Source organism: Panulirus ornatus, chromosome 27 (assembly GCF_036320965.1).
Source record: "Panulirus ornatus isolate Po-2019 chromosome 27, ASM3632096v1, whole genome shotgun sequence".
NCBI classification, from domain to species: Eukaryota; Metazoa; Arthropoda; class Malacostraca; order Decapoda; family Palinuridae; genus Panulirus; species Panulirus ornatus.
In genome coordinates this window covers 4,836,209-4,980,387 of record NC_092250.1, presented here as the reverse complement: position 1 = coordinate 4,980,387, position 144,179 = coordinate 4,836,209, and the positions used below count along the sequence as shown (strand labels likewise).

Sequence of the window (144,179 nt, the reverse complement as noted above, 5' to 3'; positions counted from 1 at the left end):
ATAACTGGTCGAGCTGTGAGATTGGATAAGCACTTTTTGTCTCTGTTACTGAGGGTAGTGTCAGTTATCTTTTGTGTGAGGATGTATCAAAGAACAGTGTCAAATGTTTATTTGATATCTACTACCATTAGTGCTGCTCAAGTGGGGATGGGTAGGGATTAAGATTGACAAGCAATCCAGGAATTGTTGTGTGAGGTTCATGTGCAGTGTAGTAGTGGGGAGCTTGAGTCTAATGCTGTTCTGTTTGAGTGATGCACATTGTGCTTGAATCTGTTATGGATCATATTTTCCATGTACAGTATCTCCCACATATTGTGGAAGGTGACAAAGAGGAGCAGGAGTGAGGAACTGGAAATAGTCACCTTTTTGCATCATTACTTTCCCAATGAAGGGACAGAGGAAGGAGTTAAGCAAGGATTTTCCTCAAAGGCTCAGTCTTTTGTTCCTGTTGTTACTGTGCTAACATAGGAAACAGCATATAGGCATGAGAGAACAAAAGATTATATAGAAAAATGATTAGTGCAACAACGTTAAATGCAGGAAAGGACATACAGGACAAATGGAATGAATGCAGAGCAGTATTTTTGTTTTCTTCTTAAATTGTTTTGAAGATTGAATTGAGGATTTATGCAGAAACTCAGCTTGTAACTTGTGCAGTTTTATCACTCTGTAAACTGTCTTGATACATGAGATTGAACTCTTCTAAATCTATGGAACTTATTGAATGTTGCAGAAGCTAAGTTTTTATTCATCAAACAGATCACTGTTGTCACAAGTACCTGATGAATATCTTCGAAATTTAGTTGAAGAGGTGCGTAGCAACACCAGCATCAGTTATACAACCAGTCACCAGGTATGTGAATATTGTACGTTAAGCATACTGAGATGTAGAGTGTAATAGGTTTGCCATAGGCATTGAAAGTGTTCAGAATGTTTTGGATCATAGGTATTACATATAAAGTCTTTGGAAGTTTTTAAGGAAAAAATTGCTGAAATACCTTATGTAAGTAGGAGAGATGGCCAGAGAGCGTTATTGGATTACGTGTTAATTGACAGGCGTGCGAAAGAGAGACTTTTGGATGTTAATGTGCTGAGAGGTGCAACTGGAGGGATGTCTGATCATTATCTTGTGGAGGCTAAGGTGAAGATTAGTATGGGTTTTCAGAAAAGAGGAGTGAATGTTGGGGTGAAGAAGGTGGTGAGAGTAAGTGAGCTTGGGAAGGAGACCTGTGTGGGGAAGTACCAGGAGAGACTGTGTACAGAATGGAAAAAGGTGAGAACAATGGAAGTAAGGGGAGTGGGGGAGGAATGGGATGTATTTAGGGAATCAGTGATGGATTGCGCAAAAGATGCTTGTGGCATGAGAAGAGTGGGAGGTGGGCTGTTTAGAAAGGGTAGTGAGTGGTGGGATGAAGAAGTAAGAGTATTAGTGAAAGAGAAGAGAGAGGCATTTGGACGATTTTTGCAGGGAAAAAATGCAATTGAGTGGGAGAAGTATAAAAGAAAGAGACAGGAGGTCAAGAGAAAGGTGCAAGAGGTGAAAAAAAGGGCAAATGAGAGTTGGGGTGAGAGACTATCAGTAAATTTTAGGGAGAATAAAAAGATGTTCTGGAAGGAGGTAAATAGGGTGCGTAAGACAAGGGAGCAAATGGGAACTTCAGTGAAGGGCGTAAATGGGGAGGTGATAACAAGTAGTGGTGATGTGAGAAGGAGATGGAATGAGTATTTTGAAGGTTTGTTGAATGTGTCTGATGACAGAGTGGCAGATATAGGGTGTTTTGGTCGAGGTGGTGTGCAAAGTGAGAGGGTTGGGGAAAATGATTTGGTAAACAGAGAAGAGGTAGTAAAAGCTTTGCGGAAGATGAAAGCCGGCAAGGCAGCAGGTTTGGATGGTATTGCAGTGGAATTTATTAAAAAAGGGGGTGACTGTATTGTTGACTGGTTGGTAAGGTTATTTAATGTATGTATGACTCATGGTGAGGTGCCTGAGGATTGGCGGAATGCGTGCATAGTGCCATTGTACAAAGGCAAAGGGGATAAGAGTGAGTGCTCAAATTACAGAGGTATAAGTTTGTTGAGTATTCCTGGTAAATTATATGGGAGGGTATTGATTGAGAGGGTGAAGGCATGTACAGAGCATCAGATTGGGGAAGAGCAGTGCGGTTTCAGAAGTGGTAGAGGATGTGTGGATCAGGTGTTTGCTTTGAAGAATGTATGTGAGAAATACTTAGAAAAGCAAATGGATTTGTATGTAGCATTTATGGATCTGGAGAAGGCATATGATAGAGTTGATAGAGATGCTCTGTGGAAGGTATTAAGAATATATGGTGTGGGAGGCAAGTTGTTAGAAGCAGTGAAAAGTTTTTATCGAGGATGTAAGGCATGTGTACGTGTAGGAAGAGAGGAAAGTGATTGGTTCTCAGTGAATGTAGGTTTGCGGCAGGGTTGTGTGATGTCTCCATGGTTGTTTAATTTGTTTATGGATGGGGTTGTTAGGGAGGTAAATGCAAGAGTCCTGGAAAGAGGGGCAAGTATGAAGTCTGTTGGGGATGAGAGAGCTTGGGAAGTGAGTCAGTTGTTGTTCGCTGATGATACAGCGCTGGTGGCTGATTCATGTGAGAAACTGCAGAAGCTGGTGACTGAGTTTGGTAAAGTGTGTGGAAGAAGAAAGTTAAGAGTAAATGTGAATAAGAGCAAGGTTATTAGGTACAGTAGGGTTGAGGGTCAAGTCAATTGGGAGGTGAGTTTGAATGGAGAAAAACTGGAGGAAGTGAAGTGTTTTAGATATCTGGGAGTGGATCTGTCAGCGGATGGAACCATGGAAGCGGAAGTGGATCATAGGGTGGGGGAGGGGGCGAAAATTTTGGGAGCCTTGAAAAATGTGTGGAAGTCGAGAACATTATCTCGGAAAGCAAAAATGGGTATGTTTGAAGGAATAGTGGTTCCAACAATGTTGTATGGTTGCGAGGCGTGGGCTATGGATAGAGTTGTGCGCAGGAGGATGGATGTGCTGGAAATGAGATGTTTGAGGACAATGTGTGGTGTGAGGTGGTTTGATCGAGTAAGTAACGTAAGGGTAAGAGAGATGTGTGGAAATAAAAAGAGCGTGGTTGAGAGAGCAGAAGAGGGTGTTTTGAAATGGTTTGGGCACATGGAGAGAATGAGTGAGGAAAGATTGACCAAGAGGATATATGTGTCGGAGGTGGAGGGAACGAGGAGAAGAGGGAGGCCAAATTGGAGGTGGAAAGATGGAGTGAAAAAGATTTTGTGTGATCGGGGCCTGAACATGCAGGAGGGTGAAAGGAGGGCAAGAAATAGAGTGAACTGGAGCGATGTGGTATACAGGGGTTGACGTGCTGTCAGTGGATTGAATCAAGGCATGTGAAGCGTCTGGGGTAAACCATGGAAAGCTGTGTAGGTATGTATATTTGCATGTGTGGACGTGTGTATGTACGTGTGTATGGGGGTTGGGCCATTTCTTTCGTCTGTTTCCTTGCGCTACCTCGCAAACGCGGGAGACAGCGACAAAGTATAAAAAAAAAAAAAAAAAAAAAAAAAAAAAACTTTTTATTACAGTTTTTGATGTGTTGAATGATTTACAAGATTTTCATTTGTCAGCTTAGTCCCAATAGTGAATAGTATGTGAATATTTCATTCAAATTATAGTGAGCTGTAGAGTGTAGCAGGTTCTGCACAAGCATTGAAAGTATACAGTGTTTTCAGTCATAGATATTACATCTAAAGTCTTTGGATATTTTTAAGGAAAAAATTGCTGAAATACTTTCTTAGCAGTTTATGGCGTGTTGAACAATTTACACGATTTTTATTTGTTCAGCTAAGTACCTATAATGGCAATCTGCACATGCCCAGATCTGTACCATTTGGGGCCATGAAGTCATATTGTATCTGTAACTTTGATTCATAAGTTGTGATATTTTTGTGCATATATATATATCTGTTTGCTTTTTCCCATCATGGCCAGATAACATCAGGAACAGACAACATAACCTATGAGGAAAAAAGAATCTTCTCGTGGCTTTTTCTTCTGTTTCGCCTCTTGGAAAGTAATAGTATAGGAGGGGAAGATATCCATCCTACTCTTCTGCCACCCTTTTTATTTGTCCAAAGTCATATATGAGATGCATACAAACTGGTAGTATTCTTTCTTCCCAGTCCCCAGGGACACCTTAGAGAATATTGTTTTTATACACTTTGGTAGGTAGATATCAAAAATGTATTTTGTCTTCTAGTCCAGTAAAACTTTGTTAACTCGGGAATATGGTGAACAATTGTGTTGTCCATGGTTGTGTTGGTATAAAACAGGATGAAAATACATGCATACATACATACTGAACATTGACTGTACTTGCAAAAGCCACATCATGCACCATATTTGAAAATACATTGTTGTTTATTGCGTACTGTTTTATTTGAAGAAAATGTATTTGTATTATTCTCATTTCTAGTCGTTTATATAAGGTATTTAAACACTCACATTTGGATATGGTGTCAGTCTGACATTTTATTACTGTTTATGTGAAATTCTTTTACATGTGCTCTACTAGATATACCTTTTGGAAGTGAGACAGATGAGATTGTACTGCGAGCATTAGAAAATGTCGTTACTAGTCAGCTGTTGCCAATACTATGGTGGTATTAGGTAAAAGCATTTGAGAAAATATTCAGGTTGAAATTTGAAATAGTTTGACAAATGGACAGTATGGTATTGAACCTTGGAAGCTGTGTTCAACTCTTTAAAGAATTTTACGACCAAGTTTGGTAAATCTATTATTTGGGCCTATTTAAGTCATTTAACTATCTATTCTATCCATATCTCTGATGCTTGTTCCTTTCGGGAAGTCCCATCAATGGGGGGCCACAGCAAAAGAGTTTTCACTTATCCCTGTGCTTACAGGCCTACCTTGCATTCACCATTCTATGTATTCTTCGACTTTCTCTCTTTCCAGTATTCCTCCACCCTGTATGCCCATGTCATTGGTGGTCTTCCATTTACACCAACCCCCTTTTACTTTGACATGTTGGGGATCAGCCCCAGTTGGTAACAGCTTTGCATGGGCGAGAACAATAACACCTATAAAGCTGGTATGTACAACTCAGGTTTTCACAAAACCAGCAGTGTAAATGATATTTTGTTATTTTGCAGAGTGAAATACATCATTCTCTCCAACAACTTTCCATCCAAATGCTCTTCATAATGGCGTGTCTGAAATGTTCATTGGCTACAGAGCGGGTTTTTGAGCTTACAGTCTGTATGCTGTAGTTAGCTAGAGAATATCAGTATTCCTTTGTTGTACACACTACATACTAAAGTCCAATATGTAAGGTTAAAGGGTTAAGTATGTGTGACATTCACTAACTCTATAGCCATAACCTATCAGTCTTGCAGTTTCTAGGTTTTAACAGCCAGCAACTTACAGGCAAGGTCATTAGGCCTGGGCGATGTGAATATGAGGGCACAGAGAAGTTTGCTTTCTTCAGTAATTAAGATTTGTGTTTTTTGTTGAAATATGTTCTCAGGACATTTTCTCTAACAAGTGTTTTGTAATTTATTTGTAATATTTTCTTGTAGGTTGTAGAAGTCATCCTCAACTCTCTTGCAACAGTTCTGCCAGCCCTCCAACCCCTCTGCTCTCACATTCTATCCAGTAAAGAAGGTAGGCAAATAATGTACTCAGAACAAAATGTTTCTACGCATGTGAATACTTCCCATCTTTACTGCCCAAGCAATTCCTTCTTTGGAGGTTCCACAGCACACAGGAAGCTAGCCACATCCACTAGGTAGGACCACAGGTCAAGAAGTGAGGTAAAGTAGTGTGTATGAGTAAAGTAGTGTGTATGTGAGATGATTGTAGGAAAGCTATGGAGCAAGTGTTCAGTTCTATCCAAGTGGAAGTTAGATCTTTTACATGATCTGTTCTGTGATGTTTTGGACTTGCGTTTTAAGTGTTATAGAGACGTCCAGAATACAGACTAAAAATTTTTGTATTACACATGCTTAGGAAGTATAGTTTGAGATGGATGTATGTTTGATTGGTTAGAAATTAAGATAGGGATGAGACGGTGGTTGTTTAGTGCATCTCAAGTAATTAATGTGTATATGTATTTTGTTAAGTGTCATGTTTGCAAAGTGAGAGGTATCTGTCGGTACAGATGGATAAAGTATGAAGTAATATTTTTGCTTCATCATGGGAATTGATGATTGTTTATGGTATTGTTTGGGTGGGAAGAGTCTAAGGATGTTGCAGATAATTGGGTGCTTAGTAATATGAAGTGAGACTGTATTGGAAGCATTTCTGTTTCATTATGCAGGTGATGAGTATCCAACTCCTGCCTTAGGAATCCCTTCTGTCTTTATGAGGCAACTGAAGCAATCAGGAAGCTGGCCACATCCACCACTTGGGGTCATAGGTCATAAAGTTTAGATTTGTTGTGTGTATACCTTTTTCCTACGAATGCAGGGCAGTTAAGCAGTAAGTCCTAGGTGTCTTTTCTGTGGTAGTTGCATTATGAGAATCAGTAATCTTGAGATATGTTGAAGCAGTGTTTATACTTTTGTTAGAATGGTGATGACCTGAGTGTAAATGGGAAAATATGACTCATGTATGTCAGAGGAGTGTAGTTTCTGATTGGTTGTACATATGGTGGAGTGGTTTGGATGGGAGGAGTCTAATGTTGTTGCATGTTTAGGTGGGATTATACTGGCAGGATCTTTGTTATGTTGTGTAGGTACTGAGTGTTTGTGGTTGCCAGGGAGCAAGTGATTATTCTGCATGCACCATTTTTTTGTGGTTTGCAGCTTTGTTATAGTTGTTTTGAGAAGATGGGAGTCAAGGCAGATGTGACGTAGTTTAAAAATGGACTGTATGAGTTGTTTTGTAGGGGATGCTAAGAGATCAATTTTCTTGTCCAAACCTGGTGCCAGTTAGCAAGATGAAGGCATTTTGTTTGTGTGTTGCTTTTGTTTTGATGTGACTTATGTGGGAAGTGAATGTCATGTGTAATTCATACGTGATGCCTGAAATGGATGATGTTCTGTTCACTGGGAGTAATTGTCCATTCAAGGTGACTAGAGGGTGTGAGTTTGACTCATGTCTGTTAAGGCTAAAAGAGTGATTGAAGACTTCTGTGGAGATGCAGTCATTTTGTTCTGAATGAACCATTATTTCAGTTATGTAATGTAGTGCTGCATGTTTGTTGTTGCTGTTGTGGTGTCATGGTGTTGCAATGTGATTGGGAGGTCATCTGCTTGAGAAAGAACCTTTGTGCCGTGATTTGCAAGAGCTAATGTGAGATTGCGTTTGAAGAGATTGAAGAGGGTTAGAGAAATGACTGTTCTTAGGGAACTCCTTGGTAAAATATATGTTTCAAAGGTGAAACCATTGTGAGTGACTCTAGCATGATGACTGGTCATGAGATAGGCTAGCCACTTTTTGTTATTTTTGTGAAGGGTGACGTCAAGTACTTTTGTGTGAGGATGTGTCTAGTGACAATGTCAGATGCTTTGTCTGTGTTTGTTGCCACTAGTACTTGCAGGATGGGAGTTGTGGTTTGTTGAGGCAATCTAGGATACGTTTTGTGAGGTCATTGTGAGTGGTTGGGTCTAAAGTTATGTAGTGTGTGTGAGAGTGGGATATTTTACACGATTCTGTTGTGAATCATTTTTTCATAGAGCCTTGTGTTAAGCTTTGATATGTTGTCAAGGCCTGTTGTAGGACAGTTCTTTGTTTTAATTGTATTGCTTGTATCAGTGGGAGTGAAGGGTAGATGGGCAGGTATTTTCTAGATTTTCTGTAAGTCTTTCTTGACTTTCCTTTTAGAGGATGCATTTGGTTTGTGGCTGATTTTGCTTCATGTCAACTGAGTATGTTTGTGTATTCTTTAGGAGATGCAGTGTCATTGGAATTGGTCAGATGTGCTTGATGAGTGGGGATGGATTGCTGCATTAAAAGTCACCTCTGGGAAGTTTTTATCATTGCAAGTGCAGTCTCATCAAAGAACTTCTAACTCCAGAGGAGTCCATTTTCCTGCTATTGGAAATAGTGCAGCTTTCATGCTGTAGGAGAGAGAGAGAGGTCCTGGGTAACTCGAGGCCCAGCTGCCCAGGGTGGCACTACCATCCTGACTAAGGAGCATTAAAGTGTCAGGATTGCTGGTCTTACTTTCTGTTTCATGAAAATGGGACTACCAGGCTAGTCCTACTATCTTCTTCTTACAGTCACCATGCCCGTACTCAAACCTTGCTTATTATTATTACTTTTTTCACATAAGTACTTTTGCCAATTCCTGTCTACTCAAACATTTATAATTATCATCATGATGGAGTCCGTCAAATCTATGGCCCCACGTCCCAGGCTTTGAGGGGTGCTAAGAATCTTCGGGTTTCTGCCTGACTCTACTTCCAGTGAGAGGGAGGGCTCTGGCAGTAGTAGTGCCTGCCCCTCCCATGACCTTTCCCTCTCAGTTAGACCTTCCTTTTTTTCTGTTCACTATACCAATATTTGTGGTCTCTCTAGTAACCTCTCCTCAGTTGAACACCATCTGTCTATTACCTCTCCGAATATCTTACTTCCCTCTGAGACACATTGCTGAAGACTATGGCATAAAGAAAGAACCATTTCTGGTTGGACCAAGAAGTTGGTGCATTTGTCTTCTCACCACCAGGGCTGTCTGGTATAGTTGATGGTGTAAGGAAAGTTGTTTCAACCTTGTCCTTCTGAAGCATTTTCTCAGTGAATGAAATGAATAAGAGGATCATTGTGATTCAACAAGCACCTTTGTTCAGCAATATCTCTTTTGATCTGGTTGACCTTCTGGCTCTTGGTATAATTTCCCCCCCCTCCCTTCCTTCACTGCTCATATGTAGAGTTTTATCTATAAGTGGGAAAAGCTTTTTTTTTTAAGATGTAAAACCATCTCTACTCAAAGCAGAGGCCTGTGAGCTTCAGTTTATTTTTCATCCATTCCTTTGTTTCTTTTGTTCTCAGAAATTCATCTCGTGATCACTGACTTAGAGGCCAGTGGCACAGATGCTAGTGGTCAGTTAGAGGCCAGTGGCACAGATGCTAGTGGTCAGTTAAAGATGAGGGTCCATTTACTTGACAGTGATTTGCTGTTGCACCATAACATCATAGGTTGGTGCGTTGGTGTGTGATCGTTAAGACCCTGTGGCATATCCTAGCCCCACATGGCTTATAATGGTCAAAGGGGTCGCATGCTTGTGGATGCTCCTTTTTTAGGGGTAAATGTTTGATCTCCCACAAAGCAAATGCTCATTCAGATACTACTAGGGTTATGCATGCAGTAGAGAAATTGTTTTTTACCCCTCACAACTTACATTTTTTATAATGTCAACATCATTTCTTTCAGCGTTTAGTGTATTATTTTGATGAGATTTTCATTTCTAACTCAAAATAATTTCCAGAAGTGTTTTGTTGATGTGATAAACCTGAATATAACATTTTCATTGCATTCTTAACTATAATGGGAACTTATGTACGGTGTTTCTTTATTAAAAGTATCTTTGTTCTTGATACCATAAAAGCATTTCATTGTTATTGCTAAGTTGATGAAATATCAGGTTCAGAAATTCCTTCCATTTTTTCATTCAAGGGTTTACTGTGTGAGATCAGTCAAGTTTGATTACTGTAGTAAAATTATGGGCAGGTAATGTAATCATAACAGTTTCAATTTGCCATCTAGAGGAGGTGATTGATACAACATATGAACTTATCTTATTCATAAATGTACTGTATTCAGTATCTCTAAGACCTATTAAGCTGCACAGGTTTTTGAAGTGTGCAGTGGGATGTTTTAGTGTGGAAATCACTTTAATATTATGAGTTACATGATCTGTTTGTATTGTTGAGTCCTAAATTTACATTCAATATATTTTCTTGCATGCTAGATGTAAAGGACGGAGGTGCTAATAAATGGCAGCAAAGCTCTGATGGGCGTCACCTGGTAGAACTTCTAGAAAAACTACGAGAGTGTAAAGATGATGAACAGCAGCGTTCTTGGGCTTTGCACGAGGATGAGCACACTATCTCCACTCACCTCACTGATCTCCTAGACTTGCTAGTAAGATGTGTTTATGATCCATGTGGTTTACTGTTTTCTCACCAAAGGTGAAGATGAAATTTTAAGACACCTTTCCTGTGTCTTTTTTTTTTTTTTTTTTTTGCCTCTATCATCTTCCCTCTTCTGCCACTCTCCCACTTCCTGTTATTGTTGTTCCTTTCCATTTTTTCTTACTTTTCATCCTCATGTGCTTCAGACCACCTGTATACAGTCCATTGTACTCTTGTACCTTTGACTTTTTATTCCATGAAGTCTTGTGTATGTTACCTCATTTGAGCTATTATTACTAGAACCCCAATCAGTTTGACCTCTTTTCACATGTTATTCTATTTTCTTTCTTTTCTTCAACCCCTTTTTTGTACTGATCCTTCCCCGTTGATAAATGTTTTCCCCTGGCTTATCATCCTTTTGGTCTCTTTTGTCTTGACTTCTATTCCCTTCGCCTTTATTCTTGTGACTTCTATCCCCAGTCATACCCTTTATCTTGGCTTCATGTTTGCTTGGCCATTTGTAGCTAAAGCCTCCCATCCCCTGTGCTTCTTCATTCTTGGATTTCTTCTGTTGCTAGAATTGTGCAAGTTCTGTGTGAAACAAATATCTCCAAAATCTCTGTCTGAGATGATGGAAAGGAAAGTGATGAGTCAGATTTGCATTTACATTCATTTCATTGGTGCTTCTCATGTGCTTAGGAATACTTACAATATTCTCATTGAAATAGATTTAGATTCTACAAATTAATGATCCAGCAGATTTCAGTAAAAGTTTGTGTAAGCTTGAAAGCATACATCCCAATCTTTCCCTTTAAGCCCTAGTTGGATGCAGAACTGATCAGAAGCCCAAAATTTTGTCTGAGATATTTATAAGTAGCTGTGAAATATATCTTGGAGCTCTGTCTACAAACTCTAAACATTCACTGTACCCCCTCCCCAGCCCAATCCTTACTTAACACACCCTTCCCAAAATAAACCCTTCCAAATCTACATTACCCAGAGAAAAATGTCATTCTGTCTTGCCTCACATTAGGCCAAAATACATCTCTCTGCAAGCATACAAACACAGAATGTCCTTTCATCATCCCACTTAAGACACAAAATATTTAATCCTCAACTTCCCTTCATATGCCCAACACAGACAGAACTTCATTGTTTCTTCTCTGAGATAATTAGGACTGTATGGGGAAAGTAACTAAACATAGTGAGAATATTAAAGATTATGAAATTATTCCCCATGCTTTTAATTGTCAGAAACACTAGGAGTTATGCATTAGGAAACATTAAATGTTACACTAAGTTAACTGTTTCAGAACAATGGAGATTTGGCAGTATGCCGAAGCGTGCTGTCTTTGGATGATTTTCGTCCCCTGTTGACATTAGTCCAGTACTACCAGATGGAAACCCGTTGGCCACTTCGGAAACTTCTACTGAAGGTGACATACTTCCATTGAAATTATAGAATAGATAACAGTGTCTGCTAGTAAGCTGCTTCATTCTTTGTATTGTAATAGAAGTCAACCTAGTGAGCTGGGTTTTACTTTGTCTTCCCTGCTGTTTGTTCTATGAGTATGAGATTCTTTAGGGTATTTTACAATAAATTTGGGTATGACTCGTTAACCCTCTGCCTTTCTAATGGGAAAACACTAGGTATCTCCCACCCTTCACACTATCCCCCCAAGTACTGTAAGTAGTGGCAGCTCACTTGTTTTGGGTCTGCCTTCAGCTAGTCAGATACAGTCACAGATATGATATCTTTGACCTGTTCACTCTTGGCTGCACCACTCAGCAGCTCAAAATTCTCTTAGACTGTGTATTGACCAGATGTCTACCAGACTGGTTTTTTTTTCCATCTCATAGATTTGTATCCTCTTTTCTTTCTATTTTTATGTAATTGATCACTGTTTTTTAGCGAGGTAGCACCAGCAACAGATGAAAAAGGCCACATCCACTATTATCCTTTCCCTAGCTGTCTTGTGTAATACATATTAATTCATTAAGGATGGTGTGTTCTAAGTGTTCTTTGGTCTTTGTTTTAGGATACATTTATACATTTATATTTGAGGTGCTTTATGTGGCAAGGGTAAGCCTGTCTTGATCCCAAATTTCTTGTTCTGTGGTATTTGAAAGGCCTATCCATTTTCTGTTACATTACATTGTCCTAATCATGGTTGACTCACTCTTACCACCCAGAAATTTTCCATGTTTTAGTGGAGTGGCAGACCACTTGTGCAGTCTTGAAACTGTAGCATTCTCTGTGCTACTAAGGTGAACCTATTTCAACCTATTTCAATCAGCAGTCAGACAACATCTTGCTTGCAGCAAGTCATGCAGTTCCATCACCTAATGATCATCAAGTTTGCTATCAAAGTCCCTTTTCATTTTTAGACATACAGTATTGTGGTTTTTCTACTCTTTTTTTTTATCATAACTTTAGGGTTATAGTCATCAGTTTGAGTTATTCTTATGATGTGCAGCTGAGTTAGTGAGGTGACTTTCAGAAGTATCATAGCAGAAAAAAAGTGGAAATGGAACCTTTGGTCACATGGTTTTTCATCTCCCTGAATAACCTGAATCTAGGGTACGGAATTTTATATCTGAATGGAATACCATGGTTGTCCACTAGATGATGAACAAAACTCCTGCAGATTCCAGCTCCTTACATATTGGGAAAATTAACCTTGGTATTGTGCACAAATCTTCCTCTTCAAGCCTCTTATGTCTGAGGCTTATGCATTTTGTAAACAGATGCCCTATCAAGATCTGATACGTTAACAAAAATGGCTTTAGGGAAAGATGCTTTCAGTTGGATTCTTTCTCCAATGGTGGCATCCCAAGTGCATCTATTTGCTGCTAGAGCCATTATCTTTTTACTGATGTACATTTCTGTAGTTCAGGGACACTTGCAGCAGATGCTCTTTCCTTGGATTGGAAATTACTAGAGCCAGATGTGCCTTTATTCCTGCTATAGATCTGGTAAAAGTTCCTATCAAACTAGATGGATTTTGGAGGCTTACTTCTGATGCAGGTAGACCCAAAGTTGAAGAGACAACATCGGTGACTGTGGCTCCATTACTATACTCTGTGGTTGTTTCTTCAGGTTTAGACTGCCTCAACATTTTTTAATGTGGACTTTAACCTCAAAGGTTCAGGATCTAGATTCTTATGTGTGGATTCTCTCAGCAGAGGTCTGGAGAATGCCAAACAGATGATCTTTCATAATGTTCATTGTGCTCAAGATAGAACCAGTTGTTTCTGGAAATCATTTCAGTCCTTCTGACTTCTCAGCTGCCACAGAAGCTGTATGTATAGAGTTCTAAAGCTTTTGTGAACAGAGTTGTTGCTTCCTATAAGAGTGCCCTTCAGGAACCCATCATCATCATCCTAATCCTCAAAATCCCATCTACTGATACTGCAGATTAGCAGGGATACTTATCATTTTGAGAGGTAAAACAATGTTTCAAATCCCTAAGCAAGTTTTCTCAAATGCTCATAGGTCTCTGCCTATGGTATGTATTTTTTTGTCCTTCAGAACATTCAGTTTTACTATGCATCTCATGAAATTTTCTGGTAATGATAAGAAAATGCAAACATTTGAGATATATCTTTCTTTCAGGTGTTTGGGGCCGTTTGCCAGATGTCAGCAGCAAATATATCATACCTGTCTGCCTCAGTATTTCCAGTTGAACTTGCAAGGTTAGAATTTTACTGCTAAAGATTTCGTGATGCAGAATCAAGTTGTAAGTTAGTTGTTTAAGAGAGGAAATGCAGGTAGAAAACTCAGAATAAATGGATATATTGACGTTAGAATGTGGAGTATTTCAAGCATTATTATATCCATGTGTGAATGCTTGAAAAGTCTTAGGTACGGGTTTCATGGACAAATAGACAGCGAAATGTCATTAAGTATAAGTGACCAGCAGCCAAACTAGCAGTAGGCCACAAGCTTCTAGCCAATCAAAAGATGCCACTTCATACTACTATACCAATCCTCCTATCCCAGGTACTACTTTGATAACTTCATATGTTTCAAGAGATTTCTGTCTTTACGAAACTTCTCTACTCTGTTATTCTTATATTCTGAAATATATAGCTTTACTTTGTGCCTTGCTACAATCTCTGTCTCTAAGCAACACCATCATTACATTAATTACCAAGAGATGAAGTGAAAATTAGCACTTTTCACATGATGAATCATAAGACCCACATCAGCCATCTCTGGTGCACATTGAAGAAAGTTTGTTCATATTGTCCTCTTTCATGAAGCACCCATGATCCATTCCAATGAGATCCCTTTTCCCAAAGAACACACAAACACACTTATAAGCACTACTAAAAACCTTCCTAAAAAAAATCAGCCCTAAACCAAGCTCACCTATAAGCAGGAAAGTCGTGAAAAACGTACACAGAATCAACTGAGAAACAACTCTCCAATGACCTTTTGCTCCAATTGATATAAGCATTGCAATGAAAATCTTTAAGACCTGTCCTCCTATAGGCCCCTGGCAACATATTAGACATACAAGAGTGTGGCTAATTTGCAGTCCAAGCACTTGCAGATATCTTCAACTACTTGCTACACAGCAAAATCCCTGACATCAAGAAACTTGCCAGAATTATATCATTCTAGAAACTCTCCAAACCACCCAACTTCCCCTTCTATTACCCTCTATCTCTTCTATCTTCAGCATCCAGACTGTGAAAAACTGATCCTCAACAGAATCAAACAGAACCCCCACTCTCTCCCAAACAGCTTGGCTTAATCCAGACACTCTACCATCACACCACACACCGACCTCACACAACATATCATAGATGGATTCAACAGACTACATCCCCTTTCCTACACAATACAAGTAACAGTAAACACCATCAAATCATTTAGCACTGTTCCTAGACACATCCTCACACAAAAGACACTTGACACTGCCTTACACATCAGTGACAAAAAGTGGTTGGCCAAATTCCTGGCCTTACCTCTAAAAGACTTAAACTCTACAGTGGAGTTCCTGAAGGAGGAGTTCTGTCTCTAGTTCTCTTCCGTTTACTCCTACAAGACCTCCCATTACCTCAGGCAACCTCATCATAAAGATCCTTTCAAATGCTGGACTATCTCACAATCACATCCCAACTCCCTAACCCCACTGTATCAACATCAGATATGCAGGACTGTGTTACACAACTGGAACACTGGCTCACCAAGAGTAGACTGTCTGCACCTCCACAGAAGTCTTCAATCACTCTAGGCAGACAAAAATCCTGTTAATGCTCTCCAGTTACTGTGAATGGAGTGTCACTCCCACTGAACAAAACACCATTCTAGACCTCGCATACGACACATGGCATTCACTAACTACATCAGTAACAGCACAAAAGCCACACACAAAATAAATGCCCTCAGAACACTAACTAGCACCAGCTTTGGACAAGAAAAAGAATCCCACAACATCCTCTGCAAACAGTTCATCCCCTTCATTTTTCATTATGCCTCACCTGCTTCGTCTTTAACCACTCAGAAGCAAATGTAACAAAGCTGCTAACTGCATGAAATAGTGCACTCAGAACAGTCACTGCCTGCCTGGCAACTACAAATACACAACACCCTCACAATGAAACAAAAATCCTCCCAATAAAGTCCTACCCATAACATGTTCGGCACTCAGTTTTATGCAACAGCACTAGACTCCTCCCACCCAAACTATTCTGTGACAAAGCACCAACACCCAAGTGGAAATAAAAGACTTACCCCTAACTCATGCTTCAATGGCCTCTCCTCACAGATTCCCTCTCCTCCAACAAATGTAAACACACACACACACACACACACACACACATCGAACTAACCTGACTAGCAGTAAACAGCCAACTTTCCAACTAATTCTTAAATTCTAACTCATCAGACATGCACCCATTAAAATCACACTTCCCATACTTACATGAATCATACTACCCTGTCTGTACCCTGGACATCACTTACTGCTGCCAGGTACGTACTTGAATGTCTTTGCGAATTCAGAGCAAAATAGATTGGAGCATCAGTCCAATTGTTTCAAAAGTTCATTGATTATGGGTTTTAGGAACTCAGAAATACTGGATCTTTTCTCATATCCTCAATTGAAGTAGATTATTTTTTATATGATGATAAAAACGTTCTTGTTCAGAGTTTTTGTCTTAATGGTAAATGTTTTGAAAGAACCCATTTCATATTGTACATCACTGATGGACTTGGAAATCTTATAGTTATTTAATACCTAGATGTGATATGGCAAAGGGAAAGCTTTTGTTTGTTTCTGCATATATACAGCTGATCTTCCATGTAAGTGAACATATATTTAAGCCTCTTTCAATATACAGTGTAGGTTCTGTTAAGATACTTTACCATGTTCTTTACCTAGAGATGCATAAATGATATGCACACGTGTTACTCCCCTCCTCACTGCATGTCATGTGTGGTATTGGTTGTTGTGTTCAGAATGCAGATGTTGGACAGGTTATGTGCAGATTGAAAGTTCGCATGACCATCACTCAGGAGGGTCTAAAATATTGTGTGTCTCAACTTATTTATATGACTTCATGACCTATGGAAAGCTGTTCTGATTATGGTAGATTTTTTTTTTTTTAAACTGTTCACCATTTTCTGCATTAGCGAGGTAGCATTAAGAACAGAAGACTGAGCCTTTGAGGGAATATCCTCACTTGGTCCCCTTCTCTGTTCCTTCTTTTGGAAAATAAAAAATGAGAGGGGAGGATTTCCAGCCCTCCGCTCCCTTCCCATTTAGTCGCCTTCTGCGACACGCAGGGAATACGTAGGAAGTATTCTTTCTCCCCTATCCCCTATTATGGTAGATACTTTGATGAATTAATTTGTCTGCATATTTTAGTGTTCATTTACCACTTAGGTCAGCCAACGAAAAAAATTCTCAACATAATTCTGATAACGTTATCTGATATTGTAATTATGTAACAATTTGTTTCTGGTACTTCACAGAGAAATGCTTGACAGTACGTGCAGTGAGGTGCGTTTACAGTACACTTCTCTAGTGCTGGGAATGGTCCTTTGTATGGGTGACACGCTACCATATACACATTTTAGTAAGTTCAGGTTGAAATCTTTTATTGTGATCATATTATTTTTGTTTCTTGAAACTTACAGCATTCTTAGCATGGTATTTTGAATCATGTTATAATGTTACTTTCACAGTAGTGTTTTTTCTAGACTTCTTCAGCTGTGTATTTTCTGCATAATAGCTGAAAATGGCTGTTACATTTCTATATTCTAGAACTTTGCTTCCTTTTAGAATGAACATTTTTTTCAATCTGACTCATCCTTGGCAAACCAGGGTGCTAAGGCTCATATTGCCTTTATGGATGTCATATAATTGCAAATTATGTGGTCAGCCCAAAATCAGTTGTATTGTGGCCCCCATTACAAACTACAGACTGAAAATGCCCTGAAATGGTTTGAAAAAAATTTCACTCTCTGAATCCCACCTCTTGATGATAACACCAGAACTTCAGTTATTTTACCTATCAGGAATCAAAATCTTATGCCTGCCATTATGCTCACATTATACAATAATGCTAACTTACTAAATTTTTTCACTCTTCCTGTTGGATTACTTGGAAGTATTTAAGTATAGAGCTGGCTGGTCTGCTGCCTGCAACAAAAATCGATTTTATTTAAGAAGTTATTTATGACTATTTACAAATTAGAGGACTTGATTCAGCCTGTGATTTCAGGTTAACTTTTGATGGATGACCAGGCATTATTGAGAAGGTAGCCATTCTGTCTGGTTAGTTCAGACTTGTTTTCAGTATTTGTTCTTGCTACCATTTTGAACATGCTTGTGAGAGCATATGTCTGTAGTTTATTCTGTGTTCTCGAGAGGTGTACATGCTTCAAATCTCATTTTTTTCTTTTTTTTTACAAAGGTGTAATGAACGAGTCATTCATGTGTATGCTACTGGATGGAATAGAGAAGTACCATGAAGATTCAGAGACAGAGCAGCTGGCTGAGCTTTATCTGACTTTGGTCCTAGCTTTCAACTTACAGTACACTACCATGCCACCATCTGCTTGCTCTTTACCAGAAGCTGCTAATGCTGAGGATGCTGTGCAAGAGGGTGAAGTTAATTGTGATAATATGACAGATAGCACCATTCAGAATACGATTAAAAATGGTCATAGCATGGGAGCAGATATGGAAAATATGGTCATTAAATTACTGTCACAGAGAGAAAATACAAAATACTTCACAGAAAAGCTTTTACTTTTGTTCAACCGAGAAGGTAAGTTAAAATTCAGTTTTCATGGAGGTAGGTATGCTAGCTTTGAGTACTGTTAGAGTATCTTTGGGAATTAGCACAGGATAATCACAGGGAAAATGTATTCTATTTCCCTTGAATGGTTACTTAGTTTACCACATTTACAATCTTATCCGATGTAATGGCTCCAAACACTGATCTGACAGTCTTATGGTTGTTATAGTATTTTTCTTATTTTTTACTTGTCTACTTTTCATGCTTATACATCTTAAGATCTACTACCTCCACCCATGGAAGGTGTAATTTTGATCTCATTGTTTTATGTCTTGGGCAGATAGTTGCTGTTACACACCTGTTTTAACCAGACCACGTTTGAATTCTTATGATATGAACAGAAAGCATCGGTTCCCTTCATATTATACCCAAGCCACCAAAGGATGTTTTTTGTCTTATTGTGTAAGCAGAGGGTGACTGCTGCAATCTTATTATAATTGAATCAGAAAGTTGTTAATGTTTCTCATTATAATCTTAGAGCAATGGCTTCATTCTTCTTTCTCCCATACTATCATAGAATGTTTCATGTCATTCTTTGTGAGGAGGAGCATCACTTTCACTCAGATCATCTATGTTTCAAGATTTACATTTCAAGCTTTGTTCCTATGAGTCCACTAGGAAAATGAAACACTTATCGTGTTTCATTTTCCTAGTGGACTCAGGAATATCTTGATCACGTGCAAAATTGTGATCCCTTCCTTCAAGCTTCATATATTAGGAAGAGGGCAAATGCTTTACAGATGCTGTAACAAAGCTATTGCAGAATGTCGTATCTTGTGGTGTGAGCTTTACACAGTTGCTTAATCCTTTTTTAGTTAGACTAATGTCCAGTATTCCAAGTTCTGTAGTTTAAGCCATATCAGGGGAAAAGCTTCATATACTGCAGCATGAGCAAAGGGTAGCCGTTTCAGGCATTTTAGTTAGACTAAAGTAGCATTTCTATTTCATTTTCTGTTATGTCTTAATACCAAAGTAGTGTAGTTATTCAGAAAATATTTTGAGTTCTGGTCTTTTAGTAGATTGTTTGGAAATGGACACTGGCCCAGGTATACCTAAAAATTTTCATGCACCATCTCAGTTTAAAAATTGTGCATGAGCTTTGAATAGATGGGTCACCAGTTAATATACAAGGATTACTGAGGTCTTTCCACTTCACATTGAGGTACAATATCTTTAACATGCTACAGACTTATAAGGCATTTACATGGTACAGGCTTTAAGTGGAAATATAAAGTCTGTAAGTGAAAATGTAAAGGATAGTAAGTTTTGAACACAAATTTTTTTGTAATCACATGAAATGTAAGACAGACTTTTCATCTCCTTCATTGTGAAGTAGCATTATTTGATTTTTTTAAGTAATTTTGTGGCAATGGATAATATTTTCTAGGTAAACAGTCTTTCTGTGAGGGGACAGCACAAAACAGATTTAGCACTGTGACTTCCCAGGTTCATTTCAGTGCTGGATATGTAGTATAAGTGATATGTTTCTATGGAGGTTTTAGCCCCACTTATTGGTAAACATAATGATAGATTTTATCTTTAGTTTTTTCTCACCAACTGACAGTCAGAACCCTTTGTAGCATCTAAGAGAGCACATCCTCTGGGGAGATTAATACACTATTTTACTCTGCAAAATGAGGAGTGGATTATCCATGAGGATTACTTTTTTCAGCTATCTTGAAACATTTTAGGTGAGCAGATGCTCACTAACAGGAATGTAAAAGTCATATCATATGTTAATCTGCCAAGGCCTGTGACAGCATGGCATGGAGGTGAAGCGGATAGGTGTAGTCAGCCATCGCCATCCTTTTGCTTGTTCTGGCTTTGTGTGCTGTAGTTGTCGATAACTTGACATAGCTATGTGGTATCTTTACTTTTATTTCTAGCCTTCACACTACAGAAATGATTGAATTCTTTGATTAGTGTACATACCATGTCATGAAGTGTAAGTGCTTTGTTGTTTTTTAAGCAACATAGGATCTGTCACCAGAATCAGCTGCCAAAATATGGTGATCATCTAGGTTATGTTATCATGTTCATCCTTTTGATATATACTATAGTGACTTTCTATCTGTCTGTCTTTATCTCTGATGCCCATATCCTCTGGGAACTCGCATCAAGAGTGTGGTCACAACAAAAGAGTCTCCACTTATCCCTGTCCTTTCATGTCTTCCTCGTATACACCATTCCATACATTCCTTTCTTTCCGTCCAGTGCTCTTTCACATTATTTCCCCATTTCACATATGGTCTCTCTCTCACACCATCCCCTTCAATCGTACTATCATACACTCTTCATGTAAACTTCCTGCCTTGCTTAATTTCTGCATGCCCAACCCATATATACATTTTTAACATCAGGACCTTATAAGAAAAGAGTTCTGGGATGATTATTTATCCGTATTATTCATATTATTTCCTGTGTGGCGGGGTGGTGACAGGAATGGATTAAGGCAGCAAGTATGAATATGTACATGTGTATATATGTATATGTCTGTGTATGTATATGTATGTATATGTTGAAATGTATATGTATGTATATGTGCATGTTTGGGCATTTATGTGTATATATGTGTATATGAATGGTTGGGCCATTCTTCGTCTGTTTCCCTGTGCTACCTCACTGATGCAGGAAACGGTGATTAAGTATAATATAATTTATATTTTTTTATTTATTCAGTATACCTAATCGCTGTTTTCCGTGTCAACGAGGTATCACCAGGAAACAGACGAAGAATGGCCCATCCTCTCATATACACTTATATATGCATAAATGCCCATATACGCACATATACATACATATGCGTTATCAACATATACATACATATACACAGACATATACACATATACACATGTACATATTCATACTTGCTTGCCTTCATCTATTCATGTGCAAGAGAAGTGTGTGACATGCAGAAGGTGGAAGGTGAGCATATTAGAAATGATAGTGAGGGGTTGGAATTGAAGTTGCTAAATGAAAGAGAAACAACAGGTTTCCTTTATTTTTGTTTCTTAAATTTTTCCTTTTATCTCTCCCTTCATATAGATTTGCTCCTAAATACTCAAAGGGCTTCTTCTTTAGATGACAAATGCAAGTTTTGAGAGATAGAAAATTATTTCTTTTGCCACCTTTTGCCACCCAGACATCACAGACTAAGTGGGTTTCTGTATGAGTGTCAAGTCTGTCAGTGAGCATCTGGTGATCACATGTATTTTATGATATTCAGAAGAGTTGCATGCTCATGGATGCACCTCCATTCAGAGTGTAAGTGATGTTTTAAACCCTCATAAAGCAAAGCTCTCTTGGCCATTCATATGAAGGACTCTGTTTACATAAGCAAAATGGTTCTTCATCCTTCAGAACATCCTTTTTATCAGTTTTGGCCTGATAGTGAGGTATCAGTTTGTTAAGGGTGGTGATTATGAGTAGTGATACTGTATGCTGATCCAGACAAAGTGGGGTTGTAACTCCCTAGAATGAGTAGTAGGTGGCTGGTTCAGAATTTGGGTGATGATATAACCTTCTAAGTTATATCATGAAACCCATACTCCTTGAGTTGTGATTTGGAACACATAATCCTTATCAATTTTCCTATACAATACTGGTAATGAAGAAACACTATTTTACTTTCCAAAGAGGACCCGCTGGCTATGTTTGATCATGAGCCACGGCCCCCACACTCTGTACTTAAGATGATGCGAGACATGTACTCCACCCAAGCCACAGCAGCTATCTTCTACACCAATGATGAAAGGGTGGTGTGTGATATAATTATTCGTCAACTATCAGATCTTCCAGCAGATGATAAGGTGAGATACTGTATGTAGCTGATGTTTCCCGAAACATTTATGTTTGCACTTAGAAAATTATTTTGATTACCATGTTATTTTGGGAGACTGTCAGGAAAAATAGTTTTGTGGTCAGCAACTCTGGGCTTGCATTCATATTTGCATGAGCACCAGTCTTTTAATAGTTTTCTCTCTCCCTTTCTGTTTAGGAAACTGCTTTCTGAGTTCTGATTTTTTGTTCCAAATGTTACAAATTCATCCACTTGTACAGCTGTCAACAAAATATGTTTCTGTATTTGATCTGTTTTTACACCCCATAGACTACAGGAGAATATCTAGTATTTCTCATTTGCATTCTTTCTCGATGCATCTTTGTTACTTTATAATTCATGTCTTTAAATTTAGTTTCCCTTGTACTTCTAATTTCTTCCCTCCATATTTCATTATTTTTTTTTTTTTTTTTTTTTTTTTGCCGCTGTCTCCCGCGTTTGCGAGGTAGCGCAAGGAAACAGACGAAAGAAATGGCCCAACCCACCCCCATACACATGTATATACATACGTCCACACACGCAAATATACATACCTACACAGCTTTCCATGGTTTACCCCAGACGCTTCACATGCCTTGATTCAATCCACTGACAGCACGTCAACCCCGGTATACCACATCGCTCCAATTCACTCTATTCCTTGCCCTCCTTTCACCCTCCTGCATGTTCAGGCCCCGATCACACAAAATCTTTTTCACTCCATCTTTCCACCTCCAATTTGGTCTCCCTCTTCTCCTCGTTCCCTCCACCTCCGACACATATATCCTCTTGGTCAATCTTTCCTCACTCATTCTCTCCATGTGACCAAACCATTTCAAAACACCCTCTTCTGCTCTCTCAACCACGCTCTTTTTATTTCCACACATCTCTCTTACCCTTACGTTACTTACTCGATCAAACCACCTCACACCACACATTGTCCTCAAACATCTCATTTCCAGCACATCCATCCTCCTGCGCACAACTCTATCCATAGTCCACGCCTCGCAACCATACAACATTGTTGGAACCACTATTCCTTCAAACATACCCATTTTTGCTTTCCGAGATAATGTTCTCGACTTCCACACATTCTTCAAGGCTCCCAGAATTTTAGCCCCCTCCCCCACCCTATGATCCACTTCCGCTTCCATGTTTCCATCCGCTGCCAGATCCACTCCCAGATATCTAAAACACTTCACTTCCTCCAGTTTTTCTCCATTCAAACTCACCTCCCAATTGACTTGACCCTCAACCCTACTGTACCTAATAACCTTGCTCTTATTCACATTTACTCCTAACTTTCTTCTTTCACACACTTTACCAAACTCAGTCACCAGCTTCTGCAGTTTCTCACATGAATATATATATATATATATATATATATATATATATATATATATATATATATATATATATATATATATATATATTTTTTTTTTTATACTTTGTCGCTGTCTCCCGCGTTTGCGAGGTAGCGCAAGGAAACAGACGAAAGAAATGGCCCAACCCCCCCCCCCCATACACATGTACATACACACGTCCACACACGCAAATATACATACCTACACAGCTTTCCATGGTTTACCCCAGACGCTTCACATGCCTTGATTCACTCCACTGACAGCACGTCAACCCCTGTATACCACATCGCTCCAATTCACTCTATTCCTTGCCCTCCTTACACCCTCCTGCATGTTCAGGCCCCGATCACACAAAATCTTTTTCACTCCATCTTTCCACCTCCAATTTGGTCTCCCTCTTCTCCTCGTTCCCTCCACCTCCGACACATATATCCTCTTGGTCAATCTTTCCTCACTCATTCTCTCCATGTGCCCAAACCATTTCAAAACACCCTCTTCTGCTCTCTCAACCACGCTCTTTTTATTTCCACACATCTCTCTTACCCTTACGTTACTTACTCGATCAAACCACCTCACACCACACATTGTCCTCAAACATCTCATTTCCAGCACATCCATCCTCCTGCGCACAACTCTATCCATAGCCCACGCCTCGCAACCATACAACATTGTTGGAACCACTATATATATATATATATATATATATATATATATATATATATATATATATATATATATATATATATTATACATATTATACATATTATACATTTTTTTTTTTTTTCTTTTTTTCAAACTATTCGCCATTTCCCGCATTAGCGAGGTAGCGTTAAGAACAGAGGACTGGGCCTTTTTCGGAATATCCTCACCTGGCCCCCTCTGTTCCTTCTTTTGGAAAATTAAAAAAAAACGAGAGGGGAGGATTTCCAGCCCCCCGCTCCCTCCCCTTTTAGTCGCCTTCTACGACACGCAGGGAATACGTGGGAAGTATATATATATATATCCCTGGGGATAGGGGAGAAAGAATACTTCCCACGTATTCCCTGCGTGTCGTAGAAGGCGACTAAAAGGGAAGGGAGCGGGTGGCTGGAAATCCTCCCCTCTCGTTTTTCTTTTTTTTTTTTTTCCAAAAGAAGGAAGAGAGAAGGGGGTCAGGTGAGGATATTCCCTCAAAGGCCCAGTCCTCTGTTCTTAACGCTACCTCGCTATCGCGGGAAATGGCGAATAGTATGAAAAAAAAAAAAAATATATATATATATTATACATATCCTTTATGTTTTCATCATTTATTTCCTACGCATTGTGCAAAATTTTCTTCTTTCCAAACACAGCATTTCTTCAAAAAGGGGAAGGGACAGAGTAGCAGTGTTCAGATGTATCACAGAAAATAACCAGTTTTCGATTGTGCTGTATATGCCTCAAGATGGAGTACTTTCCCTCACCTCTCTTATCACCAGAGTGGAATTAATTCTCCAAACGTCACCTTTTTTCAGCTGTCTTTTCTGTCTGCTGCGATGCTACTGCCCTCTCACTGTTTTGCAGTTATTTTTTTTCACAACAGCTTTCATGAGTTGTCCGCATATATTCCTGTCACTAAGGCTTGGACCCAGGGCATGCACCTGGTAGCTGCTTCCCATATATCGTGTGCAGAGACAGTCACACAAGTATTGATTGTTGTGGTATGTCCCTCCTTCTTCAAGTATGAAGCTGTGGTATTCCCTTCCTTCTTTCACCATTCTTTCTTTAGACAACCTTTCTCACCTTAAGAGGCAGGTCTTCAAACACTCAAGGAGCTATAATCGTTTTGATTCTTCTTCCTATAAACTATTTTTCTTTCATTTAAGATGGCCTTGATTAGGGCCTGTGTTATGTTACTTTCTGTTTAGAGATAATGAAATAGGTAATTTTACTTCTTTTTTTTAATATAATCTAACAAAATATGAAATGTCATTTCAGTTTGCAGACTTATTTTACAGAAAAGATTTAAAGACCAAATGAGGATCTTTCTAATGAAGACAACACCTGAAAAAGGTCTGCTGAAGCCTCTGAAATGTTGAGGTAATGATGACACATTGCTTGTATAGGACAGCTGGGATTTATGGATGGTAGAAGTAAATCATAAAGCTGGTTAGGGACTGCATGGGCCTGTGGATAATGGAGGCGATGACACAGTTAGTGATGAACTGCCCTGGTCTGTGGATGGTGGAGGTAATTGCATAGCTAGAAAGTGACTGCTTGGGTCTCTAAGATGGTAGAGGTAGCAACACAGCTTATAAGGGACAAGTTGGGCCTGGGGTTGGTGGAGGTACTAGTAATGACACAGCTAGTGAGAGTTGCTGAGGTCTGTGGATAGTCGAGTTAATGATACAAAGTTGAAGATGTTGGACCTTCTGTGATGAAGGTATTAGAAATATGTAGAGCTATTGAAGTACCTATGTAGGCCTCAAGATGGGATGATAATATTAGAATACAACTAAAAAGGGCCTGTCTTCGTAATGGAAGTCAGATAGTGAGTGAGTAAGGGAAATGAGAGGCCCTGCTGTCTATGGTTATAATAGGCAAAATCCCAGTCATAACCTTTGTATAATTCTGTTATATGTACCTAAGAACAGAATGTCCTTGCATGAACGTTTACTTGCCACATCTTAGTAGAGAACAAGTTTCATGTCATAAGTTCCTGGATGTTACAAACAAACTTGGTCCAATCATTCCCTGTTCTATGTTCACTTGAGCAAGACATCCAGGCTTGTGTCTTCATTCCATGTCTTATTTTCTCCCTGTGCAACTTTCATTGCACTTCTCTTCAACAAACTATCGCTTTCCAGTACTTCTTTTTATTGAGGAGAACATTAGCTGGATTGTTTTCTCCAGTTATCATTATTATTATTATTATTATTATTATTATTATTATTATTATTATTATTATTATTATTATTTATTTATTTGCTTTGTCGCTGTCTCCCGCGTTTGCGAGGTAGCGCATATTATTATTTTTTATTTATTATTTATTTTGCTTTGTCGCTGTCTCCCACGTTTGCGAGGTAGCGCAAGAAAACAGACGAAAGAAATCGCACAACCCACCCCCATACACAGTGTACACACACACACGCCCACACCCGCAAATATACATACCTATACATCTCAATGTACACATATATATACACACACAGACACATACATATATACCCATGCACACATTTCACACTGTCTGCCCCTATTCATTCCCATCGCCACCTCGCCACACATGGAATACCATCCCCCTCCCCCCTCATGTGTGCGAGGTAGCGCTAGGAAAAGACAACAAAGGCCCATTCGTTTACACTCAGTCTCCAGCTGTCACGCAGTAATGCCCGAAACCACAGCTCCCTTTCCACATCCAGGCTCCACACAACTTTCCATGGTTTACCCCAGACGCTTCACATGCCCTGATTCAATCCACTGACAGCACGTCAACCCCGGTATACCACATCGATCCAATTCACTCTATTCCTTGCCCGGCTTTCACCCTCCTGCATGTTCAGGCCCCGATCACACAAAATCTTTTTCACTCCATCTTTCCACCTCCAATTTGGTCTCCCACTTCTCCTCGTTCCCTCCACCTCCGACACATATATCCTCTTGGTCAATCTTTCCTCACTCATTCTCTCCATGTGCCCAAACCATTTCAAAACACCCTCTTCTGCTCTCTCAACCACGCTCTTTTTATTTCCACACACCTCTCTTACCCTTACATTACTTACTCGATCAAACCACCTCACACCACACATTGTCCTCAAACATCTCATTTCCAGCACATCCACCCTCCTGCGCACAATTCTATCCATAGCCCACGCCTCGCAACCATACAACATTGTTGGAACCACTATTCCTTCAAACATACCCATATTATCATTATTATTATTATTATTATTATTATTATTATTATTATTATTATTATTATTATTATTTATCCCTAGGGATAGGGGATTAAGAATACATCCCACGTATTCCCTGCGTGTCGTAGAAGGCGACTAAAAGGGGAGGGAGCGGGGGGCTGGAAATCCTCCCCTCTCTCTCTTTTTTTTTTTTTAATTTTCCAAAAGAAGGAACAGAGGGGGCCAGGTGAGGATATTCCAAAAAAGGCCCACTCCTCTGTTCTTAACGCTACCTCGCTATCGCGGGAAATGGCGAATAGTATGAAAAAAAAAAAAAATTATTATTATTATTATTATTATTTTTAAGTTCTTTTTTCTTTTAAACAGACAAAGCACCAAGTAGTATTACCTGTGAATGTCCTGAAAGGTATATCTGATCATTTCTTGTTGGAAGTAAGTGTGAAAGTTTGTAGTGGGTTTAGGTAAAGAGGAAATTATATGGATGAGAAGACAGTGTGAAATTCTTGTGAATGAGCTGAGAAAAAGGCTTCTGTACATAGATACTAACAAAGATTGGGTGATAAATAGCCTAAAGTGAAAGCAAACCAAACCGGGAAAGAAGGCACAAAACCAGGAAAGATGGCAAGGGTGTGGCACACAGAAGTTGGGATCTGGATTTTTAAGAAAGGGTATTGAGTGGTTCACATAAGTTCATCCTACCCTTAGGGACAGATGGCGTGATTACTCATATGTTGTTACTGAGATTTGCCCGTTCCAGTATTCCTAAAAAAGAAAGAGGGGCTTTCATTTCCTTTACTTACAGGCTCTCCCTATAGAAAGAAATAGTTTTTCTCAAGTTCAAAGCTGTGTTTGGGTTTGCTTATGATGTAGGTATAGGCACATTGCTTATGATCTACCAAAACTCCTAGATGAAGAGAATGGTCACAGCTATTGAAGGAGCCCTCCAGTCTCTGAATGATCACAGCAGTGTGTTGGCAACTTTCAAAGCGGCAAAATGAAAATTAGATTTACACCCATCCCTTGCTTTATGTGGTATCACTATAAGCAAATTCACTATTATGTGAGGAGCGTACTTCTACCTGTCCCTCATTTTATTTGATCAAAGTTCACTATTGTGCAGGTGTGGGCTGTATAAAGTGTACCAAAACTTAAGTGATAGTTGGCCAGTGGAGTAAGCATGGGTCTTAGGTGTAGCGTGTAAAGTTACCACCTTTTTGTGCAGATCTGTGCTTCTTGTGTTATTTGCATATACCTGCTATTATGATCTTCCTGCAGCCCCGTGTTTATGTCTATTAGTATTGCATTCAAATATCTTGCTCCATCTACCCCAGAACCAGCAGTTAAACAGAAGAGAACCTCTCTGATGTTAGAAACTAAGCTAGAAACCATACAATGTGCTCATGCTGATATCTCACACCGTTTCACACGTCCCATTTCTCTATGTGTGTTTATTGGTCTGCTGTATGTAATTTCACTTTGTGCAAGGTTTATGTAGAATATAACCCCCACATAAAGTAAGAGATGAAAGTTAACAAAAATAAAGTGATCTGTTTCAGACTTTGACACTGAACTGCGAAATTTATTTTAATGGACAAAAAGATAAATGGAGAAGAATCAGGATCTTAAAGACTTCAAGCAGAACGTTTTGTATGAATAGCAGAATAGATGAAAAGAGCACTGAAGGAGTGGGCCCTTGGCTAGAGCATTGATAAAAATAATGAATAGAAAATTTTTAGATTTATGTTTACATTTATATGGAGTGGTTAAATTTTATACTTATGTGTCCTGGCTGATTTTGAATATATGATTACATGAAACTGCATAATGTATATGATAGAAAAAAAAAAGATTGTTTTTGAAAGAAGTTATGAGATCAGTACTGTATATGATAGAGAAAAAAAGATTGTTTTTGAAAGAAGTTATGAGATCAGTATGTTTAGTTGGTATGGTCAAGGGACTGACAAAAACAAGTGTATGTAAGTGAATCTAATGATATTGAGTGTAATGGATACACTGAGGGAATACACATGAACATGAAATGCTTTCACTGTAGTGTCTGAGGCAGATTCTGTTTAAGCCTCTTTGTTATGAGTATCAGAGGAAGTCGAATAAAATTTTGAAGAAAGATCAAAACTTGACATTTATCTTTCTAGCGTCGCAATGAATACCTTCATCTTTTGGAGGGTGTGATTGTGACAGGACGATGGACAGATCATCTGCACCGTTGTGAAGAGGTTAGCTTGTGTTGTACCAATATTCTTGCTGAAGAAGAGCCAGCAGCATTAGAAGATCAAAATTTAGTAAGATGTCTCGTTGATAAACACTCAAAGTATTTTAATCTTTAGGTAAGCTTATTCTTTATAATTCATTGTAGTTTTTGGTCTGTTTATTTGATGTACTTATTTATTCATATATTTATATTTTTTGGAACATGGTAAAAATTGTAAAAGTGATAAAGGAAGTTTTAGAGAAATGAATTTTTTACCTTACCTGTTTTCTTTTTCAGAAATATCGTCTGCACTTGTATGTCTTAAGAAAAGTGTTTAATGGTGAAGAGATCATCATGATAGTGTTTCCAGATGTAAGTATGTGGTGCTATTCATATTGTAAGAAAAAACTTAATAATTTTTTTGAACTCTGGCAGAACATGAATTCTTTTATCACATTTTTTAACTGTTGTCTGTGGTCATATGTATGTAACTGAAGTCACAGTGTTGAGTACTTGCGAAGCAGAATGGGACAGAAATCAGGTGATTTGATCTTCCTGATAACTGCATTTACTCTTATTAATCATGTATTGACAGAAATACAAAAAGTGTATCTATCACACTGGTATTGTACTGTGTCATGTTTCACTTATTAGGTTATACAGTCACTACAGCAATGAAATAGAGTCTCATCTTGAATCTTCATACGTATATTGTTACTTTGTGCCAACTGTATAGTAAAATAATGACTTAGGCTAATTGGGAAGAAAAGGCTACCATGCATGCATATGCAATATATTTAGATTTTTTGAACTGTATATGTTACAACAACAGGAATGTTACACACCTCAAAGGTAGTATCTGACATATATACCCATTAGTCAGATTATAACTGAATCATTGCTACAGATTTCAAGCTGATATGCACCTCCTATATGTATGATAGTCGAGACTTTATATGAAGTCGGGCAAACGTGTTGTGCAGCTATCAGGCCATTATTTATATTCGTTATCATTTTATAAATCACCTGCAGTATTACAGTACAGAGGAATTTATATATGACCTTAGGAATTGTATGTTTCATCATCATAATTTTGCATCACTGAATAGAAATATGCCGTAAAAGAAGTAATGATTATCAGGAAAAAGGTATATACTTATGATCAGAAATTAATTAGCACAAATAAATGTCATTTGCCTTTTTTGATAGCCTTGGTAAACTTTTAAGAATCCTGTAGGGGTTCAGTTCCCTCCAGTTCTCCATCAAGGATGAACTTCCTCATGACTTTCATAACAATTTAAACATCAGCTTGAGATTTGTAATTACCTTATCTTTGCTTCTGCTCCTGTACCTGTTCCAAGCTGTCATGCTGTATTACCTCTATGCACAGCCAGGAAAAGTCTTGTGAAATGAGTTTTAAACTCATAGAATGCTATTTCTTGCTATAAGGGAAACTAATGAGCAAAGGAAATGAGGGATCCCCACTCCTTTTAGGTTGATGATTGGACAGTATCCCAATAACTATTGAATGCTACACCCCTAATCATCCAGCACAAACCAATGATTGGCACTGTCTCTTAATTATGATGTGGCCTTGTCTTGAACGTAAAGCCGTAATTTATCTGTATAAATCTGTAAAACTCATTCTTGCGTAATTTTAAGCTACATCTAGGAATTAAGTGGGAGTAAAGAGGAAAGGAGGGATGAGAGAAAAAAGGACACCTGTTCACTGGACACATCTGCAGGAAGACGAGGCTTTTCACAAGCTCAAAACGTATCCTCCTCTTAACAGGATTTTGCCAGTGAGCAAAGGAAATGGGTGCATACCCAAATGGAGGATAATGTGAAACTTGTAGTTTTCTGCTGAAAAGTAGTGAACATTTTTTTTCTTTTCCTATAGTACTTAATTCAATGTAGGCAAAAGTTGAAGAAATGCTTGTCAAGCTTCCCAAAACTCCCTGCAAACAAAGTGTGTAACAGGGTTATGACATGATTGTACTCAAATCATTTTAGATTAAGTGCCTTTACTATAGACTTTATAGTCTGACTTGCTTCCTATCAAAGGGTTCGATAGTGTCTCACTGCATTTGGGGTTTTATCAAAAATGAAAGTGATATGTTTCCAAGTAAGTGGACTAAGTTGATCTTCTTCCTCTGAGCACTGGAATCAAACCCCCCTCTAAAAGAAAAGAGCAAAATTACCTTTGTCAACATGAATTAGAGCAGTGATCTCTTTAAAAAGAAATAATTGCCCTTCTTTTAAGTTTACTGCAGAAAGAGGAGACACCATTTACCATTCACAGACTATTACTGTGGCAAGGTTAAAAAAAGAATATGGTCTAAGGTGAAGGTCCCAATTCCTAAGCTAGACAAGGCTAAGCTAGAAATAGACAGATAAGAAAGATTGAAAGGAAAGATATGCTTCAGTTGGGTGGAAGTCCAGTCATGCATCTTGAGGAAGGACACTTCCTAAATAAAATGAACAAAACTACAACCAATCTGTTGTTAGGTCATGATTATATACTTTTGTTTTCATACATGCCATTTCCTACGTTAGGTAGCATCAAGAACAGAGGATTGAGCATTAGATAGAGTCCTCACTGGGCCCCTTCTCAGTTCCTTCTTTTGGATAAGTAAAAACTGAAGGGAGGATTTATATATCATAAAACCGTCAACATGCTGTCAATGGATTGAACCAGGGCATGTGAAGTGTCTGGGGTAAACCATGGAAAGTTTTGTGGGGCCTGGATGTGGAAAGGGGAGCTGTGGTTTTGGTGCATTACACATGACAGCTAGAGACTGAGTGTGAATGAATGCGGCCTTTGTTGTCTTTTCCTAGTGCTACCTCGCGCTCGCATTGGGGAAGGGGGGTGCCATTTCATGTGTGGCGGGGTGGTGATGGGAATGGATGAAGGCAGCAAGTATGAATATGCACTTGTGTATATATGTATATGTCTGTGTATTTATATGTATGTATGCGTTAAAATGTATAGGTATGTATAAGTGCGTGTGTGGGCGTTTATGTATATACATGTGTATGTGGGAAGGTTGGGCCATTCTTTCGTCTGTTTCCTTGCGCTACCTCGCAAATGTGGGAGACAGTGACAAAGTATAATAAATATGAATATATAGATAAAAGTTTGAATTATTTTTTGTATTTGTTCGTTATTTCCCAGTTCAGTGAGGCAGCACCAGAAACAGACAAAGACAGACCTTTTTCTCTCACATCGATTCTCTAGTTGTTATGTGTAATGCATCAAAACCATAGCCTCCTATCCACTGTATGAATGCTATTGTTACTAGAATCCACTGGCTGGAGGTTATACTGCAAATGAAAAGTAACCTTCAGCAAGGCTGTATCATTGGGAGTACAGTTTCGTCAGAACTTTTCACTCCAAAATAGCCTAGATTTCCCTGCTACTGGGCTGCAGGAGCTTTACAAAGGTCCTGGATAACACCAGGACTGTTTCATAGAAATTGGTCCTGGTATAAGTGAAATAAATATATGTACCAGAATTAACTGGATCCATTTAATATATCAGGGATGATGTGCCATGATAGGATAGAATAACTCAAGGTAAACCATGAAATAATCTCTGGTGCTTGGCTTTGGACATTAGGTTCTTCTCTCAGTATATGACACACTTGTCCCTACTCTGTATGGGCTCAGTATGCATGGTTTTACTCTTGCTGACTTTGTCCTTTTAGGCTATGACTACATCCCAGAAGAGACATCTCATATCTGAGTGCTACTTTTGATTCTGGGTCCTTTGAGTACCCTCTCCCTTTAACTTTTACCTTCCTTCCTCATACCCATTATTATTTTTGTATTTTGGAAATATTCAGTTCAGTTGTACTTGAGAAAATGACAAGCATTAAAGATCGTCCGAGTAAACTTGGATGATGTATGCTCTTCATATAAAATGTTCTTATTGAGGAACAGACGTATTTATTGTTCATCCTTCATTACTAATATAAGTACTGATAAATGGGTATTACTTGTTGACAAGGTGGCTTGATGAAAATTGCTCAAAACATACATAAGCACCTGCCAGATTCTTGTTTTTTGGCGTAGCAAAGTAGCAGGGAGTTGAACATTGGGTGTTCACATGGATATATATTACTGACATATAAACATTGTGTGCAGGATAGAGTGAATTGGAATGTTGTGATATACTGAGGTCGACATGCTGTCAGGGTACGTGAAATGTCTGGTGTAAACCTTGGAAATGTCTGTGGGGCCTGGTTGTGGAAAGGGATCTGTGGTTTTGATGCATTACACATGACAGTTTAAGAATGGACGAGAGTGGATGTGACCTTTCTTCATTTCTTCCTGGCACTACCTAACTAAAGAAGGAAACAGTGATCAAGTATGGACAAAAAACGTATTACATCATGGCCATTCAGCAACAAGACAGTGGCATTCAGTGGTTTGTAGATGGTGATCATGCCTTTAGGAGCAGATTCGGGTAAAACACAGGATATTATCGAGACATTGTCTTATTATCATCCCAAATAAAGTGGGTCCATCTAATATCCCATGCTCATTTATAAAATTTTGTTAGGAAGAAATGGCTGTTATCTTGCATTTACTTGAAAGCATTTGTGATGAGGGATTAGAAGTGTCCTTGATCAATCCATTTCAGATAGTATCATCAAGCTTTAGTGGATATATTCAAATCCTTTAGACTCGGCTTCAGAGTTGAAATATTTGCAGTACTCTTGTGCTCTGCATGTTCGAGATTTCTTGTTAAACATTTATAATCATGTAGTTACTCAAGAGATAAGTGAACAGTCACTGGCCTGAGACTTAAAGCCAAAATGCAGCATATATTTTGTGGTAAGTTATGTTAGTTAAGCCTGAGGACAGTCTGACGAAGCTGGCACAGGTGAAACAAAAATGTGTGTGGTGTAGTACCTGAGTTGAAAGTCAAAATGTTTACTTGTGACTATTGCTACTAAGTGTGAAGTCACAGACAGTGAGCTACTACAATGAGAACCAGAATATGCAAGAAATGATGGCCTAACCTGTTAGCCACAATGCAGCGTTATTCAGTAGTGGTGGTTTATTTCTTCCCACCATATTATTACAACTGTTTAATGAATAGATAGTATTGGGCTTGGATACTTTCAGCAGCTAATCAGGATGTAGATCTATTTCTGTTTCATTTATTGGATTTTTATAGTATGCGTAAAATGTTAGCATAGCCAGATTTGATTTAATCTTCTAACTTCACATTCAACCCTTAAATATATATTCTCCAGGCATAAAAATATGTTTGCTTGGGCACATCTCCAGGTATTTATGCACATATTTAGCTTTTCCACCTCACATTCAAGGCTAAGCTCTGGATACAGGAATATGGGGATGTATGCCTTCGGAATTCAGCTATGCTCAGTTACCCTTGCCATTTGAGAGAGGGAGGTATCATGCACCTAGTGCAGACGTTATCACCATAGCCGCAAAGATATCTCTACCAGATGATATATGTACAATATCTATATAATTATTAATGATGAATCATATTCAAAATTTTGTTGATTATAAATGATTAAAAACAAAATAGTAATCATTCTGTCACTGTATAAAAGAAAAATATGCGTTGAAGCATGCATGATGGCAATACTTCCAGTTATATGTAATACTGGTGGTGCAGAAGCTTGTCTCTAGATATCTCTTCACTAAATTTGGTTTAACCTTCTTTACTCTCAGTCTGTGATGGTAACATCACTGTGTAAAAATGGCTGAGAAAAATTGCATTGTACACAAGTTAAAAAACATCTAATGGTTTTTTCACCGATTTTATTAAATGCCCTTTTTTTCTTGTATGAAGAATTATCTTAACCACTCTGAATGCAAAAACTTTTTCATACAAGAATGAGAAAAAAATCCTATGGGCTAAGTTTTCACTCCTTGTTTATTAATGCCTTTTTTTCTTTCCAATATTATGAAAAAAATTGTCCTTACTAGATGAAACTTTTCATACTGTAATGAAAAACAATATAAAAGTAAATTCAGTCTTGTAAAATTTATGCATAAGCTGCTGTTCCAGCAGTATCAGAGATAAGAAAGGATGAACGAATTATGACGACTTGAGGATTTGGTTACTGGAGATAGCATACACATAAATTTAAGGAGTTGTTTGATAGAGAATGTTCAAGTGTTCGGGCACCACAAGTGTAAAACTCCCTCCCCGTACAGTACAAATAGGTAATTACAGTGTTGCTACCATGGAAGTCTTATAATTCGTTTTTGCTCTGCATTTGAATTGATGTGGTGATTATTGTTCTGCTCTTACTCTGTTATAATCAGTAAATAATTTACACATACTTTATCGGTAACAAAATACTGTATACTGATATTTAATGTATATATCAGTAGTATTTAGTAGGTAGCCACTGACCAGGGAGATATATTACTGGTACTACCCACGTGGGTATTGGAAGGGTTGGGTGACAGCTGCAAGTGACCCAATACTTCAGTGGTTGTCAAGTTACACTCCTCTGATCCAGGTAGCTGTCTTTTCTCTCTGCCTCACCCTCACATAGACTGCTAGCATTATGTCCATAAACATACAATCTCTCCTTGACCGACATAACACAAGACTCACATATCCCATTTTTTGTAACTAGATCTTTCTGCGGTGAGCCCCGTCTTTTGAAAAATGGTAGGAGCAATAGATAGTAGCAGTAGGCAGGAGCATTTAGGTAGAAGTAGTAGGTAGAGGTAGTCAGTAGGAATGTTAGTTAGGAGCCTCTGGAAACATTGCACTAGAGTTGCCCGTCAAAGGCAAGGCTCTAAAGGGTAAGAAGTGGCGCTGGAGACTCTTTTGCCATGGTCACCCATTTATGGAAGTTCCCAGAGGGAACGGGCATCAGATATATACATAGGTAGAAGGATAGATCAGCAAAAATTTTGAAATTCGTGGCAGTTCAGCAACATTTACTGCATATTACTGTACATCCCTTTCTTTTGTCTGGTGGGCGACTTGGTAGATATGTTCTGCAAAGGCATTCGGCCTTAATACGTTCCCATACTACTACCCAGAATTGAGCCTTGAAGCCGTGGTGGAAAATCTAGATTCATAGATCTCAAGATGGAGAGGTTGTCTAAACGCACATAGATCTACAGATATTCAACTACCTATATAGAGCGATTACAGGGTTTAAAGAACTTTATAATGGTAAATTTGTAGTAGGACTCAGAAACTAAATTCATGTCCTTGTAGTTCAGAATTTATTTTACAGATCTTTGTTGTTGTTGTTGATAAGGATATCGATACTACCAAAGGTGAACATCCTGTTTTTCTCTGCATTTTACAATGCCATGTCAGTGATGAATTGGGTGTCTTATTAAAGGTAATTATGTAAGTTAAAAGAATAAAGCAGCATTCATATTGCCTTCATATGAACATTGGACTGTTTCACTAGAAGTAAAATTTAGCCAAACTAATTTTTAAAGACGGAAACAAATTAATTAGAAAATAAATCTTTGAAGAGAAAGACAACCAAGCTGTTTTACTATGTATATTGAGGATAATAAATTGATCATATATAGAAGTTGTTGACATTTGTGGCATAGAACTTTATGTTTTTGTAGAACGAATATAAATATTTTGATTATAAACCAATGAAAAATCTGAAAATTGTAAAATAAAGATTGGTAAATCAGAAATAGAAGTTTTGTGCTCATAATCCTTGTGATGTAATTTTGGTGATGGAGAAATGGCATGTCTTACACAGGTGACCTCATCTTTCCATTTACTGTGCAGGAAACAGAACAAAGGGGTGCAACTGTTCAAGAAGAGGTTGTCGCATTTCTACTGCAAGCATACTGTTTTTGTGTTTATAGGGATTCAATACAAATGAAACATTGATTCTGATTCCTACTAGATCTGTGTTACTTTTGCTCCACTGATGGGTCAAAAGCATCCTTCCTTTCTCCCTAGCCTTCCTTTGGAACCTCCTGCTTCACATTATTTTTTTAATGAAGCTTTCATGAATAATCCCTAAGTAGCTTTTACAGTTAACTAAATGTACTTTTTATATTTCTTTTTGTGATGAACAGTAGTTTCACTTTTCTAGTAACCAACATAATGCAAGCAGAACATGCCCCATTCATGTCTATCTTGATTGAAAGAAAAAGATTATTGAAGGCGAAAAAAGATTATTGAAGGCGAAAATGAATGTAGAAATGAATCGGGTCACTGTGAGTATTTGTAGACCTGACTTTTAAAGGTAGAATGGTTCTAGGGAAAGTTAAAGACAAAAGAAGGCAGAGCATTCCACAGCTTAGCTGTTCAGTGCAATAAAGGGGAATTATATCAACAGTGATTTCTCAAGCAACCGGCTTCCGCACAGAATATGAAGGACGCAACAGCCACACTTGTGTCTCGTATCTAAGACTTAAGGTCAAGGATACATGATAACTGCACACAAAAGCAGTGGCTAAAATGACTCCTGTAAATGGGAGAAGACAGCAGTATTGTGGTGTAGAATGACGAGTGGTCAGAGAGAGGTCGTGATGTCTGGAAGATTATCAAGACAGAAGGCTTAAGATTCCACTTCTGCTAATGGAGAGTTAGACAAAGAATTAAACCAGAAGGAACAGAGAATGGGGCCAGGTGAGGATATTCCCTCAAAGGCCTGGTTCTCTGTTCTTAACGCTACCTCGCTAACGTGGGAAATGGCGAATGGTATGGTATGAATGAACAGCAGTGCTCCCTACTAAAAACCTTTGCATATAGGAAATAAGTGCTAAAAAAAAAAAAGTGGTGGGGGGCAGGAAAGAAGCAGACTTTTGTATGTTTGATTATGTGGAATCATCTGGTCAGAGTGGTGGATATGGTTGACTTGTGGATTTCAAAATCTGACCGAGGGAAACTTCAAAAGACACGTAGAGAAATTACAGTTTTAGTACTATCAAATTTAACTAAGTTTCTGCTTTTACATTCTGAGATGTTACACAGGTTCATGACGAGAGGGGAAACATGTTAAGTACACGAAAAAAGAATGAATTATTGGAAGTGGAGGGGTGGGCAAGTTTTACCGGATGGAATTACATAAGGTAGAAGCAGTTAACAGGAACACTGCACAAGAGTAACCCTCTACCAGTGGCCGGTAAAAGGGAAGACACTAAAGGGTAAGAATCGGCAATGAAGTTTGCTAATTATGGAGAATCTTTTGCCATGGCCACCTCCCTGAGGGACTTCCAGGAGGAAACAGGCATCAGAGATACAGACACAGCTAAACAGAATTACCCAAAAGAAAAGGATTCCTCGGTAGGTAACTATAACCTAATGTGATCCTGGAAAATGCCAAAACTGGTCTCAACAGGGATCTGCCTTGCCAAGCTGACTCCTACAGGATGCTATGGAAAACAAAAACTGTTCTTTCGTGGTTGTTAAAAAAGATCTCAACTGGATAAAAACAAAAAGGAAATGTTTGAACCATGGTTCAAAAACAAGTGCATCGGTGTGGTGCTAACAAAAAATCCAGTTTTCTCCTCCAATTGCAAAACTTAGCATGGCTTCCTACACGTTTCCCTATAGTGGTTGCTTTTCTAACTGGAAGGAAATCATTGTCATAGATGTCATCCATTTCCTAAAAGATATTAACAAACAAGGACTTTTCCCTGCAGACTTTCAAATTGCACTTGAAATGGTACTTTTTAGGTTGCAATGACATAGTGCTTCCGACACATTCCTGACTTACGTCCACTTCTCTATGTTACATCAGACAACCAGAGTGTAGTGTAAGGTTTGTGGTATTGGTAAAAGCACAGACTAGGAACCTCTAGGCTCAGTCTACAGTTCCCCTCGTATCAAAAAAAGGCTAACTCCTTGCTCCTCTCTTTTAAAGATATGAGAAACTTTAATCAGTAACCCTTAACTTTTCCCTTCAATTTAAGATGATCCTTATAGCTTTGCTCCCATGGATATATGATAATGAAAGCTTCCTACCTCTGTTTAAAATCTCAGCTAAAGTTTGCTTCCACCAACTGTCCATAGATATCACTAGCCGCACTGTCTTCACAAACAGAAAAAATATCATATATTTCAGTCACCAAAAAAAAAGAGAGTAATTAGGTGTTAGAACTCACTGTTGCAGTTACATCTAGAGGAAAAAAATTTTCTGGGGTATAAGTATTCATATTTAAGATGTAATTAATATCACTAATTCATAAATTCATGACATTAAATTTCTGTCTTTTTAAATACTTTATAGGTTCTGTTCTAAAGCCTATGCTTCTCATCCTTTATATTAATATCCTTTCCTCAACAAATAACCATAGCATTCATGCACTTATGATTTTGCACTACGTTCCTCAACTTCTTTCAATTTCACTCTACCTTCTCTTGCTCGATCTACATCTTGTTTGAACACAACTGCCCCTATAAACACAGATAGGATTTTCCCTGGGGCTGTTGCAACTGAAGTTTAATGCCTCTAAAATACAACTTGTATTTCCATCTTTAAAATCCCATATAATTTTCCAACTTCCTTTCATGGCTCTGTAATTCCATCACTTAACAAAATCAACTCACTTGGTATCACCGTAACATCTAATCTACTTAAGGAACCCCACCCTAAACAAATAGCTAAGCCAACCTTTACGAAACTGGAAGCCTTCTCCAGATGCCAAAAACTCTTCATTTTTGAACAGTTGCTTTGATTGCACAGAGAACCACAGCTTCCTTGTATGATGTATTGCTCTCAAATCTAGAGATTTTCACTCTTGAAGACGTACCTGATAGACGAGAATCTAAAACTTAACTCTTACAATCTGACCTCAACCACTGCATTACTTGATTATTGTGTTTCCTAACAGTTTCAACCTGCTCAGTTTTATATGGCTTTTTCACCTCCCAACACATTTGGAATATTTTCTCCTTTCACTCATAACTTTTTAGCTTTTTATACTTCATTTAAAGCCTGAACCTGGAGGCCTTTTGTCTATAAAGAGCCTACAGCACAAAAACATTGCAGACTTTGTCTTAACTGTGCAGAGTATAAACAATTCACACCAATAATACAAATTCTATTTTTGTCTCAAAATATAAAACTGTGTTTCAAGCTGTTCTGATCATCCTTCCTATTGGCCTAAATCGTTAGCAGTTGAATAATACTTTACGTGACTTATTTCATATTCTCAAATTCTACACGCCGAAAATGCTTTTATGAATAAAGCAAAATGCTTCAGCCTCTGGAAGGGGACTCAGTACGACCCCTCTACCAAGTGTTATGTTCTAAATTTCTGAGAAGAACCCTTGAACATTTTTGTCAATGGTGTATGCAGAAGCATGTGTTAATGTGGGCTTAATGCTAAATGCTTCCTCATAAATGAGTTAACTAAGGGATGAAGAATTCAAGGTGCTTTTATGAAGTAAATATATTCCAAAGTCTAGTGCCATTTTCCCTGGATAAATAAAGTGGTAAAACTTTTGAAATGTAATCAAAGAATTAACATCCATCACAGGTACAATGACGTATTTCTACACTGTATATTATAATTTTTGGAATTCAAGACATCTTCACTTGTCTACAAAATCTAGCTCCACATCTAGCAAAAGTAGTTCCTGATGTAATACAGCTTAGGCTACACTTAATATAAAATACGATATAAGGTCTTGTAACAAATGTAGAAGTGTGTATACTCTGTTAAATATCGACCAACCAGCAAGTTTACAAGTGATGTGAAAAAAGTATTTGTAACATCGGAGTACAAGATTTAATATCAATATAAAACATGCAATCCTTGTCCTGCTTAGAAGACTACAAAAGTTTTTTCACTGATTCAAACCAGCAAAAAAATCATTACATCTCTTCCAATAAAAATGAGAGTAAAATTAAAGCTATCTTTAACAAACATGACTTTAAAATGCACTTTACCTTAACGGACTCTGACAGGGAAATTTGTCTCACAATGACGTGGATCACCAATTCTAATAATATATAAGGTATGTATCTGCACAGTTTTAGGAATTAATCGATTTCTGGTGTTCTGGCCTATATTAGTTATAAGAATGCTTCTAAGCTAAATCTGTAGACTAGGTTTTTACAAAAGGAACAAGTTTTCGTAGTAACCCCTTGCACAGTTATTACTAACTTTAAACTCATTACTGCCATGCATCTGGGAAATTATCATATTTCCACAAAATACATTCAAGCGGTCAACAGAAAATATATTTCTTTTATTTTGATAACAAAATAGTTACCTATGGCCTATAGTGTGCATTCAGTTAACGAGTACTACCATCATTAAAGAAAGACCTGTAGCTGCATACAGTACTGCAAGAGTAGTTTGACAGAAGGCATAAAAGATGAAAGCTCAGAGAAGCTTCCTTTCCCTATTGTCTCAGCATGGATGCTCAGGGCACCACGGTAATCGCCACTCTGCACTGCACTTACGATTCGATGAACACCAGAAACTGCAATAGGACCCAGCTGAAATGAAAGAATATTGCAAAAACTTAAGATATGTAATCTATTTCACACTTATGAAAGCAAAAATAGTAAACTAGTGAAACGTCAAGATAACAATTCCATGCAAACCTCAAAACATGGTTCTGTAGTTTACAATTTGACATAATCTATGCCAATTATGCACTGGTGTATCGGGTGGAGGAAGGGAGTGAGGGCAACAGAGGAGATTGCCCTCCCCACGAGCTACAATGGAAACAGTAAGACTTACTTCATAAAGATATTTTATTCATTCATTTATTATACTTGATCACCATTTCCTGCATCAGCAAGGTGGTGCTATGAAACACACAAAGAACAGCCCATCCACTCATATGGATGTATATATCCCAAGTTACTTATAAATGCCCATACACATACATACACATATATACATATGCATATCAACATATACACATATACATATATACACATGTATGCCAACACATCTCACAAAGTAAACCACAGAATTTTACTAAAGAAAGTATGGCATAGTAAATACATGAAGGGTACGATAGGAAGATGGATCAAAGAATATTATAGTGCCAGAAAATACAAACTGACAGCAAATGGAATCATATCTGGTCATGTTCTGTTGAATACCCTAAGAAACGATGTTAGATCAATTCTTTTTATAATAGTGATGTAAAACATTAGCAGATATGTAAAATAAAGCACAGTAAGGTGATCTACTGATGATATCAGAGTAAGAAAATGAAAGAACCTGAAGCTGATCAGAGAGATGCAAGAAAAAGACTTAGATACAATCTACAAATGGGCACAACTGAACCATAGGGAACTTCACACAAATTTTTTTAATTACATCAAAAAACAAGTAATAATACAATAATGACACTAAATGAAGGCTCAGCAAGGAAAATGACAATGTGAAACGAAGGTTAAATGACAACCAAAATTCCAAGACCACATTGAGAAGAAAGCACTTTAGCTAGGTAATGAGTGGTGTGATATTTCGAACTTTTACAAAAAAGAAACAGAAATCTAACGATGAGAATGTTTCATGTAAACATAAGAAGCAAAAGTATATAATACTCTATGGTAAGATCATGGATGATATGAAAATAAATTGAGAGAATTCAGAAGCACTTATTGGGCAAAATTGATAGGACAGAACACATGAACTATCATGAAAGTCAAAAAGAAATACAACTTTAAAGCCTAAACAGAAGAGGAAGTTATGTGGTATCTTATGGACACAACAAATCAAGGGATGAAGGAAAATGTATCAAAATTAATTGCCTCTAAAATGGAAGAAAACACTTATAAAGTAGATATGTGTATATATGAGCGGATGGGCCATTCTTCGTCTGTTTCCTGGCACTACCTCGCTGACCCAGGAAACAACAATTATGTATGTATAATAAAAGAATAATAATACCATAGACCAAAAAGATATGACAACCAGCACAAAAACTCAAAGGCTATTCAATATGCTACCAAGAGAATTTAAAAAGTTTCCTCGTATTATTTCTCTAACTTCCATTCAATACAAGTACAGTGCTTGTAATTTCCTCGGAAAAAGCCAAGCAAGTTCTACAATAAAGGCTAGTTTAAAAAGATCTCAGATTTAGTTGCATCCCAAGTCCCTCATTAACAACATGTTCAAGAAGTCACTACCTTTTTCATAGGAAACAATTTTACAGCCATAATTTTGAGAAACTGAAATGCAATTAATGGTTTCTTACCTGCCCTGCCCGAAGTTTATCATACAATGCTTCCATTTTCACACCAATATCCTCAAGACGCTGCTTCATTTGCTGCAAGTAGACAAAGTGTAAACCACTTAACAATGATAGTCCTATATATATATTTATTTGAAAATACTGTGGCCACAGTTTCTTTTAGAATAAATCTACAGTACACATCAGACCAAAGAGCATGAAAACCCACAATACTTGGACTTTATTTGTAGATGTACAGATCAATTACTCATCTGGATGTTACAATACAAAAAATAATATAATTTTCTGATCTTTTTCTCAGTTGTTTTTTCAAAAGTTCACTAAATTTTTCTTATATGATCATTTGATGCTTCCATTTTTTGGTCAAAAATGATCGATACGTAGATTTTTTCTTTTGGAATGGTTACTTATAAGTAACATGGTGTCAGCCACTGGATTTTCAACTTATTTTTCCCAACTGTTTATCACAGGCACTGACTGTCTACGTGGCTATTTATTGCATGTGTGACATGCTCTTACACTTTTGGTCAAATTCAATCGGGATTTTTTTCTGAATTGCAATGATGCACACTTCATGTGAATCTTAATGCAACGTGGGAAGAGCTTGGAGCAGCTAATGGGCAGCAACATTTACCATGTGGTGTCATCTCTGGCCGGTCTGTTGTGCTTATAAATATAAGTGACATTTTTTGCCAACTGGCCAACCAGTTCTCCCTCTGTGAAAGTCTCAAGCATAGAGGTATCTCTTCAGAATACAAATTAGTCATTATCGAGAGGCTAGAGGGGGTGATTGGCTTTGTAATATAGCCTATTTCAAAAGGGTTGACTATGCTGGTGAAACCTCCAGCCATTAAGCTACCACCATTTTTCTACAGAACTTTACAAACTTCACCTCTTCAATGTTTATTTAAGTTATCTGAGTATCATTCCTGAGCTAACCATGCATCTGCTAACTCCTTCATTTACATTCATTTATATATACATCACTAACGTGGTGAAAAATAGTCACAACCCTACCAGAGACTATTTGAAAACTATATTTTTGACTCATAAAGGCAACAATTATGGGGGTCTGGTACGCATCTCCAAAGAACCTATTTTATTAGCGTCTTTAATCACACATTTCTGAGATACACAGACTTTTCTAGTAACAAAAAAACCCATCAGGTCTATGTGTATGTCAAAAGAAGTTACAAAATGAGAGGCTATTGAAATGCACAACAGAGATGGTATGCAAAGGAAACTCAAAAACCTACTCATACGTAGGGTCAAATAGCTTCCAAATGGAATACCTTGAGGCTTTCCCTTGGTATTATCATACATACCTACACAGCTTTCCATGGTTTACCCCAGACGCTTCACATGCCTTGATTCAATCCACTGACAGCACGTCAACCCCGGTATACCACATCGCTCCAATTCACTCTATTCCTTGCCCTCCTTTCACCCTCCTGCATGTTCAGGCCCCGATCACACAAAATCTTTTTCACTCCATCTTTCCACCTCCAATTTGGTCTCCCTCTTCTCTTCGTTCCCTCCACCTCCGACACATATATCCTCTTGGTCAATCTTTCCTCACTCATTCTCTCCATGTGCCCAAACCACTTCAAAACACCCTCTTCTGCTCTCTCAACCACGCTCTTTTTATTTCCACACATCTCTCTTACCCTTACGTTACTCACTCGATCAAACCACCTCACACCACACATTGTCCTCAAACATCTCATTTCCAGCACATCCATCCTCCTGCGCACAACTCTATCCATAGCCCACGCCTCGCAACCATACAACATTGTTGGAACCACTATTCCTTCAAAAAAAATATATTGTCAGGTTTTCACAATTAGAATACTGAATGACCCAGTTACAAAGAAATATACTTTAAAGTGGAAATTAAACAGTGAAAGAAGGATGTGAAGACAAAGTAGTAATCATCCTTCCAACTTTACATAAGTTATAAAAACAAACTGTACTAAGCAGTGAAAGACAAGGGAAGGTATCAGTAGTCATTTCTTGAATCAAAGAACTAATCCTCTGTCTCTCAAGAGAGACAGAGCAAGCGGGTGGGGTTGGTGCTGACCTGGTTTTGAACAACTTGTAGGCAACGGTTTTGGACTTCGGTAATTACATCTTGAACAACTTGATGTTCAGGCGGCAGTGGCCCCTTGCTAGCAGGCTCAGGAGCTGAAGTAGGAGCCACTGGTGCAGCAGACCCTGAACCGGGACCTTGTGCTTCAGATCCATACTGTGGGTGCTGAAATCCCTGTAATCAAGACCATTTACACTTCATGACAGGTTTTCAATTACGTAATTCCTTCACCATGAAGACACTAAACTGTGCACGAAAACCTCTTTCAATTCTTGTTTACCTCCATCCTCCATTTTCCAACTGCGTTACAAAAGTAATCTACCTTTGCTGCTCTCTTTTCTTAATTACATTTGAACACTAAATGATGGTAGGTTGCTGAAGTGCATTTCAGTTGATCACAAAATTATAGGAAAAAAGCATATGGAACAAGTGAATTCAAGGCAATCATATGGCACCAAAATCCCAACTCAGATGCTAGGCATCTCTGGAAAAACCAGGATTTACAAAATATAGGTTTTGAGGTATGAAAATCCATTCCTACACAGGTGTCTGTTGAAATCACTTATTCACAGGGGAGTTAAAACACCAATCTATCACCTAAAGTGAGTATTTACCCCATTATCTTACTGTCTTTGATCACCATAACTTCTATTAGGCTGATTAACACTTACTCATTATCCCTTTAATCTCCCAGGCCCAATGACATCATAGGCATGCAGTTGAAGGTGGTGCCTTCCAACAACCAACCTAAATCATTCATAACCCACTGGAGCCCATACCTTTCGCCCACTCATGACTTCATGTGATTAGGTGCCAAAAACTATCAAAACCATTATTTTTTCTTAGAAATAGAGTTAGACATTCCTCGTTTAATAAAATTATTGTTTACTGGGCTGAACAATCCTAAGTACAAGTGGCATGGGCCACTAGTGTGAGTTATATGGACACTATAGATGTGGCGAGTCTACCAAAAATGCATGACTGCTCATCATGTTTTCAAGCAAGTTACGAAGGCCACCAGGCAGCTCCAGTGAGTCATCCTCTGTTTGGACTGCCATCTATGGCCAGCCAACAGAGCCTAGAATGCACATGAGATTCATCTTGGGAAATCATTTTTGTAGACTGATGTTCATGGCAACCTGCTATGTAACAGTTGACTGATGTCCAAAGCAGCAAAGGGATTAAGAAGATAGAATTTATAAACGCCACTATTACTGGCCTCCGCCTGCTACTAGTAACAGTGTAAGTGAGACGTCACCTATGGTAAGTTTATATCACTGTCAAAGAACAGAAAGGAATACAGTATCATCATGTACCTTCTCACTCCAAAAGAGTCATTATTTCCCCACTCCTGTATGAAGTGCAGTCTCAAAGAAACAGGAGCTCTATAAATGGGGTTCTTGGACTACATAATAATAATAGTACTGATATACTGAGTTTGATATGGAATCAAAGTTGGTGTATTCTAAAGTCGTACCATAAACTGTTGTGGTGGTTCAGGTACAACACTTCCTGGTACGGGGCACATGATTGGTTCTGGAGCTTTAGGAGCCTCGTTTTGCTGTTGCTGTTGTTGCTGCTGCTGTTGCTTGGCCTAAAAAAAAAAAACACATACACTGATTTATCATCTTTAGAAAAAATGGAATTCATGAAATATACTTGTATATATTGTGGTAATCATACACTCTCATATTTACACCTTATATATGATAAAGCTTAGAATGCTTAAGGGAAACTGTAACCACATGTAATTACCTAATCATAATTAGTTATCTGCACAATTCTGGTTGGGAGTTCACTTCTCATGGGGACCCATCTCCTGAACATTCTTCACTTTTATACAACTATCTATAAATTCGTACATCGTCTGCATTCATATTTTAACCACTTAGTTCATTCCTTTCATCCACAGCTCTGATGCTTTTGAAGTACATTTTTACTTTGCTTGTAGCAAGTTTCTTGCGTAAGTCTTTTTGCTGCTATGGCCACTATTTGCTCACTCTTTGCACTTTTTAAATAATTGTTCACTGTAGACATTGCTAACTGAATAAAAAATTCAAGGGTTGTAATCATAACTCCTTTTTTTATTGTCTCTATCATGGTGGGCAAATTAATCTTCTCTAACTTCTCCCTCTAACTCTGCTCTTAAATTCCAAGCACTATCTTTGTTACCCTCCTCTGTACCTCTCCTATGTAAAAATAACTTCATGCTTTCTACCTATTTACAGTGTTTACTTAAATGGTGTGCAAAACATGAATACGGGGTTTCTTTGAGTCAACCATACCATCAGCAGATATAATGACTTGCTTGAATGACATGAGAGTAATGTGCAACTTCATATGGAAGATCTATGCAGCTTATGGCAATGTGTCCTTGAATGGAAGGGTATCCACATTTGTCATGGTCCGGATAGGATAGAGTTTGGAAGACCACATGCTGTATTATATACATAAAAATTATATATTTTGAACAGTCACTGGTTATACTTATCCATGACTGATGTGATTACAAAACTGACAAAATACTGTATCCAAGGCAAATTATCTACCAATTAATATCAAAGTTGCGATTTAGTTCATATACAAGAAATGGTTAATAAACTATTCATATCCCACACCTACATTACACTGGGCTTAAGTAGTGTGGTCATCAAAATTATACGTAAAGATCTAACACTGAAGGTCCAGATGAGGATAACAAACATGGTTCCTAGAATTGGAGAGCTAAATCACTGGTAGAATTGAGAGACCATAAATTTGCCCACCATGTTAAAGAACATCTTAATGAAACTGACATCGCAGACAGGGAACATTTTTTTTGAAAGATGCAAAGAAAAAGACTTGATGGCACAGCAGAAGAAACTAAGCAAGAAACATATTGGATACAATGTAAAAAAAATAACTTCAACAGTATCAGTGTTATGAATGAAAGGAGTAAGTGATGAAACTATGAATAGAGATAACATACAAAAGTTTAAAAGGTTATAGTTGTGTAAGGAAGGTTTAAAAGATGGGGGTTCCACAAGTGTAAAACTTCCATCCTTTATCATACAAATAAAAAAAAAAAGACAAATATGTAATTACAATGGAAAGTAACAGAAAATGGGCCTAAAGTAGAGCAAAGCAACAGAGAGAGGTTAGAAGTCACAGACTTATCCACACTGGATGAAAGGGGAATGAAAAAGACAGCTTTCAAGTTCATCAATTATTCCATAATGATATGAGACAGATTTTTTGAGAAAGACAAGAACCAATCAACTACAGGATGCAATAAGATCTAAGCAGAGTCACAGATGATGTGAAAAACTACCTCTATAGTCATGGAGTGGTAAATGAATGGAACAAGCTAAGCGCAAAACTGTGAACGCATCAGAGACAGAGAAGAAATGGTTAAAAGATGGGGGCCCCATGGGAGTACTGTACATTTCCCTCCACACTCCGCAAATGGATGTCATACACATTTTCTTTCTCTTATGAGGTGTGACAGTACTTGGTAAAACATCACCATATCATACAGAATTCAGTGTTTCCTGGCAGCTGGTAAAAATGAGTAAATAAAACAAAGCCCTAAGCTACCTTTTTTTCAGCGAATTATTAATTTGGCTATTGCTTTAATGAAGAAGTAAGACTCTCAAGATTCTCAACTTTTGATGCCTTACAGAATATTTCAATTCCTGATCAAGAGAATTAATGCAGAGCAAAACTTTTCTCAGCCCCCTATAAACCTATTCCATCCAGCCTCAGGTACTCCCACCACCATCCCAAATATATCTGGAGGAATTCAGAAAATTTTCCTTTTCCCCCCAAAAAAATACTCAAGAAAAATGTGTGGAATACATAAAATATACCTTAAAATCTACAAAGAAAAAATGAAAATGATGTAAACACAAAATATCTAATACAGTTAATGCACTCCAAACACAATTACAAACTTAACTCGTGAGACAGGTGGGTTGGCAGTATTGCACCCGTCTGTTTACATTCTACTCAATGACAAACCAAATGCCCATGGTGACAAATATACATGACCAGTCATATATAACAAACCTAAACACATAGGAAACAACGCAGAAACGAACTAAAATCAACTCGATATGTGGCTGGTCTCAGGTGTTGGTGGAAGAGGGAAAATGTTTACACAGTTAATCTCCAGATATCCCATATATTATATCCAGGCACTCTCAGTAAGTTAAAATTACTCTCTGCACGTCTCATACAATTTTTACAGCACAAACTGTAAATAAGTTGTAAAATCATTGGAGCTGTGGTGTAAGGAAGATGAACACAGGAAAATGAATGGTTGTCAGATGGAGATAGAGAAATTATTTTAGCATACTCAAATTAAATACATTACTACTTCCCCATTCTGGAATGCTCTGCAGGACTGAACTGAAAGAAGAAATAAGTTCAGTACAAGGAAGAGAATAAGTCCCAGTTTTGGAAGAATGAAGGGAGGGAAAGTGATTTTATGTGTGTTAGGTGGAACCATCAGTGTAAAAGTGAATAAATTAATATTAAATAGAAAAGAGAATCTGCTGAGAGAAGAGAGTAGGCACACCACTGCTGACAGGATACCCAGTGGAAGTCACCCCATTAATGACTACAGCAACAGAACAGCTTGAGGGGAACTAAGCAACAGAAACAGAAGAAAAAAATCTAAAGACTGGGGGTTTAGAATGAAAAGACTTTGGCACACACTGACAAATGCTTTGGAGATGTCAAAGGCTTTGACAAAAGTTTCTTTAAAATTCTTGAGGGAGGAGTCATGTGGGAACGATCACCAGTACACCTACCGCAGGGAAATTTTATACTGGTGATCAGAAAGAAGAGAAAGGGAGTCAAAGTGTTTAAGAAACTGAGTTAAGGAAAGCTTCAAAGACTTTGTAGAGAGTAGATACGAGAGCAATGGAGTGACAGTTGGAATGATCTCTCTTCTTAGGATTATGATGCACCAAGGCATGCTTCCAACAGGAAGGAAGAGTTTGGGATTCAAATGAAGACAAAGAACTATGTAAGCTAGGATCACAGCTGCCTAAAAAGTACACTTATTTAGGACATAAAGATGCATGCCATCTGAGCCATTTGCCTTGTACACCTGAAGATGGGATAGCAATTGGAAGACCCTGCTTGAAGAGAGTATAGGAAATGGCATTGGTTCTAAAGGAGGTTGGGGGCTGAGGAATACGAAGAGAATCATCCAAAATCGAATTAAAGAAAAAGAAGGTACTAAAAAAGTGGCATCATCAGTTACAAAGTTAGCAATACATTGGTCTGGTTGAAAGACAAGAGAAATGGTTGAATTACAGTTGTTGATGCTCATGGCTAAAGACCAAAAAGATTTCAGCAGAAAAAGAACTCAAGTTAGCACACTTTATGAAGGTGTGTCTGACTTCTCAAAGAAGAGCTCTGCTGTGATTATAAGAAGAAATAAGAGTGGAATAATCAACTTAAAGAGAGTCAGCTAAGAAGTCATGCACAAATGACCAATGAGCTTTCTCAAAGAGCCAAAGTTGGCATACTGATGAGGGAGAGAAGGTGGGCATACCCAATTAGAAGAGAGAGATACAAGATGGTGGTTGGAGGATCCTCAGAGAGCAAAATTACTATAATCATCACCAGCGTCTGAGCAGCCACAAAAATTCAACGCTAGACAATGAGACAAAAACAATTCCAATTCAATCTCACTTTAGTATGTTCACTATTCAGTTCCCTGCAATAGCACTAGACCTCACCCACCCAAACCACTCTAAAACCAATGACCAATTGCCGTGTAGGAAAAAAAAAGCTTACCTCTGCTTCAAACTTCAACTACCTATACTTTGAGATGCCCCCTTCCCCAGCAAACATGACATGAACATATGAATACAATAGCCTCCCAACCCATCCGTAATAGTCACTCCACCACATCGACCTGAAACTACCTTCCCCAAGTATAGCCACTCAACCACATTGACCTAAAACCACCTTCCCAAGTATGTACGATTTAAACTTTTCTATCTGCATTCCATAAACCACTCACTTCTCCAATATTAAAAACTCTCCAGTCAACACATCACAAAACCCCTCATGCCCAATATGTATCTTCCATGGAGAAGAAATTGTACACTTATGCATAAATTGTCCTGAGCACAACCAAAAGACAAATACACCACTCCTCATTTGAACATGTGGTCCTACCTGTTAGCCAAACCCCATAGAAGGGGATCCTGGGCAGAAAAATTCAATAGGTATCAGATTACTGGACACATACCAAACTGCAAACAGCAAAACAAATACTGCAATCCAACAGGTTTCACATGTTTCTGATTTTCTAAATTGTGAGCTTGATTTAAAAGCCTTTCTGTCTTCATTTAACTGAAATCTCAAAGTAAGCAGACTAACAGCCTAAGTACCTGCTTAAAAAAGTACAGGCCCTGTATGCTTGGCTACTTCTGTGCCAGATATCTGTTCAGTGAGGCACAGTATAGCATTTCCACACAACAAACAAGCTCAACAACTAAAGACTGCACATTATGACATCCTAATACTACATGCATAATCAAATTAAAACTATCAGGAAAAGGGCAAAGTACAATTGCATTTGCACACTCAGACTACCAAAGCACATGACATCATCATCAAACTGTAAATCTTAACAGTCTAATGCAGAACATACTCAAAGTAGCACAATAAAAACATTGCCAATTTTGTTGCAAAAGATGGTGCAAAAAGAACCAACAAATCATATTATGTGACTATCTGACACTGCACATGACACATATTGTAAAAGAATCAGAGATCATATTGGATACTGAACAAACGTAAACTATACAACCACCATACACTGTTCGAATTTTTGTAAACAAAACTCATTTTATGCTGGTCCAGTGTTGAAAGTCTGGTGTGGTTGGTGCAGCATTATTTGCAACAGTGTATTCAGAGTTGGTCACTGAGAAACTAGTATCCCTAAATGAGTTATACTATTTCTTCCTGGAAGGCATGGTTTTAAGAATGGCTTTACAAATGCACTTTTTGTCCCTCTAACATAGGTCTCCATTTCAGAGACCTACTGGTAGAGTCTTTCCCTTTAAGTTTAGAAAGTTTATAAAGCTTTTGTGATTATCTCCATTACAAATTATTCATGAACAATGTCTCCAGACAAATGACATTTTGAAGTGACTGCCTGAAAGAGAAAATATATAGCAAACTGCACATCTATCTTCTAGTCACCACTTCTATTATTCTTTTCATCCCATCCAAAGCTTGGTAAATTACTCATAACAAAATTAGTTGCTTATTGTTATAATTTTCATCTATTTAGAGTAACAAGCCATATCATAGACCCACAAAAATCAAAAGTCATTGTATGTATATTAATTTCATTAGCTTATACTGTATTGAGTAATCTGCAATAATTTGACATTTGTATTGTTGCCATGTGTCTTTTGGTCACTATAGCTGCAAATTACAGATACCACCACCATAAGTAATTCTGAAAAGCAAATATGTACTATACACATATACATATATTAGTAACAACAGACATCAACAAAGTATTTGACAGTGTCCCTTGACATATCTTCACACAAAAGACTGATATCATCCTCCATAACAGTATCAAAAAGTGGCTGGCCAACTTCATACCCAGCTGCTAAGCCAGTCACTCAAAGGTTTCACCTCCAACAACCCTTAAGTTCTACTATGTAGTTCTCTAAGGAGCTGTTCTCTCTCCAATCCTCTTCCATCTCTTCCTACATGACCTCCTGTTACCTCCTGTATACCACAGTATGAAGGCCCTCTCATGAGTAGACGATCTAGCAATCATATCACCACACTTCCCAAACATGTACGAGTCACATGGTTTCAAATACACACTGGACACCAATTATCCCTCTAAGACTTCAAACTGATTCAACATGTCTAAAGAACCTTCATACCCATTATTCAACTACAACAACACAGACACTGAACAATTACTGTTCAGTTGCTCCAAACTCTGCCTATACAGATATGCACACAGTATCACTACATTTTATGAACTGTGGTCCCTCCCGGTGGATATGTCCAGCTCCCTGAGTGCCACAGGAGCCCCACTGAAGGTCGAATGACTCCTTGGACAGGAAGGAAAGGTAAAGTATACATGGATATATATATATATATATAGGGTGGGGAGGGGGCAAAAGTTCTGGGAGCGTTGAAAAATGTGTGGAAGGCGAGAACATTATCTCAGAAATCAAAAATGAGTATGTTTGAAGGAATAGTGGTTCCAAAAATTTGTATGGCTGCAAGGCATGGGCTATAGATAGGGTTGTGTGGAGGAGGGTGGATGTGTTGAAAATGAGATGTTTGAGGGAAATATGTGATGTGAGGTGGTTTGATCGAGTAAGTAATAATAGGGTAAGAGAGATGTTTGGTAACAAAGAGATTGTGGTTGAGAGAGAGCAGAAGAGGGTGTGCTGAAATGGTTTGGTCCTATGGAGAGAATGAGTGAGGAAAGATTGACAAAGAGGATATATGTGTCAGAGGTGGAGGGAACGAGGAAAAGTGGGAGACCAAATTGGAGGTGGAAGGATGGAGTGAAAAAGATTTTGAGCGATCGGGGCCTGAACATGCAGGAGGGTGAAAGGTGGGCAAGGAATAGAGTGAACTGGAACGATGTGGTATACCAGGGTCGACGTGCTGTCAATGGATTGAACCAGGGCATGTGAAACGTCTGGGGTAAACCATGAAAAGTTTTGCGGGGCCTGGATGTGGAAAGGAAGCTGTGCTTTCAGTGCATTATACATGACAGCTAGAGACTGAGCATGAACGAATGTGACATTTGTTGTCTTTTCCTAGCGCTACCCACAAAACTTTCCATGGTTTACCCCAGACACTTCACATGCCCTGGTTCAATCCATTGACAGCACGTCGACCCCGGTATACAATATCGCTCCAATTCACTCTATTCCTTGCATGCCTTTCACCCTCCTGCATGTTCAAGCCCTGATCACTCAAAATCTTTTTCACTCCATCCTTCCACCTCCAATTTGGTCTCCCACTTCTCCTCGTTCCCTCCACCTCTGACACATATATCCTCTTTGTCAATCTTTCCTCACTCATTCTCTCCATGTGACCAAACCACTTCAAAACACCCTCTTCTGCTCTCTCAACCACACTCTTTTATTACCACACATCCTTTAAACATCCTCAGCCTACACAACTAACCAACCAGACTCCTAACTGACAACTACCACCGCCGACAAGGACCACCTGGAGCATGTCACACAAACCAATCTCTGACCAACCTGTTATTTTGATAATGCTCCACCTGGCCCAACCACCTAACAGATCCACCAAAAAACTTACACAAACTAAAGGAAAGCAGACTGGCCAGCATTCACACAATGCATAGAACCCATGCTCCAAAAGTATACAACAGATCATTTCTAATTCCCATACCAAGCCATCTCAGAGTTCATCAGCTCTAACCAAGCCAAGAAAAATCACTCAAGTCAAGAACAATACTTAAGAAATATAAACCACCAACCAAAGGATATGATTATCCTTTAAACTGCAAGATTAAACCTCATTGGGAATACACAGTTCAACCCTGCTCACAAAACCTGATCACATGAAGAAAAACTACAGCAAATTAGAGAAAAGCAACCATACTCATCCTTCACTCAGAAATGAGAATGTACATGGAAGACTATGAAATATTACCACTGAAATCAAGAGAAGCAAAAAGCACCTTGAATGTCTAGGGCCCAAGATTAATCAACACATTCCCTATAGCCATCAGTAACACTTCATGGTGCACAAAAGAGAAACATATGAAGGCCCTGGATAAGAACGTACAAAGTCTACCAGACCAGCTAGGCTGCAGTAGTTATGTGGGCTCGAGCGTTGTGGCTTCCAAAAGCTTGGTCAACTAATAGCCTAACTCAGAACCTTGATCTTTAGTCCAGGCTGTGGGTAAAGAAGACCTCTAAAGAATACTCCAGGTAAATCTTTCTCCAGCAATATAAACACCAATTCAACATATCACAAGACCCCTCATGCCAATGATGCAGCCTTCACAAAGAAGACAGATAACACTCACTCCTTAACCATCCAGTGTTGACCCCACAAAGACATAAACGCAACATTACGACTCTTAATGACCTGTGGACTCACTCAGAGAACATGGATGGCTTTCTATATGCTGTGGGAACCCAATAAAAGGGGATCCAGGGGCAGGAAGGTACAGTACGGAGCATTTTGAAATGCAAAGCAACAAAGCTAGAAAGAGAATTTGTTAACCAAATGTGCAAACCTGAAAAAAGAGACTATTTATTAGGGTAAAAGTATTTCACAAGGCTACAGTCTTGGGAGCATTTGCCTTATAAATAATGTGTGTGTGTGTGTGTGTGTGTGTGTAAATATATATATTTATATATATTGGAGCTGAGATAATCATGAAAGACAAGGTTGATGCAAACCTATAATCTAATCATTTCGTCACAATAGACTATCAAAAAACTGACATGAGCATTCAGACATCAAGCAATAAACAGCTGGGTTTCACCCATTAAGCATCACATGGCCCGCACTCTCTCCTGATTGGCCAGGCTGCATCTCCGGCCCCTCATGTGTTGTACACGCCTAATCCTGTCACCTTACCCAAGCAGCTATTCTCGACTACATAAGAAAGTGTGCATGAGTGTTCATAAAATTTTTCAGGAGCATGAAAGCTGCTTTGATGGCCTTTCTCATGCTTCACCCCATCTAGGAAAATGTGAACTTGAGTCAAAATACAATACCATAGTGTTGTTGGATGTCCATCTTGTATTCAGTAACTCTTCTATTCCTGATCAGTTTCTCTATAGGAAGTCTTACCTCATTCACTAAATAATATCTATCTTATGCAAAACACTGTCTTATTCCTGTTTATTGCAATGTCTTACTTTCTGCATACTCTCTCATTCAATAATCCAACACCTTCCAACAGACATTTCTGACTGCTGCCTGTTGTGAGGTGCGAACTGCCGTAAATTTCTTCCTCTTTCTTTCAATATCTAACTCCATATGTAGCCTATTTTTTCCCTTAATTCTCATGGCCTTGTTATAAAGCAGAACAGCAAACCCCTGTGAACAGGGTTTCCTAATGCAACTTAAAAACATAGCAATGAGAATTATGGAAAGAAGTAGGATAAACATAGAATAAAACATAATAAGTATGAGGAAGTAAGTCATGGTAGTTCATAACTCATGACAATTAGCCTTTATAAATGATGATTTAAAAGATGTGGACACTAATACCGTGTTGGTAATGGGAAAGAGGGTTGTTGAATTAACAAGCATGTATAAACAGGAAGAAAAATCATAGTGTGTAATCTAAAAAGCTAAGCTACAAAGCAGAAGGTGTGATAAGACTTACAATGGAAAGGCTAGTCAAGGACTGAAGAATATCCAATGACAGAGGGCTTATAACACCACGGTAATGCATGATGGTGAGACTTTGCATCTCCTAATTGATATGAAACTCCTATATTCTGTCACAGCATGATACACTGCAAGAGAAAGCATGTCGATGCAGGTTACATTCCTCTGGAAAATTCCACAAACACCCAAGGAGGCTTTCATATGTGGTCAAGAGTAGATGCATTGTTAGCACTACAGGAATGATCAACAGTGAAGGGACTGGGTGTACTACCTGGCTGATCAAGAGTGAGGCACACAAGATGCCTACGGGGTAAAATCCCATTGTTTATTGCTTGATGTCTGGATGCTTTTCAATCTACAGATAAAGTCTGTTGTGTTGAAATGTCGGAACAAAGCTATGCTCTAACCTCATCTTCCCTTAACTCCAACATACATTATTATATAAACACACACACACTGTATATATCTTTTTTCCTTGTAGTTAGCATGACTAGCAGATCATCATGCCACATGCCAGCTGTTCTTCACAATACCTGCTTGAGCATCAGCAACTTCCTGTCTCCAGAGTGGCCTCCATGGAACCTAGGTTCTCCGGAATACAGCTGCCATCCCACAAAATTTCAAAATAGTTAATGGTACTAGTGTAAGGGACATCTAACAAGCTGATATATACAAAATCTATGATAATCTTATGTAATTAATAATGTTATCTAGGAGTACTTCCAAGGCTTTTTAAAAAAACTGCTACATTAAATGTATGTCTTTACAATGCAGAATTTCTTTTCAGGGTATGAAAACTTGGTAGGTTAAGTACAGGTTCTCAATGACAATATCCCACAATAACATCCCATACCTTGATACTCATATTCAAGAAGAGAGCAAAGCAGTTGCATAATTTCTTACGCAAAATGATTCTATGATGATGCTGGGTCAGTAACTTATTCGTATCATATAAGCCATTCAGTTGCAAACCACATTTCATCAGCCAGTAACTATAAAGAAAAACTATGACGGGTGAAATTTCTATGAACTGCCAATATTCGGAGTGACAATACTGAATCTCTCTATCTCAATTTTACCCCATGAGAAGACTTCCACCCATCCCTTCTGATTGAAAGGTCTGAAAGAAATGATATTGATATTTGGCTGGTGAATGCAGACATTTTCAAAATAGGTGGAAGTGAGCTGAATATCAAGCAGATACAATTTTCATGAAAAAGACAAGTTGTCACCATAGTTTTAAGCATATCAATACTCCATAATCACAATATAGTTGATTAACTTAAAAAGGTGAATACAAAATCATGATACTACAAATTAAAAGTACCAAGGTTTACAGGTTGGATAATCTTGACTGAGTGTGTAAGTGTTACAATGGGCAAATAAAAATCCAAGAAAGGAATTAATCTTCTTAGGAACCAGATATATTGGTTTTAAAGAATGAAAAACCTCATCTCTCCAAGGAGGTGTCTTATGCATGAAACATTCCCTACGATATCGGAGATTTACAAACTTTTAAGCCCTTCTTTTTGGTGAGGAAGTGCTAGCTTCCCTCACCTTTCATTATCCACATGCCTTTGGCGGTGACCACTTGCTACTTTTAGGCACAACCTCAGCCAACCAAAGAATGTTAGTGATGACATTACTGGTCCACTCACCTACTGAGCTTGAACTGTCCGGGAGCATAGAATTCACAGATTGCGAGCATCAAACTGAAAGTAGTCACTGCTGGTAAACAATGGTTTTGGAGAGAGAGAACAGTGAAGGCATAACAGGTAAGAAACTCAGACATATGTTAATGGGACAACATCTGAGAGAGAAGAGGTTTTTCTTTCTCAAAACCTATATTTCTAACCTTTATCAGCCTGCCATATGGTAATATCAGCATATCTACATGGAGGAGAAGGGCTTAAGGAAAAAAATTTGTCCATCAGAAATAAAATGACAAATTCCAAGCCCAGGTCATTCAAGGCAGTGAAATAAACATGGGACCAGCAGTTCCTTTCTACAACTCTGAAAGGACTGTTGTTCCTCTATCTTAACGGCCTGCACCCACCTATCTGACCCTTCAAGAAATGAGAGCTTAATCCTTGATCTGTTGCATCCACCCATGCTACCAAAGATCTCATAGAACCTTTTCAAAGCACGGCATGAGTTTTAAGCGGTTATGTTGGTCCACTAAACTAAAGATACGCAAAGTTTCTAGAGGCAGAACTTGTCACAAAGGGACGAGGTCAGCGTTAACGACTCACCTAAGGTGTTGCATAAAACAGAATAGAAAGCACGAAGAGAGAAAGTAATACAAAACATGGAACAATATCTGAAGTTTTATCTGCATATACTGTATAAATAAAGAGAACAAAAACCCACAGACTTGACCTTTAAATGACCTTCAAAAAATGTAAAATATTCATCAGCCAGTATAAGTTGGTTTTCAGCACAATAAAGAAAGATATATATATAATGAAATGTTTAGTCACTATGAAGAACATACCCTTAAAGATATCAACATATCTGAGAGGGACAAAATTGAAACAAGTGACCAACATGAAGAGAACTCAGCACCAATACCTGATGGGATCTCAGTCTTATTTCTTAAAAAGACAAATATGACAATAGGAAAACTACTTAAGAAGTTACCAAGACAAAGTACAGGTCGATCTAATTCACCAGATGTACAGAGAGTGGTTTATATATAATATCAATATACAGAAGGGGATCCAAGTTAATGCCAAGTCACAATATTGACCAGTCAGCCTAATATTTCATACTACCAAAACATAAAAAAGAGATAAAACACATTATGGAGTATACTGGTGGTGACAAGTTAATAAACAAAGACCATCACAGATTTGCACCATGCAAAGGTATAAAAACTCAATCAACAGTTCACTAATTAAACAAATGGAAAGAAAGCTTGAACTACCATGAAAGGCTGAAAGAACTTGGATTCTACAGTTTACAAGGCAGAAGGTAGAGATACGTGATAATGTATGCACGGCAGCAAATAGAAAGCTTTATATAAAGAGTAACATATATTTCAAAGCAACATACCTGGGAAGATTAAGAATTATCAAGTCAGGAACAATTCCTGGGAGCATACTATAGAGGTATATGAAGATATGCAAGTGTCCTAAAATAGACCAAAAGATTATTCAATGCAATATTTGGAGAAATAAGAAACATGTTAGGGGTGATTGTGGAAACATTTAAAAGTAAACCAGCACCTTGATTAACTTCAATCCTCAATGAACCACGAATCATCATTCATACTGTACCCAAAGAAGTGTGGCAGAGAAACAGCAAAATTCAACAAACAAGACATTCAGAGCAAGAAGTACTAGCTTTACAATTCAGGCAAAACCTCACCATAGGTACTAAGAGTAGGTACCTTAAAAAGAGAAGACAAGGCCTGTCATCTACACTGAAATATAATTTAAGTCATGTGCCAAGAATCTTCCAGTGAACTCTAATTTATATGGATGCAAAGCAAGGAGAAAAGTTTCACAAAAAGCAGACACACCTGCAAAGACTACGAGTAAACATTCAAGAAAGAAATGAGGGAAAGGAGCATGAATCAAACAATAAACTGACCAGATGTTTTCAGATCCAATCTGACTTAGCAAGTTCTGGGGATATATGATTCAATTTACGGAAGAATGAAATCCAGGCTTTCCCTCACTTTCAAATTTTGTTTCTGATGAACATAAGAAAAATCAACTTTTTGTTTCATTTAAAAAAGAGACGCTCATCATCATCCTGCAAATTTCTTGGCTTGACAGTACTATTTTGATCAATAAGTTCTTTGAGTCAGACCTTCTCTTTTATAATGCCTATTACATCTTCAACATTTTGCTTATTTCAATTTCTTTTCCAGTGGATTCTTTGATGGGTGTTACCTGGCTTGAGAAGCGGCACTGCCAACATGGTAAAAGGCAATAATAATAACAATATACAGAAATTCAATAAAACAATTATCCACTTATTATACTTAATCTCTGTTTCCCTTGTCAGAGAGGTAACACCAGGAAACAAATGAAGAATGGCCCATCCACTCATATACACATATATACAGATATGTATAGAACATATGTACAATACATAACCTATAAACTCAACAGTATACTTACAGTATACAACAAACTCCCTTATGAAACTACAAGAAAAGGCTACCAATCCATAAATGGGGAAAAAAGAAAATGCTGAAGAAAATGTTCACTTTGCATGTAATTCTAGGGAATTCTGAGCTCTTAGACAGTTCAATCCCTATGAGCAAGTATGTCAGTAACATCATCCCACGATGGTCTCTGATTGGCCAAAGGTGAGACTAAAACAAACATACAGCCACAACCACAGGATGGTGGGTAGCAGCATGTGGCGAAAGTCCAGGGGTGGGTTAATTCCTAGCCCCCAAATATCCTTGGAAATATCTCATGCTTGTAGGGCAGACCAACAGAGAAAAGAAATTTACTCATTTCTGTCTTAATATGGAATTCTGTACTCCTCCCAATATGGTTATCAGTGCTAAATGATCACTGATAAATCCACTCTTTTTTTGACAGCCTTCGATGTGATGAATGGTTTTAACTTGTACATAATACTGCTATATATTACATCCATGAGTTCCTAGATGAACATATCAAAAACTCTAAACATGTATTTTCAGCTACTTTTACTTTTTTGTCATTTGTAGTCATTATCCCCACAATGCACAAAGATAAGTAAAGATGATATGCACTTAAATGTGACATATGCTGATCAGCACTACATTCACAGCCTGCTTACAGTAATCTATTGTGTGCCTCTACAATAAGTAAATGTCTTGGCTACTTCCTACACTACAAAGAAGTAGATGAAACTCACCTTGCGTGATGATGACAATGGAGGAGGGTCATTCCAACCACGTGGCACCGACGAATCAAAGGCTGCAGGAGTCTTGGCTTGTGGCTGTGGAGCTGATGGTTGCTGTTGCTGGTCTCCATACACTGGGTTTCCTGTAGGAGGAGCTGCTGGACTGAAGAACTGAGGTGGTGTTTGTGCTGGGATGGTAGGCTGTGATGGATTTAGAGGGACTGGATTTGCCCCAGGAACGGGAGGTAAGTAAGTAGAAGGTTGAGGCGGCTGAGCTGGGTTAAGCATATTAGCAGGTGGAGCAGGGCGAGCAATGTCCTGCACATAACGGCCAGGACCTCCACGTCGGAAACCTACAATGAGAATAACAAGCAGTTGGCTTCATACCCTACACTGGAGAGGGAAGAAAGCCACAGAAATCATACATAAGCTGCTGTTATCTATATAGCCAAACGCTTCACTTATTTATGTTAAATTTTGCCAAATTTTCAAAACAAAATATAAAAGTTTTCATCCATCACAACCAATCCTATTTGTTCTCCTGTCTTGAGATAAAAATGAGCAAATTAAATTCAAATCTCAGTTTTCACAAATTTCCATTCCACTCACATTTTGCATGTTTTCTTGATTCAAAATATATCCATTCTATCCATTCTAGGTGGATCAAAACAGAATTTCTACACTTATTATCAGCTATCTGCCATACATTCCCCAAGGAGCCTAAGCGAGCAATCAACTACATTGTCAACCCTTTTCTTGAAAAATGAACTGTAATCCCATCCACTCCTGCAGCTCTGCCACACTTTATCTTAAGCATGGCTTTCACTACCTACTCTCTTTTCACCAAACCTTTTGGAAGCTCTTTCACTCATCAATTTTTCTTACACATTTTCTTATCACATGGTCTTCCTGTATGCCTCTGACTTCAACAAATTGTTTAAATTACTGTGACCGCAAGTCTCTTTTTGTTACTGTCTCCTCTTATTCCATTTACTTCCAAATATAGAATTTCTCTGAACCTCCTCACAACTCACTTTACTAAATGCTGATACCATTCTCAATACATTCCATGGGACCATCTCCAGCACTTCTATGTAATCATCTAACTGAGTGGCATGGGTGGAGTACACCATATTACCACCAGCGGGTCAGTCTCAATTACCACCGATGTGTGAAGATCTGCACTACATGTGCAATTTGAGTATGCCTGATAATGTGATTTTCCTGAAACCTGATGTGTTCGTGTTTGTCAATATGGCATCAAAACTTTCATCAACATACTATCCTACCCTAGAACCTACAGTTAGATGGAAGAGAACTTCTTTGACCTTAGAAATGAAGTTAGAAATCTTATAACACGCTGATGCTGATGAGGCAGCTTCAGTGAGGTAGAAAGCGCACCAAAACTTCAGTAAGGGGAGAGTATGCCAAGTTCCTGCCAGTAGGTAGAGCATGCCATGTTCCTATCAGTGGGTCAGGCTTACAGTTACCACAATTTTGTGGAGATCTGTGCTACATGCGCGATTTGGATATACCTGCTATCGTGATGACAAAGAAGAAAAGTAGCCTTAATAACCTTCAGCTCAGGTCTAAAGCTCTGAAAATTTATAAACATTTAAGTACAGAAGACAATGCAGCTGAACCAGAAATATTTTAAGTAAAGGATGGCTAGATAAGTTCATTCAGCGTCAGAGGCTACATTATGTGAAGGTAACGGGAGAATCTGCCAGTGGTGAACCCATGGTTGCTTCATACATCCAACGTTTCTCTATGTTTATTGCTTTGCTATGAGTGATTTCTCTTTGTACAATGTTTTCACAGAAGATAACCCCTGCATAAAGTGAGAGATGGGTATACCAGAATACTCAGAACAATGGTGTTTCTTAAAGATTCAACACGGGCCATCACAATGCATATCAAGGAACTCCAAAAAGGACAGATTATATCAATCACTAAAAAATATAAATTTTTTCTAACACAATGGGAAATCAAACTTGATGGTAGTACTAACCTCCTGACATAACAGGTCCAGAAGGTGGGGGACCTGTTGGTGGAGGTGGCGTCGGCTGCATTGAAACCACAGGAGTTTGTACCCCATACTGTGGTACCATCATTGGGGGTACCTGGAGAGCAAAATTAAGAAAAAAATAAATAAATATTGTAGGCATGTTCATTTTCAGAGATAAATAACCACAAGACAACTCACCAAAACTACAACATAATTTCATCTTGGAATGAATGCATATCAAATTAAAGTAATGGAGGTGCCAAGTCCCTATTAAAAAGTTCAATATATAACTAAGTTTTAAAAGTATTACAGCCAAATATCGCATCGTTGTAAGACTGATGGTTCAAAAGAGAAGAAAATGGATACTGTGTATCTTCAAATTACCCTCAAACATCTATCTACACTCATAATGGTTTTGAAATTTATACTTCCTTATATTTGATATTTGAAAAACAAAAGTCAATTTTGTGATACTGTACAAGGATGTTCCTCTAGTAATTCTACTCCTTTAATCATCTAAGTCAACATACAGTGAGTGATAAATCTGAAACCTGTATCACCTCTGCCCAGAGTTCCCCCATCAACAGCAAACTGGTTTTGATTTGAAATACTAATTTCTGCACTATGAGAGTTGCTTTACGGGATGCGAAGTAAACCATCTTGTCATAATAAAGATGCTGGATTACAACTATCCCAAGGTATTTCAACACAGCATCCACAATTCCATGTAACCCATTGTACATATACCATTCATAAGTAACCTTGAACCATGGCATGTGAAGCGTCTGGAGTAAACCATGGAAAGTTTTGTGGGGCCTGGATGTGGAAAGGGAGCTGCGGTTTCGGTGCATTATACATGAGACCAAAAGACTGAGTGTGAATGAATGTGACCTTTGTTGTCGTTTCCTAGCTTTACCTTACACACATGCGGGGGGAGGGGGTTGTCATTTCATGTGTGGTGGGGTGGTGACGGGAATGAATAAAGGCAGCAAGTATGAATTATGTACATGTGTATCTATGAATATGTCTGTGTATGTATATATATGTATACGTTGAAATGTATAGGTATGTATATGTGCATGTGTGGACATGTATGTATATACATTTGCACGTGGGTGGGTTGAGCCATTCTTTCGTCTGTTTCCTTGCACTACCTTGCTAATGCGAGAGACAGCGACAAAGTATAATAATGATAAAAAAAAAGGTAACCTTGAAAAGCAAATAAACCCACCCAGTTGCCCTCCCTAACCCTTCACCACTCACACGTGAGGCAACTGAACTCACTGCCCGAAGCAGGCCAGCCATGAGAATACATCCAGAATGTGTACAATAAAAAAGGAGTCAGAAATGTTAAGAGATTGGAACCACAAGTCTATCATCCCTCCCTTCGTTGAAAAATTAGGTAATTACAAACAACTTAATTGTATGACCTAACACGAACCCTAATCCACTGTGACTTCACACAAGAACAAAGCACAGAACCTGAAGTACCCTGCCCTATTTGGTGATTCAGCTCATCATGAGATGGCACAGATATACAACTTTTTAAGGATGTCCTCAAAAAAGCACAGTAATTGAACCATGCATCTCACAGCAAAGTCACCTTTACATATTGACAGTGAATCTTCATGTCACTGTCTCATGAATACATGGAACTGTGGTACTCCTATGCCTGCCATGTTAGATTTGATCTTAAGATGAATCATCCATACATTCTAAGTATGAATAAATTAATCTTCACTAGAAACAGCAGGTCACACATATTTTCATGCATTATTTACTCTCCATAACAAACTAAAACCTAAATTGAACCAGGGCATATAACCTCTGTATCTTAGTATTGCATTTTGGTGAACAAAATTCAATCTTACATTTATCCACTGACATACCTGATTAGAGCTGCAAAGTTGTGAGAGATAACACTAATGATTGCAGTACTTGCTCCTCAGTACTCCAATTGGGTAAAACATGTAAAAATGAGTTGTTTGGAGAGGTCACTATTATCTTGGTGTGGTTCAGTCTTTCTGTCTCTGAGTCTAACTCTTCTTAGAGGACAGGCTAATCTAGTATATGGGTTCCAAACATAGCAAAATGTAGGAAATCTTATATGTTTCCCCTTGAATCATCAATAACAGAAACTACGAGCAATTGTTTCTATCCTTCAAAGAGAGTGGATGCTGTCTCAGTTACCTCAGAAACTGGTGGTACTGGTGGTACTGATGGCACTGGAGGTGCTGGGCTATAAAATCCAGGCGCTGGTGGTGGGATGGCAGACTGGGCAAAACTGGGATCACCATAAAGTGATCGCTGCTGATCTTGCACTGACGGCGTAAACTGGCTTGGCTGATGGGGAAAAAAAATTACACAGTCATTCTTTTTCTAAGGATCTCCATAATCAATGAAACAATATCCTATTTTTGTGTATCATGAATCATGAATAATTACTGATAAAAACATGACTGCTAAATATCTATGGGAAGTCTAACATTTTATCATTAAACTATCTATGACTGAATTAATGATCAAATATAATCATGAAAATATGCAAATCTCTGCGATGAATTTAAGACAGGTGATATTCAAAATAAAAACATTCATATAGTTACTGTTGAACCTCATTCAGACTGGCATCAAAATATACTGGTTCAAATAAAATCATATCTAACTTACAATAATATAAGGATCACATTTCAATCATTTACATATATAGCTACATATCAATTACCGCAACTTTGGAAAATTCTTATACAGCCAATAAAGTTATTCCCCTAAGAATACATATCTATTTTCTTTAATCCATCAAACTTAACCTAACACTACATTTAAGTTTCACTACAAGAAGTTACTATAGATTAAACATTTTAGTAATATGTTCTTTAACCTGTTAACCATTACTAAATACCATACATCAAAGATATCTATAGCTAACAATGATTTTTTTTCTGATCTGTTAACCTACACTACATACTGTATACCAAAGATGTCTTCAACTCATCATGAGCTGTTAACCAACACTACATATATCAAAGAACTTGTCATCTGAAAATAATACATGCAGGGCTTTAAATTCACTTTGTATTTCACCAATGGTATGAAAATACGAGTGCTTTATCAACCTTGTAGAAAGCATGAGAAAAGCCCCTCTCTTGGAAAGCATACTGAACAGTAAAAACCGTGAGTAGATAACAAAGCTATAATTAAGAGTGAAAACACAGACCACAGATGTGAATTGTGCAAATCATGTCTGAATCTATCTTTCAATCTCTCTCTGAGGCCCATACCCTTGATGAACTCCCATTAAGGGAATGGCAATGGCAAGAGAGTCTCCACATATCCCTGTCTTTACATGCCTTAATGTTTGAATATTTGGCATCTATTTGGGAAGGATATAGCACATAACTCTATTACCTTACTCACACACACAGCTTGTGGTAGTTGGTAGACAGCCACCGACCAGGGAGGTATATTACCTTACTAACTGCCTGGGTATCGAGAGGGTTAGAGACAGATGTGTACTAAGCCATCACTTCAGTGGTTATCAAGCTGCACTCCTATGACCCAGGTACTTGTCTTTTCCTTTTCCTTCAGGCACGTGTGGACTGCTGGCATTCTGTCCACAAGCATACAATCCCTATTTCACACATAACACTTGACAAAACTTACCTCACACAACTCATTTATCACAACTAAAGTTTTTCTGTAGGGAGCACTATGCATTAGCCTTGCCTTTTAGAATAGATTGAAGTAGTAGGGAGAAACATTAGGAGGAACATTAGGTAGAAACTTAGGGCAGAAATGGTATGTATGAACGTTAGGCAGTAACATTAGGTAGAAGTAGTAAGCTGGAACATTACATAGAAAAACCACTAAGAACATTAGGTAGGAGCCCCTGAAAACACTGCACTAGAGTTGTCCTCTACCAGGGGACTGTTAAGGGTAAGGCACTGAAGGTTAAATGAAGTACTGAAGTTCACATATATGGAGACTTTTGCCATAGCTATCCCTCAGCAGGAGTTCCAGAAGGGAACATACATTAGAGATAAAACAGACAGGCAGACATACAAGATCAATTTATGTGCTTTGTGCTAATAGTCCAGAAAGCAATTTCCAAAACAGGCTTAGAAAACAAAAGTTTCACTCAACAGCCACCACAAAGTCTGTCACTTCAGAGTCTTGAGGATGACTATGGAGCATATCTAGCCCTGACATATAGCTGGATGTAGTTTCAGTAAAATTCTACAGTCAGTTTTCCATTAGCCCAATTTTCACACCAAGAATCTGGACTGAAATTCATTTGAAGGAGCCAATTGACCCCCCACCCTTTCCCACCAGATATCTCGATAAGTACTGGGTCAATGTTGCTCATAAATGGTGTAAAATGATCCTTATGGTCTAAACTACCTTTTCATATCTTCGAGATGGTGCAAATGATGCAGAGGCACATACATGAGACCAAAATGGTTAGAAATGTTGCTTAATGCAACTTCATTAATTATGCCATTCTAAATGACTGATTTTAGCTACTGCTTACTGCAAAGTATTTAAAAAAGCAGTTTTACATTTTGCACACCCACAAAGGGGGAAGGCATACCAGTAGTAGTATTTTCAATCATAGAAAGAGGTGCAAAATTATATCTTAACTGGATGAATATTTTGAAAAGTAACTTTACCTTTGTGTTCTGTAATATAATTTCATGGTTTTAAAAACACACAAACAGACACTGGCATGCCCAGGACAGAGACAAGGAGGGAACAGTGTAAAAGCCTACCAAATTACACTTTATATTGTCCTTTTAGCTTGTACACATATATGAACAGGATAACAGAAGTGTATCAAAAGGTTAAGACGAGATCTTTCATCATCAATCATTATCTGAGCTCCTGATGGTGGATGGCACTTTGTGTAGATTACCACGCAGCATTACTCCAATGCAAAAGCAGGCCTCTATACAAGGTACTGTATTGCACATGTGGCTCTGGAGACATGATGACTTCTGACACATGCATGCTGTCAGTTCTACCAGACCAGCTGGGGCAGGGTTCCTTGAGACCCTGGTCCAACAGTGACATCATTTGCATTTAACATTCAGTGTTGACTTATAACATGTCTCTATTTTCAAGTTTAAGTATTTTCTCTCCCTTGTTTTGAGAAATTTATCATGGAAGCAAACAGAAAACATGACAACCAACATTTGGACACAAATGTACATCTCATTATTTCCAAGAATAAACAAAACTTGAAACAGGCAACCCTGCTGAGTAATGCTTAATAGAATGAGATTCTGCAAAAGTGACATTCAAGAATTATGGCATGAACATTTAGAATGACACCAATTCCTTACAGAATTGTCATTCAAAAAAATCTATATTTTCAACTTACCATGTAAAACATCCTTTTCCTTTGATAATGAAATGTTTCAAGAATCGTAAGGATTTTTAGTAAGGATGCATTTTACAGCAATGCTAGAGCAAGATGATTTTATATTCACATCCCAAAACGTGTTTGGATTTGTAGCCCAACCATGAGCGGTGAACTTTAAACAAAATATTTTGCTATCCAACGCATGTTTTCACCTCAGGTATGTTCTTTCTTTTCCTATTTTCATTCATATTCAGAGAGTTATTGAGAAAGGAGGCTACACATTCCAATGTCTCCAGCAGGGAAAAGACTGGCTTCTTTTGGAAAAGAATCCTGCCAGGATTATCATCCGCAAGGAAAAAAGTGTTCCAAGGTTTAATTCTGCAAAAGTTCTCCTAGCACTTCCAATTGTAGGGAATACTGAGGGAGATTTTAAGCACTATCAAGCCTTTGCCAGTGCTTCATTCAACAAATCCTACGGCTATGAAGTGCAAAGTCTATGCAAAGTCAGCATTACTTGTGATTTGGCAACAATAGCTGTAATACATAATTAAGAGATAACAAAGATAGGAGGTCTTCCTGGACTCTGCCTGCTTGAGGCAACGCTACGAGTGAAAAGTCACCTTTGGCATGGGTGTCCCGTTGAAAGTGAAGTCTCGTCAAAGAACTTATCACTCCAAAGGAGTCTACATTTCCCTGTTACTGGAAGTAGCACAGCCTTGAGATGTGTGAGCCATTAGAAAAGTCCAAGGTAAAACCACGATTCTTTCGCAGTAACTGGTCTTAGGGTAATTATGAATAAATAAAACCCAAGAAAACTGCTCTATTCCATCCCATCCCAGTGGCACTACAAGAGCTTGCCAGTGTTTTTCAAGAGACCCCTTCATTTAGATAGATTTTTGTACTCAACTACCTCTCCATCCTATCCATAAACAAATTAAACAACCATGCTAAGGACCCATCCCATGCACCTTCTATCTTATTACTCACACAAGCACCTTAATCTCTTGGTGAAACTCTTCACAGCTTCTAGCTTTCCCAGACCATATATTCATAATATGCTTTCTCCAGATGCGTACATGCTGAATATTAATCTTTCCCATTTTTCTAAGTATTTCCTACACACATTCTTCAAAGCAAAATTCTGATCCACACATCTTCTGCCACTCCTGAGGCCACATCATAATGATATTAGCTCCTTCCATAATTAGGCAGGCCTTACAGACTACTCTATGGTTTCCCTAGACCGCTTCAAGTGACCTCATCAGCCCATCGACTGCACATGGTTTCCCATACAACATCTCAATCCGATACACTTCCTCTCACGCATGCCTTCAACTTCTTGACTGTCCAGGCCCTGATACCTCTAAGTCTCATTCACTCCACCCTTAAAACTTTTTGTTAGTCTCTGACAGTCTAACACAAAACTCTACTTCGGAATAAAAAATCTCCACATTAGTAAATTATCTGCACGTCACCTTGCAAGACATTCATTAAACTCATACTGAATAAAATGTATACCATATAGATATGGATCATCAAGATATAATACTACTATACAAGAAAACACACACTAATACTAAGCAATAGGGAAATGACACTAAGCCATTCATGGCACTCACCATAAGACGCAAGAGAGCAGATGGCTGCTGGACCTTAACAAACTGTGATGGAAAACAGCAATCACATTGTTTATTATTTCATTACTATAAATATATATATATTCATTAGAAATGAAAAAAAATATTGGATCATTACACTACGCACTACCCATAAAAAAACCTTTATGGTGTATCACTTAACCACAGTACTTTATAGCGTGCATAGTGATTAAGCAATGGGAGATCCACAATTTAAAACCAATTAACTGTGACAATCCCATCAAACAGGAGAGACATGACCATAATAATGCCTTTTAGAACAGTATTACACCAAAAAAGTTTCCATAGTGTTAAAATGGCTGTTTTGACTATACTGACAGTAACACATACAATTTAGTTTATAAACATATCACATGAAATATGCAACTTTCAAATCTATTGGATCAATAAAGGAGAAAAGCAGTAAAAGAAATTGTGACTGGACATTATATATACAGCATTAACAAACAAAGGGTTCAATAAACCCTCCATGCTGATAAAGTGTGTGAACACCACAAAGGTCAAAGAGGGTATTTGTCCTTTGATAACAAACCTCTTTAAGCCAATGGGTCAACTATGCTAATGATTATCAAGATGGGATTTATGACTACGGTGAGGAGCTCTTTGGAAATCATAAACCAATAACATAAAAAAGAGTTTTTAAGTCATCAGTTATATTAAATCTGTACATAAATACTCTTGTCTTGGTTTTCAACATCATCAAAACAAATAAGAGAGTAAGTTTCCCAATAATTCATATAACTGATTCCAAAAGCTGATCACCTGATTAGTGGTTATTGCTCATTCTCAATTTTGTAATAATATGCTAAAATAAGCCATTTGGAAACTAAAAAATCATTCAACAAGAATTATGGTGACAACAGCCATCCAGCTCAAGATACCATATACAGTACATTGGATCGTTTTTACATTCTTTTGATATTCATATGGGGATAGTGTGGAAAAGTTGTGGACACATGAGAAAAAAAAATGTCCTAAAAATGGAGTAACAATACTTCTAGAACAAAATATTGGCAAGCTATTGCAATAGCTTATTTGCTAGCTTCATGCTAATGAATTGCCTTTAAGGAATCTGATCACAACCATGTATGAAAGAAACAAGTACAACAACTGAATTTACAGACGTTGGCAAACAGTTAACAGACTGAGAAAATTCCAGTTGATAAGAATTTCAAGGCTAACAAATCAGATAATACTGAAGTAGACTCTGATGAACTGAGCACCGATCAAAAATACTCACTTGATATTCATCAAGTAATCTCTAAAGGCACAGTGGATGATACACTATCACATCATAATCCAGGGAAAATATCTCATTCATGGTGGTTGACAACAGTGAACTGAGTTCTACATCTCTGTCACATCTGAGCCTTCAAATACTTTGCAAATACTATCTGAATTTATAATGTGGTTCAAGATAAAGTGTAAACCATCTATCAAATATGGTGCCCGACACTTGCATGAAACCAGTGACTGTACTTATCCCTTCACCAATAGTATCGAGCAAATTGTGAACCCTATCATTCAGAGAAATGTATTCTTCGGGCACCCTGAGAACATTCTCATTAGCATTATTCATGATGAGAGAATCTTTCCTCATGAGCTGGGATGGAGAAGAGTACTGCGGGCAAGAAAAGAAAAGAGAAGCAGTATCAGACCTTTAAAGCTCCTGTTATTGATTTCAAAGCAAAATAATACTATGAGATGATTGACTGGCACAATATCAATGTCAATGAGCCCCCCCTTTAACAATGGGCAGATAAAATGAAACAATCTAGGGCATCACCATGAGTGGCATTCCCACTGGAAATTATTAATTTAATATGCCATGCCACACACAGGCAGTAGAACACCATATGAAATTAAGAATGGAAGCATCAACTAAAGTGTGTGGCCAAAAAAGTAGAGATGGGTATGAAAGAACAACCCTTTAACATAGAAAGACTCTGCCAAAATTCAATTCGAAAAAAGAATATGACTTAAAAAAGCACAGCTCCGTATATGGTTGGGTGATTGGGAAGGAGTTAGGGTGGAGCTTGCAATGCTTCTATGTCCACACCATGAGTTCTGGGTTATTTCTGAAGTACAATACTTCAAAAATAAGCGAAGAGCAGCATACAATAGACTACAGGTACACCACTGAATTTCCAGCAAGTGATGGTTCGGCACCCTCCTTTAGTCTGGACAAAATTACGTGAGGGAACTTGAGATTACCGCAACCACCAGACTAGTTTACTGGGCGGCCACAGATGGCATTGTGTGTAGGGCACACTTATTTACATTCTTTACACTGCACTTGTTGGTGGTACCCCAATTCTGTGAGACTCTTAGCTTATTTTGCTTAACTTTAACCCTAGCTATGGCTTCTAAGACATATGAGAGTGTCAGTCATGGTGTCAAACGTAAACACCAGTCCATATCGATCCAAGATAAACTAGAACTGTTGAAAAAATGGACCATGGTGTTTCGCTGCATAAGCTGTGTGACATCTACAGTATTGGCTCATCAAATATACATATACATATACAGAAGCAAAGGGAGAAAATATTGAAATTCTATGCAGACAATGATTCCAAGAAGCAAATGACTATTAGAAAAACTATGAAAGATAAGAGTACGATCAAGTGATGATGGAATGGTTTCGATAGGGTCAGAGTGATGGAGTGGACTTGTCAGGTAGCATGATGATGGACCAGGCTAAGTTGTTCCATAAAGAACTTAAATTACAACATGAGTGTGATTAGAGTGAAGGATGGCTTCAAAGATTCAAGAGGTGCCATGGAATTTCCATGAATAAAGAGTGTGGAGAGAAGCGGTCTGCAAACCATGAAAGAGCTGTAGAGTATGTGGACAAATTTGCAAAACTCGTAGCTGATGAGCACCTCAGTCCTGAGCAGGTGTATGATGCAGACAAAACTGCATTATTCTGGCGATGCACACCTAAGAAAACACTAACAACAGAAGACAAAGAAGACCCCGCAGGATTCAAACAATCTAAGGACAGACTTACCATCTTAAGGTGCTCAAACATTCAATATTTGTTTAATCTAAATTTCTAGTAGTCCATGGTGTACTTTAGACATATGGGAGATGTATAATTAGTGGGTTAAAGGTGTGTTGATGAATTATTATTACGTGACCATGGTAGGTCCGTGAAAATGGTTGATCCGGCAAGGCTTTGGAACCAATACTATCAGAAAATTGGTGGTGTACCTGTATTTGTTATATATTAAAGGAAAACCACACAGTAAACTTCAAATTTCATTTTATATTAATATATTATATAAAATATATAAAATAAAATGGCATATATTCATGAATCTAATATTCTGTAATGAAGAATAAGTTGGTATTTTCACCTAATGCTGTTCATATACTTCAATTACATTTCAAGATGTCATTACTATAGCACCTATGGCTGAAAAATACTGCAATTAGATTTTTAGCAATTCTTTTCTTAAATAGGTGATATTTTTAGTAAAAATGCTATAAAGTATTTTCAATTTCCTTGGGGGGCTGAAGGAGTTGTTCAATTACTTCCAGATTTCTAAAATACTTTAGGTGTACTTCTATAAAATTAACCCTACCCTAATCAAAAACAAACATATTTCCAGGTCTAAACTTTTTCTATAAATGCACATTTTTAAAACAGGTACACCATCGATTTTCCGGCACTCTTGGTTCCAAAGCCTTGTCGGATTAACCATTTTACCGTACCAACTGTGGTCACATAATAATAATTCATGAACTCACCTCTAACCCACTAATTATACATCTCCCATGTGTCTAAAGTATATCATGGACTGCTAGAAATTTAAATTCAACAAATACTAAATGTAAATCAAATGAATAAATGAAATACATTAAACACCTGCTCAGGACTGAGGTGCTTGTCAGCTACGAGTTTTGCAAATTTGTCCACATACTCTTGAATCTTTGAAGCCATCTTTCACTATAATGATGCTCATGTAATCTAAGTTCTTTATGGAACAACTTAACATGGTTTATTATCATGCTACCTGACAAGTCCACTCCATCACTCCAATGCTATCGAAACCATTCCATCATCACTCGATCGTGCTCAGTATTCTTACCATCTTTCATAGTTTTTCTTATCGTCATTTGCTTCTTGGAATTGCTGTCTGAATAGAATTTCAATATTTTCTCCCTTTGCTTCTTTATATCATAAACAGTTGACAAACTAATACTGTAGATGACAAGCAGCTTATGCACTGAAACACCAAAGTCCATTTTTTCAACAGTTCTACTTTGATATGGATGATATGGACCGATATGGACTGGTGTTTACATCTGACACCACAACTGACACTCATATGTCTTAGAAGCCATAGCTATGGTTAGATTTAAGCAAAATAAGCTAGGAATCTCATAGAATTGTGGTATCACCACCAACAAGTGCAGCGTAAAGAATGTAACTATGTGCGCCCTACAAACAACACCATCTGTGGCCGCCCAGTAAACTAGTCTGGTGGCTGCGGTAATCTCAAGTTCCCTCATGTAATTTTGTTTGGACTAAAGGAGATACTGAACCATCAGTTGCTGGAAAATCGGAGGTGTACCTGTACCTTATTTTTCAATTCTTCAGCCCTCCCCCCCTCTTTTTTTTTTTTTGAGGGGGTGGGGCATAAAGATGGTAGTGCAAAAAAAAAATTTTTTTTGCAGAATTTCATCTCATGGATCCACAACTTTTCCAACCTACCCTCATACGAATATAGAAATGTAAAAATGATCCACCCTAATATACAGGTACTGTCTAAGGTCTCCAGTCTGAATCTCTCAGGACTAAGTAGTGTCTGGATTTTGAATTTTCAGATTATGGAAACTGTTCTTCCCAGTTTTTCACTTTTTGTATGCATTTTCATGTATACATATATCACATAAAATAATCAAAAAGCATTTGATTTCCGTACTGTGCCCCAATCCAAAATTCTTCTTGTCTATGCTTTCAAAAAGCTTGATGTGGATTAGGTAGTCTGGTGATTACACAGAAGATGAAGTGCTTGGGGTTGGGCACTAGTCAGATGCCATCCAAAGGGCAGAACAGAAGCAAAACCACAGATGTAAGAAAAACAAAAGAGAAAAGAACAAAGCACTACCAACTTGGAAACACCACTATTTTTGCAGGAATCTTAAATGTAAAGGTATTTAGATTTTGGATGTTCTTGGATAATGGATGACTGGACTGGAGATCCTCTGCATGTGTCAAGTTACAGTCTGACTCTACAAATCAACTTAATTTTCTGTCAGTACAGTGAGGCTCAGTTAGTAAACATACTGTGAAATGTGTCAACAGTGACTGTAAGTTGATACTGAGTACTTCATGAGCAAAGGCACATAGTTTCAAAGTAATGTAACATTTGATATATACAATATTTTGCTCACTAGGCACTCATAGCAGTATATTTCACCTAACTTCTCTTTTTTTTCCATAAATTAATAAATAATACATAGAAGCAAAACGAAAGCTACAAGGATTACACTATAAAATGCAAAAAACATCGAGGACAAAAATTTGATGTGATATGTATTTACACAATATAATTTGCAGCATACACCTGAAGACCTGGACTGCACTTTTGCAATATTCTGTCATCATATCAAATTAAAGGTAAACTGGGCAAAATAATCCAAAAGGAGGATAATTCTCTATTGTAATGCTTTACTCCACCCACAAATCTTCCTTACAGATGACCAAGGTTTGAGAGATGATCTTAGGAAGATGGTGGAACTATTTGGGAATTAAGTAATCAATTTTCTAAACAGAGGAAAGGCACAGGAAAGGACACTGAGAAAAAATAAAAAGCTTACTAAAAATGCAGTGATAGATACAATGAAAATTATGGAAAAGGCATTGTTTTTATCCGTCAGATGTATATCATCACAAAACTGTGGACAAAACTCTGGAAAAACACATTAGTAAAAATAACATCTATGGACTCTGAAGGAGCACAAGTTACAAGTTGACATGAATGGGCCATGAAGTCTGCTGAATATCTATGGAACTGGGGAAATTGAGGCAGTGTTGGGATTTTATGTAGACAAAAGGACATGGGATAAGTTAAGCAAGATTCACGTTATCTGGGATTAAAGTTGGAATATAAGTGGTGTTACATTCAGCAGATTTAATGCCTTAAAGGAAGGAGCATGCAGGAAATACTAAAGGTGGAGAAAATCTTATACTCAAGTCACAATCACCATTCACTATCAATGTCTTCATGTGACAATTTGATACTTCCCACCCTCGTGTGAATTTCTTTTTAATGTTTGACTTCACCACTTATCCATACATGTCATTAGTATAAATAGGTAGTAGTTGGTAGGTAGCCAATGACCAAGGAGGTATATTACTAGTACTACCCGCCTGGGTAACGGAAGGGTTAGTAACATCTGCTAAGTGAGCCAGCACTTTAGTGGTTGTCAAGTTGCACTCTTCTGACCCATGTAGCTGTCTTTTCTTTCTGCTTCACTAACATGTGGACTACTGGCATTCTGCCCACAAACATACAATCTCTCCTTGTCATATGGAACACTTGACAACACTAAACTCACGCAGCTCATTCTCTGCAACTAGCTTTTCCTGTGGGTAGCACCATGTGCTAGCCTTGCCTTCCGGCAAAATGTTGGGAGCAGTAGATAGACATAGTAGGTAGCAAGAGCTTTTGGTACAAACAATAGGTAAAAGTAGTAGGCACGACCATTAGATAGTAGTCATTAGGAACATTAGGTAGAAGTCTCTGCAAATACTGCACTAGACTTGCCCTCTGCCAGTGGCCTGTTACAGCTGAGGCACTAAAGGCTAAGAAGTGGCACTGGAGTTCTTTAGTTATGGAGAATGTTGCCCTGGCCATCCCTTTAAGGGAGTTCCAATTGGAAAGGGCATATAGATATATGTAGATGGATGGATAGACAGTCATTAGCATTTTTCTGCCATAACTAGACAAAATATCACATGCCTCATTCACCCACAATTATCATATGAGAAGTATATCAAACAAGCTCCCACTCTCTCTCCCCATGTAAAACACCCACTAAAGAAAAGTGGAGTAATTCAGAAAGAAGACACAATTACTGTAGTTGAAACTCTTCCTTTCTCCTGAATCTCACTCTGCCTTCACTTCTGTCACGAAACACTATAAACCTGTTATTTATCGAGTCACAAACCTCTTCATAAAATGTAAGTGTGCTGATCTGACTTCTACAGATAAATCTGCAGGATCTTTAACTTCCTATTTTCTGACATGATTAATCAACAGGTAACTCTCCTACCAGCAAAGTTATTTTCTTAATACATCAATTTCCAGTAACTCTATGATGGATGATTCCATATCAAGTCCTCCTTCCCTACCTTCTCCCACTAATCATATACCCTCTCCTCATGCAATGTTTTCCAAGTACTCTCCCATATGCAAGTGGGCAAGGAACATGGTCCAAATGGAATACCTCCTCACCTCATGTCCTAAGACAGTGTGACTCTGTGGTTCATTTAATACTTGCTTTTCTGATTTGTCTCTATCTAAAATCCATAAATTTTCTTCCTTTGTGGTGGCATGCCTTGTGCAGCTCATCAGAAAAATGGAGACTGTTCTAACCCTTCGAAGTACTGTCCCATCAGATTCACTTTTGAAACTCTCCTCAACTATTATGTCTTGAACACTACCAGTCACATTCCTTTTCAGTTCACCAATGTGGCTTTCATAAGGTTGCTCTCATAATTTAAGGTCCATTCATTATCTCCTATGTAACTCACCTCTGGTCATCCAATCTCATGGACTTTTATGAGACTTTTGTCATAGTCCATGACATCTCCAAAACATTTGATAGTGTGTAGCATTTGACTTTCCCTTTCAAACTTACTGCATCTGGGTCTTCTGCTTCTGTCTGTTCTCCAGTGCAATTACTTTTCAAGTTCTCCCTCCTATTCTGTCAATTGTGGTCCTTCAGGTTCTGTCCTATTGCCTTAACTCTTTCTCTCTGTATATGAGAATTTTTCCTCAGCCTCCAACCACATTTACCCTTAAATAATCATCCTACTCAACAAAGGTAAAATATGTTCAGCGTGAGAAAAAAGAATGGGTACTGATTTGTTCTATTCCTTGTATTGAACATGTCTCCCCTCTTACTGTGGATATGTGCAGCATCTACCCAAGTGGAGCAGAAACCTGGATAAATTCAACAGTATAAAAAGCAATTTCAAACCTTGTCTATTTGAAAACATTTACTTCAACCCCTCAATAACATAAATATGCTGGATATAACTATATCCTGTCTTGTACTCTAGAAAATTCACTTCATGAATATCATAAAATCTGCTTGCCAAAGGCTGGGGGCGTTGTATAGGTGTTATAATTATTTTGGGAGAGGGGGGGGGATGGGGCAACTTATAATTCTGCTTGGGAGCTCAACTTCCGAATAGACAATGTCAAATACTTAACTCCTGCCTGCAGAGTGGGTTGATGGAGGGATTATTACTATTTAGGTAGTCTGACTTCCATTCAGAGTTCATCCAATTACTATTATCACTATATAAGCTCAGGAAAACATTTCTAGAACTCATCCTTGTGTGGAATATAATTTCTTATATCTCACTCACCAAAATTGTTTCTAGACATTACCTGAGGCTGATTTATACTATGTGGGGTGGAGGTCCGTCTCAAGTTTGATGTCTGAGGCGTAGTGGAGCTGGGAATCTGGGGGCTTGGCTGAATGGTGCTTCCAGTAGTGTAGCCCAGAGCACGGTACAATCTGTCTCGTAGTTCAACCATATCTCCCTGAATGGTAAGATGTCATCAATCATTCTTTGACACACAATACCTGCAACTGTCAAAAAAACATTTATACCTTAGCATACTTCTCAAAAGAATTCACTGACAAAACTGGCCTAAGACCAACCTGAGTGGCAGAATTTAAATACGATACTGCTGTATTAAGTGCACCCTGGGCAGCAAGGAGAGATGCATACTGACAAAGGAGGGAACTGACAGTGCTCCCCTCACTTATGTTGGCAGATCTTCCAGTGGCTGCTAAAGAACGCTGCAACCCCATGATGATCTCCACCAAGTCCTATGGAAGGTAGAAATACATTAGAGCTACATGAAAAAAAAAAAAAAACATGAATAAACCTTTAACCACAAAGTTTGTCTGTAAACCTTACTTCTACTACACTTATCAACAGGCATGAAGGCATCAATCAATTAAAAAATCTATCATCAGCTACTGTACCTGCAATTCACTTGGTTTATTTGTTTCTGGTCTTGTCTTGATCCAACAGGAAACAAACTTCTCAAGGCTCCCAGCACAGACATAACAGATCAGCGCTGACAACAGAGCCTCAGCATCTCCCTTAGCTTCAAGACGCTCTCCTAAGCTCTCTACAAAAAGTAAATATAAAATACATAAAAACAAATACAAAATTATAGAAAGAGTGAATGATAAACTAACTACCTATGACAAGATTCTGCAGTAATGTACCGCTAGCACACTGCACTCACCATATATCTTGCATGATGAACAATGTTTTTCTCAGCTGGCACATACACAGTATAATCATCGATCTTGAGCTCATCTAAAATCATATTTAGCCAATCACATGATTATCGAAGCTTCATTTGAATGTTTCTGTAATGGTATCCAAGGGATGTTCATTAGTTCACTTGATAATGCAATGAATAACCTTTCCATCTTTCTTGAAGGGCACTCATAAATTACCTTCTGACATCCTCTCCTCACTTTTGCTTTCTCTGTGCTGGGAAGCCTTTAAAACAAGAATATTGTTCTTGATACCCTCAATCTATTGCCAGGTATTGATATATATCCTATATATGCTGTAGAGGTTGAGTACTTTCAACCTTTCATGATTTACTTACAGCTCCACTCCTTTGATTTCACCTATGAAGTGTCTTTGAGCTCTTTCCACCCTATCAGATTCTGTTTGCCTTGATACTAACCATTTTATACAGCAGTAGCCATGTTTGTTTTCATTTATGTACTGACCAGCTCTACTGTCTTACCTCTTGTGGTAAATGTTCTTATTATTACTCCAATCATTACTTGTGTATACAGAGAGTCATTTTATCAATATGTTCTCCATATTCTTGCTTGTCACTCACAATCACTCCTAAGTTTCTTATTTTCTTTTCCTTAAGATTTTCCCTTTCTGTTGTTCCTTTAAAAGGTTAACTCTTACATCCATTATCCTTCTAAAGCTCAGTTAACGACATTTCTTTTCAGTTGGTTAGATAAAAATTTCCTTTGCCTAAATGTTTCATTATTTGGGATTTTACAATTTATCTTTGTCTTTGTCCTCTTCAATGCTTATATTTTGTTTATGCTGCTCTCATCCCTCAGAACATCTTATTGGACTCTTGACTATATCTATGTCTATGTCTGATATCATTACGGGGCTAGTACTGTTCCTTGAGGGGCTCCTGACTACACATCTTTCTCATCTGATATAGTCCCATTTACTGCTACTTTGAACTTTACATTTGAAAAACTCTTTAATCCAGTTACCTAATCTTCTTCTTCATTTTGTGTATAGCCACTTTTTCCAACAGGATCTTATAATTTACTTTGTCAATTGCCTCAGCATGTCAAGGAATGTAATATCCATTCTCTTTCCTTGCATTAATGTATCATGCATATTAATGTGATGCACAGGCATTTTTGTTAGTCTTCTTTTACCTGGTATAAATCCATGTTGACTTTCATTTATGCGGATGCTACCAAATAAGCGTTTCAGTACATGTTACTTATCACTCTGTCAAAGACTTTACTGATATGCTGATGTAAAACTCACAAGTCTATGGTGTATCAGCCAAAGCCTTGATCCTCCTCGGTGAACCTATCATACATAGGCCATTTTGTGTACCTGAATAGCATTAATGGTTTTGCTATAAATCTCTTTTATCTTTATCAGTAAGATTACTGGGAATCCATCTTGTCCTTGTTCTGGGTTCATCTACTTCTATAACTACTGAAAAAAATTATGTCAAAACTGTTGAAGGCAGGAAATCCATTCGCTCCCAATGCTGGGTTTGTCTTTTGCTGTTATTATATCAAAAACAGTTACATGAAAATTCTCTTCATCTGTTCTTTGTTCTTATATATATATATATATATATATGATTTCATTATTTCCATGTCAGCATTCTTGATTTATAATATAGGTGCCTTCATCCTCTCTTTATGCAAAGCTGACCTCTTTCTTTATCCAATATCTTCCGTTAATCCAAAATTTTCTTTCTCTGGGTATCTTCTTATTTATTTCCCCATACTAAACTTTCTTTCAATTGGTACTGAAGCTTCTCTCCATGTCAGCATTCTTGATTTATACTTTCAGAGCCTCCATTCTCTCTTTACGTAATGTTGCTCTCTCTTCTTTTTCCAATCTCTTCTGTTCATCCAGGTTTCCTTCTCTAGGTATCTTTTTACTCATTTCCCCATACTACACTTTTTTTCAGTTGGTACTGAAGCTTCTCATAAGACGTCGCTGCACTAACCTTTACTTCTTTATCTCGAGATATCAACCCAACTTATTTCTGAAATCTGATCATTCATTTTCTCCCAATCTCTACCAGTCTGTTATGTCACAGTAAAAATTTACATTGCTTAAACTTACAGTATCCCTTCCCTTATCATACAGTTTTTCTAGGTTGCTTAAACCTACGGTAACCTTTTCCTTGTCAAACTGTTTCTATGTAATGAGTAGGATGTAGTAAAAACCTACGGTAACCTTTTCCTTGTCAAACTGTTTCTATGTAATGAGTAGGATGTAGTAACCTCTAAAATATTAGGATCTGATATATTACTTTCATTAACTTCATGCCCATTGGAGAGTTCCATATAATTGTAAATAGCATGTATCTAACATAGTAGTCTCTTGCTAGCATATGATAAACTTCTACATGAATAATGTTTCATATACATTCATTACTTTCCTTAGCTGTTCCCTCTCCTTTGTTGATTCATTTTTTCTTTTAAGTTAGCATGCATGATCTGTCTCTCTCTCTTCTCATTCTGCAAATTGGAAGTTGAAGTTTCTTGTCCATAAAACAATTGGTTGGGGTTTACTTAAGTTTTTAAAGATTTCCTCTTCGTCTTAAAAAGTAATATCAACAGACTATGGCATCTAAACTATAACAAAAGATTAACTAATTAATTATAGTGAACATCACAGCCAATAATACAGTAAATCTGGTATCATACAATTCCAGATAAACCCAAGCTAAATTACTTTAAACCTTAAAACTGCTAGAAGCATCAACTGATGTCATCAGTTGATGACGTAATTGTTCCTGCCCTGATATGTATTCCCAGTTAATATTTTACTCAACCACTTAATCAACTGTCATTAGCTTTCTCCTCCCACAGCTGGAAAGTATATGCCAAAGACAAAAAAGAGATAGGATTAAAGAGCAAATGTTTTAATCTTGAAGGAAACTAGACAAGGATGATACAGAATCATTCAGTCAAGAATAATTCCTGGAAACATACCCAAAAGGAATAAGACAGAGATATAAGATTAGTTAATGTGATACCCGGTGATCTAAGAAATTTACATGGAATGGTTATATGAACAATGAAAACAAGATTAGACTCACAGATGAAGACAACACTAAATGAACATTAAGTAGATAAGTACGCTAGGAGAAAAGCTACAACAAGCAAGACAAGTGATGGGATGGGGAGAGATGGTTAAGTGAATTGTTGTTCTTCAACATACATATCAAATGGTGAGTGTTACATACCAGCTCTGATGCCATGGCAAAATCTAACCACAGGCACTTAAATATCATGGATATATACTCTCAATAACCAAGCAGGTTGTACTGGTGACAGACATATACATGTATATATACACCACTAAAATCCCAAGTTCCAAGTGATGTACTTCCCAGGCCAATGGCTTTCTAATACCTACTGTGTGTGTGTGTGTGTGTGTGAGAGAGAGAGAGAGAGAGAGAGAGAGAGAGAGAGAACCAACTTTAATACCCATGATGAGATTTTGCTCACGGTACGCCTTATTTGAAAAATAATACAGTTTCTCTACAGTTAAACAGAGACATGGAAAGTTTTTACAATATCAAAACTAAATTTCCTGCTACTTTACTTGTAAATAAATACCATATGAGCTCTAGACATGAATAAATAAAATACATAAACACAGAAAGAGTTCAAAGAAATGTTCTTACTCAAATATCACTCAAAATTCAACATAAAAGCTATAAAAACCTGCCTGCAAGGGATGGGAATTGCTCATCATTGGAATACGTGAGAGCTGCCACTAATGCTTCTTTCCACCTGCTAAGGTTACAGGCAGTAGAGATGGAAGTCAGATCACCATGGACAATTGCACCCACCAGTGATGATAAACTTCCATCCACCTGATCCAGTACAGCATCACGAGTCTGTCAATTTGAATGTATAAGATCATTTGGTCACTGAAAGTGTAAAAAGTTCAAGAGCACCAAACCGAGCAATAAAGAATTCAGATTTATGGCAAAGCATAGTTGTGTATGAACTGGCTGGTGGATGGAACAAGGAGGAGGGGGAGAATGAGGACAAGATGGAAGGACAGAGTGAAAGGTGCTTTAAGTTATTTGGCCCTGAATATGAAGGAGTGTATAAAGACTGCATTGGACAGAAAAATTGGAGCAATGTAGTACAAAAGGAGCTGTCACTGGGATAAGCCAAGGCTAGTGAAATGGTCTGGGACATACACAGAAAGGTCTATGGGGCTTGGCTGTGGACAGGGGGCTCTGGTTTCAACACTTGTACATGGATGCTAGAGATTGGATGAAAGCAAGTATGGCCTTTCTTAGTTTGCTCCTTGTACTGCCATGCTATGCAGGAAATGGGGAATGAGTATGAAACAATAGCTCAAATGTTTATTTCATTTTTTCCCTACTTGTTTGCTTCCCGAGTTACTAAGGTAGCATCAAGATGGCCTCATTTACTCATATCCATTTTATCATGTATAGTGCACGTAAACCAGAGCCCTCAATCCATAACCAGGCCCCATATACCTTTCAGTGGTTACCCTTGACCCTTTCATATACCCTAATTTAACCCACTACATTGCCCCTAGTACACAATACAGCTACAATTAACTCTATCTCTTGCAAGCATCATTGCATGCATCACACCCTCCTTCATGCTCAGGCTCCATATGCACAAAGCTTCTTTCGATCCATCCTTCCATCTCTTTGGTTTCCTTCTCCCTTGTTCTCACCACTTCCAACATGCATAACCTCTTTGTCAACCTTTCCTCCTTTGTCCTCTCCACATGTCTGGAATATTTCAGAAAACCTCTTCAGCTTTCCCATACATACTCCTCTTACAGCCACACAACTACCTTCCAAACCCAATCTTAAAAACTACCTTGCCAGATATAAGCCAGAAATTACACTCTCCAGTCACATAAAAGTTTCCCATCTATGTTCTGGAGACCATCCAATCACTTCAAGGTTATAAGCACAATTTCAACATATCACAAAACCCCTAATGCCCATGGTAAGACAACCACAATGAAGACAATGAGCACTTACAGCTCAACTGCCCTACACTCTCTCCATGTAAAACACACACACATCACCACAATCCACGAACTGTGGTCCTGGTTTCCTGAGCACTGCATGAACCCCACAAAAGACTGAAGGTACAATCAGAGCAGGAAGGTACGACACAGTAAATGAGGTTTTCCATGTTCCACCTACAATTGGTAAAACTGTGAGCAAGAAGGCACCTTAAACAAAGTTGTATCATCATTGCATGAAAAGAATCAAAGGCTCATCAAGGACTTTCCTGCCCTTAAGGAACCCAACTGGAACACAATTTTGAAGTAGCATAAGGTGTCCTGGGCTTGTACTACTAATTACAAATTAGTTATTCACAAGAAAGCTTTTCCATGACTAGACATCATGCTGTATATTGAAATCCCCTTGTTTCTTTCCTATAAAGTCCAATGTACAAGGCAAAAAAGTTCTGTTATACATATTTCATGACAATCATTCTTACATTACATTATTTTGCTCATTATGTCTGTCTTGAAAACATAGTCCAACAACTTCACTTGCATAAAAATTTTCATCTTCTTGTACATAATCCCAAATATCTCATTCTAATCAAAAGCTCCATTAGAATACAGCTACAGCTTCGAATTTCAGGGTAAGTTTACTTAGAATAATTATGTTTCACTTACTCATATGGAAATGCAAAACTTGTCAAAGGAAGCTATAAGCCATTCTTAAACATTCCATATCAGAGATCATATCGTGCACTTCAACAAAATAATATGTAACATGACCCTAATTTCTATATTCCTTTTTTAGCCTTTCTACAACATGCAGGTTCTATAATTTCTGAAATGATGTCTTACATACCTTAGAAAAGAGTTCTGGTCCAGCATGAGCTGCTAGAGTCAATGCATGTGGAAACAACCTGTCTTTGATGCATAAATCAACAGCAGATTCCAAGTCTCCCACCAACAGTGCTTGTGTTATCATGCCATGGCTATTTTCTTCTTTCTCTTCTACTTCAAGACTGACAACAGGCATGCTTGCTTCAACTTCTGGTTCAGCTACCTAAAAGATTTTGGGACTTCGATGAAAACAATTACTCTCTCTAACTATTGTAATTGGGTATGGCCTTCCCTCAGAATAAAATTCTGATGAACATACCACATATTCCTGGGAAAACAGCAATAATCTTAACCATTTAGTCATTCCATTAGAGAAAGGTAGCAAATGTATAAAAATCTATCAAGTAATAGAAAGAGCACCATTTCTTACAAACAAGACACTATGACAAGATTTCGCTATTTGGCATGGTTGACACACAATACCCTCCACGTACCTTGCTTACCTGAGTATTCTCCATTGCCATGTACACTGCATAGTTGTCAAACTTGCATTTTTTTTTAATTGGCGGTAAGCTGAACAGTCTTTCCATCTTCGTACATTGTTTCAAATGTTTTTAGCATAATCTAAGGAAGTACAGGAGAACTGTTCATCCTCTTACTTCCATGCGATCTTTTTAGTTTAGGCACATAGCCCTTGGCTCCTTCAACTGTTACCTACCTTCAAGCAAAAACAATAAGAATTTACTAAAAGACATGGATACCGAGTGATGTTCACAATGTCTTGCTTGATTAATACCATTTCTTTCTGGTGCTACTACACAGTTATCAATCCTGGGTTCCTGACTTAAACCATACACAGTTACAAGTTATATCAAATGCTTCTTATTACTCCTGACAGTACACTAAATGGTCTTCCGATTTGTGCATAGCTCTCATACATATCTGTTTCAATTTTGGTACATTCCAAGGTATTTTTGTAAGCCTACTGGCACTCCTAATAGATTTTCAAGATATAGGTTGATCATCCCTCATCCAAAAATCCGAAATGCTCCAAAATCCAAAAGTTTTGAGCAGTGACGTGATGTTACAAGTAGAAAATTCAACATCTAAACACGTCATTTCTACATTGTGCTAATGGTATTTCATATCTTTTTTCACTGTTACGTACTTATGTGTGAATAAGTGTTAGAAAATGATTGCTTATCAGTAGCATAAAAATTCAGAGTCAAGAATGAAGGTGATGCCAAACAACCAAAAACTGTCCACATGGGTGGCTGAGGTTGTGACACCGTAGCTTTCTGATGGATGTGTTACACAAATTTTCTTTCATGTGAAAAATTATCAAAATCTTGTATAGATTACCTTTAGGCTATATGTATAATGAGTTTATGAAACATAAATAGATTCTATGTTCAGACTTGGGTCCCATCCCCAAGATATATATATATATATTTTTTTTTTTTTTCAAACTATTTGCCATTTCCCGCATTAGCGAGGTAGCGTTAAGAACAGAGGACTGGGCCTTTGAGGGAATACCCTCACCTGGCCCAATTCTCTGTTCCCTTTTTTGGAAAATTAAAAAAAAAACGAGAGGGGAGGATTTCCAGCCCCCCGCTCCCTCCCCTTTTAGTCGCCTTCTACGACACGTAGGGAATACGTGGGAAGTATTCTTTCTCCCCTATCCCCAGGGATAGATATATATATATATACAAATATTCCAAAATCTGTAAAACATCTGGTCTCAGGCATTTCAGATAAGGGATACTTAACCTGTATATAAACTCTGATGTTAAATATTCACAAGAGTGTGGGATTTGTAAATTTTCTGACCTAAGCCTAAATCATCCTTAGAGTCAGGGAGCAATTAGTTTTCTAACCTATGCCTAAATCATGCCAGAAATAATTAGATTTCTAACGATCAGTATATCTCAGTCAAAAGTATCTGGTAGTAGTAAATTTTCTAACCTTACCATGCAAAAAATGTAATGTAAAACATGGAAGGTTTCCCCCCAAACTCAATGCCTTCCTTGATTTGCTATCACTGTCACAAACCTATCTATTCTATCAATACATCTGATGCCTGTTCTAACTGGAGCTCCCTCAAAGGAGTGGCCACAGCAAAAAAGTTTCCATGACTAGCAAACTCCAGGGCCGCTTCTTAGCCTTTAGTACCTCACCCTTCACAGACCACCGATAGAAGGCAACTCTAACACAATGTTTGCAGAGGCTCCTACCCAATGTTCCTACTGACTACTCTTATCTAATGCTCCTACCTACTCTACTGCAAGGTTAGTACATAGTGCTCATTGCAGGCAGATTTCGAGTTATGAAGAATGAACTGTGCAAGTTACGTGTTGTCAAGTGTTAAGCATGACTAGGAGAGACTGTATGGTAACAAAATCAGTTTGCAAGAAACTAGCTGAAATAAAATAGAGTTTGTGCTCTCATCAGTGTTTGCCGGTTTTAATCAATAGAAACATAAGGTGTCTTATGCTAGTTTTCAGCCTTTTCTGCCTGAAGATTTTGTCGAGTTTGATGAGAAAGTTGAATTAGTCCATGTTACCATTATGTAAGGTACTGGTGTTGCTAAGTCCTTTTTGCTGGAGTATGTTCTTCTATCTGTGCACTGGTGTTTTGTTGGAACAAGTTCCTGGATCTGTGGAAGTTCCTCTGCAATCATGGTACCTTAACTCAGGTTCTGTGCCTGGATAAGTGTCTATGGGAGCCAATTCGATGCTGCTAGCTCCAGGAGTTAATCATATTTAGGATATTAGTGAAAGGGTGATACCAAATCTTCTTATGTCACAGACGTGCCACTTGACGGTGTTGCAGCTTCCGAGAGAAATGTCAGACTTCTTTCTTGCTTGTGCTTTGATGCATGCATTAGCATGTCAGTTTGCTGCGAGGGAAAACTGTTCTTGATTGATTCCCTACCTCTGGTGATAATGTTCCAGCTGTGGACTTTGGTGTCGAGAGATTGTTTCAGAAGGTGACTTTGGTTTAGGCTTGAGGTTTCCAAATAAATCTTTTCTCCCAAGATTCTGATGACTCGGGGAAGATGATTTTCGTTTAGGCTCCATGTTCAATGAGGTGTAAGAATCAATTACTTCTTTGAGTTCTCATGTTTCTGCAGACACTTTGATGAAGTCAGAGTGCCCTTCTGAGGATGTTTGGTGCTCTGAGTCTAATCTACATGTCACTGTTGGTACTGGTGCTGAACATCCCAATATGCAGAACAGGCTGAGGATCCACAGTTTAAGGAGTTAGTGAGGAGAATGCTAAGGCGCTTATAACCTGTTACTGATAAAAGTCTGGAGCTCTAACACATTAGCGATGAACACTCACTGTACAAGCCAATGAGGAATTGGAAACTGTACTACACTCTGTTCTGCCACACGTATCTAGGAGGGGTGATAAAGTCAACACATGAAATGCCTCTTGCAGTTCATTCAGAAGTCAAGAAGACTTACTCTGGAGTGTTGGAACACTTCCTTGCCCAGTATTACAACTGATGTAGTCAATCAATGTAAATCATGTCATACATGTCAGTTAATGGGGATATACCCATAGATATACCACTTAGCAAAATCATAGCTGACTATGTTTGTCTGCTGCCAAAGACAAAGGTTGAAAACTATCATGGGTGCATCTACACAAGTTCCTGAAGATAATCCTTTGCAACAAATATCAGCAAAGGTAACTGCAGGAGCTCTGCTGAAATCTAAATTGTCTGGACTAATCCAACTAAACATGTAGGAATTAGGTTTTTATTAAATTCTGTGTAGCGCTTACCAACCAGAAAGTCAAGGTGCACTAAAATGTTGCCACCTACTCTTTTCAAGTATCTTTAAAGAAATTCTGTCATCAGACTTGTAAAAACAGGGGTGAGGGAGTTCTATTTTTGTTAGATGCTGTTAAGGATTCCATTCAAGAATCACTAGATTTTAGCTCATATGATGTGGTATCTGATATGATGCAAGGGGACTTTAAAATCTAAGGTGTGATTTGCAAAAAAAAAATTTTAAATACATTTTAAACTATGTAATTATCTTTACATATGATGCTTGAAAACTGGCTTGGGAAAATTAGAGAGTCCAACGGTGTCTTGAAGGGTTAGTTTCATAAGGGAAAAAGAGTGAAACTATGAATCTGGTGACAGCATATTTGTGTTCTTACCATTTTTTGGACAGCTGTGCATGCTTGATATTTTGGAGATTAAATGATGCTGAAGAAGAACTGCCCTTGAGAGTCAAATCTCAAACAATGAACATGGTCCAACAATTCAATCACAGTGTGAAAAAGAAAAATGAAGTGACGAATCATATTCAAAAGTAACAGAAAATACAGATAAAATCTATTGCTAAGTAAGTGCCTGGTGGTGGTCTGAACAATTCATTTGACAGTGCATGATAAAACAAGAAGACATGGAGATGAGGTTTTTCTTTCTACGTGTGTTTTCCGACTGCACTCTTATACTATACACAAACAAACAGTCAGAGGTAAATGATATGAATATATTCAGATCTGTTTAACCTTTTGTAGTAATATTTTGGGTGAAGGAGATAGGTGGCAAGTGTGGAGAGGATCCTGAAGGATCTGCTTCATTCTTTATAGTGAAAACTCAACTTCTCACTTCATGCAAACTCTTACTTCATACAGACACAAAGTCAGAAGCAAAGAAAGTTAAAACTGTATAGGAAGAAATATTACACCTTTCATATGTGTGAGTGCATCAAGTGACTGGCATATGTGAGGAGAACATTTGAACATCTTTCTTTCTTTGAAAAATTCTAACTCGTTACGTATCTAAGGCTGTCATCTGCTTTTGAACGCTGCCTTGCTGTGGGAAACGGCGGGTGTGTATGAAAATAGAGACTGAGTGTGAGCAAATGTGGCCTTTGAGTCTCTTTTCCTTGTGCTACCTCCCTAAAGCAGGGGGGTAGCGATGCTGTTTCCTGTGGGACAGGGTAGTGCCAGGAATGGATGGAGGCAAGCAAGTATGAATATATACATGTGTAAATATGTGTATATGCTGATATGTATATATATGTATATGTGTTTATGTTGATATGCATATGCATGTATATGTGTGTATGGACATTTATGTATATATATATATGTGTATATGAGTGGATGGGCCATTCTTTCGTCTGTTTCCTTGCGCTACCTCGCTAACGTGGGAGACAGCGACAAAGCAAAATAGAAATAAAAAAAAAATAATATATACACACACACATATACATATATATACATGTACATAATTCATACTGTCTGCCCTTATTCATTCCCATTGCCACCCCGCCACACATGAAATGAAAACCCCCTTCCCCCGCATGTGCGCGAGGTAGTGCTAGGAAAAGACAACAAAGGCCACATTCGTTCACGCTCAGTCTCTAGCTGTCATGCATAATGCACTGAAACCACAGCTCCCTTTCCACATCCAGGCCCCACAGAACTTTCCATGGTTTACCCCAGACGCTTCACATGCCCTGGTTCAATCCAATGACAGCATGTTGACCCCGGTATACCACATTGTTCAATTCACTCTATTCCTTGCACGCCTTTCACCCTCCTGCATGTTCAGGCCCCGATCACTCAAAGTCTTTTTCACTCCATCTTTCCACCTCCAATTTGGTCTCCCACTTCTCCTCATTCCCTCCACAATGTGATAAACTGGGGTCTATGTGCTGTCAATGGATTGAACCAAGGAATGTGAAGCGTCTGGGGTAAACCATGGAAAGCTCTGTGGGACTTGGATGTGGAAAGGGAACTGTGGTTTCAGTGCAGCTAGAGACTGAGTGTGAATGAATGTGGCCTTTGTTGTCTTTTCCTAGCGCTACCTCACACACGCACGGGGAAAGGGGTGCCATTTCATGTGTGGCGGGGTGGTGGTGGGAATAGATGAAGGCAGCAAGTATGAATATGTATATGTGAATATGTCTGTGTATGTATATGTATGTATACGTTGAAATGTGTATGTATGCATATGTGCCCGTGTGGGCGTTTATGTATATACATGTGTACGTGGGTGGGTTGGGCCATTCCTCGTCTGTTTCCTTGAGTTACCTCACTGACGCGGGAGATGGCGATTGTGTATAAAAAAAGAATATATTTTATTTATATTATACTTGACTGCCACCCGTGTCAGTAAGGTAGTGCCAGAAAACAGACGAACAACAACCCATAAACTCATATACACATATATATCATAAATGCCCATACATGTACATATATCTCCAAGTACATATCAACATATACACATGTATGTACATACACATACACAGACATAAACATATATACACATGTACATATTCATACCTGCCTTCGTCCATTCCCAGCACCATCCCACCCCACAGGAAACAGTATAACTACCCCTGGAAAATATTTGGCTGTGCCTAACTAACAGCAGTATTCTTACTCACTGCTGCAGACATGCTTGTTTGATTGCTGTTTCACAAATAATATCTAATGTTAAAAAGAAAATTGGAAATTTATAATGCAGAACAGTGTGCAATGCATGTTGAGAAGTATTATATGCAAGATGGAAAGAAAGAGTGTTTGTCTGGGGACTGAATACTGGCAATCCACAAGTAGGCAAGACAGTTCACCAAATCAGCTTTCTAGATTAAAGCTTTGATGTAATCTTGAAAGAATATGTAAAGGTAAACTCACAAGTATACATCGAGTTACTAAACTCAAAATACAAACTCATGGGTTTTCAACTACTTTAAAAAAGAATGATAAAAAGCAACTCACCTCAGTTTCTGGAGTTTTATCAAATGAGTGTCCAGAGGCAATCATCTCAAACTGTTCACTAGGGTCAAGGGAACTTGTACTACCTTCCTGTGAATAACAACAGTTAAGAACATCAAACTGTCACTATTTGTACCATATAACCAGTCAAAATTACTGATAAAATGCTCATACAAAAATAAGGCATCAATACCACAGAATACATTCTAAACTATGCTTTATTTTGCTGTCTAATGGAATAAAGCAAGCAAAATCTTATGCAAACTGGTTAACTTATTCATCTGTGAAATTTAAGCGATCAACTTGAACTAAAAAGGAACACAACTACTGCAACATGCTAAACTACTAAAATTCCAGAGTACTAACAATTTATGGTATAATCTACACAAATGGCTAGAAGTTGCATAATTGAAACAAATAAGAAGCAACACAAATCAAGATACATCAAAACTCAAGTATCACAGTAAAGTGGAACATGGTGTCATATCCTGGAATTATGAGCTGCTTAGATGCTTTGGCTATAAGCCTATAAGTATTTCTTTCATCAGTCATTGAAATACTACAACACAACTTCCTACCTTCTTCTGAACTACTGTTTGTTTTCCTTGAAAACTAAAATTTTTCAAAGAAGTATTTCAATTATAAACAATGTCAAGAGTTCACTGCAGACCCAGAATATCTTAAACCCATTCTTTCTTACCTTTATCACCCTATACCTGGTGAACCCAAAAGTCCATCTGCTCATGGCCAATGCACAATTTTCTTCAATTATTCATAATTCTTGCATTTCCTCTATGCTGAGTCCATTCTTTTATAACATGTTTGATATGCCTTCTCCAGGCAGTTCTCAGCCCTTTAATTGGTCTTCCTTTATCACACATATGATGAAATATTCTCTGTAAATCTCTATCATGCAATAACCTTAAATAAACCTACCATTGCACTTGATTTTTCTATAAGGTGCTATGATTAATATCAAACTCAATGTCTGTCTTCTGCTACTTGCATTTCGCTCATAGATTTTCTGATCATTACCAACATCTTGCTTCCATTCATATCAATCAGTTTCAAAAGTTTCATATAAATAGCTAACTTAACCTTTTGGAAAATATTTTAATCTTTTAGCATAGAGGTATACTGAACCCACATTTTTACAGAATTTGGTTATCCTTATGAATTACTGGTTTACCGGTGGAGTATGCATTCACAATGCTACTCAATTATCTGAAATTTTAAGCTTTCGTATCTGTTACCAATCCATGAGTATATGGGAGAAAGAACACAGCTCATGAATTCCTGCATGCCATAAAACGCAAGTAACTATGAAGGACTGAAGCAGGGGGCTGGAAATCCCCCTATGCAGCATTAGTTTCCGACAGAAGGAACGGTGGAAGAAGCCAAGCAAGGGTCTCTTTCCTCTAAGGCTCATACGCTCTGAACAGAACCTTGTTCATGTAAGAAATAGCTCTTATTTCATACTATTACCTCTAATAGTTTATTCCACTGTTGTACAATTAGTTAAAATGTACTTGCAATCTATCCAACATCATCTGCATACATAAGGCACTGAGATCAACCTTATAAATGTGTTCTCTCATAGAAACCCGTTTGCATACATAATAAAAAGCAATGGCAACTACCCAATTACATGATTACTCTTAGTTCCACAAGTACTTCCCATATACTTTCCTTTGGGCTAGAGATGAGTGCCTCTTCCGGTACCACAAAATACATTATTTACTATATCTAACTGCCACTTTCCACTTTACTGAGATATAATCAAGAACAAATAAATTATGGCCTTATTTGCACACATCCCATCCCTAGCTGTTATGTGCACTAGAAATGTTCCAATCACATAACTTACATATATAATCATTTCGACTCTCCTATTATCAGAAAGTCAAGATATGTCAAAACTGTTACTTTCATTTACATTATTCTTAAAAATATAGCTTAAATTAACCTGGTAAAAACCCTTGAAGCTACAGCATTGCTTAAGTTTCTTAAATCTTCAAAATTTAAACTACACATTTAAAACTGAAAGGACTAGAATAATTCCTTTCCTTCTAGAATCCTTTGTTACACCTGGAAAAATGTTTACATAAACCAGTCCCTTGGCTGGTTTTATCATATCTTTGCTTTATTATGGCATAGTTCTTTAACTCTAAGTCTGAAACACACAAAGCATATGAAAGACTGGTAAAGTCCTAACCTTACACCTCATATATTCTGAATTTTTTCATCTGCATTTGAAAGAACCAATGGCACCCTATCACAGGAATGTACATGAAACTGATGTCACCAGCTTACAGAAATATCCAAAAAGTGCAGTTACCTACAAAAATCCACAGTGGAAAAGCATAGCATGTACTCCAACTCAGGCTTTTGTCCACAGTCCTGTTATGTAATGTAAACAAATGCGTTTTGCACAATTCGGATGACAATGACAGCCAAAATTCAAATTCATATATATCAAGAGACCATTATGAGTGACATGATATCAGATGAAGACTCATTCTATCTAAGCAAAGCAGATGAAAATGAAACTAAAGGATGATGCAATGGAACAGTGAGTACATGGTGTATTTCAATGGCTGCAATGTGCCAAGATTGAAATACCTAGGCATCATGCTAAAGTTTTATGTATCTGTGATGTATCTGGTTTACATGGCTATGGCTATTTATACATTTCAGTGCAGTAACCCCTCCCCCAGTGCTGCTTGGGGGTTAATTATACGAGTCTGCATCTTGGTAAAACAACTCTAGAAAATATTTAATTCACCTTAATAATTTCAGTGAAGCCATGTTCGAACAATCTAAAGTGGGGAAAAGGCACTCTTTGGGAATGTTAATTCTGTTACATCCCAAAATATTTCCTAAGGATAAAAGAAATTCCCCACTTGATACGTGTAATGTAAACTTACCTTGGTCTAAAGGTGACATGGCAATCTGTAAGTCATCTCCCCACCCAAAAGGCTGGGGGTTTTCAGAGAGTAGCAAAGGCAACTCTGAATCAGAAGCAAATAGCTACTGGGGTGTATTTAGGAATCACCTGAATCACATCCTGGTCAGAAAATGGGATGCATGTCAGAGTGCTCTTACTGAGGCCACAATCGTGTATGAGATATCCTTATGCTCAATCATTTTCAATTTTTCACCAAAACTGAGGTACTCCTGGACTTTTCAGCATCTGAACCACTGATACTAATCTTAACTTCCAAGATCTACACAAAAGGATAGTCTTTATAACACAAAAAACACAGGCACTTATGCAAGAAAACAGGCACCAAATATGTTCATGTGTTTACCGAACATTGGCTTATCTCAAACTAGTAGGTAGTGACCAAGCTTAGTCTGTTTTGTCTTGAAATCTATTCTCAAATGTATGAAATATCTATCTTTGTTGATGTAATGATTTAAAAATTAGTATTGAACAATGAACCTAGTGTCACATAAAGTAAAACTAAGTGTATTTGTGCAAGATGTGTTGTGTGTATATGAACAAAGGAAAAAATGCAACAAGGTGATGCAACGCAGGCTGTTACATATTCTGCTGATGCCCAGTATCCTCAGTATCGTATCTAAAGCTTCATCTCGATATAATAATATAATCACTAGTTCTACTTCTTCCTTATCATACTGCCTTAATTTCTTATACATCTTCCTTTATACTTACTTCCTGCCCCAGGAACCTCTTCATTCTTTATGAAACTCTCATAGCACTCAGAAACCCTGCCACAACCACCAAGCAGGACTACAGGTCATAAAGCACAGTGATGTTGGGTGTGTGTGTGTCTGTGTATATATGGGAAGAATACAGGGCAATTCAACAGTATATGTTCGATGTCTCCATTCTGGTGATTGCACTGTGGGCATTTAAGGACCTGGGATATGTTGAATCAGTGTTTGTAGTAATGTAGAGATAGGTGATGTCTTCAGTCTAGACAGGTAAATGTGACTTGCGTTTGTCTAGGGAGTGTGGTTTCAGATGGTTTTATGTTTGATGGGGTGATGTGTAAGAATGAATGCTAGTGCCTTCATTAATACACACCCAACTCTCTACCCTCTCACATCTTTCCCAATAACTATGACCTGCATATCTAAAACACCTCCTCTAAAATTCATAAATATTTTTCCTCATCTCTCCTTTCTCCTTTCAGTAACCTCTTTATATTACAATTAAGGCCCAGCCTTTATGTGCACTTTCGTCTGTGACCGAAGCCTCCAACATTAAAGAAAAAACCCATGTCACAAGCACAAACTTCACTTTTCCAAAACCATACTGCTGACTTTCAGAGTTCAATACAAAATCCTTCATTTCTAAAAACACACTGTATTGTACATAAAGGCACCAACATGCAAATTCCCAACCAAACTGGACAAAACCTCTAACCATTAAACATTCTTTTAAATCACACTGAATGTACCAAAAATTACCACTTTCTCCCAAAAGGACACTGACACCTATGACAGCAACTGACTGATACTGAAACACACTCAAGCCTCTGCATGAGAGTCCCAAGTATTCTTTACCCTTTCTCCTGGCGTTTTGTCCTCTGCTTCAGTGGGAAGTTCCGGAACAGCAAGAAGGTTTCTTTCTGAATCCTCAAAGGGAGAATCTGCAAGCTGTTTGCTAACATCATCGGCAACAAGGGTGACAGGTTCTCCCTCTACCACAGTCTCTTCTTTTTCTGACTGCATTCCTTTACTTGGTAGGGAATCCACTTCCTCTTCATCTTCTGTTATCTCCTGAATTATGTATAACTGTTTATGAATGTACAGAAAAGCAGTACACCTTAAAGCCTAAAGTGACCATCTAGTTATGAAACTAAACTAGTCAAAGTGAACAACAGGACCATCTTGAATCCCATGATATTCATCTTTTTCTGCATCTAAGACAAACCAGCAAAGGCAAAATCTTCTAATTTCTGAAGGACTCCATACCTTAAAAAGTCAAGGATCCAAAAGCAACATTTATTGAAGAATTCTGTAATCTGCTACGAGTATTCTTCCACAATATCTTATAAAGAAATCATACAACCTTACCTTATCTGCTATTATCAGCATTTCAAACCAGTGCCTATATGTTTCTTTTATACACATTCTCAAACTAATTTCGATCTTACGGCCTACTGTAACGTTTCCTTCTTCTTACATAAATTCTATGTGAAATTCATAAAGTTTCATCTCTATATAGAAATTTAATTCCTGGTTCCACTTATTCCTTACCACGCTTAATTTCTGATACCTCTACCTTTATACTTACTTCCTGCCCTAGGAGCCCATTCACCTTTATGAAACTCCCAAAGCAATTAGAAACCCTGCCACATCTACCAAGCAGGACTATAAATCATAAAGCAGTGATGTTGTGTGTGTCTATGTGGGGAGAATGCACAACAATTCAACAATATTTGTTCCATATCTTCATTCAGGTAGTTGCATTGTGGGCATGAAGGGTCTCGCAATATGCCGAACCAGTGTTTGTAGTAATGTAGGGAAAGGCGATGTCCTAAGCATAGCAGGAAAATGTGACTTGAATTAGTCCAGGGAGTGTGGTTTCTGATGGGCATGTGTGTACGATGGGTGGCATTTGAGACTGAAGGCCAGTACTTTCATAAATAAATGCCCATGTTGGTGCTCTCATAAATTCATGCCTCTCTAACCTCTCATGTCTTTCCCAATAACTATGACCAGGCACATTAAAGAGAAAGGTTTTCCCTTTCCTCTAAAATTCGTAAATACTTTTTTTTTTGTCTCTTCTTTCTCCCTTTCATTAACCTCTTTATATTTCGGTCAAGGCACAGCACTGATGCAGACTTCTGTTTGTGCTGGAGCCTTCAACATTAAAGAAAAAATCCAGTCACAAATGCAAAGTTCACTCTTCCAAAGCCACACTGCTGATTTCTAAAGTTCAATATAAAATCCTACATTTCTAAAAATACACTATATTGTATGCAAAGGCACCAACATGCAAGTTCCCAATCAAATTAGACAAAACCTCTAAACATTAAACATTCTTTTAAATCAAACCGAAAGTACTATAAATTACCACTTTCTCCCAATGTGACATTGACACCCTTGACAGCAATCACTTAATGAAACACACACAAGCCTCTGCATGAGATTCCTAGCTGTTCTTTACCCTTTCTCCTGGCATTATGTCTGCTGCTTCAGTGGTAGGTTCTGGAACAACAGGAAGGTCCCTTTCTGAATCCTCAAAGGGAGAATCTGCAAGCTGTTTGCTAACATCATCGGCAACAAGGGTGACAGGTTCTCCCTCTACCACAGTCTCTTCATTTTCTGACTGCATTCCTTTACTTGGTAGGGAATCCACTTCCTCTTCATCTTTTGTTATCTCCTGAATTATGCATAACTGTTTATGAATGTACAAAAAAAAGCAGTACACCTTAAAGCCTAAAGTGACCATCTAGTTATAAAACCAAAGTGGATAACAGGACGGTCTTGAACCTCCATGCTGTACACCTTTTTCTGCATTCAAAACAAACCAGCAAAGGCAAAAGTCTTCAAATTTTTGATGGACGCCATATCTTAAAAAGAGATCAAGGATCCAAAAGCAACATTTGAAACATTTGTTAAATATGTAATCTGGTATGAATGATGCATCTATCATTTGCTAACTCTAGAAATAATAATGTGGATTAACTCTTTAAAGCAGGAAAAACAATTGATTATAAACATTGTCACCAAGTGCTCTCAAGAGGGAAAGATGTAACCATAAAAATACAGAAAAAGGCAGAACAATTGTATCACAAAATAAGAAACTCAGGATATAACTATCTTGAATGGTAATGTAGGATTTGAGTGGCAAACCACCAAGTGATGTTACATTGTGAATATGGCCAGAGAACAGTCAGTGTCTAACAGCCACTTGATGGAGGTCAAACCATTCAGAAACCATTCAGCCCTCTACCACTGGTGGTGCCATTCTGATTCAACAGAAGAGGAAAATCCACTTTATCAAATGTTATTTTCTTTGTTTCATGTCTGTTTGCCATTTCCTGTATTAGTAGGGTAACTCAAAGAGCAAACACAGAGTGGCTTCATTTGTCGACATCCTCTCTCTGGCTGTTATGTATAGTACTGGGAGTCCCTGACTTACAAACAAGCAATGTACAAAAACCCATACTTATTAATGAACTCCAAAAATACAATCTAATTCTTAGTCCAACACATGAACAATCACCTAAACTTACAAACTGTAAAACTATTTAAATATGCAATATTTGTATATTAAATGTTGCTGATGATGCTGTTTTATATCTATAGTTATCTGCACTTTTTCAAAATGAAATATTTATTACATACTGCAGACAAGAATAGGCATTTTCTCTAATTCTACAATATTATCATTATTTCTTTAAATTTTCTGCCTTACAAACAATTCATCTTGTGCAACCCACTCATAAGCAGGAAACTCCCAGCACACTAAAAACACATTCTGATATCCATAGCCAAGCCCTACAGACCATTCCATGGTTTGCCTTGACTGCTACATATTCCCTAGTTCAGTCCAGTGACAGCACACTACCTATGTATATCACATCAATCCAATTCTCTCTTTTCAATGCATGCCTCTCAACCTCAAGCAATATCAGTTCCCACTGATTCAAAGCCTCCTTCACTCCATCCTTCAATCTCCTTTTCTGTATCCACTTCCCCTTGCTTCCTCTATTTCTAACAAGTATATACTCTTAGTCAGTCTCTCTTCACACTAAAAATGGATGAAGGCAAGCAAGTATGAATATGTGTATGAATATACAGTTTACCAATGCAAGAAATAAACTGTATAAATGACTGCAGTAATGGGGACAGTAGAAGGCTGTGCAGCAGCATGGAGTTGGTGACAGTTTAAAAAACTGCTCAGGGAAATTTTATCTTCTTGTTAACTTCAACTACATTCTTTTTTACAGACAACCGTCATGGGTCAATCAGGCATCCTGTTGTCTGTCTTTCTCATGTAAACCACACTCTTTTTATTACCACACATCTTTCTTACCCTCTCATTACTTAATCAAACCATCTCACACCACATATTGTCCTCAAACATTTAATTTCCAATACATGGCTCCTCTTCTGCACAGCCCTATCTATGGCCCATGCCTCAAAACCATATATTGTTGGAACTATTAATCCTTCAAACATACCCATTTCTGCTCTGTGAGATAACGATCTCTCTTCTCACATAAATAATTAGGAACACAAAAATTTTGAGAAGAATTTTGTGTACAAAGGAAAGTGTGTGCTTGTGGACTTAATAACCCCCATACATGGGTATTGCAAGGATGAAAGACAGAAACCTAAACTAAGATGAGTATGATAGCCATTGAAGAGTTTGCTCAATGAGCCATCATTTCTAACCCTCTTGATACCAATGATGTAGTGCCTATGCTATTTCCTTATCTTAAATTCTTTTCACAGTGTCCTGTCACAAAAATATCATACAACCTTACCTTTCCTGCTTACATCAGCATTTCCAAACAGTGCATCTAAATTTCCTTTACCACCACGAGCGACTGGGTGCGGTGATGGTTCATGTAGGGTTGGCTTGTTTGGGTGCATCAAAGATATCATCCAACCTTACCATTTCATTTAGTTTCAGCTTTTTCAACCTACCATATGCTTCCACAATACACTTACATCTAAATTCTTACAACTTCATCTCTAAATGATGATAAAACTAGATTGTATTTATCTTAATGCATGATTCTCCTAATTTTAGAGAATCATGGCATTTTCATAAATACACATCCAAAAACGAAATATGAGAAAAATCCCAGCCATTACTATAGAATTCACTAATCCAAAACCATACTGCTGATTTTCAAAGTTTACTATAAAGTCCTTCAGTTATGAAAACATGCATTTAATTGTACACAAAGGCGCCAATATGCAAGCTCCCAATCAATATGGAAAAAACCACTGACCATTATGAAAACTTCATAAAATCATAATGAATGTATTGAAAATTATCACTTTTTGCCAAAGCGACACCGACGTCTATGACAGTGATCACTTACAACTAAGAATGAAACACACAAAAAGCCTTGGCATGAAAGTCCCATACATTCATTACCCTTTCTCCTTGATTTATGTCCTCTGCTTCAGTGGGAGTTTCAGGAATAGCAGGACACTCCCTTTCTGAATTCTCCACAAGAGAATTTGGGAGCTGTTTTTTAACATCATCAGCAACAAAGGGGTCAAATGGTTCCTCTGCTTCAGTCTCTTCATTTTCTGTTTGCATTTCTTTACTCGGTACAGTATCCACTTCCTCTTGTTCATTTATCTCCTGAATCATGTATAATGGTTTATAAAAGCACAGAAAAGTAGTATACCTTTTCTAAACCTAAAGTGAGCATCTAGTTATAAAACCAAACAGCCACACTGGACAATAAGAATATCTTTAATTTCTATGATGTACACTTTTTCCTAAATTCAGATACAAAAAGCACTGGCAAAATATTCTGCACATCTTATTTCCGTGTGACTCCAAACCTTAAAATGTCACAAGTACAACAGCAACATTTGAAAGATTTGTTGAAGAATTCTGTAACCTGGTGTGGCTATTAAATGAATGCAGCATCTCTCATTTGCTTACTCTAAAAATAATAATACAGATTAACTCATTAAAGCCAGAAAAGCAAATACAGGCTGAGTATCCCTAATCAGAAAATCCAAAATGCTCCAAAATCTGAAACTCTTTTGAGCATTGACATGACGTCACAAGTGGAAAATTCCACACCTAACCTCACTTACCCATGCCGGGCTCTAACACACTGTTGGCGCTAGTCTGTTACAAAACACTGTCAATGCCAGACCTAAATGTATTGCTCACTGTGTTTTTGCTTATTCTCTGTTCTGTGTTAACAAGTGTAAGAAAATGATTGCTTATCAGTTGCATATAAATTCAGTCAGGAAAGAAGGTGATGCCAAACAACCAAAGATTGTCCACATGGGCAGATGAAGTTGTGGCACCTTGGCTCTCTGATGGTTCAGTGTTACACAAACTTTGTTTCATGTGCAAAATTATCAAAAAAAATGTATACATTACCTTCAGGCTATGTGCATAAGTTGTACATGAGACATACAGCAACCTTTTGACCATTCAACAGTCTTTCTCAGGAGATACTGATTCCAGCATTTGGCAGGACTGTGTTACCTAGCAAGTGATGGTCACCCAGTTGGATACCTTGGCATTTTGCTCTCTGATTGAACGGTTTGTCCTGCTGCCTCCTCCCGTTCACAGCGATCTCCACTGCCTTACGTGACCAGCAGACGAACCCAGACCTTGTGTTAATGTTGTTCTTTTCCTCTAGGTAAGCTCTCATACTATCACTAAAGAGTCGACGTCAAGGAAACTACAGGCAAGGATGAACGCAGTTCCGCTGAATGCTGGAATCAATATCTCTTAAGGAAGACTAGTGAACGGTCAAAACATTGAGATATTTCTCAGCTCTAACCTGTTTGTTTCCATACCATCCTGTTTTCCACATATCTCATTATGTCCATGCAAATATTCCAAAATCTAAAAAAATCCAAAATCCAAAACACTTCTGCTCCTAAGCATTTTGGATAAGGGACACTCAACCTGTAGTTACAAAAATATGTCACCAAGTGCAACTTAAAAGGAACAAATTAGCAACCACAAAAATACTGAAAAAGGCAGAACACTCATAATGCAAAATAAAAACACTGAAAAACTATCCTGAATGGCAACAGGCTATGAGTGGCAGACCACCAGTGGTGATACTTTAGGAAAGTGGACAAAGAACAGGCATTGTCGAAAATTCTCATTCAAAAATTAATATAAATTTACCGAGTCATCTTTTGCCATTATCATTCATGAAACAGGGACTCATTTTACTGTATTTTTACATTCTCTTGAGTATATAAGGTAACACAGCACCAATCTATATATCAATGCCAAGTTCTGTTGTTGAAGTAGAGTGGCAGACATGAAAATGTTTTTTAAGGATCTTGGATGCTGACCACCTTAACACCAAGTGTCAAAGACCATGGAACAACATTAAACATCAAGATGAGATTCACTAGGTGGTTTAGTTATCATACAAGTCAATCTGACTCAACTTGCTTAAATCATACGAGTGATGTGGAAAAATTGAGCAATGCCTCAGCAAGTATGCAAAAAGGATAAAGTTTTAACATTATTTTACTCTATAATATTCTTGTTCAGTTTCAAGTTCATAATATTATTACCTGATTAACTAGGACATTAATGTCAGCGATAGTTTAAGATCAAGTCTATTCTACTACAAAATCTTGATGAATTTGAGCAATAGTATATGTATTATCAGAATACGTGGTTGCCATGCATACTTTTTTTGCCAACATACAGCTCTCAAACAAAAATATAAATAGCATAAATTTCATATCAAGCATTCAGATACTGCCAAGACACACCCAACTATGGTCGTCTATAATAAATCTAGAAAAGAAAGGAGAAACCATCATCCAATAATCAATGATGTACTTGTCACATATCTACAGATATCACATAATACATAATATACTCGGCAAGGAACAAGAGGTTGGGGAAGAGTAAGAAAAGCTATGTTATACTCACTAGAACCAACAACCATTCATTATTGAATGACTGAGGTTTCCTCTGTCGGCATGTGTTACAACTGTCTTAATATAAAAACAATGCATTAACACAGCATGTGAATTTGCTAATCTAATGGTAAAAGAATTAACCATGTGGAATTTTTTGAAAAAAAAAAACTTTGATGGAGAGACTTATCTTAACTAAAATTAACAGCATTACATTTTCACCATGCAAACAGAGTGCAAAATACAGCACCTGCCTTTGCATTGAACTCCATCTTACCTATCCACTAGTTAGTTACAACCTCACTCTTAACCAACTCAAAAAATTAGTTATGAGGTTGGAGTTATTTCATTCTGCATTTGAAAAAGTTACAAAACATGGAGAAATATCACTGCAAACTGTTAGAAATGGCAGCATAAACAACATAAAAATCAAAGAAAGCCATACTGACACTGCATTGTGAATGACCCCCACAAATGACCGCCAAACTCTCAAAACAGATGACTAAATGACCAGGAACCAACATTTAGTCCTGCTTCCTCATTGTGATGATAATTTAAGGTGGATTTCTATTTTCTTTCTCTGCATGATCTACTAATGAGAAGTGCCTATCCTAACTGCAGTAGAAAACAACAGTAACAAACCATTCAACCACTTTAATATATAAAGTACGAAAAAAGGTTCTTTTCCTAATTTGTAAGCAGTTTCTTAGATACAAAATCTGCAAAAAAAACCTTGTACACCCCCGTACATTTTCAAAGGCAACACATGGCTAAGGGTTGCTATAGGTAAAAGCATATGACACTCTAAGGGTGAAAGCATCACACATCTGGTTGTTGAAACTAGTGTTTCAAATGCTGTGATCACCACAACCTGCTTAAACGTGCCATAGGCTATCTTTAGGGAAGAATATTCTTTCTTTACTCCTGGCTGCCACTTCATTTGGGAATTTTCACTTCTGGGTGCTGTATTGTGCATTTGTGTTTCAAAATGGTCAGCCCTTACCTTTCTGAGGAAGAGAATGCCCGAATTCTCACCTGGAGGCAAGAAAATGCAAGTACACTGGATGCTCACTACACAAGATCAGGCTGCTGCTTGCTAGGGCTTGTAGCTTCCCTGACATCATCTCACCACCAAAGCCTACCTCTGGTCACCCAGGGAATCTAAAGATAATCTCATAAGACAAGAAGTCCTGAAGCAACCCTGCATTTCAGCTGCTGAACTCAAGAATAGCCATCCAAAATTTCTAGGAAATGTCTCTCAAAGAACCATTCAACATCACCTGCAAAAGGACCTTCACATTCCCTTCCGTAAGCCAGCTGCCAATCCCCTACTTACGAAGAAAATGACACTCTAACAACTTGCATTTGCAATAAAATACGAGGACTCATGTGATCAACAGTGGACTAAAGTGATGTTTTCTGATGAAAGTTCCTTAAAGTATGAGCAGTCAAGGCAGGGAGGGTGTGGAGGCTGGAGGGTGCCAGCTGATATGACTCATTTTTCAGTGAAGACAATAAAATACCCAGATAGTGTCATGGTCTGGGGTTGCAAAGAGCTGGGCAAAGTTGTGCTTCTTACCTAAAAACACAACAGATAATGGAGGGTAGTACATGAGGTTCATGGGAGTAATAACTTTAGGCAGGATAATGTCCCCTTTGCCATAAAGCTAGAAAGGTGGTGAAATGGTTACCAGAGAAAAATATTCAACTGCTGGAGTGGCCTGGGAACTCCCCAGATCTTAATCCCATCAAGAACTGCTGGAACCAGATGAAACCCAAGCCTGCTTCCTGCAACATCTCATCAATACTCTTGCCCAATCATTCAGGAAATGGAGACCCTATGGACTCAAATCACGGACCTAGGATACTTTATGAAAATTGCCAATTCCATGCCAAAACATCTGCATATGGTAATCAAAGCCAAAGGGGAGACAAAAAAGGACTAAAATGTAAGTGTGACTGCCTTTGAAAATATATGGGGGCAAGCACTACAAAGTAGTGGGATAGAAAATTCCTATCATTTTCCAACCAATACTGCTCATAATGGAGACTCCAAGTTATACAAAATTATATATATATATATATATACTTGATCACCATTTCTCACATTAACGAGGTAGTGCCAGGAGGGGATGATGTGGGTGGTAAGTGGTGATAGGCATAGAAGAGGGGAAGAGAAGGAGATGTGTGTTTTGGATAACAGTTGAATGCATAAGACAACAGGATGGAAGATGTGTAGTGTCTAGGAAGTGGAGGTATTTGAAGTGAAAGTGTCAAAGCAAGTGATTTGGTGAATGTAGAAGAGATGGCATAAGATGAAGTGTGGCAAAGCAATTGGAGTAGATGGAAGGGTTCAGGTGATTGCTTCGAAGAAACTGCATGATAAATACTTAAAGATAGAAAAGAGCTTATTTGTGGATTTTATGGATCTGTAGAATACATATGACACAAATGACAGAGATGCTTTGTGGAAGGTACAATGAATATACGATGGGGAAGGAAAGCTACTTAGCACAGTGTGGAGTTTCCATTGAGAAAGCAATGTGTGTGCACAAGGAAGAAGAGAGGTGGACAAGTGGTTACAGGTAAAGGTAGGTCCGTGACAAGGGAGTGTGAAGTCACCATGATTTTAACATGTTTATGGGTGGGATTATGTGGAAGGCACGTGAGATCTTGGTGAGAGGAGGAGGTCTGTATTCTGTTGTGGGAGGGCAGGAAGATTATCAAATAGCTGGTTACTAATGACAGCTCTGGTGGTGGACTTGCTATAAAATTTGCAAAAGCTGGCGCCAAAATTTAAGAGTGTGTGAGAAAAAAGTTAGTCATTAATGTGAAAGAAATTATGACTCTAGTATAAAGTTTAGCAGGGGAGAGAAAGACACAATGGTTGGAGCATGAGATTCAATGAAAAAAATCTGGAGTAAAAGGAGTTTTCTAGATACCTGGGACTAGATATGGCCATGGACGGAAATATGAGAGCTAAAGTAAGCTATATGGTGGATGAGGGAACCATGATCTTGGGTGCATAAAAGATTATGTGGAAAGAGAGGTCACCCTCTGTAAAGGCAAAGATGGTTATGTCTGATGACCATTTAGTCCCGACAGAGTTGAATGGATGCAAGGCATGGACCCTGGATCAAAAAGATGGTGTATGTGTTGAAAGTGGAATTTTTGAGGACAATATCTAGTGTCAGGAAGGTTGATTAAGAAATAAGAGTGTAAGAGACAGGTGTGGCAGCAAAAAGGGTATGGTTGAGAGATGGGGAGTGTGATGAAATAGCTTTGACATACAGTGAAGTGAAGAACAGCTAATTATAAGGGTATACATGTCAGAAGAGGAGGGAACAAATAGAAAGTGGAGAATGAGAGCAGGAGGGGAGTGAAAGACATCCTGAGTAACTGGGGCCTGAATTTGTCCTTCATGAAGACAACAAATCAGAACCAAGGACTTCAATTAAAGGGAAACAGACTAAAAGAACCTAGATACACAAGAAGAGAGGAACATAAAAAGATGCAAGTTTCTTGAATATGAACAGATCTTCCTATATCAGTAAATCATGGAGCATATGAGATCTTGACGGATAACACACCATTGCTACTTGACCTTTCCTTTGAATGAAATAGCATGGAAATACAACATATAAAATATAACGCCCTTTTAGGAAAAAGTGGTCATGATTTTGACTGTGGAAAAAGAGGATGCAAGGGGAGGATCACAGGATGCTCAGAGCCCTTCAACAAAACACAACCAAGGCAACAATACAGAGGTTATCAAGTTCTTTGACAGTGCAGACTGGGAAAGGGAGTTCTACAACAAGAATACAGAGCAGTGCTATAGAAGATTCTGTGAAATCTATTATGAAGGAATCAAGAAAGGGGTGCTATGAAAAACCAAAGGGGGAAAATGAAGTGGACAGAGACACTGTTCAACAAGTAATGCCAAAAAAATGAGAGTTCAGGGATGTATTGTGGAAGAGGCACAAAAATCACTGTAGACAAAATGCATCAGAAAGATACATAAAAAGAGCAAGACATGAGGACTGCAAGGTATGGAGAAAGGAACATAGGTTTTGAAAAGAGCAATGGACAGAAAGAAACAACCCAAAGCTTTTCCATAAGTTCATCGGGAACAAACTATTGTTCAAAGAACAATTAATCTGGCAAATAGACTTGTAGGGAAGAACTCTTGAAGATGCTGAAATATATCTGGGACTATGACAAAACTTAAAAGAGCTTTCACAGTGGAAAGATAATGCTATACCAATGTTAGGAAGATGGGGGAAGAAGTCATGGAGAGTATGAAGTTCAACAGAAATTAAATAATCGGGCTGCTAACACCTTTACAGCATGATCCCAAACCAATCCCATACGGTGAACTCGCTGGCCACCTACTCATCCAAATGTATTAACAATTTGTGAAATTTTCAGTTATGTTACATTCTTCAACATACATTTGTAAGAGATCATTTCAGTGTGATATCAACACATATGTGATTCCTACTAGTTTTATATCAGAAATACCTTTCATCTTGTCAGAGTGACACAGCAACAAAAAATTATGTAACATTAGGCCACAGATCTCATAAAGGCATCCTTAATATCTACATATATATACTTTTCAGTATATGGAAAAGTTTAGGCTGCAGTGTACAGAAACAATGCATGAGATGCCACCACAAGCATCAATGGCCATCAATTACGTAGTTGAGGCAGAGATGGCCATTTCACAAACTGGTTCTCATGTGAAGTGTACCGCTCCCTCTTAAGTGGTCCTCATGTGAGGTCATCTCTCTCCATGAGGTTACATAATCATAAAAAAATTGATGATCATTTTCAATTACTGTGATGATGCATTCCTCACTGGTTCATCTATGTAAGTGATTTGAGTGACAAGAGCTTCAATACTGCTTCATCAGTGCTGAAACCACCAGACCTACACAAAACTCATTGATCTGTTGTAGTCTTCCCAAATATGCTGAAAGAACGCATGGAGGCCCTTGCTAAGCCTCTCAAAATACTATTCATCAAGACAACAGATGGAATAGTAGTTCCAAATGTGTGGAAGAGGAAACATGTCATACCTATACCTAAAGAAGGAGATTGGGAAATCATGCTGAACTACAGGCCTGTCTCTGATGAATGTGGTTTGTAAACCAGAAATAAGATAATCAGAAAACATTCAAACAACCTGCAAAGGAGAAATTACCTACCTGGAAGAAAACATAGTTTCAGAGAAAAGAAGTCCACATTTGGAACTTTTTAGACTTTTATGAAAAGGTGAGTTCATTCAGACCCAAGAGAGAAATGGATAGACTGTGTTCCTAGACTGCCAGAAAGGAATAAGGGGCAAATTCCATTGCTGAATGAGGATTATCTCCCGGAAGGGAACACAGGAGGAAAGTAAAAGGCATATCATTAAAATGGGCCAAGGTTACATGCGGAATGCCACAGGGCTTTATCTTGGGCCCACTGTTATTCTTAGTGTATGTAAGTGAGTTGCCCGAAGGACGGTTTGCCCCTAAACATGCTTGTAAATGATACCAAGATCATGAATGAAATGAAGCATGAAGACCTAGACAAACTCCATAGTTGGTCAAATAAATGGATTATGTGATTCAATCCAAGTAAGTGCTGGGTAATGAGGATGGGACTCAGCAAAAGAACTCCCCAGTGTGCATACTACTTAGCAGGGAATAAGTTACAGGTACAGATATGTTAAAGAGATCTAGCCACTGAAATTGTACCTATCATGCCACCAGTTCTCAAAAGGTATACAGGAGGAGAATTGTGAAGGAAGTAAACTGACTACTGGGAAATATCAAAATTGTACTCAAGTATAAGGACAAAGAAATGTTTGGTAAGCTATTCACAATAGCTGGCTTATACCTCTCAGATATGATCACATTATCTACTGAAATACAAAGATATGATTGAGAAGGTGGACCCAAGATGGTACCTGTATTAAGAGATCAGTGCTACAATTAAAGGTTAAAAGCTACTCAGCAGTCCAATCAAGGAGGAAAGAAGAGAAAGGGATGACCTGATAACAGCCATCAAATTCTTAAATCAAGTGGATGATGCTGACAGTTAACATTTCTTCATGAGGTGCAGTAAGATATCAAAGCCAACAATCAAGAGCTGAGGAAGAGAATGGTCAAGAAGTATGTAAAGAGATAATGGTTTAGTCTTAGGGTGGTGTATGGCTGAAATGGTCAAGCAAGGAGACAGGGAATCCACTCCCAGGTATCTAAAATGCTGTGTGTGTGTGTGTGTGTGTGTGTGTGTGTGTGTGACTGGAAGGGGGTTGAGTGAACAAAGATAGGGGTGGGAAAGGAGACAGGTTGAATGGGATGGGGTTTGGATAAGGCAAGCCTAAAGAAAGAGGATGGCAGCAGATGGAACCAAGGAAGCTAAAGTGAGCCATAGGGTGCATGAGTGGGGCCAAGGTCTTAGGTGCACTGAGGAGTGTATGTAGAGAGAGAAAGAGAGAGAGAGAGGGGGGGATGTCTATTATCCCTGGGGATAGGGGAGAAAGAATACTGCCCACATATTCCCTGCATGTCGTTGGGGTGGGAACGGGGGGCTGAAATTCTCCCCTCCTGTTTTACTTTTCCAAAAAAAGGAACAGAGAAGGGGGCCAAAGTGAGGATTCTTTCCTCAATGGCTCAGTAATCTGTTCTTGACACTACCTTGCTAATGCGGGAAATGGCTAATATATATGAAAAAAAATATTAATATAAGTCTATACAAAAATTTGATATACATCAACAGAATATAAACAAAACTGATAAAATATTATTCTAATTGTTATACTTACATTTGTTCCTAAATTCTCCATCTTGTCAGCCAAAACTTCAGCACTAACTCCATTCTCAGGCACCACAGGATGGATCTTGCTAGCAACTTGACCACTGGAGTAACCTAGAAGCTCCATGTACCTACTGCGTGGAGAAGATTCAAAGTTGGCCCCAATATATTGCCACAATATCTGGAAATGAAAAATTTACATCTTATGTAGTAACTAGGTTGCTTAAGGCAATGTTTCATCAGGAAAGAAAAGGTTTTCAAAAAAAATGAAGTTCCTCTTGGAATTAATTTCATGCTATCTAAAATAACACTGATATTGCATAACACGTTTTCAACCTTAACACCAAGTAACAGCTAATACTAGATCTAGCTGTTCTTTCTTTTACATCTACATTAACCAACTCAACTAAGGTTAAGAAAACTTCAATAAATGAATTACATACAGATGGAATGAAGATGCACTGACTTATGAACCATATAGAACCAGTTCCGATTATTGTTCATTACAACAGTCTATTTACAAGTCAGCAAAAGATCTTACCTGGTCACTGGGCTGAGTAGCTGCCTCTGCTTTAGCTTGACAAAACGGAGCAAAGTGAGGCTGAGAGAGCGCCTCCTCTAGCCGACTGCTACGTTCGACCAGTGCCTGCTCAGTTACAACTCGTGCAATTTCTACACGTCTGCTCTGATTGTTCCATGAAACTAACTGCCCACCAAACTAATGGATGAGAAAATCGGCCTAATAGTAAAAAGCTTTGCAATGAGATTTAGAAAGTTTATATATGAAAGGTTACTTTTTGTACTGTAATGGCAGGTCAATACAGGTAGCCATCAAAGTAGAAACCAAAGTAATTTTTACAAAAGTATGAAAGAGAATGAACATTGAGGTATATGGCAAGTAGGTCAAGTTTTGAGAACAGACTGGGAAAGCTGAAAAGTTGGACTGCTTTGGAATCAACGCTGTCTAGTAAGTATGCACACCTAAAACCTCCATATATGTGAAAGCAGTATCTAAAAGAAGATATTAATCCTTCATATGATCAGCATAACTGTTCAAAAGAAAATAATTTACAGGATCTGAAAAGGACTCCCATATGAAGACACACAAACGTGAAATATATTGGCTTACTGCAAAGCTGGCTCCAGCTGTCTGAGGAAACCATTTTGGAGGGTTTTTAAGCCTAATGTGTTGTGGTGTAGCTCCTTGGGGAACAACTGTAGGCATTTCCATCCCTGGAAACGAATCTGCTATTTGTGAGAACTGTGAAAAGAGAAGAGAAAACATTACTAAATAATAAGTGGCCAGAGAAAAACCATTCTCAAGTACATTACTTTAGTTCAGATCCAGAATCTGCGAATAATTAATCCCAGTAAACTCAGCCTGAAGGTCTTACTTCTATATTCCATTAACTACAAGAACATAACATTGACATAAGCATTGAACATGAACTTACACAAGCAATTAAACACACACACACACACACACACACACACACACACACAGAAACAGGATATATCAATAGCACAGACCATGATATTCATCCATAAAATTACCAGACTGTCACCTCCCAACACTATCACTCCAGGCTCTTGTCATCTTTTACCCAGTCAAGCCTTATGCAAGCAGTTACAAGTTTTAACTGCTGAGGAAGTGTTTTAAGTAAACTGTGCATGCATGTACTGCTTACGTAGGACTGCATCTCGTTGGTCAAGGGTTGAGATGTAATCCCCCTCCTTAACTATGTAAGACTTGATTTGCTTTGTAGGGCCTTTTACTTCCCAACCCTAGCGTAAAGTTGAGGGTGCACTGTGCATATCAACAAATGAAGAAAACAAAAATAACTTACTTTATCTGACTGTGTAGGTGGCAGACCACCACCAAGCAAGGAGTATACACTAACACAGCCATCCACAGATGCAGTAGCAACAAGAGAAGGATCTCGTTTCCCCCAGTCAATGTCAAAGCTCCACTGGTTATAGGATGGGAATTCTCCAACAATTTCTGAGCCACGCTGTGCTTCGTTTGGATTCCACACATAAATTCTGCAATTATATATAAAATATTAGCATGGTCTTCATAAAAACTTTAAAAAGCAATTTCCAGATATACAGCTATATGTTTGTATGTGTAATTGTGTGCGCATATCATCTTGTTTCTCAACTGTCCGGCAATCATCCTGAACACACTTTATGAAATGTGGTCCCACCCAGTGGAAATGGCCTGCTTCCTCAGAACTGTACAAGCCTTGCAGGAAGTAATCATGGGGCAGGAAGGTGAGGCAGGTAAGGAATTACCTATTTGTACAGTATGAGGTAATTCTTTATTCACAGAGCTCCATCTTTTAAACTACCTAAATTATCATAAAACTTTTTAGGCTTTAGGACACCTTCAGCATTTACTTTCATCACTTGGCTTAATCTTTACCTCTCTGATACTACAGAAGTAGAGTACATCTTTTCATTTTTTGTAGCACTTTTAGCTGCTCTTTCCTTGCATCTTTTAAAAAGCTGTTCACAGTCAAACTGATTTAAGAACTTGAGGGTGGTAATCATGTCTCCCTTTTTCTTCTATTTCACCACAGAAAAATTTATGGCCTCTAATCTCTCTAGGTAAAACACCACTTGCAATTTGATTTTAGACACTGTCTTTGCCGCCCTTCTCTGGTCCCTACCTTTAAGGTCTTCTGGATGTCAATCTACTGTTATGTAACTGCATACTATGAATGTCAATCTACAAAACTGGTTTCTCTCCTCAAAGTTGTATCCTGTGTTCATTATGGGCTCTACTGGCTGGTCACCTATGGCAACCCATACCAAGGATAAATCACTGGAGTTGCCTGAAGATCTCAGTATCTTGATGATGACCATAATGTATGGTCATGGCCATTTCTATGAGCTTGCTGCATCTGTGGTGCCCAACACTGCAGCCACGTCACCCATATTTAGGATTAGCCAATCTAACAAATAGTGTTTATCTTAAACTAAGAATGCTTGGTTCTTAATTCATGGGAGTAACTAATACTTTTGAAAGATTTTTAAGCATCCAATCATGCAAACAAAAAAGTAAATAACTTTTGTATACTTAGGATCCAGTAATCTAGTAAATAGGTTTTTCCTACACTAGGAATGACAAAATCTTGATGCATAAGAAAAAATAATGGTAATCAATGCTTTGTGCACATTATAATGATCAATAAAAATGACTGCAATGTTTTTGTTGGTAAGAGGACGAAAAATCAACTGTACACCAAAAGGGTTAAGTGTGATGATCAAACTTGAAAGAAATATTCTGAATTAGGTCCAATTTAATTTGTAAAAATCCTGTTGAGAATCTCTTTACTCCCTTTACCTGAGCATTCAACACTAACCAGCACTGTACAAACTTTGTTCAATTAACAGGCTGGTTACTTTGTCAGGTAAATGGTTGGGTACTATGTCAGTCCTTAAGTCCTTTTCACACACACACCCACATTCATATAGTTTCCTAGTCTTCTGTTTGATTAGAGTCATATTACAGTCTTCCTTCAGTATGTCCTGTCTTCATCACTTTACATTTGCAGTTGAACATCATCAACCATGTATCTGACCAACTCTGGAGCCAATCCAACTCCCTGTTTACGGTGAAGCAATCTAATCATTCCTTATTCTCTTATGACTTTAGCATCATATGTAAAAACATCCAAGTACTGTACGAGTTAGTCCTTCCATTAAGTCATTAACACATACCAACAGTAACAATGACCCTATGGCAATGATCTTTGGTATGCCACTAGTTACTACAACCAATTTAAGATAAGCTCCTCTGACCCATGTCCTGCAAGAAAACCCTGCTTCTTTACTTCCTATACAGGACAGTGGCATATAGCTGCTGGCAGTCCAAGGACTTGCATCTCCCTATCCATTTCTCTTCTTTAAAACAAAGTTCACTCTCTTAGAAAAGTCTTACATTTGTTGTGCATAACATCATTCTTCTAACCCACGTTACCTCCCACTTTGGTAGTTTCTCCCTAATTAATCAACCATATGCTTTCTCAATTTTTTGAGCATTTTACACATCATACTCATCAAAGGTATTGGTTTGTAGGCCAATTCATCCTCTCAATCACCTTCCTCAAACACAGGAATGACATTTGCTCTCTTCTCCTTTGGGACTGCACTCTCTTCCAACGAATTTTTGGACATTTCATCCAGTCTATCAAATGTTTCAGCACATATAGAGAGGTAAGTCAGTCAAAGGCATCTTTTATGGATCAAGAACCTTCAAAACTTCACGTGTTTTATCTAACAATTTCAATGCTTTTTGAGTCATTTTCCCAACCTATCTATTTAGAAGAAATGACTTCGATGATGCCCGGCAGTTTGAGGTTCATTTTGGTGGCATTGCCTTAACTGGACAAATGTTGACTGAGCGAGCAAAGCTATTTTCCATTAACCAAACCCTGACTCTTAGTGTAATTAATCTCAAGGCTGGTCCCAGAAATTTACAAACTGACATGGTATTAGTTTGAGGTTTGTGCTGGAAAACGTATGGCAGACAATGAAGCAGTTCCTAAGAACATGGATGAGGCTCCTAAGTTAGTGATGGATGAGAAATTTACCATCGATCAATTATAAAATGCATCTGAGACTGCGCTAGGTACCTTAACTGCAGCAAGTATATGCAGGTGTGAATTATTGGAGATTGTAAGGAGCCTTGTATCACACAGTATTTAAAGATGCCAAATATCTTCCAGTACGTTACAGTGCCAATTACTCTGATTCAGATCAAAAACACTTTTGTGCCAGAAAATAAAGCTCATTGCACATCTGTCAGCTTTGACCTAAACTGTACAATTTTGTTCCTTCTCAATAACTGTTTGGTTCACCCTTGTAAAGAAAAAGTTTGGTGAAAGACAATGTGTATCAAGTATATCTACTCCTTAAATGCACATCCCCATCACTATCTATATCAAACAGAATTCATAAGATGCTTGTTTAATATTGTTTATTCTGAGACATCCGTGAAAGACTTGCAAGCAATTCAACATTAAGGATGTGGTCTATCAACTTACTTTCTAGTGTATGAAAAATGTTTCTGCCTCAACTTTCAAGGATGCTTGGTGCAGTCTAAGACTTTAGTAATGTTTTAAGACGGTTAGAAACAAGTGAGCTTGACTTCAATAAATGTCATGTTGCCCCAGAGAAACAACTGATGCATAATTTAGTGGACTGCAGAATGGGGAATGAGCAACACAAACTCGAAAGTGTAAGATCTGGAGGAGGGGGTGGTGGAAGTCGACAAAGATACAATAGTTGTTTTTCATCCTACTGATAAGGAAATTTTGGATATGACAATAATTGCGAAGAGGAAAATGGTTAAAGAATATCTACCGGCAGGTGCAATGACTTATCAACAGAGATGACAGTTGGGTTCAAGCAGAGCTGCTTTACTACATACCAAGAAATCACAAGTTTCTACATGCTGCAACACTAAACTCATCCAAGAAAAAACCCAGGATGTGAAAAAAATGAGTTTGTGAGTGTTTTTGCATTGAAAAAAATAGATTAAAAAAACAACGGAGCAGACCAAAGGTCAAGAATCTGTAGAGCAAGAACCCACAGCATCAACTTCAGCTATCCCAGATATTACCCCTGATGAGTCTGTAATCTAATCAACATGTAATCTAACTTTCAAGTTACCAAGATTCATTAATATGGAGGCAGAATTACCACAGCATTTAGGGTAATAGAATAATTCAACACTGTGCTTGCTATGTCTTTCTTAATGGCCCATCTAGCTTTTCTTTACTCCTTTATTCACAGTTTTGCTTTTCCATCACAGACAAATATAAAATCAACAAATACAGCGTAAAAGATTCTACATTTCAAAAATGTAAAAAACACACTACTTCTAAACCACAAGCACTAATGTTGCCATACAAATGCTACCGAAAGGTAAGCTCAGGTCTAAACGTCAGGACCAAGCAAGTCACTGACCCCTGACCCTACGAGCAAAGTTTATGTAACCTAAGGTTATACAAGTTGTGTCATCTTGGTTCCATGAAAAAAATATACTTTCTTTCCTATATTCATCAACTGTTCCTCATTCATACTTCTGCTTTTTTATAAACATAATCAGAAATACTGTTCTCATAATTTTCCTCAAAATTCATTAAGCATTATTCTGTGTCTTCTGATCTATTCACAGTGCTCAGGCCTTCAAACATCCTCCTTTGGTTACTACACCTCTCTCTTGCTAAGTCATTCCTTATATGGCCAATTTTCCCCACACATCCTTTACCTCTTCCAGAACCACATTGTTCTTTTTCGTAACACTTTACCCACTTACTTGTTATCTTTTGCAGTAGTAATTAGCAAATTTCCATCGTGTGCACACCACAGAGACTTTAAGACACCACGCTGATGTCCTTCCAAGGTCTTGATGGGAGAAGAAGCATAACGAAGGTCCCAAACCTGAGCCCATGGTGTTACATCGCTGTCACTGGCTAGTAGTAACTGAGTTGCCACATTTGGGTTCCACACGATGCTGCTTGCTTTCATCTGTTAAGAAAAAAATAACTTTTAAAATTCGTTTCTTTACCTCAAACAGGTATTCCACATTCAAAACACTGGTTCTCTAATGATCCAAGAAGTTAAGCAATGATAGGTTTGGTCATTACTTCGATGGATGACTATGTGAGTGCATCAGATGTTGTTATCATATACGGTCAGTGCTTCTCACTAGCTCAACCTAATGGCCAAATCTCATCATAAGAACTCATAAGGAAATTTGTATTTTCATCAATGCCATTCCTATCATGTGAGGTGTATCATATGCATGCAATCTCTTAATTCACTAATTCACATCCTTAAGCTACATCCAGCAAGTTGAAGTGAAGCATGAAAGGGTAATAATGAAAGGGTATTCCTTTTAACACTTGAGTCACATTCAGTACTACATAGTGAATGAGAGTAAATTAGCTGTGTGTGAAAATACTGTTTGGAAAATAAAAGTACCATTTATATTAAGTTCCATGGCCAACAAGATATCTCTATCACAAATGAGGCTTCAGGTTACAACCTACTATATAGGCAAAACAATTCAAGCAATATTTAAACATGAGTTACAAGTCTTTTATCAAACAGTCCTTTAGAAGCTGGAAACACTTAAACAAGATGTCATAAAACTCTGATTTAGCCTTTTCATTCTGGCAGTCATAAATTCAACAACATCCTGTGTGAAATATTCTACTGTATATCTAAAAATTTCTCGATAAGTTTATGATTATCTGCTGCAAAACAGTTTTCTAAGTGAAATGATATACAACTAAACATGGTGGAGGGTACTGCTGGACTCCACATGCATCAGGTTACATCATGAGAGAAAAGTCATCTTTGTCGAGACTGTAATCATCGGGAACACAGTCTCATAAAAAAATTCTCATTCCAAAGATATCCATCATTTGCTTGCTTTTGGAGACAGTGCTGCACTGTAGCTGTAGGACCTCCAAGAAAAGGGGTCCTGGGGAAACTAATAAGTAAACAAATAAGTACCTGTTGGATGACTGTTTACATATGCTAAAAGCCCTTTAATTTAAGCTGTTCTGCTGCGAGGCAAACCCTCTTCATTCCTTTATCCAGCACCTCTGCTAGGGGTATTTATGTGGAAACTTCAGTATTCTACCATGCCCATAATGTCAGCCCACTTATTTTTGTACATAGCCTAATTTTTACATGCATTCCTTTCATAAGAAGTGATAATATTCATAAATGAATATGCTAACCAGGCTCTGTATCTTTCTATCTCTCTGAAGCCTGTTCCCTTTGTGGACTTCCTTAAGGGGAAGGCCACAGCAAAAAAGCCCATACCTGATGAACTTCAGTGTCACCTCTTAGCTTTTAGTGCCCCTCCCTGAACAGGACATGCACAAAAGGCAACTCTAGTGCAATATTTTCAGAGGTTCCTACCTAATGTGTCCACCGTTTGTTTCTTCCTAATATATTCTAACCAAATACTACTAGCTAATACTCCTAGTTAAAGCTCCTACCAACTAATTCTACCTTCTGCTCCTGTCTAATGTTCCTACTTACTACTTCTATCTATTGTCCTACCATTCTGCCAAAAGGCAGGACTAGCACAGAGTACTCACCACTAGAAAATCTAGAGTAATGCAAAATAAGTGCTGTCAAGTGTTATGTATGACAGGGATATTGTTTTTGGACGGAATGCCAACAGTCCACATGTGGGTAAGGCAGAAAGAAAAGACAGCTACCTAAGTCCAAGGAAAGTAACTTGACAACTAATGAAGTGCTGGCTCACTATGCAGCTGTCACTAACCCTCCCAATACCCAGGTAGGTAGTACCAGTACTAACACTCCCTAGCGGGTGGCTGCCTACCATCTTCTACCTACCAACAGGCTCACCCCCGGTCCTTCACTATACATAACGTTTTCTTCCAGCCTCATCTGCCATCATAACCGGGCAATCTGTGCATTAACTTTATTTTCTTGCTTACATTGAGACAGAAATAAGAAAGTCAACTAGCAGTTAAGGGTTAAGCGACTTCCTTTAATCTTCATTTCCTCGTACTGTTCCCTAAACCTGAAATGCCACACACTTCCATGACAGCCTAGAGTTTAAATCAAAGTAACCTCTGTCTACAAAAAACATCAACAGTTACTGTTTTACTGATTTCTCAGCTTTTTGTATTATATACAATGCATTACCGATTTCACATATCATAATTATTCAGTCTATAATCCCTTCACTATCTCCTTCAAAATCATGATATATCTGTCATCTGCAAAAACCTTACACTCATTAACAGCAATTCTCAATCTTTCATATCATTCATTGTGAAGTTGGTAGTTAGTAAAAAATTTCCTTCCACCACTACTAATGAAGTATCTTTCCACCATAATTAAATCTACTCCAAATTCAATGAGTTGGGTAAGATGCACATAGGCTCTCACAATAATCACACACATCCTCAAATAAAAAATATTAAAGTGAAACATGAACCTCCATGCTTATGGGTTTCGTACTTTATTGATGTGCACACTCAACTGATTTGTCAAGTGAGATCAATGTCCCAATTCAGATCACAAACAAAATAAATATCAATATCACTTCCTCCCTACCATATCTAGTGAGAATCCTTAAGTTCATGATACTGCTATTCAAATATTTATAAGTTTACTCACCCTGGAAACACTGTCTGAGATAGTCATGATGGAGGAATGTTTCCTAAGATCCCAAACAACACAATGTCCAGCACACGTAGAGGCAAAGATGTGTTCCACTTGCCTGTTGATGGATTGAAGCAAACACATTACCTATTAATCATCCAATCTTGACTAATTTCGACATGTTACTCACTCCACTCTTGATGACTGTCACTTTCTTTTCTATAGAGTACTCTCTCGAAAATCCATTTCCTGACGTACCTTCTGTACCCCTTCATCACTTTTCTGTTTTCCTTTAGTGATAAAAGTACCAGTTCATCCTTTTCACTTTCTCCATATTTCATTCCTACTATAAAAATCATTTACTTCACCTATAACTGTCATTTTGTTTCCACAGCAACAAGTCCTCATACCAGGAATAAAAAATTCAACCATGAATAATTTCTCTTAACTAAGAGGGCAAAATTTATAAGGTCTTAACATGAAGGACTAATCTTAATTGGGCCCCAGAAGCTAATACAATTAATTTCTGAAATACAAATTGTCGAATATTCACATTCATCATGGACCATGTTTACAGGTACACAAACTCATTGAAAATCCCATTACTCTGTATCATAATGCTGACAATGAGCTCAAACTTGGATATTTACATTAATGAAACACACCAATAAAGTAATTTATAGATGGCTTGGATGGCTATCTAAATGAAATCGGTCAAATAACATAAACATGACTTAGAAACCTAGACATACCTGTTGAAGTCAACAGAGGACACCTCAGCACCGAGTGATAACTTTTTACCAGGTATGATGGGAGCACTGAGATTGGTGATATCCCACACTGTTACTTCAGAATCGGAGGAACCACATGCCACAAAATTTGCCTGAAAAGAGTGTAGGGGTTAGCTTTACCTTAAACAGAAATTATCTTAAAAGAAAACAATGGGACCATTGATCTATTAAAGCAGAGTATCAACACCCTAAACTTCTATGAAAAACTCCTGGTGTAACCCAAGGCCCTTCTAAAGGCTCCTGCATTCCAAGGATGCACTAATTCCACAAACAAGAAAATGTAGTCTTCTTTAGAGGGACAAGTTCTCTGATGAGACTACTGTGAATGATACAGCCTCACCAATGGTGACTTTTCTCTTGCAATGTGTAGTCCGGTAATACCAAATAACAGTTATAATAATAACTATAAAATCTGTAAATCAATTAGGGCTCTGTAGAGGTTTGTAGACCTGACACTTGGAGGCAGAAACATTATAAAATGGAAAGACGAAAGAAAGAAAATTCCACAGCTTAACTGTTGAAAAGAAAGAAGTAACAAAAATTTACTCAAGAGATTACTCTCCAGAAGCTGTACGAGACAGCAATCAGACACATGCCTTGGGTCCAAGCTTTTGGGGTGAGTAACAGAAAAAGAGAGCAGCAATGGTATGGCATACAGAGAAGAATGATTGAAGACAAGTGATGCATGGAGAATTATTGAGATGGAAGGCTTTTGATTCCACTCTGGCTAACAGAAAGGTGAAGCAAGAGACACCTCATGCATGAACAGCGCTCCACAGTAGGGCAAATACAACCCTTGTAGATTTGAAGTAGCTGCTCAAAGAAAAATACTTAAAGCACCTATACAACAGCCCCAGCTTTGAGGAAGAAGACTCGTGTTGATTATGAGGAGTTCACCGAATATGTCCAACAATTTATGTTATGTTACTATAGGTCTGAACTATGGTACTTTTAAACTAAACACTGAAAACAGTGACTCCTACATAGAGACACTGTATTTGGAAAAGCATTTTTTATAATACTATCAAAACTGAATAGGTTACTCCTTCCCCATTTCATCTTATCCCATGCACACCTCTCACCCTCCTGAATGGTCAGGGACCAATAACCCAAAGCCCTCTGTCCATCCTTGCACCCTCTACTTCTGACATATGGATCCCCTGCCCTCCAAATTATACTGTACTTGCTATGTCACCACTCTCTGATGCTTGAGCTGCAGGAGCTTTTTAAGAGGTCCTGGATAACACCAGGACTATTTCATAGAAATTGGTCCTTGGGTAATCATAAATAAAATAAACCAATACTGCCACGTCCACTCTTTCATTCAGATCCCCTACCACCAAGATTAAATCCATAGTATCAAAACACACTATGCTCTTCCCCAAAAGCACTACTTTCTTCTTCACCCCTCTAACATACAAATACATAACTGCTAAGAATTACCCACCTACATAAGTCTACTTTCACTTGAACCTACATCAACATGGATATCACTTCCTTGTTCACTCTTAACACAGTTCCACAACACAACCACTTTTCTTGCTCTTGCCACTTCACTGACCCTAGACTTTACCCGTGAAGATTCTCAATCCATTCAATCCACTTACCCTACATCATAGTTTCAATCAGGGCCATTACAACCCAGTTTCTCCCCTTAAACACAGCACCTGTCTTTCCCTTCTCATACTATGGTTATAAGCACAAACATTCAGATACTCAATGCTGAACCTTTAAGGATAAAACCTTGCTTAACTTTTTTTGTTCCCATTTCTGAAAAGTGCTAACACAAGAGGTAGGGTGTCTATTCATGTATAACAGAGGCATAGGTGAGGAAAGGGTGAAAATAAATACCATCTCACCTGAGGAATTAACTCTGTGTACTAAGCAAATAGTATGAAAGAAGTTCAAACCATCACAGAGCAATTATACCAAAGATAGGCCAATCAAATCACATCAATCCTTTAATGAAATCACAACTTTTCACAGAAGTAAAAAACTCTTCCCTTAATTTCAATAAGTCACAGAGACACCTTAAAATTTGCTCACCTTTAAGTAGTTGCAACTCAGTGTGAACACTGGACCTGGGTGTAAACCCTCTGTTTTACCCACCAGACAATCTGGTGCCTTGGCCAAAAGTTTTGCTGCATCATAGATATATATGCTACCATTTTCACAGCCTCCATATATGAGGCCTGACTGCTCACCTCCTAAGCCACTCCACTGAAGGGCATGGAACCTGAAAAATAAATATAACACAATCACTGAAGAACGCAACCATGAAATATCTATCAGTGTTAACACCATTCTAATCTAGAAGGGGTGAAATCAAGTGCATAAAGCCTCTCAGTTCACTCAAACATGTCCTCAAACCATATCCAGTATGCGAAGGGGATACATGGACTTGCTAATACAAGCTCCTATTTCACTTTGAAAGAGCGTCCATTAAAACCTCTAATCTCAGAAAAAAAATTCCATCGTATCCACAGTCAAATGACTCCTTCAGTACCTTCAACTGCTGTTGAAGTCAGTTTCTCACTGCACATATTCATCTCATCAAAATCCTAACTCTTCTTGTACTTTCAAAAGCACTTTAAATTTTCAATCTATCACACATTCTAAATCAACTTATCTTAATGACTTACGCATCATACTAACACCTGTCACATCAAATATCCTTCTCGCATCTTTATTCCCTGTCTGTCCACAATTCCACATAAAACTACATAAATTATCCAGATCTGCTGCTCTAACTTTTTTTTTTTTTTTTTTTTTATACTTTGTCGCTGTCTCCCGCGTTTGCGAGGTAGCGCAAGGAAACAGACGAAAGAAATGGCCCAACCCCCCCCATACACATGTACATACACACGTCCACACACACAAATATACATACCTACACAGCTTTCCATGGTTTACCCCGGACGCTTCACATGCCTTGATTCAATCCACTGACAGCACGTCAACCCCTGTATACCACATCGCTCCAATTCACTCTATTCCTTGCCCTCCTTTCACCCTCCTGCATGTTCAGGCCCCGATCACACAAAATCTTTTTCACTCCATCTTTCCACCTCCAATTTGGTCTCCCTCTTCTCCTCGTTCCCTCCACCTCCGACACATATATCCTCTTGGTCAATCTTTCCTCACTCATTCTCTCCATGAGCCCAAACCATTTTAAAACACCCTCTTCTGCTCTCTCAACCACGCTCTTTTTATTTCCACACATCTCTCTTACCCTTACGTTACTTACTCGATCAAACCACCTCACACCACACATTGTCCTCAAACATCTCATTTCCAGCACATCCATCCTCCTGCGCACAACTCTATCCATAGCCCACGCCTCGCAACCATACAACATTGTTGGAACTACTATTCCTTCAAACATACCCATTTTTGCTTTCCGGGATAATGTTCTCGACTTCCACACATTTTTCAAGGCTCCCAAAATTTTCGCCCCCTCCCCCACCCTATGATCCACTTCCGCTTCCATGGTTCCATCCGCTGACAGATCCACTCCCAGATATCTAAAACACTTCACTTCCTCCAGTTTTTCACCATTCAAACTCACCTCCCAATTGACTTGACCCTCAACCCTACTGTACCTAATAACCTTGCTCTTATTCACATTTACTCTTAACTTTCTTCTTCCACACACTTTACCAAACTCCGTCACCAGCTTCTGCAGTTTCTCACATGAATCCGCCACCAGCGCTGTATCATCAGCGAACAACAACTGACTCACTTCCCAAGCTCTCTCATCCCCAACAGACTTCATACTTGCCCCTCTTTCCAAGACTCTTGCATTTACCTCCCTAACAACCCCATCCATAAACAACTTTTACTGATGCAAATAATGCAGTTTCATATCACTGTATCAGAGCTGGGACAAGTACTGCAGGCCACTCTATCATGAGAGCTTTCTGTGCACTGTACACTTGTTCCAGCCCATTAACCAGAACTTCTAATGCACCTCTAGTATCTCTCTGTTGCAAGACAATTCTAAACTTAAACTTTGCCAATACCATCATGACTGAACTTTGTTCCTAAATACCTAAACTTATCCAAATCTTGCAGTCCATCACCAGTTTAAATAATATAACAATAAAAGTAAAATTCCCTTAAAAACTATGATCTTATTCATATTTGCCTTAACTCTCAGCATATCCCTCTAGCAAGAATCATTATAACAACTTTCATTTTATCTAACTACTCTAAAAGTAAAGCAACATCTGAGCATAATATAAGTGGAAACTCCCAATTTTCTTCAACTGTCTTTCAACAGGACACAGCAATCACCCACATCTCACACACTTCCTAATCTATAACAGCATCAAACTATGATGATGTTCTGTACCCATGATGTGATCTACATTTACTTTAAGCCACTCATTTATACAAGTAAATTCTTATACAAGCTCTAATTCCGTTATAAAGAACACTTAAATACACATCAAAGTCTTCCATATATGCCATACAGAATCAAAGCATCCTAAAGACTATCAAATTTACCTTTTTTATCATGCTTGTTTGCCATTTCCTGCATTACTGAGGTACTGCCAGGAATGGACAAAAACATGGCCTCTCACTCTCATCCACTTCCTTCCTGTCATGTGTAATGCACCAAAACAGCCCCCTATCCACAACCAGGCTCTAAAGACCTTTCCATGGCTTTCTTTAATTGCTTCGGTCCATTGACAGCATGTCAACCCTGTATATCACATCACTTTAAATCACTCTATCCATGCATGCCTTACAAACTCCTGCATGTTTAGGCTTCATGCTCTCAAAACCTTTCTCACTCCTTTCCACATGCTATACACTCTCCCCCTTCTCCTTGACCCTTCCACTTTCGAAGAATATACCAACTCTGTCAACTTCTGATTCATTCTCTCCATATGCAAAAACCCTCATGGCACACCCTCTTCATCTCTTTCAACTACATTCTTATTGCAACACCTCTCTACTAGCTCTCACTATCAACCCACAATACGTACTGTCCTCAAATAATTCATTTCCAATGTATTCACCATCTTCCATTCAATCTCATCTAGAACTCACATCTCACATCCAAACAACACCATCAGGACTACTGTACTTTCAAAAAATGCCCATCTTTCCCCTCCCAGGGTAAGAGCTTTTCATGCATTCCTCAACGCTCCCTGAAATTTCGCTCCCTCACCCACCCTGTGACTCACTTCAGCTCCCAGGGTTCCATTTGCTGCCATGCCCATGCACAAGTACCTGAAACTTGATTTCCTCCAAGTTTTCTCCACTCAAACTCACACATAAATATACACTCTCTCCTCAAGTTATCACTTTCCAGAAACAGGAATGAGAGGAAGAGCCAAACAAAGACTCCTCTTTGAAGGCTTCAGTCTGTTCCTGATATCACACTGCTGTGGCAGGAAATGGCAACAAGTATGAAATGAAATAAAAACAAAATATTAAATGATAACAAAAATACATGAATGGCATTCAAAAGGCATAAAACCTAAATCTGACAGACTTACCTGGCAGGTGACTCCACAGATGCCGCAAGCACCATATCCAGGTTACTCTGACCAGCATTCAGGCTATATATATTGAGCGTAGAACTTGTGTTAAAGCTGGCATCTAACTGCTTGGCAGTAGTGCCACAAGCCAAGTACATTGGATGTATGGCTGCCGGTGACCAAGCCACATTGGCCGTCTCATTCACCTCTTTCACCTTCATCTCGTTTCTGGAAGTAAAATAAAATCTTTTATCCGCAAGATCAGCACATTCTGGGGTTCTGTTGTACTAATTGCCGGGCACCACAGAAATAATTCACTGGTTTGCATGATGTATATTAATGGGTTCCATTCAATTAGTATAAGTGATTTAGACCTGGGCAACATAGTCTGTCCCATCATATTTCTGTTGTGATACTAAATATGCAATAACAGCTGGGAGCTACAAGTACAGAAGTAAATGGTGGTTAAAGAAATTAGGAACTGCTGAAATGCAAAGGCTCAAAGATGCCTCAATTTCTACATTCTTCTCCAGCTGGCCAGTTGTGTGTCTTGTCCAATACACACTGATGTTATATAAAGCTTGAAAATACGGTTGTATTATATAATAATATGTACTTCAATACATTTTTAACATCTTAGGATTTACCATAAGCTGTGATGCATCATCTGAAATGTACACACTTCTATCTGATAACATTTATGACTATGATAACATGATGGTGAATAAAGTGGCAGTAATATACTAGGGAATATGGGGTGGTTAATTACTGTAAATTAATGTAAAGGTAAAAAAAAAATTCAATAGAACCTAAGAAAACTTCACTTAAAACTTCCTTGAAGCTGAGAGTTATCTAATATTCAATACTGTGGTCAGCATATAAGAGGAGCATTCACAAATGATTACTGTGTAAATGGCGCGAGACATCAGCAAATGACATAGTGAGCAGCCATGTGGAACCAAACAGCAGATTAATTAAATTCTAGTAAATTTCTATTATCTATTCTGCAATAAGGTGAGATTTTAAAGGCTCTTTTGATTTATCTACGGGTTTTTCAGTTATCTTAAAATCAATAAACTTCAACTTCCCTTACAAACATACCCCTCATTACTGTTATTGTCTAATATTGTTCAATAAAACAAAATGCTCAAAATTCAGGATCTCCAACTGGAAATGTACTTCCTAAACATTAAACTAGCAATCCAAAACCAAATCACACAATATATGGCAAAAATGGCTAAGTGGAGCTGGTTAACTTTCAGTCATTTTCGCTCTATTGTTATCAACACATTGTATGTTATAGTACATTAAACTAAACTATGGTATGCTAAGTTGCGTGTTTACCTTAACTATGCTATGCTAAACTACGTTACGTCCTGTCAGGTTAGTACGAGCTGATTTTCATCGATTTTTCATGTCTTCCCCAACATTTCCCTTGTCTTAGAAGCCTTGCCCACTTTGTCATTATCAAACATTATGTCACTTATAGCATTTCATCTATAAATCCATAATTCATTTCTGTTTCCCTAAAGTGGAAATTATCATTACCGATTCAAGATGTTATGGTATCAGTTAAGGGGCATCACAAAAAATAACATATAGATTTGGATACAAAGCATATCAATGGACTCGTACTTAATGTAAGTGATTTAAACCACAGGAGCATGTATTTGTAACATCATCTTTTCTGGCGAAAAGTGATATATGGGGGATGACAATCAGGTTGAATGTGGGGTACAACCGAGTGAAACACTCGTGTAAATGAACAGAACCTACGGAAAGCCTAACCTAACCTCACATAGGTCTCCTCCAAAAAAATATATACCGTAACATTACTGTCATACTCGAAACATACAAAATAGTCATCTTCCTCATGCCGTATAAGGGGCATTCATTCCTGGGAATTAAGCACTCATCGAACACTATACACCCTTAATGACATAACATCCTCTTTTAAATCAACTTCGAAATTATTCTAAATTTAGGCGATTAGCGAAAGTTTAAGGGGATTATCATAGATTTTGATGATTTCTAATGATGTTTCTCTCACTTTTACCACACACTACGTTCCAATTCAATTATTGCTTCCCCCGCTGTCATTATCAATTATCAATTATCGAAGCATATAATGCAATGCTCCAACATACATTGTCCTACTTTATCAATCCTTCCTACTGTCATGATTAATATATTACTCCCACAGCCATAAGCGGTGTCCCTAAACTGGGACTCAGCCCTATTTAGTGTATTTCCAGCCAGAAATAAGGTAATGGAGGGGGCCTGGTAAACCACCCTAGAGCCTTTAGGCTCCCCGCCCCCCCTCCTCCTCCCCCCATACCAACTCGGTAATATACCTTATACTGACCCCACTACCCATCACATACCCTCTAACCTGCCCCTCACCACCACAGTTAATGTCCTAAACCCTAAATTAGACCGGTATTCCCACCATAGATTCCTTTTTAAGCCATACCACCACAGTGCCTTGCTTGCTTAGCCGACATATACAACCCTAAGCCACACACCTGTCATGCCCCCTAGACCTTAATGAGGTCGCCCCAGCCTTGACACACGGACTCATCCCATCACTCCACTTTCATCATTCACCCAACACGTCATGCCAAAGGTAGAGAAGGCCATATTACCTGAGGATGAGAGTTAGTTCAACAATTAAGGCTCGGGCAGGGTATGCCTCCTGCCCACACGACCCCCTGATGTCAACTGATGGCTTCTACGTGGCCACCATCTGATCCCTCACCATCCCTCACCCCTCATATTCTCGGGATCATTCAACATTTATTTTTACAAAATTAAATATATTAACTCTAATCTAACCATTTAACCATTATCTTAATCAATATTTTTTTCTATTTAATTTAATTCCTATGACTTATCTATACTCAGAGTTAAGGGTGATATATAGTGGTTTTTATTCATTTTTGTGTGACAGCAGCTCTTATCCTGACTTTTCCACTTTACGAACGAAATTTAAAGGTCTACATTGTTTATCACGTAAACCTCCATCAATAAAACATATGGTTATATATATTATCTTAAAATACCTCTCACGAGGAGAACTGACTTCAATAACATCAGGTGGAAGGCGAAATAAATATATGCATAACTTGGTGAACACTCGCATGATGGGTGACCATTCGTGACGTAATACCCCTTAACTATTATTCCCCCCTCCCGTCCCTGGCTTCGAACCATCTCTTTATCTATAGATAAGAAAATCTACTGCTCCCGCTAGAGATGGCACCCTGGGTCGCCCAGACCTGACGTGGGCCTTAGGGGGAAAGTGTTGGCATATATATCCCCCACCCCCTCAATCCCACATACCATAGGCTACCCGGGTCAAGGGGTTGGGGAGGGGCCATGCAACAGGAAAGACGGCAATATAATATAATCTTCATAAGATCTATGAATATTGCTTTTATATATATCTTGTGTTACTTTATTAATTGTAATATTCCCTGCGGATCTGGCCCTGTGAGCAACGCCATCTAAGGGGGGGACTGGGCTGCGCCACTCTGGTTTATTTATCTCTAAATTGTTCCTTTAAATTTGATTACATACTCATGACTCCAATTACGCGTTATTCCCCAAATACTAAATATGTCCATAGTCATAGAGAGAATATCACATGTACAATTAAATTCAAGATTAATTCCCTCCTAACCTATAAGGCTTTTTACCCAGTAGACGCAGTCTTGTCTTGTCTTGCTTTGCTGACTATTCCATTAGATAAATGAATCATAGTGATAAATTCGTGTCTTCCTAAACCTTCAAAACTTCGTTTGTTGATAAAGAAATGATATTAGATCACCTTACATTCCTTGGACTCAAAGGAGTTGGGCTGGTGAGTTCATATCACGTATCAATACGTTTTCTTTACAATGTTCTCCTCTGGACCTTCTCTATGAGTTCTTTCATCTTCCTTTCGTGGAAAACATGGTCTACTTTTATCGTGGCATAGGATATGAACAGTTTAGTGGATGACTAGTTATCCACGTACTTAAATGGAACCTGATACATGCCAGCAGACTGTAAATTTCCATTATATAATTCATAAGGGTTGGCTACAGACGCAGGCAAGGTATGTAAACAATGTCGACCTCCCTCCATGTCCCTCTGACACACACACAGACCCTTACAGCATATTATTTCTTACGAGGTAATAGTCGTATGAAAGTCTTTCCACACTGTAATTGGCCATTCTTATTCATACTGGCTGAATTTCATCAGTCTCCCCCGCACTTTTCTTTCCTCCATGATCTTAGCGTAACCCGCAGGTATATTCCAATTTGAGTCTACTTCTTCTGGCTAGTCATTCACATAGATCAATGTTCCCCAGACCTGCCATTATTGACCCAACCTTCTTTCTATTATTCTGACACCAACCTTCCTCCATTCCCTTCTAACAAGATATATTTTCTCTCTGTCGGAAGAGTCTCCCCCCTCCCCCTATTTCTGTTTGAAAATCCAGCTTCTTTTAGTGGCCTCCTTTGCCACCTAGTGTCAAAGGCTCTCTGCCACTTCGGGTACATACCATCCATCCAATGTTCCTCCATTGTCTACAACGGAGCTCACTCTCTCGTGGAAGTTTGAGAGACATGTTGGCCCATGATCAGAAACCATATTTTTGCCTCTTACTTCATTTCTTACTTTGGAAGCAGCCAATCCATCTATCATTTTTCTGTCTATGTCTATCCATTATCAAACGCTGACGCAAGTGACGGGCCCCGCTCGCTCGCACACCTGTTGTGACGCTGACGCAAGTGACGGGCCCCGCTCGCTCGCACACCTGTTGTGACGCTGACGCAAGTGACGGGCCCCGCTCGCTCGCACACCTGTTGTGACGCTGACGCAAGTGACGGGCCCCGCTCGCTCGCACACCTGTTGTGACGCTGACGCAAGTGACGGGCCCCGCTCGCTCGCACACCTGTTGTGACGCTGACGCAAGTGACGGGCCCCGCTCGCTCGCACACCTGTTGTGACGCTGACGCAAGTGACGGGCCCCGCTCGCTCGCACACCTGTTGTGACGCTGACGCAAGTGACGGGCCCCGCTCGCTCGCACACCTGTTGTGACGCTGACGCAAGTGACGGGCCCCGCTCGCTCGCACACCTGTTGTGACGCTGACGCAAGTGACGGGCCCCGCTCGCTCGCACACCTGTTGTGACGCTGACGCAAGTGACGGGCCCCGCTCGCTCGCACACCTGTTGTGACGCTGACGCAAGTGACGGGCCCCGCTCGCTCGCACACCTGTTGTGACGCTGACGCAAGTGACGGGCCCCGCTCGCTCGCACACCTGTTGTGACGCTGACGCAAGTGACGGGCCCCGCTCGCTCGCACACCTGTTGTGACGCTGACGCAAGTGACGGGCCCCGCTCGCTCGCACACCTGTTGTGACGCTGACGCAAGTGACGGGCCCCGCTCGCTCGCACACCTGTTGTGACGCTGACGCAAGTGACGGGCCCCGCTCGCTCGCACACCTGTTGTGACGCTGACGCAAGTGACGGGCCCCGCTCGCTCGCACACCTGTTGTGACGCTGACGCAAGTGACGGGCCCCGCTCGCTCGCACACCTGTTGTGACGCTGACGCAAGTGACGGGCCCCGCTCGCTCGCACACCTGTTGTGACGCTGACGCAAGTGACGGGCCCCGCTCGCTCGCACACCTGTTGTGACGCTGACGCAAGTGACGGGCCCCGCTCGCTCGCACACCTGTTGTGACGCTGACGCAAGTGACGGGCCCCGCTCGCTCGCACACCTGTTGTGACGCTGACGCAAGTGACGGGCCCCGCTCGCTCGCACACCTGTTGTGACGCTGACGCAAGTGACGGGCCCCGCTCGCTCGCACACCTGTTGTGACGCTGACGCAAGTGACGGGCCCCGCTCGCTCGCACACCTGTTGTGACGCTGACGCAAGTGACGGGCCCCGCTCGCTCGCACACCTGTTGTGACGCTGACGCAAGTGACGGGCCCCGCTCGCTCGCACACCTGTTGTGACGCTGACGCAAGTGACGGGCCCCGCTCGCTCGCACACCTGTTGTGACGCTGACGCAAGTGACGGGCCCCGCTCGCTCGCACACCTGTTGTGACGCTGACGCAAGTGACGGGCCCCGCTCGCTCGCACACCTGTTGTGACGCTGACGCAAGTGACGGGCCCCGCTCGCTCGCACACCTGTTGTGACGCTGACGCAAGTGACGGGCCCCGCTCGCTCGCACACCTGTTGTGACGCTGACGCAAGTGACGGGCCCCGCTCGCTCGCACACCTGTTGTGACGCTGACGCAAGTGACGGGCCCCGCTCGCTCGCACACCTGTTGTGACGCTGACGCAAGTGACGGGCCCCGCTCGCTCGCACACCTGTTGTGACGCTGACGCAAGTGACGGGCCCCGCTCGCTCGCACACCTGTTGTGACGCTGACGCAAGTGACGGGCCCCGCTCGCTCGCACACCTGTTGTGACGCTGACGCAAGTGACGGGCCCCGCTCGCTCGCACACCTGTTGTGACGCTGACGCAAGTGACGGGCCCCGCTCGCTCGCACACCTGTTGTGACGCTGACGCAAGTGACGGGCCCCGCTCGCTCGCACACCTGTTGTGACGCTGACGCAAGTGACGGGCCCCGCTCGCTCGCACACCTGTTGTGACGCTGACGCAAGTGACGGGCCCCGCTCGCTCGCACACCTGTTGTGACGCTGACGCAAGTGACGGGCCCCGCTCGCTCGCACACCTGTTGTGACGCTGACGCAAGTGACGGGCCCCGCTCGCTCGCACACCTGTTGTGACGCTGACGCAAGTGACGGGCCCCGCTCGCTCGCACACCTGTTGTGACGCTGACGCAAGTGACGGGCCCCGCTCGCTCGCACACCTGTTGTGACGCTGACGCAAGTGACGGGCCCCGCTCGCTCGCACACCTGTTGTGACGCTGACGCAAGTGACGGGCCCCGCTCGCTCGCACACCTGTTGTGACGCTGACGCAAGTGACGGGCCCCGCTCGCTCGCACACCTGTTGTGACGCTGACGCAAGTGACGGGCCCCGCTCGCTCGCACACCTGTTGTGACGCTGACGCAAGTGACGGGCCCCGCTCGCTCGCACACCTGTTGTGACGCTGACGCAAGTGACGGGCCCCGCTCGCTCGCACACCTGTTGTGACGCTGACGCAAGTGACGGGCCCCGCTCGCTCGCACACCTGTTGTGACGCTGACGCAAGTGACGGGCCCCGCTCGCTCGCACACCTGTTGTGACGCTGACGCAAGTGACGGGCCCCGCTCGCTCGCACACCTGTTGTGACGCTGACGCAAGTGACGGGCCCCGCTCGCTCGCACACCTGTTGTGACGCTGACGCAAGTGACGGGCCCCGCTCGCTCGCACACCTGTTGTGACGCTGACGCAAGTGACGGGCCCCGCTCGCTCGCACACCTGTTGTGACGCTGACGCAAGTGACGGGCCCCGCTCGCTCGCACACCTGTTGTGACGCTGACGCAAGTGACGGGCCCCGCTCGCTCGCACACCTGTTGTGACGCTGACGCAAGTGACGGGCCCCGCTCGCTCGCACACCTGTTGTGACGCTGACGCAAGTGACGGGCCCCGCTCGCTCGCACACCTGTTGTGACGCTGACGCAAGTGACGGGCCCCGCTCGCTCGCACACCTGTTGTGACGCTGACGCAAGTGACGGGCCCCGCTCGCTCGCACACCTGTTGTGACGCTGACGCAAGTGACGGGCCCCGCTCGCTCGCACACCTGTTGTGACGCTGACGCAAGTGACGGGCCCCGCTCGCTCGCACACCTGTTGTGACGCTGACGCAAGTGACGGGCCCCGCTCGCTCGCACACCTGTTGTGACGCTGACGCAAGTGACGGGCCCCGCTCGCTCGCACACCTGTTGTGACGCTGACGCAAGTGACGGGCCCCGCTCGCTCGCACACCTGTTGTGACGCTGACGCAAGTGACGGGCCCCGCTCGCTCGCACACCTGTTGTGACGCTGACGCAAGTGACGGGCCCCGCTCGCTCGCACACCTGTTGTGACGCTGACGCAAGTGACGGGCCCCGCTCGCTCGCACACCTGTTGTGACGCTGACGCAAGTGACGGGCCCCGCTCGCTCGCACACCTGTTGTGACGCTGACGCAAGTGACGGGCCCCGCTCGCTCGCACACCTGTTGTGACGCTGACGCAAGTGACGGGCCCCGCTCGCTCGCACACCTGTTGTGACGCTGACGCAAGTGACGGGCCCCGCTCGCTCGCACACCTGTTGTGACGCTGACGCAAGTGACGGGCCCCGCTCGCTCGCACACCTGTTGTGACGCTGACGCAAGTGACGGGCCCCGCTCGCTCGCACACCTGTTGTGACGCTGACGCAAGTGACGGGCCCCGCTCGCTCGCACACCTGTTGTGACGCTGACGCAAGTGACGGGCCCCGCTCGCTCGCACACCTGTTGTGACGCTGACGCAAGTGACGGGCCCCGCTCGCTCGCACACCTGTTGTGACGCTGACGCAAGTGACGGGCCCCGCTCGCTCGCACACCTGTTGTGACGCTGACGCAAGTGACGGGCCCCGCTCGCTCGCACACCTGTTGTGACGCTGACGCAAGTGACGGGCCCCGCTCGCTCGCACACCTGTTGTGACGCTGACGCAAGTGACGGGCCCCGCTCGCTCGCACACCTGTTGTGACGCTGACGCAAGTGACGGGCCCCGCTCGCTCGCACACCTGTTGTGACGCTGACGCAAGTGACGGGCCCCGCTCGCTCGCACACCTGTTGTGACGCTGACGCAAGTGACGGGCCCCGCTCGCTCGCACACCTGTTGTGACGCTGACGCAAGTGACGGGCCCCGCTCGCTCGCACACCTGTTGTGACGCTGACGCAAGTGACGGGCCCCGCTCGCTCGCACACCTGTTGTGACGCTGACGCAAGTGACGGGCCCCGCTCGCTCGCACACCTGTTGTGACGCTGACGCAAGTGACGGGCCCCGCTCGCTCGCACACCTGTTGTGACGCTGACGCAAGTGACGGGCCCCGCTCGCTCGCACACCTGTTGTGACGCTGACGCAAGTGACGGGCCCCGCTCGCTCGCACACCTGTTGTGACGCTGACGCAAGTGACGGGCCCCGCTCGCTCGCACACCTGTTGTGACGCTGACGCAAGTGACGGGCCCCGCTCGCTCGCACACCTGTTGTGACGCTGACGCAAGTGACGGGCCCCGCTCGCTCGCACACCTGTTGTGACGCTGACGCAAGTGACGGGCCCCGCTCGCTCGCACACCTGTTGTGACGCTGACGCAAGTGACGGGCCCCGCTCGCTCGCACACCTGTTGTGACGCTGACGCAAGTGACGGGCCCCGCTCGCTCGCACACCTGTTGTGACGCTGACGCAAGTGACGGGCCCCGCTCGCTCGCACACCTGTTGTGACGCTGACGCAAGTGACGGGCCCCGCTCGCTCGCACACCTGTTGTGACGCTGACGCAAGTGACGGGCCCCGCTCGCTCGCACACCTGTTGTGACGCTGACGCAAGTGACGGGCCCCGCTCGCTCGCACACCTGTTGTGACGCTGACGCAAGTGACGGGCCCCGCTCGCTCGCACACCTGTTGTGACGCTGACGCAAGTGACGGGCCCCGCTCGCTCGCACACCTGTTGTGACGCTGACGCAAGTGACGGGCCCCGCTCGCTCGCACACCTGTTGTGACGCTGACGCAAGTGACGGGCCCCGCTCGCTCGCACACCTGTTGTGACGCTGACGCAAGTGACGGGCCCCGCTCGCTCGCACACCTGTTGTGACGCTGACGCAAGTGACGGGCCCCGCTCGCTCGCACACCTGTTGTGACGCTGACGCAAGTGACGGGCCCCGCTCGCTCGCACACCTGTTGTGACGCTGACGCAAGTGACGGGCCCCGCTCGCTCGCACACCTGTTGTGACGCTGACGCAAGTGACGGGCCCCGCTCGCTCGCACACCTGTTGTGACGCTGACGCAAGTGACGGGCCCCGCTCGCTCGCACACCTGTTGTGACGCTGACGCAAGTGACGGGCCCCGCTCGCTCGCACACCTGTTGTGACGCTGACGCAAGTGACGGGCCCCGCTCGCTCGCACACCTGTTGTGACGCTGACGCAAGTGACGGGCCCCGCTCGCTCGCACACCTGTTGTGACGCTGACGCAAGTGACGGGCCCCGCTCGCTCGCACACCTGTTGTGACGCTGACGCAAGTGACGGGCCCCGCTCGCTCGCACACCTGTTGTGACGCTGACGCAAGTGACGGGCCCCGCTCGCTCGCACACCTGTTGTGACGCTGACGCAAGTGACGGGCCCCGCTCGCTCGCACACCTGTTGTGACGCTGACGCAAGTGACGGGCCCCGCTCGCTCGCACACCTGTTGTGACGCTGACGCAAGTGACGGGCCCCGCTCGCTCGCACACCTGTTGTGACGCTGACGCAAGTGACGGGCCCCGCTCGCTCGCACACCTGTTGTGACGCTGACGCACGTGACGGGGGCTGCTCGCACACCTGTTGTGACGGTGACGCAAGTGACGGGCTGCTCGCACACCTGTTGTGACGCTAACGCAAGTGACGGGCCCTCGCTCGCTCGCACACCTGTTGTGACGCTGACGCAAGTGACGGGCCCCGCTCGCTCGCACACCTGTTGTGACGCTGACGCAAGTGACGGGCCCCGCTCGCTCGCACACCTGTTGTGACGCTGACGGAGGGAGTGAGTGTGACGGAGGAGTGACGGCCGGCCCGCACCAATGACCCCGTCACACCCAAATATACCGTGGCTGTCGCCTTCCCCTCCCATGCCCTTCTCTGTGAAGGAAGCCCAGTGATGCAGCGAATGAAGGAATGAATGAAGCGCGTAACATGAATGAAAGTGTGTGACGACCCTTCTTTCACATACGGTCGGATTTCACGTTGTGTGCAAGTATTCATATAGACGCTATGGGCCTGGCCCACGGTGGAAGAGAGAAGAGTAAGGGGTGATTTGAGCACCATCACCCAGTGTGTCCAGTGAAGGAAGAAAGAAAGAAATATGGCGACGGCTTCCTTCAGGGAGAGTCGATCGAGACAGACAGACAGACAGACACAGATACACACAGACAGAGAGACAGACAGTGAGACAGATAAACACACACACACACACACACACACACACACACACACACACACACACACACACACACACACACATACACACAGACACACACACACACATACATAAGACAGACAGACAGACAGACAGACAGACAGACAAACAGAGGTACACACAGAGAGACAGAGAGACAGAGATACACACAGATAGACAGACAGACAGAGAGACAGTCAGACAGATAAACACACACACACACACACACACACACACACACACACACACACACACACACATAAGACAGACAGAAAGACAGACAGACAGACAGACAGATACAAGTTAAATAAGAAACTTATTTTAAGAAAAAGATTTAAAAAAAGAGAAAAATACTTTTAAACTATAAGAAATGGTGGATAGAAATGGAAATAGAATGACTGAGGACATGGGTAATACAGAGGCCATAACCATGGGGGGGGAGGAGAAGGGGGCCCCCATGAGTATAAAGGAGGGGGCCCCCATGAGTATAAAGAAGGGGGGCCCCATGAGTATAAAGGAGGGGGGCCCCCATGAGTATAAAAGAGGGGGGGCCCCATGAGTATAAAGGAGGGGGGGCCCCCATGAGTATAAAGGAGGGGGCGGGGGCCCATGAGTATAAAGGAGAAGGGGTCCCCCAATGAGTATAAAGAAGGGGGGCCCCATGAGTATAAAGGAAGGGGGGCCCCCCATGAGTATAAAGGAGGGGGCCCCCATGAGTATAAAGGAGGAGGGGGGCCCCCATGAGTATAAAGGAGGGGGCCCCTATGTGTATAAAGGAGGGGGGCCCCATGAGTATAAAGGAGGGGCCCCCATGAGTATAAAGAAGGGGGGCCCCATGAGTATAAAGAAGGGGGGCCCCCATGAGTATAAAGGAGGGGGGCCCCCATGAGTATAAAGGAGGGGGCCCCCATGAGTATAAAGGAGGGGGGCCCATCATGAGTATAAAGGAGGGGGGCCCCCAATGAGTATAAAGGAGGGGGGCCCCCATGAGTATAAAGGAGGGGGGCCCATGAGTATAAAGGAGGGGGGCCCCCATGAGTATAAAGGAGGGGGGCCCATGAGTATAAAGGAGGGGGCGGGGGCCCATGAGTATAAAGGAGAAGGGGTCCCCAATGAGTATAAAGGAGGAGGGCCCCTATGTGTATAAAGGAGGGGGCCCCCATGAGTATAAAGGAGGGGTCCCCCAATGAGTATAAAGGAGGAGGGCCCCTATGTGTATAAAGGAGGGGGCCCCATGAGTATAAAGGAGGGGTCCCCCAATGAGTATAAAGGAGGAGGGCCCCTATGTGTATAAAGGAGGGGGGCCCCATGAGTATAAAGAAGGGGGGCCCCATGAGTATAAAGAAGGGGGGGCCCCCATGAGTATAAAGGAGGGGGGCCCCGTGAGTCTAAAGGAGGGGGCCCCCATGAGTATAAAGGAGGGGGGCCCCATGAGTATAAAGGAGGGGGGCCCCCATGAGTATAAAGTAGGGGGGCCCCCATAAGTATAAAACACCCCCCCCTCTCCCCATTTTTCTGTTATTGATCAGCACACCCGGAGGGGCCTTTCTAGGTGTTGCGCTACGCCCCGTAGCAGAGAAGTGGGTCTCCTTTCAAAGTACTCTTCCCCCCCCCCCCCCCATTCGAAGATGATAAATGAGGGTTGTAACAAAGATATGATAAATAAGGATAAGTGTAAATATCTAGTGTTGCCCTATTCTCCCACCTTAGCTAATGTAAGACATAGTCTAGACAAAACAGTGCTTGTAATGCTGCTTTCCAGTACAATAACACCATCAATAAGACCTTAATGAATTGGACAAATTATGCAACAATTGGAAGTGTTTACGCCATCAAATGCAAGGCAGGTAAATAAATTCATATTGGCCAGACAAGTTAAAGCTGTAACGGAGAGGTATTATTGGCACCGTCATGGAAGGATGGAATGGAAAAGTGACTGTGTGCTCGGGCCAAAACATGCAGGAATGTGAGGGACGTGCACGGGACAGAGTTAATTGGAGAGGAATGGTATACAGGGGGCGGGCGACGTGCTGTCAATGTGAAGTCCTGCGAAGGAAACTATGGAAAAGGGCCAACAATTGTTATGAAAATGATCACCCTGGCCATAGATTTTGAATTGAGTCATTGAAACTCTCTTAATAGCTGATACAAAGAACTTTAATTTGCCCCTCAGGCAATTTCAAAGCCCATCCTAGCGTTAACTCAATCATTATGAGAGAATTGGACAAAAACACGAACACTGACAAAGATAAGAAGTTGTTCAAGACACACCCAACTACCCAGGTCAGCCCACTCGCCCCCCTTTAATCACTCTCCCTAACGACTGTTACGACCAGACGAAGCAGACAGTGGTTGGCCAATACAGATTGGTGTTGGACGGCGGGAATCATGTGTGATGTTGGGGTTTTTAAATCACTTTGTTAAGTACTGATGATGAGGTGGACTGTCTCCATGGAGGAAAATGAAACACGAAAAGTTCCCAAGTGCACTTTCGTGCAATAATCACATCATCATCAGGGAGACACAAGAGAGAAACAGTAACAGTCAGTTGATATACATCGAAGAGACGAAGCTAGGACGCCATTTGGTAATATATATATATATATATATATATATATATATATATATATATATATATATATATATATATATATATTAGACTCTGACGGATCCAAATTCAAAATTCCCATGTCCCACACGCATGTTTTACCAGGTAGCCGAGCGAGTAAATGAAATTCAAAGGGACATAGAGACACCCACACCAACATTTCAGGTATATTAGAAAAACAAAATTTGTAATCCAAAATACGCCTCCCCCTCTCTCTCATTTCCATGGAATGAACTTAAAAAAAAAGAAAATTGTACGTTCCTTTTTGGAATGGTGTGTCGTATGAAATATGCACTAGGCTTAGAGGATATATATATATATATATATATATATATATATATATATATATATATATATATATATATATATATATATATATATATATATATATATTTTTTTTTTTTAAGGGCTAATTGACTTTCACATAATTAATGTGTCTCATTATTAATGCTAATACTAATACTATTACTATTACTACTAATGAAACTACTGCTATTGTTACTACAACTACTACTACTACTACTACTATTACTACTACTACTACTACTACTACTACTACTACTATTACTACTATTACCATAACTGAAAACCCAAATATTTATTTCTTGTATCAAGTCTTCGTCACCAGCAAGTTCCCTTATGGGTTTTTTCTATTTAATTATCTGTATTGCAAAGTTGTATAATGTGTAGTTCACATTGGACGTTGAAATTCCTATGTCCCCCTCCATTTCCAGGCATATTCGACCACACACACACACACACACACATATATATATATATATATATATATATATATATATATATATGTGTGTGTGTGTGTGTGTGTGTGTGTATGTGTGTGTGTGTGTGTTTATATTTCGTACGGATCGAGGGCTAGCTTCATCACCAGCGAATAAACTGTTAAACGTAGTTACAAAAAGATAATTACGACATTAACTGATGTTAAAGAACACACACGGCAAATTCTCATATTCAAAAGACAGAGTAAGCAACTCTTCAATTATATACACCGCCATTCAGCTCAGCAGCCCAGCCAGGGGTCATTAGCATTCAAGCTAGGATTAATATCGAGAATACGTAAGAACTCAAGGCGGTTACATGAACATAATTTATAGCATTTTTTTTAATGATATGAGAATTGAAATTGCCGCCAATTTGCCATGAAAACATGACAATATACTTTATTTTGTGTCAACTCGAATTTCCGTAAGTTTTCTCGAGTTTGACAGCATGTAGTCAAAACAGTATTTAGTATTTAAATCGTATTTAAATAAAAACAGAAAAACATAATTCATTTTGCTAATATACGTAGTGAATGATTAATAAAATTCGTGTAAATAACGTGAAATAATAATTTACAAAACAAATATTGATTAAACATTAGATGCTGATATGATGGCACATGTAGTCAAAACAGTATTTAGTATTTAAATAGTATTTAAATAAAAACAGAAAAATATAATTCATTTTGCTAATTTACGTAGTGAATAATTAATAAAAGTTCGTGTAGATAACGTGAAATAATAATTTACAAAACAAATATTGATTAAACATTAGATGCTGATATGATGGTCAATGTTTGTTTACAAATACCACTCGAAGCCACGTGCATGGACACCACAGAAGTTGAACGCTGAAATAAATAACTAATTTTCTAACTTATCCTGGATCTAGGAATTGAAATCCTCCATATTACAATAAGTGAAGGTATATTGGAATAATAGGAATGAACGGAGCGATAATGGCCGTCCACCATGGCTGCTCAGCTTCCATGTCAGGGCCGAGTTATTGAAGGTAAATAAATGGACGAGACATTTATTGAAGGTAATAAATGGAAGGACATTTATTTATTCCTGTCTAGAACTGGCCTTGTGTGTGACCGTGCCTTTAGATGTCGCCTTTTATACTCCAAGTTCATTTTGGGATTATTAATTGGCTATATATATATATATATATATATATATATATATATATATATATATATATATATATATATTATAGAAACACTCTAGTATATATCACCTTCCTCACAAGTTAATATCAAGATTTTTTTAACTGATAAAAAAGATGATTAAGAAAATTAGATTTATGTGTTCGTGCATTTGTATACCTCCGCGCGCGCGCGCGCGTGCGCGGTTGGCCCTTATCCAATCAGTGAACATTCAACAGTGGAGATTAGTGAACATTTGTGTAAATCAGTGAGCACTTGTAGAACTCTGTGAACATTTTTGGAACGCGGTGAATACCTTGTGGAACTCATTGAACACTTGTGGAAATCAGTGAACACTTGTAGAACTCTGAACACTTTCAGAACTCAGTGAACATTTTTGGAACTTGGTGAACACGTGTGGACCTCATTGAACACTTGTGGAAATCAGTGAGCACTTGTGGAAATCAGTGAGCACTTGTAGAACTCTCTGAACACTTTCAGAACTCAGTGAACACTTTTGGAACGCGGTGAATACTTGTGGAACTCATAGAGCACTTATGGGAAACATTGAGCACTTGTAGAACTCTCTGAACACTTTCAGAGCTCAGTGAACACTTTTGGAACGCGGTGATCCCTTGTGGAACTCGTTGAACGCTTGTGGAAATCAGTAAACACTGTTGGAAATTAGTGAACGCTTGCGAAACTCACTGAACACGCGTGGAACTCAGTGAACGCTTGCGAAACTCACTGAACACGCGTGGAACTCAGTGAACACTTGTGGAGTTCGTTGAACACCAGCCACATCATCAACACCTGGACTTCCACGGGCCATACCTGTCTGTAGGAGGCGTGGCTCTCCGCTGCCACGGGGTTACGGAGACCTACCTACACGTGTGGGGCGGCGCCACGGGGTTACGGAGACCTACCTACACGCGTGGGGCGGCGCCACGGGGTTACGGAGACCTACCTACACGTGTGTGAGGAGCGCCACGGGGTTACGGAGACCTACCTACACGTGTGGGGCGGCGCCACGGGGTTACGGAGACCTACCTACACGTGTGTGAGGAGCGCCACGGGGTTACGGAGACCTACCTACACGTGTGTGGGGCGGCGCCACGGGGTTACGGAGACCTACCTACGTACGTGTGTGGGGCGGCGCCACGGGGTTACGGAGACCTACCTACGTACGTGTGTGGGGCGGCGCCACGGGGTTAGTGAGAGGGGCGCGGGCGTGAAGACGCACCACCACCTGGCGCCACACACAGTGAGGTCGGGGCGGCCCTCCCGCCCTCCCTCCTCCGTCATGGACCCTGGCAGGATCTTCCAAGTCATCACCAACAGCACCTTGCT

At 39.6% G+C, this 144,179-nt stretch overlaps 2 protein-coding genes across 14 annotated transcripts in view; one reads left to right on the top strand and one right to left on the bottom strand.

Moving 5' to 3' along the window:
* LOC139757563 (NCK-interacting protein with SH3 domain) overlaps window positions 1–32,674 on the top strand; it is a 50,565-nt gene extending 17,891 nt beyond the window's left edge. Inside the window, exons 6-16 of one of the 2 annotated variants that reach the window (XM_071678164.1) lie at window positions 760–853; window positions 5,591–5,675; window positions 9,006–9,152; window positions 9,926–10,098; window positions 11,402–11,524; window positions 13,705–13,784; window positions 17,077–17,180; window positions 18,021–18,377; window positions 22,044–22,216; window positions 29,617–29,808; window positions 29,970–32,674. In XM_071678164.1, the coding sequence (XP_071534265.1) occupies window positions 760–853; window positions 5,591–5,675; window positions 9,006–9,152; window positions 9,926–10,098; window positions 11,402–11,524; window positions 13,705–13,784; window positions 17,077–17,180; window positions 18,021–18,377; window positions 22,044–22,216; window positions 29,617–29,808 (1,528 nt within the window). In that variant the 3' untranslated portion in view covers window positions 29,970–32,674. The remainder of the gene's footprint in view (window positions 1–759; window positions 854–5,590; window positions 5,676–9,005; window positions 9,153–9,925; window positions 10,099–11,401; window positions 11,525–13,704; window positions 13,785–17,076; window positions 17,181–18,020; window positions 18,378–22,043; window positions 22,217–29,616; window positions 29,809–29,969) is intronic. The other variant, XM_071678165.1, reaches the window with a different exon arrangement.
* An 8,374-nt stretch (window positions 32,675–41,048) lies between these two features.
* LOC139757561 (protein transport protein Sec31A-like) lies at window positions 41,049–129,935 on the bottom strand. Of its 12 annotated transcripts, none has more exons than XM_071678152.1 (28): window positions 129,817–129,935; window positions 127,190–127,399; window positions 123,726–123,915; window positions 121,641–121,771; window positions 120,904–121,006; window positions 118,049–118,260; window positions 113,568–113,763; window positions 112,850–112,981; window positions 112,262–112,438; window positions 111,731–111,901; window positions 102,410–102,631; window positions 99,467–99,682; window positions 97,858–98,073; window positions 93,325–93,411; window positions 86,591–86,791; window positions 84,441–84,616; window positions 80,430–80,574; window positions 80,100–80,270; window positions 79,823–79,978; window positions 71,151–71,192; window positions 66,360–66,512; window positions 64,173–64,284; window positions 62,174–62,514; window positions 57,844–57,912; window positions 47,403–47,519; window positions 45,917–46,099; window positions 43,840–43,911; window positions 41,049–42,118 (listed from the first exon to the last, which is right to left on the bottom strand). In XM_071678152.1, the coding sequence occupies exons 2-28, from the start codon at window positions 127,390–127,392 to the stop codon at window positions 41,933–41,935; spliced, it is 4,380 nt and encodes a 1,459-aa protein (XP_071534253.1). In that variant the 5' UTR covers window positions 127,393–127,399; window positions 129,817–129,935; the 3' UTR covers window positions 41,049–41,932. The 12 variants fall into 12 exon arrangements, with proteins under 12 accessions (XP_071534253.1, XP_071534254.1, XP_071534256.1 ...); XM_071678153.1 differs by having other exon boundaries at window positions 102,419–102,631; XM_071678155.1 differs by lacking the exon at window positions 57,844–57,912.
* Window positions 129,936–144,179: the final 14,244 nt, after the last annotated feature.

Excerpts from the sequence above, each read along its gene's own strand:
- LOC139757561 (XM_071678152.1), bottom strand. The coding sequence starts at position 127,392 with ATGAAGGTGAAAGAGGTGAATGAGACGGCCAATGTGGCTTGGTCACCG. Across the intron at positions 113,764-118,048 it reads ACTACTGCAAAAGATAACAA|AATTTATGTGTGGAATCCAA; the intron begins GTAAGTGGGTAA and ends ATATAATTGCAG. Across the intron at positions 57,913-62,173 it reads CATTGTCATCATCACGCAAG|CTGTATTCCGGAGAACCTAG; the intron begins GTGAGTTTCATC and ends GTGGGATGGCAG.